Source organism: Hevea brasiliensis, chromosome 6, assembly GCF_030052815.1.
Source record: "Hevea brasiliensis isolate MT/VB/25A 57/8 chromosome 6, ASM3005281v1, whole genome shotgun sequence".
NCBI classification, from domain to species: Eukaryota; Viridiplantae; Streptophyta; class Magnoliopsida; order Malpighiales; family Euphorbiaceae; genus Hevea; species Hevea brasiliensis.
In genome coordinates this window covers 64,955,674-65,099,852 of record NC_079498.1, presented here as the reverse complement: position 1 = coordinate 65,099,852, position 144,179 = coordinate 64,955,674, and positions in this window count along the sequence as shown.

Below are 144,179 nucleotides of genomic sequence, written 5' to 3'. Positions count from 1 at the left end.
AACAGAGATGATAAAGGGCTGAAAGTGAGAGTGTGACCAGATAATGAACAAACTGAAAATGTAGAGTTCCAGTATTCAGAATCCTTTTCAAGAAAACACTTCCGAAAACTAGTTTCAAAAGTCTTTCTAATCAACACTTCTAAGTAGCAGAGTAACAAACTGAATGAAATTTTAGAGTTCTTCCGCTATAATAACTACCTTTCTTTTTTGCCCGTCCCTTGAACAGTTTTTCATGCAGGTATTTATAGGAATCGGGTGCTCCCCATGAAGGGTCAGGATTTATTTTGAGGGAGATGGAGGGTCAAGATTTCGAAGGACATGATCGGATGTTCAGGAATTAAAGAGAATCAAAATGAATGGCTGAGATCACTCTTCAGAATATTTGTCCTTTTCTTCTTTCAATCTGACGGTCCCAAATCTTCTTGTCCGGAACGATCTGAGGGCTAAGAGCGAAAGACGCTGGTATTGTCGTCTTCTCTCTTGATCCAAGGGTTCCGGGTTTGTCCTTACCAGTGAGATCAACGGTGGGGATTGGGATGTACAGGACTGTCATGACATACCCTGGCACTGTCGACGTGCGGGCGATTCTTAGGCGTGCGGTGGAGATCTCGTCTGCAACGCTTTAACTACCTCGGCTCTGATTCTGACGACGGTTATTTGGGATTTGACTTATTCTCTTTGTCTTTCGATCCCTCCCCCTTCTCGATCTTCTTGACACGCTCCTATTCCGATCTCTCATGCTGATCTCCCATCCTCCGATCTCTATTATTCCGATCCCTTAATCAGCCTTGGTCTGGTCAAAGCATTAATTTCCCCTCGATTCCCGAAGCGTCCGCTTCGTTTTCTGCTCAGTAATAAATGCCCGTTTTCCCCTATATATACCCCAGATGAAAGAGACTTCCCTTCATCCGATTTCCTCTCTTCCTTCTTACTTCCTAGTTCTAGCTGCTCCAGCGGAAGTTCCGGCTACAACTGTGGCTTTGATCCTTTTTCGATGGACTTCCTTACTCCTCGACTGAAAATTTACGACCCTGGTGATCGCATAACCTTGTCTGATGATGGTGAGGGAACTGGATCAATTGACCGATCTGGATTGCGGACCTCGACTGTGCCGATCTCGAGTCGCTCAATTGAGTTTATTCGGCTTCTCATCACATTGGGTGTTCCGACAGCGGCTTCCCTCCACATTGGGTGTTCCGACAGCGCCTTAGTTCGCTGTCGGTTACACCCTTTGGATCAGTCATAATGTAGGCTTTCACATAAGCCTCTTTTAGATAGGATGTTCTGCTGGTCTTTAGAGATCGGCCTTTTGATGTAATCAGATCTCTAATGTATTTCGATATTGAGATCGCTCAAATTATGTAATCTGACTTTTGGAAATGTATTCTGATCTCTTGAGATCGCCCAAATGATGTAATCCAACTTTTGGAAATGTATTTCGATCTCTTAAAAATAAAAATCTTATTTCGCCAACTATCATCTTATTGATTATTTTCCGATCTTTGATATATTTGTCTGATCTGGTTCCTAACAAAACGACTCTTAACTGATCCTTTATTCAAAATATTCAACTTAATATGCCGATCTCCAGTTAACCAATCTCTTTATGTAATTCGGAATGTTCGAAAGCGTGTCGTAACGACTTGCGAGTCAGTTAACGATGTCTTGCACGGAATCCGTGAGCATTAAATGCTCGGACGAGTATAAATAGGGGTGGGGGGTTAGCCATTTGCTCCTGTATGTCATTTCAGTCTCTTGCTCACAACTTCAAAGTTCTCTCGTTTTCTCAAGTTCTTCCGACGCCGATCAGACTCCGGTAAGGGCTTTGATCTTCTTTTTAGTTTAAATTCTTTATTTCCTTTGAAAATGAGCGGTGCCGAGGGTCAGAGAGCGGCGAGCCCTCCTTCCATTCAATTCTCGTGGTCGTCTGATGAAGAAGAGGTAGTCGGGCCAAGCGTTCAACAAGAACCTCCTAGGGTCTCCCTTCCAGCTCGGGGGCGGATCGGACCATCAAGGCACGCACCTTCTTCAGGGAGAGAGAATCTCCCTATGGACGAGCTGCCATCGATCTTGCAAGAATCCGATCTGCAATCATTTAGCCAGGAGTACAATATTCATCCTGATTCGTACGAACTTATCCGGTGTCACGGCGATCACCGAGCCGATCACTTCTTTGAAGAGAATGACATGGTTATGGTATACGAGGAACAGTTAAAGGCTGGTCTTCGGTTCCCTCTGGATGACTTCTTCAAGGAGGTCCTAAAACTTCACCGAGTGTGCATTGCTCAAGTTCACCCTAACTCGTGGCGGATCTTAGTAGCCTTCCGAGGCCTATGCCGAGCTAAGGGAATCAGACCTACGGCTAAGGTGTTCGCCGAACTACACAGGCTAACTCGCCGAAAGGACGACGAGCACTGGTTCTTTCAGGCGAAGCCTCATTGCGGGCTCTTCACCGATCTGCCCTCCTCTCTTAAAAATTGGAAGAACATCTTCTTCATCCTGAGGAGTAAAAATCCGAGCTGCTTTGAGGACTTCCCCCATAGCTGGTGGTACCAGGGGCCCTTGATTCCGAAGCGTATTACCCTGAACAAGGAGGAAGACCTAATAGTGATGGGCGAAGAGTCGGCGCCACTCAAAAGTTCTCCTGTTTAAATGCGGTGACTGCCGAGCTGCACCATTGGACCATACAGCTGATCACCGGCCAAGATCGCGAACTTCTGCTCTCTGACCTCGGCATTGGTATTTTCTACATCTCAGATCTCAGGACCTTAGCGATCTCACTGACCTTTTCTTTGTGCAGGTATGGCGGGTGGTGAGGTTCGATTCGAAGCGGAAGAAAGAGAGATTTCCCGGAAGATAAAAGAGATGAAGCGTTCGAAACTGCTTCAAACACCCGGCCATGAACCTGGGGAGATACAAAGAGGCCCGACTCGACCTTCGGGACCGCCGATCTCAGAAGCTGTCCAATCTCCTCCTCAACGAGAAGAGCAGCCTCCACCTCTTTCAGTTGCTCCAAGCACAGAAAGGGGTCATTCTCAATCTTCTGTGAGGGCCTCTTCTCGTGGCGCTCAAATGCTGATCGACTCCCTGAAGAATAACCGGACTGTTCGGGAGAACCCCGGTTTTGCCAAAGTCTTGGGGTCTTCCATCTGCCTCCGAGAGGATCGGGACAGGCTATCCCCGGACAACCTCGATGACATCTTGACTCGATCTATGAGCCTGAACGTGGAGTGCCTGGTGAACTAGACCATAGTTCGGGAAAAGGCTCATCGCCTGGGTAAGGAGGTCGAGAAGAAGAATCAAGAAGTGGCTTCCCTCCGATCCCAACTCTCATCCGCTCAGGATTACATATCTCAAGTTGAGGGGCCGGCGAAGTTCTATGAAGACAGGCTGGCCGAACAGAATCATGTTCTGGCTGAAAGGGATCGTGCTCTCGGGGAAGTCCGGGCGCTCCGGGCCAACGAAGCTTCTCAGGTCGCTCAACTTATCGAGGAGCTTAAGGCGAAAGACGAAGAAATGGTGACAGGGATAGCTGGTGCCTATGTGAATGCTCACAAGGACCTCTTGGCCGAACTCCAGAAGCATTACCCAGAAAAGGACTTCTCTTGGATGGCTGACCTGGCTCCCGGGGGCGAGGGTGAGGATAGTGAAGAGGAGGGAGAGGATGAGCGAAATGTAGATCAGGCTGGGGGTGATCCCCCAGCCGAATAACTTGTACAAATTTTGCAATGAAATGAAATAGAATGCCTTTTTGTTTGATGAATGGTTGTGATCGGAAAATTTCTAAACCCTTGTTTGTCTGAGTATATTGAAATAACTGAAAGCGATTATTATCCTAAGTGTGAGAGATCGGAAAACACAATACTCACGAGATTGGTAAGGAACCATCGCTAAACGGAACTTAATTGAAAATTTGACTTTAACATTTAAGATCGGGATCTTCATTAAACCGGATTAGAACCTTAGCTTGATTATTCCTAAACTTTTAAAAGGGAGGTTGACCATGAATACTGGCAGCAAAGATCTAGTGTTAGTTCAATTTCGTCTGACAAGAGAGATCGGGAATGCAGTTAACTGGTCAGGATATTTGACAATTGGCTTGAGAGATCGGTGAATGATTTGAGAGACCGGTAAGGCTTTAACGGACACGAGAGCTTAGCATTGACTCAACTTTCTGTGAAGAGAGATCGGAACTGTGGTTAGATGGCAAGGAGAGACTTAGTGCTAGGATCGATTTCGAAGTTTATTGATTCTAGGGATCGGCCAAAATATGGTGTCGACAGCTGCCCCTCTTTACATAATTTCTATTAAAGGAAAAAATTTCCGTATAGGAATTATGTAAAATAGGAATTATGTAAAGATTTAGACTCATATTTTGGACGATTAGGTGTTTGAAGTTAGGGAACTAAAACACACCTAAATTAGTGACCTAGAAATTGGCAACAGAAGTTAAAATTAAAATCAACTTGGATCAAGGAACCAGAGGTTGATAACAGGAAATTTAAATTGCAGGAAATTAAAATCAACTTAGATCAAGGAACCAGAGGTTGATAACAGGAAATGTAAATTGCAGGAAATTAAAATCAACTTAGATCAAGGAACCAAAGGTTGATAACAGGAAATGTAAATTGCAGGAAATTAAAATCAACTTAGATCAAGGAACCAGAGGTCGATAACAGGAAATTTAAATTGCAAGAAATTAAAATCAAGGAACCAGAGGTCGATAACAGGAAATTTAAATTGCAGGAAATTAAAATCAACTTAGATCAAGGAACCAGAGGTTGATAACAGGAAATTTAAATTGCAGGAAATTAAAATCAACTTAGATCAAGGAACCAGAGGTTGATAACAAGAAATATAAATTGCAGGAAATTAAAATCAACTTAGATCAAGGAACCAGAGGTTGATAACAGGAAATTTAAATTGCAGGAAATTAAAATCAACTTAGATCAAGGAACCAGAGGTTGATAACAGGAAATATAAATTGCAGGAAATTAAAATCAACTTAGATCAAGGAACCAGAGGTTGATAACAGGAAATTTAAATTGCAGGAAATTAAAATCAACTTAGATCAAGGAACCAGAGGTTGATAACAGGAAATTTAAATGCTGGAAATTAAAATCAACTTAGATCAAGGAACCAGAGGTTGATAGCAGGAAATTTAAATTGCAGGAAATTAAAATCAACTTAGATCAAGGAACCAGAGGTTGATAGCAGGAAATTTAAATTGCAGGAAATTAAAATCAACTTAGATCAAGGAACCAGAGGTTGATAACAGGAAATTTAAATGCAGGAAATTAAAATCAACTTAGATCAAGGAACCAGAGGTTGATAACAGGAAATGTAAATGCAGGAAATTAAAATCAACTTAGATCAAGGAACCAGAGGTTGATAACAGGAAATGTAAATTGCAGGAAATTAAAATCCACTTAGATCAAGGAACCAGAGGTTGATAACAGGAAATTTAAATGCAGGAAATTAAAATCAACTTAGATCAAGGAACCAGAGGTTGATAGCAGGAAATTTAAATTGCAAGAAATTAAAATCAACTTAGATCAAGGAACCAGAGGTTGATAACAGGGAATTTAAATGCAGGAAATTAAAATCAACTTAGATCAAGGAACCAGAGGTTGATAGCAGGAAATGTAAATTGCAGGAAATTAAAATCAACTTAGATCAAGGAACCAGAGGTTGATAACAGGAAATTTAAATGCAGGAAATTAAAATCAACTTAGATCAAGGAACCAGAGGTTGATAACAGGAAATGTAAATGCAGGAAATTAAAATCAACTTAGATCAAGGAACCAGAGGTTGATAACAGGAAATGTAAATTGCAAGAAATTAAAATCAACTTAGATCAAGGAACCAGAGGTTGATAACAGGAAATTTAAATGCAGAAAATTAAAATCAACTTAGATCAAGGAACCAGAGGTTGATGACAGGAAATTTAAATTAAAATCAACTTACAAAGCAAGTCTAACCCTAACACACGTAGTTCTTCCCTGATGAAGTGTACTTAACAAGATACCGAAGGCTGATGATTAATGGAGGAGGAGTTGCAAGACTTGACCTATGACCCCATTCCTTCGAATGCTCCTTTTCTGTTCTTCTGACTTTCTCCCGAAAAGTGCCCTTGCGGATTTTCACTTCCCTTTCATCTATTTGACTAGAAGCGCCCTTCCTGGTTTTTACCTCTAGTTTTTTTTTTTTTGGCTCGCTCTTTCAGGACGCCCTTTCAGGTTTTCATCCCTATTTCCTTTTATATACCCTTTTCCTGGTCATTCCCTGCAAATCTCATAGTAAAGTACGTGAGGTTATCAATTGTTAGATCCTAATCTTATGGCAAAAAATTTTAACTGACTAATAGCGTATTAAATAACGAGATTGCAGAAGGATAATGTCAAAGAATATAAGGGAAAGATAGAAGCATAGGGAATGAAGTATGACTTTATTACGATTTAATAAAAACAAAGAAGAAGTTTCAAAGAAGAAGGGTACAAGGATAGCTCTCACATATTCCCTGTGGCTGATTTTTGAAATCCCTTAACTGCCATTATTTCAAATTCTCTGAAGCCTCATGCCGTGACTGTTTCCTCTTCATCCTGATTTCATGCTCCCCATTCCTTATTTCTCCTTTTTGTTCTCGGGATGCCCTTTCGGGTTTTCACCCCTAGATTTTTTTTTTTAACTCACTTTTTCAGGATGCCTTTTCGGGTTTTCATCCTTCACTCATTTTGCAGAAGGCGCCCTCTCGGGTTTTCACCCTCTTTCCCACATTTTGCTAGGAGCGCCCTTTCGGGTTTTCACTCCTACTTTTCTCTTTTTTTTTTTTTTTTCTTTTTAGGCATAGTATCTCTTGACGGTGTCAGCATTCACAGGTCTCGGAAACTCTTCACCGTCCATGTGGGTCAAGATCAAGGCTCCTCCAGAAAATGCCTTCTTAACCACATAGGGTCCCTCGTAGGTTGGTGACCATTTGCCCTGGGGATCATTTTGATTCGGCAGTACTTTCTTCAGAACTAGGTCCCCGGGTTGGAATTCGCGTGGGCGAACGCTTTTGTCAAATGCCTTAGCCATTCTCCTCTAGTATAACTGCCCATGACATGCCGCTGTTAATCTTTTCTCATCCAGTAAGTTTAACTAATCCAACCTCGATCGGATCCATTCTGACTCATCAATCCCTGATTCCTTCAGAATCCTTAGGGAAGGAATTTCAACTTCAATAGGTAATACTGCTTCCATCCCGTAAACCAGTGAGTACGGAGTTGCCCCGGTTGAGGTTCTTACAGAGGTCCGGTATGCGTGAAGAGCATAGGGAAGCATATCATGCCAATCCCTATATGTGACCGTCATTTTCCGGATTATCCTCTTTAGATTTTTATTTGCGGCTTCCACTGCTCCATTCATCTGGGGACGGTATGGGGAGGAATTGAGATGTCGGATTTTGTATTGATCACACAATTTTTGAATCTTTGGACCATTGAGATTCGTAGCGTTGCCAGTGACAATTTTATTGGGGAGACCATGCCGGCAGATGATATTGCTTATGAGAAATTTGAGAAACGTATTCTGTGTGATGTGCGCATAGGATGTCGCCTCGACCCACTTAGAGAAATAGTCGATGGCCACAAGGATGAATCTGTGCCCATTGGATGCCTTGGGATTGATGGGACCAATCACATCGATGCCCCACATTGTGAAAGGCCATGGTGAAACGAGGTTGAACAACTTGTGAGGTGGCACATTTATCGGATCGGCATAGATTTGACACTTATGGCATTTTCGGAAATACTCGACGCAATCCTTTTCCATTGTGGTCCAAAAATACCCACGTCGCATGATTTGCTTAGCCATCATGTGCCCATTGGCATGGGTTGCACAATTTCTCTCATGAGTCTCAAAAAGGATTTTCTTCGCCTCTTTTGCATCCACACATCTCAACAGTTCACCGTTGGACCCTCTCTTGTATAGGGTTTCACCACTGGGCAAGTATCCCAATGCTAATCTCCGAAGCATCCTCTTTTCGTTTTGGTTTGCCCCTGAGGGGAATTCTTTGGTTCTGCAGTAGACCAGGATGTCATGATACCAAGGTTTACCGTTGGGTTCTTCCTCAATCATGAAGCAATATGCTGGCTCACTTCTTGCTTTAATCTTCAATGTCTGAATCATCTGACCCTCTTCGATTTGAGCCATAACAGCTAGAGTAGCTAAGGCATCGGCAAATCGATTCTTGTCCCTACTAAGGTGAGTGAAAGAGATTTCTTCGAATTTCTTGATCAGCTCCAATAAGTACTTCTGATATGGGATTAGCTTGGGATCCTTGATTTGCCATTCTCCCTTGACTTGATAAATAATCAGGGCTGAGTCTCCGTATACCTCCAGCTTCCTGATTTTCATTTCGATGGCAGCCTGTAGGCCCATCACACAAGCTTCGTATTCCGCGACGTTGTTGGTGCAGTCGAATCTCAACTTAACGGCTATCGGAAAGTGTTTTCCATCCGGGGATATCAATACAGCTCCAATTCCATTACCGGACAAATTGACAGCTCCGTTGAAATACATTTCCCATACATCGGCTGGCCCCTCTTCTTCGCAGTCCACTTCATTAATATGCTCATCAGGGAACTCAAAATCCAGAGCTTCATAATCTTGGATAGGATTTTCTGCTAGGAGGTCAGCGATCACGCTACCTTTCATCGCTTTCCGGGTCATGTAGACTATGTCGTATTGGGAGAGTATAACCTGCCACTTGGCTATCCTACCTGGTATGAATGGGCTTTCGAACACATATTTGATAGGATCCATCCTGGAGATGAGCCATGTCTTGTGATTCAACATGTAGTGCTTGAGGCGATTTGCTGTCCAGGCTAACGCGCAGCAAGTCTTTTCTAAGAAAGAGTACCTCGACTCACAATCATTGAACTTCTTGCTCAGGTAATAAATAGCCCTCTCCTTTCGCCCGGTATCATCATGTTGTCCCAAAACACATCCCATCGAGTTCTGCTGGACTGCCATATACAGGATAAGAGGCCTCCCTGCCACGGGTGGGATCAATACTGGTGGTCTTGACAAGTATTGCTTGATCTTCTCAAAAGCCTCTTGGTAAACTGAATCCCATTGGGTGGAGTTGTTCTTCCGGAGTAGCCTGAAAATTGGCTCAGCTTTGGCAGTGAGATTAGAAATAAATCTCGAAATGTAGTTCAACTTTCCCAGAAAACTGCGCACCTCCCTTTCTGTTCTTGGGGATGGCATCTCTTGAATAGCTCGAACCTTGTCTGGATCTACTTCTATCCCTTTCTCGCTTACTATGAATCCCAACAACTTTCCCGATCTCGCTCCGAATATGCATTTGGCAGGGTTCAGTTTCAGCTGGTATTTCCTGAGCCTTTCGAATACTTTTCTCATTACCTGTACGTGGCTTTCTTCTCCCCTGGATTTAATGATCATATCATCCACATACACCTCCACTTCTTTATGCATCATATCGTGGAATAATGTGACCATTGCGCGCTGGTAAGTAGCACCAGCATTCTTCAACCCGAATGGCATGACCCGATAGCAAAATACTCCCCATTGAGTGATGAAAGCAGTTTTATCCTTGTCTTCCTCGTCCATCGGGATCTGATTGTACCCTGATGCCCCATCAATACACGAACATCTGCCCAATCCCGCAGCATTGTCAACCAACACGTCAATGTGAGGGAGAGGGAAATCGTCTTTCAAGCTTGCTTTATTAAGGTCCCTGTAGTCAACACACACCCTGACTCTCCCATCCTTCTTCATTACCGGGACGACGTTAGCCACCCATTGGGGGTATTTGACCACTTCCAGGAACCCAGCGTCATACTGTTTCTTGACTTCATCCCGAACTTTGAGCAGTGTGTCGGGATTCATTCTTCTTAACTTCTGCTTTACAGGGATTGTCCCCGGAATTAGGGGAATTTTGTGCGTCACTATCTGAGGGTCCAAACCCACCATATCATCATAGCTCCAGGAAAATACGTCGAGGAATTCTTTAAGCAGACTGATCATATCTCCCAACTCTCCACTCTCCACTACCTTAAGTTCCCTTTTTACTTCTTCTGTGCCTAAGTTTATGATGTGTGTTTCGTCTCCACAAGGCACTAGGGAAGGCTCATCCTTTTCACTGCTTTCTTGTGTTAGGTCTTCTTCAGAATCACTTGAAGTAATGGCAGTTATGGGGATTTTAAAATTAACCAGAGGAATTTCTGAGTCTATTGGATTATTAGGTGTTAATTGATGAATGGTCCTGAATGAATAAAAATAGAATGTATTATAAGGATGGAATTCAAAAGAAAGAGAGAATTGGATTTAAAATGCGCTATTAATTCATTAACATTTATGCCATAAGAAAAAGGTCCATTTACAGTATTACACTTGTCACCATGGACAAAATGATCAAGTGTAGATAACCAAAGGTACTTTACTCGAAATTGAGTACAGGGATGTCCTCCGCCGTCCAGTTGTCCAGCTCTTGCCCCTCAGCTATTGGCGAGACCAGAGCTTCATGCAAGGAATCCAAGTGGATGACATCGATGGATGGTTCTAGAGGAGATTCTTTGCTTTCATCCCCAGGTTCTATCATATTCACGCCACTGCCTGTACCATGATTGGGCAATGGGTTTGAGGTAACATTGGGGAGGGAATCATTTCCCTCGATTTTCAGCCACCCGTTCCGGATTAAGGCGTGCACTCTTCCCCTGAGTGCTCCGCAGTTATCAGTTAAATGCCCTTGTGCTCCTCCATGATATTCACAACGGGCAGTGGCATCATACCACCTGGGATATGGAGGCTGAATTGGATCTAGGGGAACTGGTACAATCTGGTTTATACCGACAAGATATCAGTATATTTCACTGAGCGGGAGGGGAAGAGGTGGATCAGGGTTTCTTGGGGGCCTTGGGTTGTTTTGTGGAGGTCTTGGTTGAGCAGGATGAGGAGGTGGTCTCGGTTGGTAATTTGTAGGTGGGGGATATTGTGGGCGCGGGTGTGGATAATTAGGAAAAGGAGGTGGAATGTTTGCGATGGTTTGGCCATGAGGGGGAGGATATGGCCGATAATTGTTTTGAGGGAATGGGGAATAATTGTTTTGACGGGTGACGGAATGCACATCACCCTCCTTCTTCTTGCCAAAGCTAGCAGTCTTTTTCGCAGGGTTCTCAGCCAACTCCTGCAACCGTCCCATTCTTAGATTGGCCTCTATTCTTTCACCGGCCTGTATGATGTCAGAGAAGCTGTTGGAAGTGTTCCCAATCATCAAATTGAAATAGGGGGCTTTCAAAGTCTCAATGAACAGAGAGCACAGCTCATTGTCAGTCATCGGAGGGTGGACTTCCGCTGCCTTTTCTCTCCACCTCTGGGCATACTCCTTGAAGCTTTCCCTGTCTCTCTGCACCAGGTTTTGAAGATCCCTCCTTGTGGGGGCCACATCGCAGTTAAATTTGTACTGCTTCAAAAAGGCCTCAGCTAAATCCTTCAGAGGCGCGATGCACTCTGTCGGTGACGCACCACCTCGAGTTTGCTCGGAGAGGCTCTCGTAAAAGAAGTGAACTAGCAGCCTGTCATCATCTGTCAGGGCAGACATCTTGGCGATATAGGTGGCCAAATGAATTCGAGGGTCTGAATTCCTATCGAAATCAGGGACCTTGAATTTGGGTGGCACCACCACATCAGGAACCAATCTAAGCGATGCCACGTCGACTGAACCATACATATTCAGCCCTTCAATTGCTCTCAATCTCTCCTCTAGAGCAGATAGTTTCTCGCTTTCTTTCGTCTTATTTTCCCCTCCCACTGCATGGAATACTCCCCCAGTTGGGAGATGAGGGGTGAAGTGAATTGGAGGGATTATATTTGAAGGGTATGGGTCGGTGTTTGGAATGGTTGGGTAATGAGAGTAAGGTAGGTCATTATTTGTGGTAACCGGATTGACGGTGATTGTTGGGTCCGGGATGGGAGACTGAAAGGTAAAAGAAGTTGAAGCTTGGTGTGGATCATTTGTTGGAGGTGGTGGAGGAGGTAGCGGTAGGCTAGGCTCTGCTGGGGGTTTATTCTGGTACATTTCCCTCATTAGTCTCATAAGTTCTGAAACCTGGTCTTTTAGTTCAGACACTTGCCCCTGTAGGTTCTGTACTTGTTCCTGGTCTTCCATTAGTTTTCTTGTTCGAGATCTTGTTAAGTACACTCGCTGGGGTTGAATCGCGTGCTTGGTCAGACTTGCCTTGTTCGAAGCAATGTTGTTTTTCTGTAAGGAAAAAAAGGTTTTAATGAATTTCAAATTTTGTAAAAAAAAACTAAAAGTCCTTGTTCGGACGAAGGATACAGTGGCGTTTGGGAGCCAGAATGAAATCTGCGAAAGGATAATTGTATCAACTTTATCATGGCATCGTTCGATAGTCTGACTGTGAATGACTGGATTGAATGCGCGTTTATGATACCTGTCCATATAGCGCATTCAATTTTTCATATAACCCTAGTGAGGGAGTTCCTACGGAAGTCATACTATTCATTCACAATTTTGCTAAACCATGGCCCGAACCGCCTCATAGGTTCAACAATGGTTTAGCATTCTGTTCTGGTCTAAGAACTTCTTCTGCCGACTGACTCGAGGATGCCATGTTAAAAATGATTCTTATCCTTTCACAGACTCTTGGTTTGATGATGCCTGCGGAAAAACTCGTTAGCAAGATAAATTTGGGTAATTTCGAATCATACTGTTGGCAGGGTGACACATACACATTTATCAAAGTAGGAAAATGTGTAAGTGTTTCAGTAGAATTCAAGATTACCCTCACAAAAATGAACAAAAGGAAATTAAAGCAGAACAGGGTAAGAGTAAATATGCCCCTTTTGTCCTAGCATAGGGAGACTCCTGATACCGGATGAGTGCTACCTAATTGGATAGTTCTATCTTATAAGGTAGCTTACTACGGCTTTCAGCTATCGTGATAGTTTAGCTCAGGATCTAATTTTCTAAAAGCCACAGGTTCCCAAATTGCCCCTACTGTAAACAGTAGAGCCCCATTCTATCCCCATGATATTGTCGGGAAAATTCCACGGGTATCACAGTGAATAGAACGAGTTTCAATTTGAGCAGAAGCCTTCACGGATACTAACGGGGTAGAACCCATGGGTACCGCTACATGACTCCCTCCTACTTTCCTAAAAGGGTAAGAAAGCCCGGGTATAGGGCCAAAGTGTGTGAGGACATCGTGTGAGTGTTCAGTGTGTGAAGGGACACCTTTACCTCTTCCCAATTCAGGGGGATTTTATTTTTCCATTTTTCCCTTTTTTTCTTTTTTTTTTTTTTGAAACAAAGAGCACTGTAGGAAATAAAACAGGCAAAACAAGCAAAATAGTTAGCAGCAATAACAATAATTAATGTATAAAACATCGCCGAATGAGCCCATCTAACTATAATTTGATCGGATAAAATTAAATCTACTTTTGGACCACTAGACTGGGGTTAAGTCAGTCTTTGTAAATCCCCAGCGGAGTCGCCAAGCTGTCGCAAGAGATTTTACGGTCGCCTGAACGAACCCTCACCGAAGTGGGAAAGAGTGAGGAGTCGCCACCTTAGTTTTGAGGGAAACTAAAGAAAACCATTTGTGAAAAATAGATTGAAATGAAACCACTTCAAGAAAGAGATTCTAGGTTCGGGGTCCGTAAACGGGTGGGGAAGGTGTTAGGCACCCCACCTCGTCCCTTAATAAGGGTAAGTAGATTTAATTTTGCATTAGTTAGGGGGGCTCGGATGGATATGTTAATCCTTTTGACTAAAGGAACATTTGATTTTTCACTAAATTTGGATCACCCAGATACATAAGTAAATGAGATAACCTTAGTGAGTTACTGTTGTATATTAATTTTATTTGAAAGGAATATTTTATTAAAATTTAATTTAAGAATCGGATAAGAACCCTTCTCCGAACTCTTCAATATCTATTAAAATTCTGAGTTGAGACCGAATAAGAACTCTCCTCCGATCTCTTTTAAATCATTAAAATTTTGAGTTGAGACCGGATAAGAACTCTCCTCCGATCTCTATTTAATATTTATTAAAATTTTGAGTTGAGACTGGATAAGAACTCTCCTCCGATCTCTATTTAACGTTTATTAAAATTTTGAGTTGAGACCGGATAAGAACTCTCCTCCGATCTCTATTTAATATTTATTAAAACTTTGAGTTGAGACCGGATAAGAACTCTCCTCCGATCTCTTTTAGATTAATAGGAGCCTGAAAGGGACTTTTCCAATCTCCCGAATTTTAATTTCAGCTACATGTCATAAGAGCCTAAAGCTAAGGATTCTGGCATTCAAAGACGCTGGGGATAAGGCTTCTTGATACCTTGTGACTAAACGGGGGATACTAGACTTGATTTACCGACCTTCCATATAGTCATCTTACCAATACCTATTAATGTCCGATCTATTCTGTTTCGTTTACTTTGGTTTTATTCCACTTTATGGCATCTTACCGAATTGCCGTTTACGTCAGCCTAATAGTTTGGCTATTTTCCTGACGTGTTATTCAGGCTCTCTCTTTTAAAAGAGACCCTTAAGTTGCAGTTACCTACGTTTTACCCAACCACTTACATGCTACTAGGAGCTAGAAAACTTGCATTCAGAAATGACGAAGATTAATAAAATGATGGACTAATCACTAAAGAGATAACTCGAGAGTAACATTCTTTGGGGTTCTTTTGCACAAAATGAACTTGGAGAAAATCACATGCGTAAGAAGAACAAAGAAAGTGCGAAAAGTAAACGTAAACACTTAATAAAACAGCAATATGAGCTCTTACCTGTAAGGAGCCAAATCTATTGAAAAAACTACGGGGTGACAAATAGTGATAAGACAGCGGACTGATTAGCCTAAGGGCTGATGTTCGTCGTGAACTGAAGGGTGCTTAGCTAAAATGCAATCAGATTAAGATAAAAACCGAGTGGAATGAAGTTGAGCTTGGACAATGGGAATGAAAACAGAGATGATAAAGGGCTGAAAGTGAGAGTGTGACCAGATAATGAACAAACTGAAAATGTAGAGTTCCAGTATTCAGAATCCTTTTCAAGAAAACACTTCCGAAAACTAGTTTCAAAAGTCTTTCTAATCAACACTTCTAAGTAGCAGAGTAACAAACTGAATGAAATTTCAGAGTTCTTCCGCTATAATAACTACCTTTCTTTTTTGCCCGTCCCTTGAACAGTTTTTCATGCAGGTATTTATAGGAATCGGGTGCTCCCCATGAAGGGTCAGGATTTATTTTGAGGGAGATGGAGGGTCAAGATTTCGAAGGACATGATCGGATGTTCAGGAATTAAAGAGAATCAAAATGAATGGCTGAGATCACTCTTCAGAATATTTGTCCTTTTCTTCTTTCAATCTGATGGTCCCAAATCTTCTTGTCCGGAACGATCTGAGGGCTAAGAGCGAAAAACGCTGGTATTATCATTTTCTCTCTTGATCCAAGGGTTCCGGGTTTGTCCTTACCAGTGAGATCAACGGTGGGGATTGGGATGTACAGGACTGTCATGACATACTCGCACTGCCAAAGATTGCAGCGATTCTTAGGCGTGCGGTGGAGATCTCGTCTGCAACGCTTTAACTACCTCGGCTCTGATTCTGACGACGGTTATTTGGGATTTGTCTTATTCTCTTTGTCTTCCGATCCCTCCCCCTTCTCGATCTTTTTGACACGCTCCTATTCCGATCTCTCATGCTGATCTCCCATCCTCCGATCTCTATTATTCCGATCCCTTAATCAGCCTTGGTCTGGTCAAAGCATTAATTTCCCCTCGATTCCCGAAGCGTCCGCTTTACGCTCGATAATAAATGCCCGTTTTCCCCTATATATACCCCAGACGAAAGAGACTTCCCTTCATCCGATTTCCTCTCTTCCTTCTTACTTCCCAGTTCTAGCTGCTCCGGCGGAAGTTCCGGCTACAACTATGGCTTTGATCCTTTTCCGATGGACTTCCTTACTCCTCGACTGAAAATTTACGACCCTGGTGATCGCATAACCTTGTCTGACGATGGACTTCCTTACTACAACTATCATCTTATTGATTATTTTTCGATCTCTGATATATTTGTTTGATCTGGTTCCTAACAAAATGACTCTTAACTGATCCTTTATTCAAAATATTCAACTTAATATGCCGATCTCCAGTTAACCGATCTGTTTATGTAATTCGGAATGTTCGAGAAACGTGTCAGAACAGCTGGCGAGTCCCGTTAACCGATGCACTGCCTGGAACCCCGTGAGCATTAAATGCTCGGACGAGTATAAATAGGGGTGGGGGGTTAGCCATTTGCTCCTGTATGTCATTTCAGTCTCTTGCTCAAAACTTCAAAGTTCTCTCGTTTTCTCAAGTTCTTCCGACGCCAATCAGACTCCGGTAAGGGCTTTGATCTTCTTTTTAGTTTAAATTCTTTATTTCCTTTGAAAATGAGCGGCGCCGAAGGTCAGAGAGCGACGAGCCCTCCTTCCATTCAATTCTCGTGGTCGTCTGATGAAGAAGAGGTAGTCGGGCCAAGCGTTCAACAAGAACCTCCTAGGGTCTCCGTTCCAGCTCGGGGGCGGATCGGACCATCAAGGCACGCACCTTCTTCAGGGAGAGAGAATCTCCCTATGGACGAGCTGCCATCGATCTTGCAAGAATCCGATCTGCAATCGTTTAGCCAGGAGTACAATATTCGTCCCGATTAAATGCGAACTTATCCGTGTCACGGCGATCACCGAGCCGATCACTTCTTTGAAGAGAATGACATGGTTATGGTATACGAGGAACGATTAAAGGCGGTCTTGGTTCCTCTGGATGACTTCTTCAAGGAGGTCCTAAAACTTCACCGAGTGTGCATTGCTCAAATTCACCCTAACTCGTGGCGGATCTTAGTAGCCTTCCGAGGCCTATGCCGAGCTAAGGGAATCAGACCTACGGCTAAGGTGTTCGCGAATCAGACAAAGCTAACTCGCCGAAAGGACGACGAGCACTGGTTCTTTCATGCGAAGCCTCATTGCGGGCTCTTCACCGATCTGCCCTCCTCTCTTAAAAATTAGAAGAACCGCTTCTTCATCCTGAGGAGTAAAAATCCGAGTTGCTTTAAGGACTTCCCCCATAGCTGGTGGTACCAGGGGCCCTTAATTCCGAAGCGTATTACCCTGAACAAGGAGGAAGACCTAATAGTGATGGAACTGAAGAGTCAGGCGGCCACTCAAAAGTTCTCTTGTTTAAATGCGGTGACTGCCGAGCTGCACCATTGGACCATACAGCTGATCACTGGCCAAGATCGCGAACTTCCGCTCTCTGACCTCGGCATTGGTATTTTCTACATCTCAGATCTCAGGACTTTAGCGCTCTCACTGACCTTTTCTTTGTGCAGGTATGGCGGGTGGTGAGGGTTCCAGTTCCAGGAAGCGGAAGAAAGAAAGAGAGATTTCCCGGAAGATAAAAGAGATGAAGCGTTCGGAACTGCTTCAAACACCCGGCCATAAACCTGGGGAGATACAAAAAGGCCTGACTCGACCTTCGGGACCGCCGATCTCAGAAGCTGTCCAATCTCCTCCTCAACGAGAAGAGCAGCCTCCACCTCCTTCAGTTGCTCCAAGCACAGAAAGGGGTCCTTCTCAATCTTCTGTGAGGGCCTCTTCTCGTGGCGCTCAAACGCTGATCGACTCCCTGAAGAATAACCTGATCGTCGAGAACCCCGATTTTGCCAAAGTCTTGGGGTCTTCCATCTGCCTCCGAGAGGATCGGGACAGGCTATCCCCGGACAGCCTCGATGACATCTTGACTCGATCCATGAGCCTGAACGTGGAGTGCCTGGTGAACCAGACCATAGTTCGGGAAAAGGCTCATCGCCTGGGTAAGGAGGTCGAGAAGAAGAATCAAGAAGTGGCTTCCCTCCGATCCCAACTCTCATTCGCTCAGGATTACATATCTCAAGTTGAGGGGCGGGCGAAGTTCTATAAAGACAGGCTGGCCGAACAGAATCATGTTCTGGCTGAAAGGGATCGTGCTCTCGGGGAAGTCCGGGCGCTCCGGGCCAACGAAGCTTCTCAGGTCGCTCAACTTATCGAGGAGCTTAAGGCGAAAGACGAAGAAATGGTGACAGGGATAGCTGGTGCCTATGTGAATGCTCACAAGGACCTCTTGGCCGAACTCCAGAAGCGTTACCCAGAAGAGGACTTCTCTTGGATGGCCGACCTGGCTCCCGGGGGCGAGGGTGAGGATAGTGAAGAGGAGGGAGAGGATGAGCGAAATGTAGATCAGGCTGGGGGTGATCCCCCAGCCGAATAACTTGTACAAATTTTGCAATGAAATGAAATAGAATGCCTTTTTGTTCGATGAATGGTTGTGAGCGAAAAATTTCTAAACCCTTGTTTGTCTGAGTATATTGATATAACTGAAAGCGATTATTATCCTAAGTGTGAGAGATCGGAAAACACAATACTCACGAGATTGGTAAGGAACCATCGCTAAATGAAACTTAATTGAAAATTTGACTTTAACATTTAAGATCAGGATCTTTATTAAACCGGATTAGAACCTTAGCTTGATTATTCCTAAACTTTTAAAAGGGAGGTTGACCATGAATACTGGCAGCAAAGATCTAGTGTTAGTTCAATTTCGTCTGACAAGAGAGATCGGGAATGTAGTTAACTGGTTAGGATATTTGACAATTGGCTTGAGAGATCGGTGAATGATTTGAGAGACCGGTAAGGCTTTAACGGACACGAGAGCTTAGCATTGACTCAACTTTCTGTGAAGAGAGATCGGAACTGTGGTTAGATGGCAAGGAGAGACTTAGTGCTAGGGATCGGTTTCGAAGTTTATTGATTCTGGGGATCGGCCAAAATATGGTGTCGACAAATCCAAAGGTTGATAACAGGAAATTAAAAGGCAGAAAATTAAAATCAACTTGGATTTTGAATCCAAAGGCTGATAACTGGAAATTAAAATCAACTTGGATCTTGAAACCAGAGGTTGATAACAGGAAATTAAAATGCTGAAAATTAAAATAAACTTGGATCTTGAATCCAACTGTTGATAACTAGAAATTTAAAATCAACTTGGATCTTGAATCCAGAGGTTAATAACTGAAAATTAAAATCAACATGGATCTTGAATCCCAAGGTTGATAACAAGAAATTAAAATGCTTAAAATTAAAATCAACTTGGATCTTGAAACTAGAGGTTGATAACTGGAAATTTAAAATCAACTTGGATCTTGAAGTCAGATGTTGACAACAGAAAATTAAAATTCTGAAAATTAAAATCAACTCAGATCTTGAATCCATAGGTTGATAACAGGAAATTAAAATCAACTTGTATCTTGAATCCAGAGGTTGATAACCGGATATTTAAAATCAACTTGGATCTTGAATCCAGAGGTTGATCACAAGAAATTAAAATATTGAAAATAAAAATCAACTTGAATCATGAATCCATAAGTTGATAACAATAAATTAAAATGCTAAAAATTAAAATCAACTTGGATCTTGAATCCAGAGGTTGATAACTGGAAATTTAAATTGAACTTGGATCTTGAATCCAAAGGTTGATAACAGGAAATTAAAATACTGAAAATTAAAATCAACTTGGATATTAAATTAAGAAGTTGATAGCTGGAAATTTAAAATCAACTTATATCTTGAATCCAGAGGTTAATAACAGGAAATTAAAATGCTGAAAAGTAAAATCAACTTAGATCTTTAATCCAGAGGTTGATAACAAGAAATTAAAATGCGGAAAATTAAAATGAACTTGGATATTGAATTGAGAGGCTGATAACTGGAAATTTAAAATCAACTTGGATATTGAATCCAGAGGTTGATGACAGAAAATTAAAATGCTAGAAAGCAAAATCAACTAGGATCTTGAATCCAGAGGTTGATAACTGGAAATTGAAAATCAACTTGGATCATGAATTCAAAGGTTGATAACAGGAAATTAAAATGCTGAAAATTAAAATCAACTTCGATCTTGAATCCAGAGGTTGATAACAAGAAATTAAAATGCTGAAAATTTAAAATCAACTAGGATATTGAATCCAGAGGTTGATTACAGGAAATAAAAATGTTGAAAATTAAAATCAACTAGGATCTTGAATCCAGAGGTTGATAACTGGAAATGAAAAATCAACTTGGATCATGAATCCAGAGGTTGATAGCAGGAAATTAAAATGCTGAAAATTAAAATCAACTTGGATCTTGAATCCAGAGGTTGATAACAGGAAATTAAATTGCTGAAAATTAAAATCAACTTGAATATTGAATCCAGAGGTTAATAACTTGAAATTAAATACTAAAAATTAAAATCAACTTGGATCTTGATTCTAGAGGTTAATAACAGGAAATTAAAATGTTGAAAATTAAAATTAACTTGGATTTGAACCTAGAAGTTGATAGCAGAAAATTAAAATCAGCTTGGATCTTGAATCCGAAGGTTGATAGCAGGAAATCAAAATGCTGAAAAATTAAAATCAACTTGGATGTTGAATCCAGAGGTTAATAGCTTGAAATTAAAATACTGAAAATTAAAATCAACTTGGATCTTAATTCTTGAGGTTAATAACTAGAAATTAAAATACTGAAAATTAACATCAACTTGGATCTTGAATGTAGAGGTTAATAATAGAAAATTAAAATGTTGAAAATTAAAATCAACTTCGATCTTGATTCTAGAGGTTAATAACAGGAATTTAAAATGTTGAAAATTAAATTAACTTGGATTTGAACCTAGAGGTTGATAGCAGAAAATCAAAATCAACTTGGATTTTGAATCCAGAGGTTAATAACAGGAAATAAAAATATTGAAAATTAAAATCAACTTGGATATTGAATCCAGTGGTTAATAGCTTGAAATTAAAATACTGAAAATTAAAATCAAATTGGATCTTAATTCTAGAGGTTAATAACTAGAAATTAAAATACTGAAAATTAAAATCAACTTGGATCTTGAATCAAGAGGTTAATAACAGGAAATTAAAATGTTGAAAATTAAAATTAACTTGGATCTTGAACCAAGAGGTTTATAGCAGAAAATTAAAATCAACTTGGTTCTTGAATCCAGAGGTTGATAACAGGTAATTAAAACTCAAAAAATTAAAATCAACTTGGAACTTAATTTTAGAGGTTAATAACTAGAAATTAAAATACTGAAAATTAACATCAACTTGGATCTTGAATCTAGAGGTTAATAACAGAAAATTAAAATGTTGAAAAATAAAATTAACTTGGATCTTGAACCTAGAGGTTTATAGCAGAAAATTAAAATCAACTTGGTTCTTCAATCCACAGGTTGATAATAGGTAATTAAAACTCGAAAAATTAAAATCAACTTGGAACTTGAATCTAGAGGTTGATAACTGGAAATTTAAAATCAACTTAGATCTTGAATCAAGAGGTTCATAACAGGAAGTTAAAAGGCTGAAAATTAAAATCAGCTTGGATCTTGAATCTAGAGGTTCATAACTGGAAATTAAAATCAACTTGGTTCTTGAAACCAGAGGTTGATAATAGGAAATTAAAATGCTGAAAATTAATCAACTTGGATCTTGAATCTAGTGGTTGATAACTGAAAATTTAAAATCAACTTGGATCATGAATCCAAAGGTAAATAACTGAAAATTAAAATCAACATGGATCTTGAATCCCAAGGTTCATAATAAGAAATTAAAGTGCTTAAAATTAAAATCAACTTGGATCTTGAATCCAGAAGTTGATAACCAGAAATTTAAGATCAACTTGGATCTTGAATTCAGACGTTGATAACTGGAAATTAAAATCAACTTGGTTCTTGAAACTAGAGGTTGATGACAGGAAATTAAAATGCTGAAAAGTAAAATCAACTCGGATCTTGAATCCAACGGTTAATAACAAGAAATTAAAATGCGAAAAATTAAAAATGAACTTGGATGTTGAATCGAGAGGTTGATAACTGGAAATTTAAAATCAACTTGGATGTTGAATTCAGAGGTCGATAACAGGAAATTAAAATGCTGAAAAGTAAAATCAACTAGGATCTTGAATCCAGAGGTTGATAACTAGAAATTGAAAATCAACTTGGATCAAGAATCCAGAGGTTGATAACAGGAAATTAAAATGCTGAAAATTAAAATCAACTTGGAAATTGAACTCAGAGGTTGTTAACAGGAAATGAAAATGCTGAAAAATAAAATCAACTTGGATATTGAATTCAGAGGTTGATAACAGGAAATTAAAATGCTGAAAAATAAAATCAACTTGGATATTGAATATAGAGGTTAATAACTTGAAATTAAAATACTGGAAATTAAAATCAACTTGGATCTTGATTCTATAGGTTAATAACAGGAAATTAAAATATTGAAAATTAAAATTAACTTGGATTTGAACCCAAAGGTTGATAGCAAAAAATTAAAATCAAATTATATCTTGAATCCGGAGGTTGATAACAGGAAATTAAAATGCTAAAAATTAAAATCAACTTAGATATTGAATCCAGAGGTTAATAAGCTGAAATTAAAATACTGAAAATTAAAATCAACTTGGATCTTGAATCTAGAGGTTAATAACAGGTAATTAAAATGTTGAAAATTAAAATTAACTTGCATCTTGAACCGAGAGGTTTGTAGCAGAAAATTAAAATCAACTTGGTTCTTGAATCCAAAGGTTGATAACAAGTAAATAAAACTCGGAAAATTAAAATCAACTTGGAACTTGAATCTAGTGGTTGATAACTAAAAATTTAAAATCAACTCAGATCTTGAATCCAAAGGTTGATAACAGAAAATTAAAAGGAAGAAAATTAAAATCAGCTTGGATCTTGAATCCAGAGGCTGATAACTGGAAATTAAAATTAACTTGGATCTTGAAACCAGAGGTGATAACAGGAAATTAAAATGCTGAAAATTAAGATCAACTTGGATCTTGAATCCAGCGGTTGATACCTGAAAATTTAAAATCAACTTGGATCTTGAATCCAGAGGTTAATAACTGAAAATTAAAATTAACATGAATCTTGAATCCAAGGGTTGATAACAAGAAATTAAAATGCTTAAAATGAAAATCAACTTGGATCTTGAATTCAGAGGATGATAACTGGAAATTTAAAATCAACTTGGATCTTGAATTCAGAGGTTGACAACAGGAAATTAAAATTCTGAAAATTAAAATCAACTCAGATCTTGATTCCATAGGATGATAACAGGAAATTAAAATGTTGAAAATTAAAATCAACTTCGATCTTGATTCTAGAGGTTAATAACAGGAATTTAAAATGTTGAAAATTAAAATTAACTTAGATTTGAACCTAGAGATTGATAGCAGAAAATTAAAATCAACTTGGATCTTGAATCCACAGGTTAATAACAGGAAATCAAAATGCCGAAAATTAAAATCAACTTGGATTTTGAATCCAGAGGTTAATAGCTTGAAATTAAAATACTGAAAATTAAAATCAAATTGGATCTTAATTCTAGAGGTTAATAACTAGAAATTAAAATACTGAAAATTAAAATCAACTTAGATCTTGAATCTATAGGTCAATAACAGGAAATTAAAATGTTGAAAATTAAAATTAACTTGGATCTTGAACTAAGAGGTTTATAGCAGAAAATTAAAATCAACTTAGTTCTTGAATCCAGAGGTTGATAACAGGTAATTAAAACTCGGAAAATTAAAATCAACTTGGAACTTGAATCAAAAGGTTGATAACTGGAAATTTAAAATCAACTTAGATCTTGAATCCAAATGTTGATAACAGGAAATTAAAAGGCAGAAAATTAAAATCAGCTTGGATCTTAAATCCAGAGGTTGATAACTGGAAATTAAAATCAACTTGGTTCTTGAAACCAGAGGTTGATAACAGGAAATTAAAATGCTGAAAAGTAAAATCAACTCGGATCTTGAATCCAAAGGTTAATAACAAGAAATTAAAATGCGAAAAATTAAAAATGAACTTGGATGTTGAATCGTGAGGTTGATAACTGGAAATTTAAAATCAACTTGGATGTTGAATTCAGAGGTCGATAACAGGAAATTAAAATGCTGAAAAGTAAAATCAACTAGGATCTTGAATCCAGAGGTTGATAACTAGAAATTGAAAATCAACTTGGATCAAGAATCCAGAGGTTGATAACAGGAAATTAAAATGCCGAAAAATAAAATCAACTTGGATATTGAATATAGAGGTTAATAACTTGAAATTAAAATACTGAAAATTAAAATTAACTTGGATCTTGATTCTATAGGTTAATAATAGGAAATTAAAATATTGAAAATTAAAATTAACTTGGATTTGAACCCAAAGGTTGATAGCAGAAAATTAAAATCAACTTATATCTTGAAACCAGAGGTTAATAACAGGAAATTAAAATATTGAAAATTAAGATCAACTTGGATCTTGAATCCAACGGTTGATAACTGAAAATTTAAAATCAACTTGGATCTTGAATCCAGAGGTTGTAACTGAAAATTAAAATTAACATGAATCTTGAATCCCAAGGTTGATAACAAGAAATTAAAGTGCTTAAAATAAAAATCAACTTGGATCTTGAATTCAGAGGATGATAATTGAAAATTTAAAATCAACTTAGATCTTGAATTCAGAGGTTGACAACAGGAAATTAAAATTCTGAAAATTAAAATCAACTCAGATCTTGAATCCATAGGATGATAACAGGAAATTAAAATGTTGAAAATTAAAATCAGCTTCGATCTTGATTCTAGAGGTTAATAACAGGAATTTAAAATGTTGAAAATTAAAATTAACTTGGATTTGAACCTAGAGGTTGATAGCAGAAAATTAAAATCAACATGGATCTTGAATCCACAGGTTAATAACAGGAAATCAAAATGCCGAAAATTAAAATCAACTTGGATTTTGAATCCAGAGGTTAATAGCTTGAAATTAAAATACTGAAAATTAAAATCAAATTGGATCTTAATTCTAGAGGTTAATAACTAGAAATTAAAATACTGAAAATTAAAATCAACTTAGATCTTGAATCTATAGGTTAATAACAGGAAATTAAAATGTTGAAAATTAAAATTAACTTGGATCTTGAATTAAGAGGTTTATAGCAGAAAATTAAAATCAACTTAGTTCTTGAATCCAGAGGTTGATAACAGGTAATTAAAACTCGGAAAATTAAAATCAACTTGGAACTTGAATCAAGAGGTTGATAACTGGAAATTTAAAATCAACTTAGATCTTGAATCCAAATGTTGATAACAGGAAATTAAAAGGCAGAAAATTAAAATCAGCTTGGATCTTAAATCCAGAGGTTGATAACTGGAAATTAAAATCAACTTGGTTCTTGAAACCAGAGGTTGATAACAGGAAATTAAAATGCTGAAAAGTAAAATCAATTCTGATCTTGAATCCAAAGGTTAATAACAAGAAATTAAAATGCGAAAAATTAAAAATGAACTTGGATGTTGAATCGTGAGGGTGATAACTGGAAATTTAAAATCAACTTGGATGTTGAATTCAGAGGTCGATAACAGGAAATTGAAATGCTGAACAGTAAAATCAACTAGGATCTTGAATCCAGAGGTTGATAACTAGAAATTGAAAATCAACTTGGATCAAGAATTCAGAGGTTGATAACAGGAAATGAAAATGCTGAAAAATAAAATCAACTTGGATATTGAATTCAGAGGTTGATAACAGGAAATTAAAATGCTGAAAAATAAAATCAACTTGGATATTGAATATAGAGGTTAATAACTTGAAATTAAAATACTGGAAATTAAAATCAACTTGGATCTTGATTCTATAGGTTAATAACAGGAAATTAAAATATTGAAAATTAAAATTAACTTGGATTTGAACCCAAAGGTTGATAGCATAAAATTAAAATCAAATTATATCTTGAATCCAGAGGTTGATAACAGGAAATTAAAATGCTAAAAATTAAAATCAACTTAGATATTGAATCCAGAGGTTAATAAGCTGAAATTAAAATACTGAAAATTAAAATCAACTTGGATCTTGAATCTAGAGGTTAATAACAGGTAATTAAAATGTTGAAAATTAAAATTAACTAGCATCTTGAACCGAGAGGTTTGTAGCAGAAAATTAAAATCAACTTGGTTCTTGAATCCAGAGGTTGATAACAAGTAAATAAAACTCGGAAAATTAAAATCAACTTGGAACTTGAATCTAGTGGTTGATAACTAAAAATTTAAAATCAACTCAGATCTTGAATCCAAAGGTTGATAACAGGAAATTAAAAGGAAGAAAATTAAAATCAGCTTGGATCTTGAATCCAGAGGCTGATAACTGGAAATTAAAATCAACTTGGATCTTGAAACCAGAGGTGATAACAGGAAATTAAAATGCTGAAAATTAAGATCAACTTGGATCTTGAATCCAGCGGTTGATACCTAAAAAGTTAAAATCAACTTGGATCTTGAATCCAGAGGTTAATAACTGAAAATTAAAATTAACATGAATCTTGAATCCAAGGGTTGATAACAAGAAATTAAAATGCTTAAAATGAAAATCAACTTGGATCTTGAATTCAGAGGATGATAACTGAAAATTTAAAATCAACTTGGATCTTGAATTCAGAGGTTGACAACAGGAAATTAAAATTCTGAAAATTAAAATCAACTCAAATCTTGAATCCATAGGATGATAACAGGAAATTAAAATGTTGAAAATTAAAATCAGCTTCGATCTTGAATCTAGAGGTTAATAACAGGAATTTAAAATGTTGAAAATTAAAATTAACTTGGATTTGAACCTAGAGATTGATAGCAGAAAATTAAAATCAACTTGGATCTTGAATCCACAGGTTAATAACAGGAAATCAAAATGCCGAAAATTAAAATCAACTTGGATTTTGAATCCAGAGGTTAATAGCTTGAAATTAAAATACTGAAAATTAAAATCAAATTGGATCTTAATTCTAGAGGTTAATAACTAGAAATTAAAATACTGAAAATTAAAATCAACTTAGATCTTGAATCTATAGGTTAATAACAGGAAATTAAAATGTTGAAAATTAAAATTAACTTGGATCTTGAACTAAGAGGTTTATAGCAGAAAATTAAAATCAACTTAGTTCTTGAATCCAGAGGTTGATAATAGGTAATTAAAACTCGAAAAATTAAAATCAACTTGGAACTTGAATCAAGAGGTTGATAACTGGAAATTTAAAATCAACTTAGATCTTGAATCCAAATGTTGATAACAGGAAATTAAAAGGCAGAAAATTAAAATCAGCTTGGATCTTAAATCCAGAGGTTGATAACTGGAAATTAAAATCAACTTGGTTCTTGAAACCAGAGGTTGATAACAGAAAATTAAAATGCTGAAAAGTAAAATCAACTCGGATCTTGAATCCAAAGGTTAATAACAAGAAATTAAAATGCGAAAAATTAAAAATGAACTTGGATGTTGAATCGTGAGGTTGATAACTGGAAATTTAAAATCAACTTGGATGTTGAATTCAGAGGTCGATAACAGGAAATTAAAATGCTGAAAAGTAAAATCAACTAGGATCTTGAATCCAGAGATTGATAACTAGAAATTGAAAATCAACTTGGATCAAGAATCCAGAGGTTGATAACAGGAAATTAAAATGCTGAAAATTAAAATCAACTTGGATTTGAATTCAGAGGTTGATAACAGGAAATTAAAATGCTGAAAAATAAAATCAACTTGGATATTGAATATAGAGGTTAATAACTTGAAATTAAAATACTGAAAATTAAAATTAACTTGGATCTTGATTCTATAGGTTAATAATAGGAAATTAAAATATTGAAAATTAAAATTACCTTGGATTTGAACCCAAAGGTTGATAGCAGAAAATTAAAATCAACTTATATCTTGAATCCAGAGGTTGATAACAGGAAATTAAAATGCTAAAAAATAAAATCAACTTGGATATTGAATCCTGAGGTTAATAACCTGAAATTAAAATACTGAAAATTAAAATCAACTTGGATCTTGAATCTAGAGGTTAATAACAGGTAATTAAAATGTTGAAAATTAAAATTAACTTGCATCTTGAACCAAGCGGTTTGTAGCAGAAAATTAAAATCAACTTGGTTCTTGAATCCAGATATTGATAACAGGTAATTAAAACTCGGAAAATTAAAATCAACTTGGAACTTGAATCTAGTGGTTGATAACTGAAAATTTAAAATCAACTCAGATCTTGAATCCAAAGGTTGATAACAGGAAATTAAAAGGTAGAAAAATAAAATTAGCTTGGATTTTGAATCCAGAGGCTGATAACCGGAAATTAAAATCAACTTAAATCTTGAAACCAGAGGTTGATAACAGGAAATTAAAATGCTGAAAATTAAAATCAACTTGGATCTTGAATCCGAAGGTTGATAGCAGGAAATCAAAATGCTGAAAAATTAAAATAAACTTGGATGTTGAATCCATAGGTTAATAGCTTGAAATTAAAATACTGAAAATTAAAATCAACAAGGATCTTAATTCTAGAGGTTAATAACTAGAAATTAAAATACTGAAAATTAACATCAACTTGGATCTTGAATGTAGAGGTTAATAATAGAAAATTAAAATGTTGAAAATTAAAATCAATTTCGATCTTGATTCTAGAGGTTAATAACAGGAATTTAAAATGTTGAAAATTAAAATTAACTTGGATTTGAACCTAGAGGTTGATAGCAGAAAATTAAAATCAACTTGGATCTTGAATCCAGAGGTTAATAACAGGAAATAAAAATATTGAAAATTAAAATCAACTTGGTTATTGAATCCAGTGGTTAATAGCTTGAAATTAAAATACTGAAAATTAAAATCAAATTGGATCTTAATTCTAGAGGTTAATAACTAGAAATTAAAATACTGAAAATTAAAATCAACTTGGATCTTGAATCAAGAGGTTAATAACAGGAAATTAAAATGTTGAAAATTAAAATTAACTTGGATCTTGAACCAAGAGGTTTATAGCAGAAAATTAAAATCAACTTGGTTCTTGAATCCAGAGGTTGATAACTGGTAATTAAAACTCAAAAAATTAAAATCAACTTGGAACTTAATTTTAGAGGTTAATAACTAGAAATTAAAATACTGAAAATTAACATCAACTTGGATCTTGAATCTAGAGGTTAATAACAGAAAATTAAAATGTTGAAAAATAAAATTAACTTGGATCTTGAACCTAGAGGTTTATAGCAAAAAATTAAAATCAACTTGGTTCTTTAATCCACAGGTTGATAATAGGTAATTAAAACTCAAAAAATTAAAATCAACTTGGAACTTGAATCTAGAGGTTGATAACTGAAAATTTAAAATCAACTTAGATCTTGAATCCAGAGGTTGATAACAGGAAGTTAAAAGGCTGAAAATTAAAATCAGCTTGGATCTTGAATCCAGAGGTTCATAACTGGAAATTAAAATCAACTTGGTTCTTGAAACCAGAGGTTGATAATAGGAAATTAAAATGCTGAAAATTAATCAACTTGGACCTTGAATCTAGCGGTTGATAACTGAAAATTTAAAATCAACTTGGATCATGAATCCAAAGGTAAATAACTGAAAATTAAAATCAACCTGGATCTTGAATCCCAAGGTTGATAATAAGAAATTAAAGTGCTTAAAATTAAAATCAACTTGGATCTTGAATCCAGAAGTTGATAACCGGAAATTTAAGATCAACTTGGATCTTGAATTCAGACGCTGATAACTGGAAAATTAAAATCAACTTGGTTCTTGAAACCAGAGGTTGATGACAGGAAATTAAAATGCTGAAATGTAAAATCAACTCGGATATTGAATCCAAAGGTTAATAACAAGAAATTAAAATGCGAAAAATTAAAAATGAACTTGGATGTTGAATTGAGAGGTTGATAACTGGAAATTTAAAATCAACTTGGATGTTGAATTCAGAGGTCGATAACAGGAAATTAAAATGCTGAAAAGTAAAATCAACTAGGATCTTGAATCCAGAGGTTGATAACTAGAAATTGAAAATCAACTTGGATCAAGAATCCAGAGGTTGATAACAGGAAATTAAAATGCTGAAAATTAAAATCAACTTGGAAATTGAATTCAGAGGTTGATAATAGGAAATGAAAATGCTGAAAAATAAAATCAACTTGGATATTGAATTCAGAGGTTGATAACAGGAAATTAAAATGCTAAAAAATAAAGTCAACTTGGATATTGAATATAGAGGTTAATAACTTGAAATTAAAATACTGAAAATTAAAATCAACTTGGATCTTGATTCTATAGGTTAATAACAGGAAATTAAAATATTGAAAATTAAAATTAACTTGGATTTGAACCCAAAGGTTGATAGCAGAAAATTAAAATCAACTTATATCTTGAATCCAGAGGTTGATAACAGGAAATTAAAATGCTAAAAATTAAAATCAACTTGGATATTGAATCCAGAGGTTAATAACCTGAAATTAAAATACTGAAAATTAAAATCAACTTGGATCTTGAATCTAGAGGTTAATAACAGGTAATTAAAATGTTGAAAATTAAAATTAACTTGCATCTTGAACCAAGAGGTTTGTAGCAGAAAATTAAAATCAACTTGGTTCTTGAATCCAGAGGTTGATAACAAGTAAATAAAACTCGGAAAATTAAAATCAACTTGGAACTTGAATCTAGTGGTTGATAACTGAAAATTTAAAATCAACTCAGATCTTGAATCCAAAGGTTGATAACAGGAAATTAAAAGGAAGAAAATTAAAATCAGCTTGGATCTTGAATCCAGAGGCTGATAACTGGAAATTAAAATCAACTTGGATCTTGAAACGGAGGTGATAACGAAATTAAAATGCTGAAAATTAAGATCAACTTGGATCTTGAATCCAGCGGTTGATACCTGAAAATTTAAAATCAACTTGGATATTGAATTCAAAGGTTGACAGCTGAAAATTAAAATTAACATGAATCTTGAATCCAAGGGTTGATAACAAGAAATTAAAATGCTTAAAATGAAAATCAACTTGGATCTTGAATTCAGAGGATGATAACTGAAAATTTAAAATCAACTTGGATCTTGAATTCAGAGGTTGACAACAGGAAATTAAAATTCTGAAAATTAAAATCAACTCAGATCTTGAATCCATAGGATGATAACAGGAAATTAAAATGTTGAAAATTAAAATCAGCTTCGATCTTGATTCTAGAGGTTAATAACAGGAATTTAAAATGTTGAAAATTAAAATTAACTTGGATTTGAACCTAGAGGTTGATAGCAGAAAATTAAAATCAACTTGGATCTTGAATCCACAGGTTAATAACAGGAAATCAAAATGCCGAAAATTAAAATCAACTTGGATTTTGAATCCAGAGGTTAATAGCTTGAAATTAAAATACTGAAAATTAAAATCAAATTGCATCTTAATTCTAGAGGTTAATAACTAGAAATTAAAATACTGAAAATTAAAATCAACTTAGATCTTGAATCTATAGGTTAATAACAGGAAATTAAAATGTTGAAAATTAAAATTAACTTGGATCTTGAACTAAGAGGTTTATAGCAGAAAATTAAAATCAACTTAGTTCTTGAATCCAGAGGTTGATAACAGGTAATTAAAACTCGGAAAATTAAAATCAACTTGGAACTTGAATCAAGAGGTTGATAACTGGAAATTAAAATCAACTTGGTTCTTGAAACCAGAGGTTGATAACAGGAAATTAAAATGCTGAAAAGTAAAATCAACTCGGATCTTGAATCCAAAGGTTAATAACAAGAAATTAAAATGCGAAAAATTAAAAATGAACTTGGATGTTGAATCGTGAGGTTGATAACTGGAAATTTAAAATCAACTTGGATGTTGAATTCAAAGGTCGATAACAGGAAATTAAAATGCTGAAAAGTAAAATCAACTAGGATCTTGAATCCAGAAGTTGATAACTAGAAATTGAAAATCAACTTGGATCAAGAATCCAGAGGTTAATAACAGGAAATTAAAATGCTGAAAATGAAAATCAACTTGGATATTGAATTCAGAGGTTGATAACAGGAAATTAAAATGCTGAAAAATAAAATCAACTTGGATATTGAATATAGAGGTTAATAACTTGAAATTAAAATACTGAAAATTAAAATTAACTTGGATCTTGATTCTATAGGTTAATAATAGGAAATTAAAATATTGAAAATTAAAATTAACTTGGATTTGAACCCAAATGTTGATAGCAGAAAATTAAAATCAACTTATATCTTGAATCTAGAGGTTAATAACAGGAAATTAAAATGCTAAAAAATAAAATCAACTTGGATATTGAATCCAGAGGTTAATAACCTGAAATTAAAATACTGAAAATTAAAATCAACTTGGATCTTGAATCTAGAGGTTAATAACATGTAATTAAAATGTTGAAAATTAAAATTAACTTGCATCTTGAACCAAGCGGTTTGTAGCAGAAAATTAAAATCAACTTGGTTCTTGAATCCAGATATTGATAACAGGTAATTAAAACTCGGAAAATTAAAATCAACTTGGAACTTGAATCTAGTGGTTGATAACTGAAAATTTAAAATCAACTCAGATCTTGAATCCAAAGGTTGATAACAGGAAATTAAAAGGCAGAAAATTAAAATCAGCTTGGATCTTGAATCCAGGTGATAATCGAAATTAAAATCAACTTGGATCTTGAAACCAGCGGTTGATAACAAGAAATTAAAATACTGAAAATTAAGATCAACTTGGATCTTGAATCCAGCGGTTGATAACTGAAAATTTAAAATCAACTTGGATCTTGAATCCAGAGGTTAATAACTGAAAATTTAAATTAACATGAATCTTGAATCCCAAGGTTGATAACAAGAAATTAAAGTGCTTAAAGTAAAAATCAACTTGGATCTTGAATTCAGAGGATGATAACTGGAAATTTAAAATCAACTTGGATCTTGAATTCAGAGGTTGACAACAGGAAATTAAAATTCTGAAAATTAAAATCAACTCAGATCTTGAATCCTTAGGATGATAACAGGAAATTAAAATGTTGAAAATTAAAATCAGCTTCGATCTTGATTCTAGAGGTTAGTAACAGGAATTTAAAATGTTGAAAATTAAAATTAACTTGGATTTGAACCTAGAGGTTGATAGCAGAAAATTAAAATCAACTTGGATCTTGAATCCACAGGTTAATAACAGGAAATCAAAATGCCGAAAATTAAAATCAACTTGGATTTTGAATCCAGAGGTTAATAGCTTGAAATTAAAATACTGAAAATTAAAATCAAATTGCATCTTAATTCTAGAGGTTAATAACTAGAAATTAAAATACTGAAAATTAAAATCAACTTAGATCTTGAATCTATAGGTTAGTAACTGGAAATTAAAGTGTTGAAAATTAAAATTAACTTGGATCTTGAACTAAGAGGTTTATAGCAGAAAATTAAAATCAAGTTAGTTCTTGAATCCAGAGGTTGATAACAGGTAATTAAAACTCGGAAAATTAAAATCAACTTGGAACTTGAATCAAGAGGTTGATAACTGGAAATTTAAAATCAACTTAGATCTTGCATCCAAATGTTGATAACAGGAAATTAAAAGGCAGAAATTAAAATCAGCTTGGATCTTAAATCCAGAGGTTGATAACTGGAAATTAAAATCAACTTGATTCTTGAAACCAGAGGTTGATGACAGGAAATTAAAATGCTAAAGAGTATAATCAACTCGGATATTGAATCCAAAGGTTAATAACAAGAAATTAAAATGCGAAAAATTAAAAATGAACTTGGATGTTGAATCGAGAAGTTGATAACTGGAAATTTAAAATCAACTTGGATGTTGAATTCAGAGGTCGATAACAGAAAATGAAAATGCTGAAAAGTAAAATCAACTAGGATCTGGAATCCAGAGGTTGATAACTAGAAATTGAAAATCAACTTGGATCAAGAATCCAGAGGTTGATAACAGGAAATTAAAATGCTGAAAATTAAAATCAACTTGGATATTGAATTCAGAGGTTGATAACAGGAAATTAAAATGCTGAAAAATAAAATCAACTTGGATATTGAATATGGAGGTTAATAATTTGAAATTAAATTACTGAAAATTAAAATCAACTTGGATCTTGATTTTATAGGTTAATAATAGGAAATTAAAATATTGAAAATTAAAATTAACTTGGATTTGAACCCAAAGGTTGATAGCAGAAAATTAAAATCAACTTATATCTTGAAACCAGATGTTGATAACAGGAAATTAAAATATTGAAAATTAAGATCAACTTGGATCTTGAATCCAATGGTTGATAACTGAAAATTTAAAATCAACTTGGATCTTGAATCCGGAGGTTAATAACTGAAAATTAAAATTAACATGAATCTTGAATCCCAAGGTTGATAACAAGAAATTAAAGTGCTTAAAATAAAAATCAACTTGGATCTTGAATTCAGAGGATGATAACTGAAAATTTAAAATCAACTTGGATCTTGAATTCAGAGGTTGACAACAGGAAATTAAAATTCTGAAAATTAAAATCAACTCAGATCTTGAATCCATAGGATGATAACAGGAAATTAAAATGTTGAAAATTAAAATCAGCTTCGATCTTGATTCTAGAGGTTAATAACAGGAATTTAAAATGTTGAAAATTAAAATTAACTTGGATTTGAACCTAGAGGTTGATAGCAGAAAATTAAAATCAACTTGGATCTTGAATCCACAGGTTAATAACAGGAAATCAAAATGCCGAAAATTAAAATCAACTTGGATTTTGAATCCAGAGGTTAATAGCTTGAAATTAAAATACTGAAAATTAAAATCAAATTGGATCTTAATTCTAGAGGTTAATAACTAGAAATTAAAATACTGAAAATTAAAATCAACTTAGATCTTGAATCTATAGGTTAATAACAGGAAATTAAAATGTTGAAAATTAAAATTAACTTGGATCTTGAACTAAGAGGTTTATAGCAGAAAATTAAAATCAACTTAGTTCTTGAATCCAGAGGTTGATAACAGGTAATTAAAACTCGGAAAATTAAAATCAACTTGGAACTTGAATCAAGAGGTTGATAACTGGAAATTTAAAATCAACTTAGATCTTGAATCCAAATGTTGATAACAGGAAATTAAAAGGCAGAAAATTAAAATCAGCTTGGATCTTAAATCCAGAGGTTGATAACTGGAAATTAAAATCAACTTGGTTCTTGAAACCAGAGGTTGATAACAGGAAATTAAAATGCTGAAAAGTAAAATCAACTCGGATCTTGAATCCAAAGGTTAATAACAAGAAATTAAAATGCGAAAAATTAAAAATGAACTTGGATGTTGAATCGTGAGGGTGATAACTGGAAATTTAAAATCAACTTGGATGTTGAATTCAGAGGTCGATAACAGGAATTAAAATCTTTGACGATTAAAATCAACTAGGATCTTGAATCCAGAGGTTGATAACTAGAAATTGAAAATCAACTTGGATCAAGAATTCAGAGGTTGATAACAGGAAATGAAAATGCTGAAAAATAAAATCAACTTGGATATTGAATTCAAAGGCTGATAACAGGAAATTAAAATGCTGAAAAATAAAATCAACTTGGATATTGAATATAGAGGTTAATAACTTGAAATTAAAATACTGGAAATTAAAATCAACTTGGATCTTGATTCTATAGGTTAATAATAGGAAATTAAAATATTGAAAATTAAAATTAACTTGGATTTGAACCCAAAGGTTGATAGCATAAAATTAAAATAAAATTATATCTTGAATCCAGAGGTTGATAACAGGAAATTAAAATGCTAAAAATTAAAATCAACTTAGATATTGAATCCAGAGGTTAATAACCTGAAATTAAAATACTGAAAATTAAAATCAACTTGGATCTTGAATCTAGAGGTTAATAACAGGTAATTAAAATGTTGAAAATTAAAATTAACTTGCATCTTGAACCGAGAGGTTTGTAGCAGAAAACTAAAATCAACTTGGTTCTTGAATCCAAAGGTTGATAACAAGTAAATAAAACTCGAAAAATTAAAATCAACTTGGAACTTGAATCTAGTGGTTGATAACTAAAAATTTAAAATCAACTCAGATCTTGAATCCAAAGGTTGATAACAGGAAATTAAAAGGAAGAAAAATAAAATCAGCTTGGATCTTGAATCCAGAGGCTGATAACTGGAAATTAAAATCAACTTGGATCTTGAAACCAGAGGTGATAACAAGAAATTAAAATGCTGAAAATTAAGATCAACTTGGATCTTGAATCCAGCGGTTGATACCTGAAAATTTAAAATCAACTTGGATCTTGAATCCAGAGGTTAATAACTGAAAATTAAAATTAACATGAATCTTGAATCCAAGGGCTGATAACAAGAAATTAAAATGCTTAAAATGAAAATCAACTTGGATCTTGAATTCAGAGGATGATAACTGAAAATTTAAAATCAACTTGGATCTTGAATTCAGAGGTTGACAACAGGAAATTAAAATTCTGAAAATTAAAATCAACTCAGATCTTGAATCCATAGGATGATAACAGGAAATTAAAATGTTGAAAATTAAAATCAGCTTCGATCTTGATTCTAGAGGTTAATAACATGAATTTAAAATTTTGAAAATTAAAATTAACTTGGATTTGAACCTAGAGGTTGATAGCAGAAAATTAAAATCAACTTGGATCTTGAATCCACAGGTTAATAACAGGAAATCAAAATGCCGAAAATTAAAATCAACTTGGATTTTGAATCCAGAGGTTAATAGCTTGAAATTAAAATACTGAAAATTAAAATCAAATTGGATCTTAATTCTAGAGGTTAATAACTAGAAATTAAAATACTGAAAATTAAAATCAACTTAGATCTTGAATCTATAGGTTAATAACAGGAAATTAAAATGTTGAAAATTAAAATTAACTTGGATCTTGAACTAAGAGGTTTATAGCAGAAAATTAAAATCAACTTAGTTCTTGAATCCAGAGGTTGATAACAGGTAATTAAAACTCGGAAAATTAAAATCAACTTGGAACTTGAATCAAGAGGTTGATAACTGGAAATTTAAAATCAACTTAGATCTTGAATCCAAATGTTGATAACAGGAAATTAAAAGGCAGAAAATTAAAATCAGCTTGGATCTTAAATCCAGAGGTTGATAACTGGAAATTAAAATCAACTTGGTTCTTGAAACCAGAGGTTGATAACAGGAAATTAAAATGCTGAAAAGTAAAATCAACTCGGATCTTGAATCCAAAGGTTAATAACAAGAAATTAAAATGCGAAAAATTAAAAATGAACTTGGATGTTGAATCGTGAGGTTGATAACTGGAAATTTAAAATCAACTTGGATGTTGAATTCAGAGGTCGATAACAGGAAATTAAAATGCTGAAAAGTAAAATCAACTAGGATCTTGAATCCAGAGGTTGATAACTAGAAATTGAAAATCAACTTGGATCAAGAATCCAGAGGTTGATAACAGGAAATTAAAATGCTGAAAAATAAAATCAACTTGGATATTGAATATAGAGGTTAATAACTTGAAATTAAAATACTGAAAATTAAAATTAACTTGGATCTTGATTCTATAGGTTAATAATAGGAAATTAAAATATTGAAAATTAAAATTAACTTGGATTTAAACCCAAAGGTTGATAGTAGAAAATTAAAATCAACTTATATCTTGAATCCAGAGGTTGATAACAGGAAATTAAAATGCTAAAAAATAAAATCAACTTGGATATTGAATCTAGAGGTTAATCACCTGAAATTAAAATACTGAAAATTAAAATCAACTTGGATCTTGAATCTAGAGGTTAATAACAGGTAATTAAAATGTTGAAAATTAAAATTAACTTGCATCTTGAACTAAGAGGTTTGTAGCAGAAAATTAAAATCAACTTGGTTCTTGAATCCAGATATTGATAACAGGTAATTAAAACTCGGAAAATTAAAATCAACTTGGAACTTGAATCTAGTGGTTGATAATTGAAAATTTAAAATCAACTCAGATCTTGAATCCAAAGGTTGATAACAGGAAATTAAAAGGAAGAAAATTAAAATCAGCTTGGATCTTGAATCCAGAGGCTGATAACTGGAAATTAAAATCAACTTGGATCTTGAAACCAGAGGTGATAACAGGAAATTAAAATGCTGAAAATTAAGATCAACTTGGATCTTGAATCCAGCGGTTGATACCTGAAAATTTAAAATCAACTTGGATCTTGAATCCAGAGGTTAATGACTGAAAATTAAAATTAACATGAATCTTGAATCCCAAGGTTGATAACAAGAAATTAAAATGCTTAAAATGAAAATCAACTTGGATCTTGAATTCAGAGGATGATAACTGGAAATTTAAAATCAACTTGGATCTTGAATTCAGAGGTTGACAACAGGAAATTAAAATTCTGAAAATTAAAATCAACTCAGATCTTGAATCCATAGGATGATAACAGGAAATTAAAATGTTGAAAATTAAAATCAGCTTCGATCTTGATTCTAGAGGTTAATAACAGGAATTTAAAATGTTGAAAATTAAAATTAACTTGGATTTGAACCTAGAGGTTGATAGCAGAAAATTAAAATCAACTTGGATCTTGAATCCACAGGTTAATAACAGGAAATCAAAATGCCGAAAATTAAAATCAACTTGGATTTTGAATCCAGAGGTTAATAGCTTGAAATTAAAATACTGAAAATTAAAATCAAATTGGATCTTAATTCTAGAGGTTAATAACTAGAAATTAAAATACTGAAAATTAAAATCAACTTAGATCTTGAATCTATAGGTTAATAACAGGAAATTAAAATGTTGAAAATTAAAATTAACTTGGATCTTGAACTAAGAGGTTTATAGCAGAAAATTAAAATCAACTTAGTTCTTGAATCCAGAGGTTGATAACAGGTAATTAAAACTCAGAAAATTAAAATCAACTTGGAACTTGAATCAAGAGGTTGATAACTGGAAATTTAAAATCAACTTAGATCTTGAATCCAAATGTTGATAACAGGAAATTAAAAGGCAGAAAATTAAAATCAGCCTGGATCTTAAATCCAGAGGTTGATAACTGGAAATTAAAATCAACTTGGTTCTTGAAACCAGAGGTTGATAACAGGAAATTAAAATGCTGAAAAGTAAAATCAACTCGGATCTTGAATCCAAAGGTTAACAACAAGAAATTAAAATGCGAAAAATTAAAAATGAACTTGGATGTTGAATCGTGAGGTTGATAACTGGAAATTTAAAATCAACTTGGATGTTGAATTCAGAGGTCGATAACAGGAAATTAAAATGCTGAAAAGTAAAATCAACTAGGATCTTGAATCCAGAGATTGATAACTAGAAATTGAAAATCAACTTGGATCAAGAATCCAGAGGTTGATAACAGGAAATTAAAATGCTGAAAATTAAAATCAACTTGGATTTGAATTCAGAGGTTGATAACAGGAAATTAAAATGCTGAAAAATAAAATCAACTTGGATATTGAATATAGAGGTTAATAACTTGAAATTAAAATACTGAAAATTAAAATTAACTTGGATCTTGATTCTATAGGTTAATAATAGGAAATTAAAATATTGAAAATTAAAATTACCTTGGATTTGAACCCAAAGGTTGATAGCAGAAAATTAAAATCAACTTATATCTTGAATCCAGAGGTTGATAACAGGAAATTAAAATGCTAAAAAATAAAATCAACTTGGATATTGAATCCAGAGGTTAATAACCTGAAATTAAAATACTGAAAATTAAAATCAACTTGGATCTTGAATCTATAGGTTAATAACAGGTAATTAAAATGTTGAAAATTAAAATTAACTTGCATCTTGAACCAAGCGGTTTGTAGCAGAAAATTAAAATCAACTTGGTTCTTGAATCCAGATATTGATAACAGGTAATTAAAACTCGGAAAATTAAAATCAACTTGGAACTTGAATCTAGTGGTTGATAACTGAAAATTTAAAATCAACTCAGATCTTGAATCCAAAGGTTGATAACAGGAAATTAAAAGGTAGAAAATTAAAATCAGCTTGGATTTTGAATCCAGAGGCTGATAACCGGAAATTAAAATCAACTTAAATCTTGAAACCAGAGGTTGATAACAGGAAATTAAAATGCTGAAAATTAAAATCAACTTGGATCTTGAATCCGAAGGTTGATAGCAGGAAATCAAAATGCTGAAAAATTAAAATAAACTTGGATGTTGAATCCATAGGTTAATAGCTTGAAATTAAAATACTGAAAATTAAAATCAACAAGGATCTTAATTCTAGAGGTTAATAACTAGAAATTAAAATACTGAAAATTAACATCAACTTGGATCTTGAATGTAGAGGTTAATAATAGAAAATTAAAATGTTGAAAATTAAAATCAACTTCGATCTTGATTCTAGAGGTTAATAACAGGAATTTAAAATGTTGAAAATTAAAATTAACTTGGATTTGAACCTAGAGGTTGATAGCTGAAAATTAAAATCAACTTGGATCTTGAATCCAGAGGTTAATAACAGGAAATAAAAATATTGAAAATTAAAATCAACTTGGTTATTGAATCCAGTGGTTAATAGCTTGAAATTAAAATACTGAAAATTAAAATCAAATTGGATCTTAATTCTAGAGGTTAATAACTAGAAATTAAAATACTGAAAATTAAAATCAACTTGGATCTTGAATCAAGAGGTTAATAACAGGAAATTAAAATGTTGAAAATTAAAATTAACTTGGATCTTGAACCAAGAGGTTTATAGCAGAAAATTAAAATCAACTTGGTTCTTGAATCCAGAGGTTGATAACTGGTAATTAAAACTCAAAAAATTAAAATCAACTTGGAACTTAATTTTAGAGGTTAATAACTAGAAATTAAAATACTGAAAATTAACATCAACTTGGATCTTGAATCTAGAGGTTAATAACAGAAAATTAAAATGTTGAAAAATAAAATTAACTTGGATCTTGAACCTAGAGGTTTATAGCAAAAAATTAAAATTAACTTGGTTCTTCAATCCACAGGTTGATAATAGGTAATTAAAACTCAAAAAATTAAAATCAACTTGGAACTTGAATCTAGAGGTTGATAACTGGAAATTTAAAATCAACTTAGATCTTGAATCCAGAGGTTGATAACAGGAAGTTAAAAGGCTGAAAATTAAAATCAGCTTGGATCTTGAATCCAGAGGTTCATAACTGGAAATTAAAATCAACTTGGTTCTTGAAACCAGAGGTTGATAATAGGAAATTAAAATGCTGAAAATTAATCAACTTGGACCTTGAATCTAGCGGTTGATAACTGAAAATTTAAAATCAACTTGGATCATGAATCCAAAGGTAAATAACTGAAAATTAAAATCAACCTGGATCTTGAATCCCAAGGTTGATAATAAGAAATTAAAGTGCTTAAAATTAAAATCAACTTGGATCTTGAATCCAGAAGTTGATAACCGGAAATTTAAGATCAACTTGGATCTTGAATTCAGACGTTGATAACTGGAAATTAAAATCAACTTGGTTCTTGAAACCAGAGGTTGATGACAGGAAATTAAAATGCTGAAATGTAAAATCAACTCGGATCTTGAATCCAAAGGTTAATAACAAGAAATTAAAATGCGAAAAATTAAAAATGAACTTGGATGTTGAATCGAGAGGTTGATAACTGGAAATTTAAAATCAACTTGGATGTTGAATTCAGAGGTCGATAACAGGAAATTAAAATGCTGAAAAGTAAAATCAACTAGGATCTTGAATCCAGAGGTTGATAACTAGAAATTGAAAATCAACTTGGATCAAGAATCCAGAGGTTGATAACAGGAAATTAAAATGCTGAAAATTAAAATCAACTTGGAAATTGAATTCAGAGGTTGATAACAGGAAAAGAAAATGCTGAAAAATAAAATCAACTTGGATATTGAATTCAGAGGTTGATAACAGGAAATTAAAATGCTAAAAAATAAAGTCAACTTGGATATTGAATATAGAGGTTAATAACTTGAAATTAAAATACTGAAAATTAAAATCAACTTGGATCTTGATTCTATAGGTTAATAACAGGAAATTAAAATATTGAAAATTAAAATTAACTTGGATTTGAACCTAAAGGTTGATAGCAGAAAATTAAAATCAACTTATATCTTGAATCCAGAGGTTGATAACAGGAAATTAAAATGCTAAAAATTAAAATCAACTTGGATATTGAATCCAGAGGTTAATAACCTGAAATTAAAATACTGAAAATTAAAATCAACTTGGATCTTGAATCTAGAGGTTAATAACAGGTAATTAAAATGTTGAAAATTAAAATTAACTTGCATCTTGAACCAAGAGGTTTGTAGCAGAAAATTAAAATCAACTTGGTTCTTGAATCCAGAGGTTGATAACAAGTAAATAAAACTCGGAAAATTAAAATCAACTTGGAACTTGAATCTAGTGGTTGATAACTGAAAATTTAAAATCAACTCAGATCTTGAATCCAAAGGTTGATAACAGGAAATTAAAAGGAAGAAAATTAAAATCAGCTTGGATCTTGAATCCAGAGGCTGATAACTGGAAATTAAAATCAACTTGGATCTTGAAACCAGAGGTGATAACAGGAAATTAAAATGCTGAAAATTAAGATCAACTTGGATCTTGAATCCAGCGGTTGATACCTGAAAATTTAAAATCAACTTGGATCTTGAATCCAGAGGTTAATAACTGAAAATTAAAATTAACATGAATCTTGAATCCAAGGGTTGATAACAAGAAGTTAAAATGCTTAAAATGAAAATCAACTTGGATCTTGAATTCAGAGGATGATAACTGAAAATTTAAAATCAACTTGGATCTTGAATTCAGAGGTTGACAACAGGAAATTAAAATTCTGAAAATTAAAATCAACTCAGATCTTGAATCCATAGGATGATAACAGGAAATTAAAATGTTGAAAATTAAAATCAGCTTCGATCTTGATTCTAGAGGTTAATAACACGAATTTAAAATGTTGAAAATTAAAATTGACTTGGATTTGAACCTAGAGGTTGATAGCAGAAAATTAAAATCAACTTGGATCTTGAATCCACAGGTTAATAACAGGAAATCAAAATGCCGAAAATTAAAATCAACTTGGATTTTGAATCCAGAGGTTAATAGCTTGAAATTAAAATACTGAAAATTAAAATCAAATTGCATCTTAATTCTAGAGGTTAATAACTAGAAATTAAAATACTGAAAATTAAAATCAACTTAGATCTTGAATCTATAGGTTAATAACAGGAAATTAAAATGTTGAAAATTAAAATTAACTTGGATCTTGAACTAAGAGGTTTATAGCAGAAAATTAAAATCAACTTAGTTCTTGAATCCAGAGGTTGATAACAGGTAATTAAAACTCGAAAAATTAAAATCAACTTGGAACTTGAATCAAGAGGTTGATAACTGGAAATTAAAATCAACTTGGTTCTTGAAACCGGAGGTTGATAACAGGAAATTAAAATGCTGAAAAGTAAAATCAACTCGGATCTTGAATCCAAAGGTTAATAACAAGAAATTAAAATGCGAAAAATTAAAAATGAACTTGGATGTTGAATCGTGAGGTTGATAACTGGAAATTTAAAATCAACTTGGATGTTGAATTCAAAGGCCGATAACAGGAAATTAAAATGCTGAAAAGTAAAATCAACTAGGATCTAGAATCCAGAGGTTGATAACTAGAAATTGAAAATCAACTTGGATCAAGAATCCAGAGGTTGATAACAGGAAATTAAAATGCTGAAAATGAAAATCAACTTGGATATTGAATTCAGAGGTTGATAACAGGAAATTAAAATGATGAAAAATAAAATCAACTTGGATATTGAATATAGAGGTTAATAACTTGAAATTAAAATACTGAAAATTAAAATTAACTTGGATCTTGATTCTATAGGTTAATAATAGGAAATTAAAATATTGAAAATTAAAATTAACTTGGATTTGAACCCAAATGTTGATAGCAGAAAATTAAAATCAACTTATATCTTGAATCTAGAGGTTGATAACAGGAAATTAAAATGCTAAAAAATAAAATCAACTTGGATATTGAATCCAGAGGTTAATAACCTGAAATTAAAATACTGAAAATTAAAATCAACTTCGATCTTGAATCTAGAGGTTAATAACAGGTAATTAAAATGTTGAAAATTAAAATTAACTTGCATCTTGAACCAAGCGGTTTGTAGCAGAAAATTAAAATCAACTTGGTTCTTGAATCCAGATATTGATAACAGGTAATTAAAACTCAGAAAATTAAAATCAACTTGGAACTTGAATCTAGTGGTTGATAACTGAAAATTTAAAATCAACTCAGATCTTGAATCCAAAGGTTGATAACAGGAAATTAAAAGGCAGAAAATTAAAATCAGCTTGGATCTTGAATCCAGAGGCTGATAACTGGAAATTAAAATCAACTTGGATCTTGAAACCAGCGGTTGATAACAAGAAATTAAAATGCTGAAAATTAAGATCAACTTGGATCTTGAATCCAGCGGTTGATAACTGAAAATTTAAAATCAACTTGGATCTTGAATCCAGAGGTTAATAACTGAAAATTAAAATTAACATGAATCTTGAATCCCAAGGTTGATAACAAGAAATTAAAGTGCTTAAAGTAAAAATCAACTTGGATCTTGAATTCAGAGGATGATAACTGGAAATTTAAAATCAACTTGGATCTTGAATTCAGAGGTTGACAACAGGAAATTAAAATTCTGAAAATTAAAATCAACTCAGATCTTGAATCCTTAGGATGATAACAGGAAATTAAAATGTTGAAAATTAAAATCAGCTTCGATCTTGATTATAGAGGTTAATAATAGGAATTTAAAATGTTGAAAATTAAAATTAACTTGGATTTGAACCTAGAGGTTGATAGCAGAAAATTAAAATCAACTTGGATCTTGAATCCACAGGTTAATAACAGGAAATCAAAATGCCGAAAATTAAAATCAACTTGGATTTTGAATCCAGAGGTTAATAGCTTGAAATTAAAATACTGAAAATTAAAATCAAATTGCATCTTAATTCTAGAGGTTAATAACTAGAAATTAAAATACTGAAAATTAAAATCAACTTAGATCTTGAATCTATAGGTTAGTAACTGGAAATTAAAGTGTTGAAAATTAAAATTAATTTGGATCTTGAACTAAGAGGTTTATAGCAGAAAATTAAAATCAACTTGGTTCTTGAATCCAGAGGTTGATAACAGGTAATTAAAACTCGGAAAATTAAAATCAACTTGGAACTTGAATCAAGAGGTTGATAACTGGAAATTTAAAATCAACTTAGATCTTGCATCCAAATGTTGATAACAGGAAATTAAAAGGCAGAAAATTAAAATCAGCTTGGATCTTAAATCCAGAGGTTGATAACTGGAAATTAAAATCAACTTGATTCTTGAAACCAGAGGTTGATGACAGGAAATTAAAATGCTAAAGAGTATAATCAACTCGGATATTGAATCTAAAGGTTAATAACAAGAAATTAAAATGCGAAAAATTAAAAATGAACTTGGATGTTGAATCGAGAAGTTGATAACTGGAAATTTAAAATCAACTTGGATGTTGAATTCAGAGGTCGATAACAGAAAATTAAAATGCTGAAAAGTAAAATCAACTAGGATCTGGAATCCAGAGGTTGATAACTAGAAATTGAAAATCAACTTGGATCAAGAATCCAGAGGTTGATAACAGGAAATTAAAATGCTGAAAATTAAAATCAACTTGGATATTGAATTCAGAGGTTGATAACAGGAAATTAAAATGCTGAAAAATAAAATCAACTTGGATATTGAATATGGAGGTTAATAATTTGAAATTAAATTACTGAAAATTAAAATCAACTTGGATCTTGATTCTATAGGTTAATAACGGGAAATTAAAATGTTGAAAATTAAAATTAACTTGGATTTGAACCCAAATGTTGATAGCAGAAAATTAAAATCAACTTATATCTTGAATCCAGAGGTTGATAACAGGAAATTAAAATGCTAAAAATTAAAATCAACTTAGATATTGAATCCAGAGGTTAATAACCTGAAATTAAAATACTGAAAATTAAAATCAACTTGGATCTTGAATCTAGAGGTTAATAACAGGTAATTAAAATGTTGAAAATTAAAATTAACTTGCATCTTGAAGCAAGAGGTTTGTAGCAGAAAATTAAAATCAACTTGGTTCTTGAATCCAGAGGTTGATAACAAGTAAATAAAACTCGGAAAATTAAAATCAACTTGGAACTTGAATCTAGTGGTTGATAACTGAAAATTTAAAATCTACTCAGATCTTGAATCCAAAGGTTGATAACAGGAAATTAAAAGGAAGAAAATTAAAATCAGCTTGGATCTTGAATCTAGAGGTTGATAACTGGAAATGAAAATCAACTTGGATCTTGAAACCAGAGGTGATAACAGGAAATTAAAATGCTGAAAATTAAGATCAACTTGGATCTTGAATCCAGCGGTTGATACCTGAAAATTTAAAATCAACTTGGATCTTGAATCCAGAGGTTAATAACTGAAAATTAAAATTAACATGAATCTTGAATCCAAGGGTTGATAACAAGAAATTAAAATGCTTAAAATGAAAATCAACTTGGATCTTGAATTCAGAGGATGATAACTGGAAATTTAAAATCAATTTGGATCTTGAATTCAGAGGTTGACAATGGGAAATTAAAATTCTGAAAATTAAAATCAACTCAGATCTTGAATCCATAGGATGATAACAGGAAATTAAAATGTTGAAAATTAAAATCAGCTTCGATCTTGATTCTAGAGGTTAATAACACGAATTTAAAATGTTGAAAATTAAAATTAACTTGGATTTGAACCTAGAGGATGATAGCAGAAAATTAAAATCAACTTGGATCTTGAATCCACAGGTTAATAACAGGAAATCAAAATGCCGAAAATTAAAATCAACTTCGATTTTGAATCCAGAGGTTAATAGCTTGAAATTAAAATACTGAAAATTAAAATCAAATTAGATCTTAATTCTAGAGGTTAATAACTAGAAATTAAAATACTGAAAATTAAAATCAACTTAGATCTTGAATCTATAGGTTAATAACAGGAAATTAAAATATTGAAAATTAAAATTAACTTGGATCTTGAACTAAGAGGTTTATAGCAGAAAATTAAAATCAACTTAGTTCTTGAATCCAGAGGTTGATAACAGGTAATTAAAACTCGGAAAATTAAAATCAACTTGGAACTTGAATCAAGAGATTGATAACTGGAAATTAAAATCAACTTTGATGTTGAATTCAAAGGTCGATAACAGGAAATTAAAATGCTGAAAAGTAAAATCAACTAGGATCTTGAATCCAGAGGTTGATAACTAGAAATTGAAAATCAACTTGGATCAAGAATCCAGAGGTTGATAACAGAAAATTAAAATGCTGAAAATTAAAATCAACTTGGAAATTGAATTCAGAGGTTGATAACAGGAAATGAAAATGCTGAAAAATAAAATCAACTTGGATATTGAATTCAGAGGTTGATAACAGGAAATTAAAATGCTAAAAAATAAAATCAACTTGGATATTGAATATAGAGGTTAATAACTTGAAATTAAAATACTGAAAATTAAAATCAACTTGGATCTTGATTCTATAGGTTAATAACAGGAAATTAAAATATTGAAAATTAAAATTAACTTGGATTTGAACCCAAAGGTTGATAGCAGAAAATTAAAATCAACTTATATCTTGAATCCAGAGGTTGATAACAGGAAATTAAAAAGCTAAAAATTAAAAACAACTTGGATATTGAATCCAGAGGTTAATAACCTGAAATTAAAATACTAAAAATTAAAATCAACTTGGATCTTGAATGTAGAGGTTAATAACAGGTAATTAAAATGTTGAAAATTAAAATTAACTTGCATCTTGAACCAAGAGGTTTGTAGCAGAAAATTAAAATCAACTTGGTTCTTGAATCCAGAGGTTGATAACAAGTAAATAAAACTCGGAAAATTAAAATCAACTTGGAACTTGAATCTAGTGGTTGATAACTGAAAATTTAAAATCAACTCAGATCTTGAATCCAAAGGTTGATAACAGGAAATTAAAAGGGAGAAAATTAAAATCAGCTTGGATCTTGAATCCAGAGGCTGATAACTGGAAATTAAAATCAACTGGATCTTAAAACCAGAGGTGATAACAGGAAATTAAAATGCTGAAAATTAAGGTCAACTTGGATCTTGAATCCAGCGGTTGATACCTGAAAATTTAAAATCAACTTGGATCTTGAATCCAGAGGTTAATAACTGAAAATTAAAATTAACATGAATCTTGAATCCAAGGGTTGATAACAAGAAATTAAAATGCTTAAAATGAAAATCAACTTGGATCTTGAATTCAGAGGATGATAACTGGAAATTTAAAATCAACTTGGATCTTGAATTCAGAGGTTGACAACCGGAAATTAAAATTCTGAAAATTAAAATCAACTCAGATCTTGAATCCATAGGATGATAACAGGAAATTAAAATGTTGAAAATTAAAATCAGCTTCGATCTTGATTCTAGAGGTTAATAACACGAATTTAAAATGTTGAAAATTAAAATTAACTTGGATTTGAACCTGGAGGTTGATAGCAGAAAATTAAAATCAACTTGGATCTTGAATCCACAGGTTAATAACAGGAAATAAAAATTTTGAAAATTAAAATCAACTTGGATATTGAATCCAGTGGTTAATAGCTTGAAATTAAAATACTGAAAATTAAAATCAAATTGGATCTTAATTCTAGAGGTTAATAACTAGAAATTAAAATACTGAAAATTAAAATCAACTTAGATCTTGAATCTATAGGTTAATAACAGGAAATTAAAATGTTGAAAATTAAAATTAACTTGGATCTTGAACTAAGAGGTTTATAGCAGAAAATTAAAATCAACTTAGTTCTTGAATCCAGAGGTTGATAACAGGTAATTAAAACTCGAAAAATTAAAATCAACTTGGAACTTGAATCAATAGGTTGATAACTGGAAATTTAAAATCAACTTAGATCTTCAATCCAAATGTTGATAATAGGAAATTAAATGGCAGAAAATTAAAATCAGCTTGGATCTTAAATCCAGAGGTTGATAACTAGAAATTAAAATCAACTTGGTTCTTGAAACCAGAGGTTGATAACAGGAAATTAAAATGCTGAAAAGTAAAATCAACTCAGATCTTGAATCCAAAGGTTAATAACAAGAAATTAAAATGCGAAAAATTAAAAATGAACTTGGATGTTGAATCGTGAGTTTGATAACTGGAAATTTAAAATCAACTTGGATGTTGAATTCAGAGGTCGATAACAGGAAATTAAAATGCTGAAAAGTAAAATCAACTAGGATCTTGAATCTAGAGGTTGATAACTAGAAATTGAAAATCAACTTGGATCAAGAATCCAGAGGTTGATAACAGGAAATTAAAATGCTGAAAATTAAAATCAACTTGGATATTGAATTCAGAGGTTGATAACTGGAAATTAAAATGCTGAAAAATAAAATCAACTTGGATATTTAATATAGAGGTTAATAACTTGAAATTAAAATGCTGAAAATTAAAATTAACTTGGATCTTGATTCTATAGGTTAATAATAGGAAATTAAAATATTGAAAATTAAAATTAACTTGGATTTGAACCCAAAGGTTGATAGCAGAAAATTAAAATCAACTTATATCTTGAATCCAGAGGTTGATAACAGGAAATTAAAATGCTAAAAAATAAAATCAACTTGGATATTGAATCCAGAGGTTAATAACCTGAAATTAAAATACTGAAAATTAAAATCAACTTGGATCTTGAATCTAGAGGTTAATAACAGGTAATTAAAATGTTAAAAATTAAAATTAACTTGCATCTTGAACCAAGAGGTTTGTAGCAAAAAATTAAAATCAACTTGGTTCTTGAATCTAGAGATTGATAACAGGTAATTAAAACTCGGAAAATTACAATCAACTTGGAACTTGAATCTAGTGGTTAATAACTGAAAATTTAAAATCAACTTAGATCTTGAATTCAAAGGTTGATAACAGGAAATTAAAAGGCAGAAAATTAAAATCAGCTTGGATTTTGAATCCAGAGGCTGATAACCGGAAATTAAAATCAACTTGGATCTTGAAACCAGAGGTTGATAACAGGAAATTAAAATGCTGAAAATTAAAATCAACTTGGATCTTGAATCCGAAGGTTGATAGCAGGAAATCAAAATGCTGAAAAATTAAAATCAAATTGGATGTTGAATCCATAGGTTAATAGCTTGAAATTAAAATACTGAAAATTAAAATCAACTTGGATCTTAATTCTAGAGGTTAATAACTAGAAATTAAAATACTGAAAATTAACATCAACTTGGATCTTGAATGTAAAGGTTAATAATAGAAAATTAAAATGTTGAAAATTAAAATCAACTTCGATCTTGATTCTAGAGGTTAATAACAGGAATTTAAAATGTTGAAAATTAAAATTAACTTGGATTTGAACCTAGAGGTTGATAGCAGAAAATTAAAATCAACTTGGATCTTGAATCCAGAGGTTAATAACAGGAAATAAAAATTTTGAAAATTAAAATCAACTTGGATATTGAATCCAGTGGTTAATAGCTTGAAATTAAAATACTGAAAATTAAAATCAAATTGGATCTTAATTCTAGAGGTTAATAACTAGAAATTAAAATACTGAAAATTAAAATCAACTTGGATCTTGAATCAAGAGTTTAATAACAGGAAATTAAAATGTTGAAAATTAAAATTAACTTGGATCTTGAACCAAGAGGTTTATAGCAGAAAATTAAAATCAACTTGGTTCTTGAATCCAGAGGTTGATAACTGGTAATTAAAACTCAAAAAATTAAAATCAACTTGGAACTTAATTTTAGAGGTTAATAACTAGAAATTAAAATACTGAAATTTAACATCAACTTGGATCTTGAATCTAGAGGTTAATAACAGAAAATTAAAATGTTGAAAAATAAAATTAACTTGGATCTTGAACCTAGAGGTTTATAGCAGAAAATTAAAATCAACATGGTTCTTCAATCCACAGGTTGATAATAGGTAATTAAAACTCGAAAAATTAAAATCAACTTGGAACTTGAATCTAGAGGTTGATAACTGGAAATTTAAAATCAACTTAGATCTTGAATCCAGAGGTTGATAACAGGAAGTTAAAAGGCTGAAAATTAAAATCAGCTTGGATCTTGAATCCAGAGGTTCATAACTGGAAATTAAAATCAACTTGGTTCTTGAAACCAGAGGTTGATAATAGGAAATTAAAATGCTGAAAATTAATCAATTTGGATCTTGAATCTAGCGGTTGATAACTGAAAATTTAAAATCAACTTGGATCATGAATCCAAAGGTAAATAACTGAAAATTAAAATCAACATGGATCTTGAATCCCAAGGTTGATAATAAGAAATTAAAGTGCTTAAAATTAAAATCAACTTGGATCTTGAATCCAGAAGTTGATAACCGGAAATTTAAGATCAACTTGGATCTTGAATTCAGACATTGATAACTGGAAATTAAAATCAACTTGGTTCTTGAAACCAGAGGTTGATGACAGGAAATTAAAATGCTGAAAAGTAAAATCAACTCGGATCTTGAATCCAAAGGTTAATAACAAGAAATTAAAATGCGAAAAATTAAAAATGAACTTGGATGTTGAATCGAGAGGTTGATAACTGGAAATTTAAAATGAACTTGGATGTTGAATTCAGAGGTCGATAACAGGAAATTAAAATGCTGAAAAGTAAAATCAACTAGGATCTTGAATCCAGAGGTTGATAACTAGAAATTGAAAATCAACTTGGATCAAGAATCCAGAGGTTGATAATAGGAAATTAAAATGCTGAAAATTAAAATCAACTTGGAAATTGAATTCAGAGGTTGATAACAGGAAATGAAAATGCTGAAAAATAAAATCAACTTGGATATTGAATTCAGAGGTTGATAACAGGAAATTAAAATGCTGAAAAATAAAATCAACTTGGATATTGAATATAGAGGTTAATAACTTGAAATTAAGATACTGAAAATTAAAATCAACTTGGATCTTGATTCTATAGGTTAATAACAGGAAATTAAAATATTGAAAATTAAAATTAACTTGGATTTGAACCCAAAGGTTGATAGCATAAAATTAAAATCAACTTATATCTTGAATCCAGAGGTTGATAACAGGAAATTAAAATGCTAAAAATTAAAATCAACTTGGATATTGAATCCAGAGGTTAATAACCTGAAATTAAAATACTGAAAATTAAAATCAACTTGGATCTTGAATCTAGAGGTTAATAACAGGTAATTAAAATGTTGAAAATTAAAATTAACTTGCATCTTGAACCAAGAGGTTTGTAGCAGAAAATTAAAATCAACTTGGTTCTTGAATCCAGAGGTTGATAACAAGTAAATAAAACTCGGAAAATTAAAATCAACTTGGAACTTGAATCTAGTGGTTGATAACTGAAAATTTAAAATCAACTCAGATCTTGAATCCAAAGGTTGATAACAGGAAATTAAAAGGAAGAAAATTAAAATCAGCTTGGATCTTGAATCCAGAGGCTGATAACTGGAAATTAAAATCAACTTGGATTTTGAAACCAGAGGTGATAACAGGAAATTAAAATGCTGAAAATTAAGATCAACTTGGATCTTGAATCCAGCGGTTGATACCTGAAAATTTAAAATCAACTTGGATCTTGAATCCAGAGGTTAATAACTGAAAATTAAAATTAACATGAATCTTGAATCCAAGGGTTGATAACAAGAAATAAAATGCTTAAAATGAAAATCAACTTGGATCTTGAATTCAGAGGATGATAACTGGAAATTTAAAATCAACTTGGATCTTGAATTCAGAGGTTGACAACAGGAAATTAAAATTCTGAAAATTAAAATCAACTCAGATCTTGAATCCATAGGATGATAACAGGAAATTAAAATGTTGAAAATTAAAATCAGCTTCGATCTTGACTCTAGAGGTTAATAACAGGAATTTAAAATGTTGAAAATTAAAATTAACTTGGATTTGAGCCTAGAGGTTGATAGCAGAAAATTAAAATCAACTTGGATCTTGAATCCACAGGTTAATAACAGGAAATCAAAATGCCGAAAATTAAAATCAACTTGGATTTTGAATCCAGAGGTTAATAGCTTGAAATTAAAATACAGAAAATTAAAATCAAATTGGATCTTAATTCTAGAGGTTAATAACTAGAAATTAAAATACTGAAAATTAAAATCAACTTAGATCTTGAATCTATAGGTTAATAACAGGAAATTAAAATGTTGAAAATTAAAATTAACTTGGATCTTGAACTAAGAGGTTTATAGCAGAAAATTAAAATCAACTTAGTTCTTGAATCCAGAGGTTGATAACAGGTAATTAAAACTCGGAAAATTAAAATCAACTTGGAACTTGAATCAAGAAGTTGATAACTGGAAATTTAGAATCAACTTAGATCTTCAATCCAAATGTTGATAACAGGAAATTAAATGGCAGAAAATTAAAATCAGCTTGGATCTTAAATCCAGAGGTTGATAACTGGAAATTAAAATCAACTTGGTTCTTGAAACCAGAGGTTGATAACAGGAAATTAAAATGCTGAAAAGTAAAATCAACTCGGATCTTGAATCTGAAGGTTAATAACAAGAAATTAAAATGTAAAAAATTAAAAATGAACTTGGATGTTGAATCGTGAGGTTGATAACTGGAAATTTAAAATCAACTTGGATGTTGAATTCAGAGGTCGATAACAGGAAATTAAAATGCTGAAAAGTAAAATCAACTAGGATCTTGAATCCAGAGGTTGATAACTAGAAATTGAAAATCAACTTGGATCAAGAATCCAGAGGTTGATAATAGGAAATTAAAATGCTGAAAATTAAAATCAACTTGGAAATTGAATTCAGAGGTTGATAACAGGAAATGAAAATGCTGAAAAATAAAATCAACTTGGATATTGAATTCAGAGGTTGATAACAGGAAATTAAAATGCTGAAAAATAAAATCAACTTGGATATTGAATATAGAGGTTAATAACTTGAAATTAAGATACTGAAAATTAAAATCAACTTGGATCTTGATTCTATAGGTTAATAACAGGAAATTAAAATATTGAAAATTAAAATTAACTTGGATTTGAACCCAAAGGTTGATAGCATAAAATTAAAATCAACTTATATCTTGAATCCAGAGGTTGATAACAGGAAATTAAAATGCTAAAAATTAAAATCAACTTGGATATTGAATCCAGAGGTTAATAACCTGAAATTAAAATACTGAAAATTAAAATCAACTTGGATCTTGAATCTAGAGGTTAATAACAGGTAATTAAAATGTTGAAAATTAAAATTAACTTGCATCTTGAACCAAGAGGTTTGTAGCAGAAAATTAAAATCAACTTGGTTCTTGAATCCAGAGGTTGATAACAAGTAAATAAAACTCGGAAAATTAAAATCAACTTGGAACTTGAATCTAGTGGTTGATAACTGAAAATTTAAAATCAACTCAGATCTTGAATCCAAAGGTTGATAACAGAAATTAAAAGGAAGAAAATTAAAATCCGCTTGGATCTTGAATCCAGAGGTCGATAATCGAAATTAAAATCAACTTGGATTTTGAAACCAGAGGTGATAACAGAAATTAAAATGCTGAAAATTAAGATCAACTTGGATATTGAATCCAGCTGTTGATACCTGAAAATTTAAAATCAACTTGGATCTTGAATCCAGAGGTTAATAACTGAAAATTAAAATTAACATGAATCTTGAATCCAAGGGTTGATAACAAGAAATAAAATGCTTAAAATGAAAATCAACTTGGATCTTGAATTCAGAGGATGATAACTGGAAATTTAAAATCAACTTGGATCTTGAATTCAGAGGTTGACAACAGGAAATTAAAATTCTGAAAATTAAAATCAACTCAGATCTTGAATCCATAGGATGATAACAGGAATTAAAATGTTGAAAATTAAAATCAGATTCGATCTTGACTCTAGAGGTTAATAAAAGGAATTTAAAATGTTGAAAATTAAAATTAACTTGGATTTGAGCCTAGAGGTTGATAGCAGAAAATTAAAATCAACTTGGATCTTGAATCCACAGGTTAATAACAGAAATCAAAATGCCGAAAATTAAAATCAACTTGGATTTTGAATCCAGAGGTTAATAGCTTGAAATTAAAATACAGAAAATTAAAATCAAATTGGATCTTAATTCTAGAGGTTAATAACTAGAAATTAAAATACTGAAAATTAAAATCAACTTAGATCTTGAATCTATAGGTTAATAACAGGAAATTAAAATGTTGAAAATTAAAATTAACTTGGATCTTGAACTAAGAGGTTTATAGCAGAAAATTAAAATCAACTTAGTTCTTGAATCCAGAGGTTGATAACAGGTAATTAAAACTCGGAAAATTAAAATCAACTTGGAACTTGAATCAAGAAGTTGATAACTGGAAATTTAGAATCAACTTAGATCTTCAATCCAAATGTTGATAACAGGAAATTAAATGGCAGAAAATTAAAATCAGCTTGGATCTTAAATCCAGAGGTTGATAACTGGAAATTAAAATCAACTTGGTTCTTGAAACCAGAGGTTGATAACAGGAAATTAAAATGCTGAAAAGTAAAATCAACTCGGATCTTGAATCTGAAGGTTAATAACAAGAAATTAAAATGTAAAAAATTAAAAATGAACTTGGATGTTGAATCGTGAGGTTGATAACTGGAAATTTAAAATCAACTTGGATGTTGAATTCAGAGGTCGATAACAGGAAATTAAAATGCTGAAAAGTAAAATCAACTAGGATCTTGAATCCAGAGGTTGATAACTAGAACTTGAAAATCAACTTGGATCAAGAATCCAGAGGTTGATAATAGGAAATTAAAATGCTGAAAATTAAAATCAACTTGGAAATTGAATTCAGAGGTTGATAACAGGAAATGAAAATGCTGAAAAATAAAATCAACTTGGATATTGAATTCAGAGGTTGATAACAGGAAATTAAAATGCTGAAAAATAAAATCAACTTGGATATTGAATATAGAGGTTAATAACTTGAAATTAAGATATGAAAATTAAAATCAACTTGGATCTTGATTCTATAGGTTAATAACAGGAAATTAAAATATTGAAAATTAAAATTAACTTGGATTTGAACCCAAAGGTTGATAGCATAAAATTAAAATCAACTTATATCTTGAATCCAGAGGTTGATAACAGGAAATTAAAATGCTAAAAATTAAAATCAACTTGGATATTGAATCCAGAGGTTAATAACCAAATTAAAATACTGAAAATTAAAATCAACTTGGATCTTGAATCTAGAGTTTAATAACATGTAATTAAAATGTTGAAAATTAAAATTAACTTGCATCTTGAACCAAGAGGTTTGTAGCAGAAAATTAAAATCAACTTGGTTCTTGAATCCAGAGGTTGATAACAAGTAAATAAAACTCGGAAAATTAAAATCAACTTGGAACTTGAATCTAGTGGTTGATAACTGAAAATTTAAAATCAACTCAGATCTTGAATCCAAAGGTTGATAACAGGAAATTAAAAGGAAGAAAATTAAAATCAGCTTGGATCTTGAATCCAGAGGCTGATAACTGGAAATTAAAATCAACTTGGATTTTGAAACCAGAGGTGATAACAGGAAATTAAAATGCTGAAAATTAAGATCAACTTGGATCTTGAATCCAGCGGTTGATACCTGAAAATTTAAAATCAACTTGGATCTTGAATCCAGAGGTTAATAACTGAAAATTAAAATTAACATGAATCTTGAATCCAAGGGTTGATAACAAGAAATAAAATGCTTAAAATGAAAATCAACTTGGATCTTGAATTCAGAGGATGATAACTGGAAATTTAAAATCAACTTGGATCTTGAATTCAGAGGTTGACAACAGGAAATTAAAATTCTGAAAATTAAAATCAACTCAGATCTTGAATCCATAGGATGATAACAGGAAATTAAAATGTTGAAAATTAAAATCAGCTTCGATCTTGACTCTAGAGGTTAATAACAGGAATTTAAAATGTTGAAAATTAAAATTAACTTGGATTTGAGCCTAGAGGTTGATAGCAGAAAATTAAAATCAACTTGGATCTTGAATCCATAGGTTAATAACAGGAAATCAAAATGCCGAAAATTAAAATCAACTTGGATTTTGAATCCAGAGGTTAATAGCTTGAAATTAAAATACAGAAAATTAAAATCAAATTGGATCTTAATTCTAGAGGTTAATAACTAGAAATTAAAATACTGAAAATTAAAATCAACTTAGATCTTGAATCTATAGGTTAATAACAGGAAATTAAAATGTTGAAAATTAAAATTAACTTGGATCTTGAACTAAGAGGTTTATAGCAGAAAATTAAAATCAACTTAGTTCTTGAATCCAGAGGTTGATAACAGGTAATTAAAACTCGGAAAATTAAAATCAACTTGGAACTTGAATCAAGAAGTTGATAACTGGAAATTTAAAATCAACTTAGATCTTCAATCCAAATGTTGATAACAGGAAATTAAATGGCAGAAAATTAAAATCAGCTTGGATCTTAAATCCAGAGGTTGATAACTGGAAATTAAAATCAACTTGGTTCTTGAAACCAGAGGTTGATAACAGGAAATTAAAATGCTGAAAAGTAAAATCAACTCGGATCTTGAATCTGAAGGTTAATAACAAGAAATTAAAATGCAAAAAATTAAAAATGAACTTGGATGTTGAATCGTGAGGTTGATAACTGGAAATTTAAAATCAACTTGGATGTTGAATTCAGAGGTCGATAACAGGAAATTAAAATGCTGAAAAGTAAAATCAACTAGGATCTTGAATCCAGAGGTTGATAACTAGAAATTGAAAATCAACTTGGATCAAGAATCCAGAGGTTGATAACAGGAAATTAAAATGCTGAAAATTAAAATCAACTTGGATATTGAATTCAGAGGTTGATAACAGGAAATTAAAATGCTGAAAAATAAAATCAACTTGGATATTGAATATAGAGGTTAATAACTTGAAATTAAAATACTGAAAATTAAAATTAACTTGGATCTTGATTCTATAGGTTAATAATAGGAAATTAAAATATTGAAAATTAAAATTAACTTTGTTTTGAACCCAAAGGTTGATAGCAGAAAATTAAAATCAACTTATATCTTGAATCCAGAGGTTGATAACAGGAAATTAAAATGCTAAAAAATAAAATCAACTTGGATATTGAATCCAGAGGTTAATAACCTGAAATTAAAATACTGAAAATTAAAATCAACTTGGATCTTGAATCTAGAGGTTAATAACAGGTAATTAAAATGTTGAAAAGTAAAATTAACTTGCATCTTGAACCAAGAGGTTTGTAGCAAAAAATTAAAATCAACTTGGTTCTTGAATCCAGAGGTTGATAACAGGTAATTAAAACTCGGAAAATTAAAATCAACTTGGAACTTGAATCTAGTGGTTGATAACTGAAAATTTAAAATCAACTCAGATTTTGAATCCAAAGGTTGATAACAGGAAATTAAAAGGCAGAAAATTAAAATCAGCTTGGATCTTGAATCCAGAGGCTGATAACTGGAAATTAAAATGAACTTGGATCTTGAAACTAGAGGTTGATAACAGGAAATTAAAATGCTGAAAATTAAGATCAACTTGGATCTTAAATCCAGCGGTTGATACCTGAAAATTTAAAATCAACTTGGATCTTGAATCCAGAGGTTAATAATTGAAAATTAAAATTAACATGAATCTTGAATCCCAAGGTTGATAACAAGAAATTAAAATGCTTAAAATGAAAATCAACTTGGATCTTGAATTCAGAGGATGATAACTGGAAATTTAAAATCAACTTGGATCTTGAATTCAGATGTTGACAACAGGAAATTAAAATTCTGAAAATTAAAATCAACTCAGATCTTGAATCCATAGGTTGATAACAGGAAATTAAAATGCTAAAAATTAAAATCAACTTGAACCTTGAATCCAGAGGTTGATAACTGGATATTTAAAATCAACTTGAACCTTGAATCCAGAGTTTGATCACAAGAAATTAAAATACTCAAAATAAAAATCAACTTGAATCATAAATCCAGAAGTTGATAACAATAAATTAAAATGCTGAAAATTAGAATCAACTTGGATCTTGAATCCAAAGGTTGATAACTGGAAATTTAAATTCAACTTGGATCTTGAATCCAAAGGTTGATAACAGGAAATTAAAATACTGAAAATTAAAATCAATTTGGATATTGAATCAAGAAGTTGATAGCTAGAAATTTAAAATCAACTTAGATCTTGAATCCAGAGGTTAATAACTGGAAATTAAAATGCTGAAAAGTAAAATCAACTTGGATCTTTAATCCAGAGGTTAATAACAAGAAATTAAAATGCGAAAAATTAAAATGAACTTAGATCTTGAATCGAGAGGTTGATAACTGGAAATTTAAAATCAACTTGGATATTGAATCCAGAGGTTGATCACAGAAAATTAAAATGTTGAAAATTAAAATAAACTTGGATCTTGAATCCAGAGGTTGATAACAGGAAATTAAAATGCTGAAAATTAAAATAAACTTGGATCTTGAATCCTGAGGTTGATAACAAAGAATTAAAATACTGAAAATTTAAAATCAACTTGGATATTTAATCCTGAGGTTGATAACCGGAAATTAAATTGCTGAAAAGTAAAATCAACTAGGATCTTGAATCTAGAGGTTGATAACTGGAAATGGAAAATCAACTTGGATCATGAATCCAGAGGTTGATAATAGGAAATTAAAATGCTGAAAAATTAAAATCAACTTGAATCTTGAATCCAGAAGTTGATAACAAGAAATTAAAATGCTGAAAATTAAAATCAACTTGGATATTGAATCCTGAGGTTGAAAACTGGAAATTTAAAATCAACATGGATCTTGAATCCAGAGGTTGATAATTGGATATTAAAATCAACTTTGATCTTGAATCCAGAGATTAATAATTGGAAATTAAAATCAAGTTGAATTTTGAATCTAGATGTTAATAACAGGAAATTAAAATGCTGAAAATTAAAATCAACTTATATCTTGAATCCAGAGGTTGATAACTGAAAATTTTAAATCAACTTGAATATTAAATCCAGAGGTTGATAACAGGAAATTTAAATGCGGAAAATAAAAATCAACTTGAATCATGAATCCAGAAGTTGATAACAAGAAATTAAAATGCTAAAAATTAAAATCAAATTTGATCTTGAATCCAGAGGTTGATAACTAGAAATTTAAATTCAACATGGATCTTGAATACAGAGGTTGATAACAAGAAATTAAAATACTGAAAATTAAAATCAACTTGAATATTGAATCAAGAGGTTGATAGCTGGAAATTTAAATTCAACTTAGATATTAAATCCAGAGGTTAATAACAGGAATTAAAATGCTGAAAAGTAAAATCAACTCAGATCTTGAATCCAGAGGTTAATAACTAGAAATTAAAATACGAAAAATTATGATTAACTTGGATCTAAAATCGAGAGATTGATAACTGGAAATTTAAAATCAACTTGGATATTGAATCCAAAGGTTGATAACAGGAAATTAAAATACTGAAAAGTAAAATCAACTAGGATCTTGAATCCAGAGGTTGATAACTGGAAATGGACAATTAACTTGGATCTTGAATCTAGAGGTTGAAAACAGGAAATTAAAATGCTAAAAATTAAAATCAACTTGGATCTTGAATCCAGAAGTTGATAATAGGAAATTAATTGCTGCAAAATTAAAATGAACTTGGATATTGAATCTAGAGGTTAATAACTTGAAATTAAAATACTAAAAATTAAAATCAACTTGGATCTTGGTTCTAGAGGTTAATAACAGAAATTGAAAATATTGAAATTTAAAATTAACTTGGATTTCAACCTAGAGGTTGATAGCAGAAAATTAAAATCAACTTTTATCTTGAATCCAGAGGTTGATAACAGGAAATCAAAATGCTGAAAATTAAAATCAACTTGGATCTTGAATCCAAAGGTTGATAACAGGAAATTAAAATGCTGAAAAGTAAAATCAACTAGGATCTTGAATCCAGAGGTTGATAATTGGAAATGGAAAATCAACTTGGATCATTAATCCAGAGGTTGATAGCAGGAAATTAAAATGCTGAAAATTAAAATCAACTTGGATATTGAATCCAGAGGTTAAAAACTTGAAATTAAAATACTGAAAATTAAAATCAACTTGGATCTTGATTCTAGGGGTCAATAACTGGAAATTAAAATGTTGAAAATTAAAATTAGCATGGATTTGGACCTTGAGGTTGATAGAAGAAAATTAAAATCAACTTGGTTCTTGAATCCAGAGGTCGATAACAGGAAATCAAAATGCTGAAAATTAAAATCAACTTTGATATTGAATCCAGAGGTTAATAGCTTGAAATTAACATACTGAAAATTAAAATCAACTTGGATTTCAATTCTAGAGGTTAATAACTAAAAATTAAAATACTGAAAATTAAAATCAACTTGGATCTTGAATCTGGAGGTTAATAACAGGAAATTAAAACGTTAAAAATTAAAATTAACTTGGATATTGAACCAAGAGGTTTATAGTAGAAAATTAAAATCAACTTGGTTCTTGAATTCAGAGGTTGATAACAGGTAATTAAAACTTGGAAAATTAAAATCAACTTGAAACTTGAATCTAGACTTTGATAACTAAAAATTTAAAATCAACTTAGATCTTGAATCCAAATGTTGAAAACAGGAAATTAAAAGGCAGAAAATTAAAATCAGCTTGGATATTGAATCCGGAGGTTGATAACTGGAAATTAAAATCAATTTGGTTATTGAAACCAGAGCTTGATAACAGGAAATTAAAATGCTAAATATTAAAATCAACTTGGATCTTGAATCCGGCGGTTGATAACTAGAAATTTAAAATTAACTTGGATCTTGAATCCAGAGGTTAATAACTGAAAATTAAAATCAAGATGGATCTTGAATCCTAAGGTTGATAACAAGAAATTAAAATGCTTAAAATTAAAATCAACTTGGATCTTGAATCTAGAGGTTGATAACTGGAAATTTAAAATCAACTTGGATCTTGAATTCAGAGGTTGATAACAAGAAATTAAAATGCTGAAAAGTAAAATCAACTAGGATCTTGAATCCAGAGGTTGATAAATGGAAATGGAAAATCAACTTGGATCATGAATCCTGAGGTTGATAGCAGGAAATTAAAATGCTGAAAATTAAAATCAACTTGGATCTTGAATCCAGAGGTTGATAACAGGAAATTAAATTGCTGAAAATTAAAATTAACTTGAATATTGAATCCAGAGGTTAATAACTTGAAATTAAAATACTGAAAATTAAAATCAGCTTGGATCTTGATTCTAGAGGTTAATAACAGGAAATTAAAATGTTGAAAATTAAAATTAAATTGGATTTGAACCTAGAAGTTGATAGCAGAAAGTTAAAATCAACTTGGATCTTGAATCCAAAGGTCGATAGCAGGAAATCAAAATGCTGAAAATTAAAATCAACTTGGATATTGAATCCAGAGGTTAATAGCTTGAAATTAAAATACTGAAAATTAAAATCAACTTGAATCTTAATTCTAGAGGTTAATAACTAGAAATTAAAATGGTGAAAATTAACGTCAACTTCGATCTTGAATCTAGAGGTTAATAACAGAAAATTAAAATGTTGAATAATAAAATTAATTTGGATCTTGAACCCAGAGGTTTATAGCAGAAAATTAAAATCAACTTGGTTCTTCAATCCACAGGTTGATAACAGGTAATTAAAACTCGAAAAATTAAAATCAACTTGAATCTTGAATCTAGAGGTTAATGACTGAAAATTAAAATGTTGAAAATTAAAATTAACTTGGATCATGAACCAAGAGGTTTATAGCAGAAAATTAAAATCAACTTGGTTCTTGAATCCAGAGGTTGATAACAGGTAATTAAAACTCGAAAAATTAAAATCAACGTGGAACTTGAATCGAGAGGTTAATAACTGAAAATTAAAAATCAACTTAGATCTTGAATCCAAAGGTCGATAACAGGAAATTAAAAGGCAGAAAATTAAAATCAGCTTGGATCTTGAATCCAGAGGTTGATAACTAGAAATTAAAATCAACTTGGTTCTTGAAACCAGATGTTGATAACAGGAAATTAAAATGCTAAAAATAAAAATCAACTTGGATCTTGAATCTAGTGGTTGATAACTGGAAATTTAAAATCAATTTGGATCTTGAATCCAGAGGTAAATAACTGAAAATTAAAATCAACATGGATCTTGAATCCCAAGGTTGATAACAAGAAATTAAAATGCTTAAAATTAAAATCAACTTGGATCTTGAATCCAGAGGTTGATAATTGGAAATTTAAAATCAACTTGGATCTTGAATTCAGAGGTTGACAACAAGAAATTAAAATTCTGAAAATTAAAATCAACTCAGATCTTGAATCCATAGGTTGATAGCAGGATATTAAAATGCTAAAAATTAAAATCAACTTGAATCTTGAATCCAGAGGTTGATAACTGGATATTTAAAATCAACTTGAATCTTGAATCATGAGGTTGATCACAAGAAATTAAAATACTGAAAATAAAAATCAACTTGAATCATGAATCCAGAAGTTGATAACAATAAATTAAAATGCTGAAAATTAGAATCAACTTGGATCTTATATCCAGAGGTTGATAACTGGAAATTTAAATTCAACTTGGATCTTAAATCCAAAGGTTGATAACAGGAAATTAAAATACTGAAAATTAAAATCAACTTGGATATTGAATCAAGAAGTTGATATCTAGAAATTTAAAATCAACTTAGATCTTGAATCCAGAGGTTAATAACAGGAAATTAAAATGCTAAAAAGTAAAATCAAATTGGATCTTTAATCCAGAGGTCAATAACAAGTAATTAAAACGCGAAAAATTAAAATGAACTTAGATCTTGAATCGAGAGGTTGATAACTGGAAATTTAAAATCAACTTGGATATTGAATCCAGAGGTTGATAACAGAAAATTAAAATGCTGAAAAGCAAAATCAACTAGGATCTTAAATCCAGAGGTTGATAACTAGAAATTGAAAATCAACTTGGATCATGAATCCAGTGGTTGATAACAGGAAATTAAAATGCTGAAAATTAAAATAAACTTGGATCTTGAATCCAGAGGTTGATAATAAGAAATTAAAATAATGAAAATTTAAAATCAACTTGGATATTTAATCCTGAGGTTGATAACCGAAAATTAAATTGCTAAAAAGTAAAATCAACTAGGATCTTGAATCTAGAGGTTGATAACTGGAAATTGAAAATCAACTTGGATCATGAATCCAGAGGTTGATAATAGGAAATTAAAATGCTGAAAAATTAAAATCAACTTGAATCTTGAATCCAGAAGTTGATAACAAGAAATTAAAATGCTGAAAATTAAAATCAACTTGGATATTGAATCCTGAGGTTGAAAACTGGAAATTTAAAATCAACTTGGATCTTGAATCCAGAGGTTGATAACTGGAAATTAAAATCAACTTTGATCTTGAATCCAGAGATTAATAATTGGAAATTAAAATCAAGTTGGGTTTTGAATCTAGATGTTAATAACAGGAAATTAAAATGCTGAAAATTAAAATCAACTTGTATCTTGAATCCAGAGGTTGATAACTGAAAATTTTAAATCAACTTGAATCTTAAATCCAGAGGTTGATAACAGGAAATTTAAGTGCGAAAAATAAAAATCAACTTGAATCATGAATCCAGAAGTTGATAACAAGAAATTAAAATGCTAAAAATTAAAATCAACTTGGATCTTGAATCCAGAGTTTGATAACTAGAAATTGAAATTCAACATGGATCTTGAATACAGAGGTTGATAACAAGAAATTAAAATACTGAAAATTAAAATCAACTTGAATATTGAATCAAGAGGTTAATAGCTGGAAATTTAAATTCAACTTAGATATTAAATCCAGAGGTTAATAACATGAATTAAAATGCTGAAAAGTAAAATCAACTCAGATCTTGAATCCAGAGGTTAATAACTAGAAATTAAAATACGGAAAATTATGATTAACTTGGAACTAAAATCGAGAGGTTGATAACTGGAAATTTAAAATCAACTTGGATATTGAATCCAGAGGTTGATAACAGGAAATTAAAATACTGAAAAGTAAAATCAACTAGGATCTTGAATTCAAAGGTTGATAACTGGAAATGGACAATCAACTTGGATCTTGAATCTAGAGGTTGAAAATAGGAAATTAAAATGCTAAAAATTAAATTCAACTTAGATCTTGAATCCAGAGGTTGATAACAGGAAATTAAAATGCTAAAAATTAAAATCAACTTGGATATTGAATCAAGAGGTTAATAACTTGAAATTAAAATACTGAAAATTAAAACCAACTTGGATCTTGGTTCTAGAGGTTAATAACAGAAAATGAAAATATTGAAATTTAAAATTAACTTGGATTTCAACCTAGAGGCTGATAGCAGAAAATTAAAATCAACTTGGATCTTGAATCCAGAGGTTGATAACAGGAAATCAAAACGCTGAAAATTAAAATCAACATAGATCTTGAATCCAAAGGTTGTTAACAGGAAATTAAAATGCTGAAAAGTAAAATCAACTAGGATCTTGAATCCAGAGGTTGATAATTTGAAATGAAAAATCAACTTGGATCATTAATCCAGAGGTTGATAGCAGGAAATTAAAATGCTGAAAATTAAAATCAACTTGGATATTGAATCTAGAGGTTAAAAACTTGAAATTAAAATACTGAAAATTAAAATCAACTTGCATCTTGATTCTAGGGGTCAATAACTGGAAATTAAAATGTTGAAAATTAAAATTAGCATGGATTTGGACCTTGAGGTTGATAGAAGAAAATTAAAATCAACTTGGATCTTGAATCCAGAGGTCGATAACAGGAAATCAAAATGCTGAAAATTAAAATCAACTTTGATATTGAATCCAGAGGTTAATAGCTTGAAATTAAAATACTAAAAATTAAAATCAACTTGGATTTCAATTCTAGAGGTTAATAACTAAAAATTAAAATACTGAAAATTAAAATCAACTTGGATCTTGAATCTAGAGGTTGATAACAGGTAATTAAAACTCGAAAAATTAAAATCAACTTGGAACTTGAATCTAGACTTTGATAACTAGAAATTTAAAATCAACTTAGATCTTGAATCCAAAGGTTGAAAATAGGAAATTAAAAGTCAGAAAATTAAAATCAGCTTGGATCTTGAATCCGGAGGTTGATAACTGGAAATTAAAATCAAATTGGTTACTAAAACCAGAGCTTGATAACAGGAAATTAAAATGCTAAAAATTAAAATCAACTTGGATCTTGAATCCGGCGGTTGATAACTAGAAATTTAAAATTAACTTGGATCTTGAATCCAGAGGTTAATAACTGAAAATTAAAATCAAGATGGATCTTGAATCCTAAGGTTGATAACAAGAAATTAAAATGCTTAAAATTAAAATCAACTTAGATCTTGAATCTAGAGGTTGATAACTGGAAATTTAAAATCAACTTCGATATTGAATCCAGAGGTTGATAACAAGAAATTAAAATGCTGAAAAGTAAAATCAACTAGGATCTTGAATCCAGAGGTTGATAAATGGAAATGGAAAATCAACTTGGATCATGAATCCTGAGGTTGATAGCAGGAAATTAAAATGCTGAAAATTAAAATCAACTTGGATCTTGAATCCAGAGGTTGATAACAGGAAGTTAAATTGCTAAAAATTAAAATCAACTTGAATATTGAATCCAGAGGTTAATAACTTGAAATTAAAATACTGAAAATTAAAATCAACTTGGATCTTGAATCTAGAGGTTTATAACAGGAAATTAAAATGTTGAAAATTAAAATTAACTTGGATCTTGAACCAAGAGGTTTATAGCAGAAAATGAAAATCAACTTGGTTCTTGAATCCAGAGGTTGATAACAGGTAATTAAAACTCAGAAAATTAAAATCAACTTGGAACTTGAATCTAGTGGTTGATAACTGAAAATTTAAAATCAACTCAGATCTTGAATCCAAAGGTTGATAACAGGAAATTAAAATGCAGAAAATTAAAATCAGCTTGGATTTTGAATCCAGAGGCTGATAACTGGAAATTAAAATCAACTTGGATCATGAAACCAGAGGTTGATAACAGGAAATTAAAATGCTAAAAATTAAAATCAACTTGGATCTTGAATTCAGCGGTTGATAACTAGAAATTTAAAATCAACTTGGATCTTGAATCCAGAGGTTAATAACTGGAAATTAAAATCAACATGGATCTTGAATCCCAAGGTTGATAACAAGAAATTAAAATGCTTAAAATTAAAACCAACTTGGATCTTGAATCCAGAGGTTGATAACTGGAAATTTAAAATCAACTTGGATCTAGAATTCAGAGGTTGACAACTGAAAATTAAAATTCTGAAAATTAAAATCAACTCAGATCTTGAATCCATAGGTTGATAACAGGAAATTAAAATGCTGAAAATTAAAATCAACTTGTATCTTGAATCCAGAGGTTGAAAACTGGATATTTAAAATCAACTTGGATCTTGAATCCAGAGGTTGATCACAAGAAATTAAAATATTGAAATAAAAGTCAACTTGAATCATAAATCCATAAGTTGATAACAATAAATTAAAATGCTGAAAATTAAAATCAACTTGGATCTTGAATCCAGAGGTTGATAACTGGAAATTTAAATTCAACTTGGACCTTGAATCCAAAGGTTGATAACAGGAAATTAAAATACTGAAAATTAAAATCAACTTGGATATTAAATCAAGAAGTTAATAGCTGGAAATTTAAAATCAACTTAGATCTTGAATCCAGAGGTTAATAACAGGAAATTAAAATGCTGAAAAGTAAAATCAACTTGGATATTGAATCCAGAGGTTAATAGCTTGAAATTAAAATACTAAAAATTAAAATCAACTTGGATCTTAATTTTAGAGGTTAATAACTGAAAATTAAAATACTAAAAATTAACATCAACAAAATTAAAATACTAAAAATTAACATCAACTTGGATCTTGAATCTAGAGGTTAATAACAGAAAATTAAAATGTTGAAAAATAAAATTAACTTGGATCTTGAACCTAGAGGTTTATAGCAGAAAATTAAAATCAACTTGGTTCTTCAATCCACAGGTTGATAATAGGTAATTAAAACTCGAAAAATTAAAATCAACTTGGAACTTAAATCTAGAGGTTGATAACTGGAAATTTAAAATTGTCGACACCATATTTTGGCCGATCCCCAGAATCAATAAACTTCGAAACCGATCCCTAGCACTAAGTCTCTTCTTGCCATCTAATCACAGTTCCGATCTCTCTTCACAGAGAGTTGAGTCAATGCTAAGCTCTCGTATCCGTTAAAGCCTTACCGGTCTCTCAAATCATTCACCGATCTCTCAAGCCAATTGTCGACTATCCTGACCAGTTAACTGTATTCCCGATCACTCTTGTCAGATGAAATTGAACTAACACTAGAACCTTGCCGCCAATATTTATGATCGACCCCTCTTTTAAAAAGTTTAGGAGTAATCAAGCTAAGGTTCTAATCCGGTTTAATGAAGATCCCGATCTTAGATGTTCAAGCCAAATTTTCAATTAAGTTCTGTTTAATGTTGGTTCTTTACCAATCTCATGCATATTGTGTTTTCCGATCTCTCACACTTAGGATAATAATCGCTTCCAGTTATTTCAACATACTCAGACAATCAAGTGTTTAATAATTTAGAAATTTTCCGATCATAACCATTCATCGAACAAAAAGGGCATTCCACTTCATTTCATTTCAAAAAATTTGTACAAGTCATTCGGCTGGGGGATCACCCCCAGCCTGATCTACATTTTGCTCATTTTCTCTCTCACCCTCGGCCTCCTCTTCGCTTTCCTCCTCGCCTTCGGGAGCCAGGTCGGCCATCCAAGAGAAGTCCTCCTCTGGGTAACGCTTTTGGAGCTCGGCCAAGAGGTCCTTGTGAGCATTCACATAGGCACCAGCTATCCCTGTCACCATTTCTTCGTCTTTCGCCTTAAGCTCCTCGATAAGTTGGGCGACCTAAGAAGCTTCGTTGGCCCAGAGCGCCTCGACTTCTCTGAGAGCACGATCCCTTTCAGCCAGAACATGATTCTGTTCGGCCACTCTGTCTTCATAGAACTTCGCCCGCCCCTCAACTTGAGATATGTAATCCTGTGCGGATGCGAGTTGGGATCGGAGGGAAGCCATTTCCTGATTCTTCTTCTCGATCTCCTTGCCCAGGCGATGAGCCTTTTCCCGAACTATGGTCTGGTTCACCAGGCACTCCACGTTCAGGCTCATGGAGCGAGTCAAGATATCGTCAAGGCTATCCGGGGATAGCCTGTCCCGATCCTCCCGAAGGTAGATGGAAGACCCCAAGACTTTGGCAAAACCGGGGTTTTCCCGAACAGTCCGGTTATTCTTCAGGGACTCCATCAACGTTTGAGCGCCACGAGAAGAGGATTTCACAGAAGATTGAGAAGGACCCCTTTCTGTGCTTGGAGCAACTGGAGGGGGTGGAGCCGGCTCTTCCTGTTGAGGAGGAGATGGGACAGCTTCAGTGATCGGCGGACCCGAAGGTCGGGACGGGCCTCCTTGCGTCTCCCCTGGTTCACGGCCGAGAGTTCGAAGCTTTTCCGAACGCTTCATCTCCTTTACTTTCCGGGAGATCTCTTTTTCTTTCTTCCGCTTCCTAGAACCCTCATCACCCGCCATACCTGCACAAAGAAGAGGTCAGTGAGATCGCTAAGGTCCTGAGATCTGAGATATAGAAAATACCAGTGCCGAGGTTAGAGAGCGGAAGTTCGCGATCTTGGCCGGTGAGCAGCTGTATGTTCCAATGGTGCAAATTTCTGGCCACCGCATCTAAACAGGAATACTTTTGAGTGGCAGCCTGATTCTTCAGATCCATCACTATTAGGCTTTCCTCCTTGTTCAGGGTAATACGCTTCGGAATCAAGGGCCCCTGGTGCCACCAGCTACGGGGGAAGTCCTCGAAGCAGGTCGGATTTTTGCTCCTCAGAATGAAGAAGCGGTTCTTCCAATTCTTAAGGGAGGAGGGCAGATCGGTGAAGAGCCCGCAATGAGGCTTCGCCTGAAAGAACCAATGCTCGTCGTCCTTTCGGCGAGTCACTGTCTTGATTCGACGAACACCTTAGCCGTAGGTCTGATTCCCTTAGCTCGGCACAGGCCTCGGAAGGCTACCAAGATCCGCCACGAGTTAGGGTGAATTTGGGCGATGCACACTCGGTGGAATTTTAGGACCTCCTTGAAGAAGTCGTCCAGAGGGAACCGAAGACCGGCCTTTAACTGTTCCTCGTATACCATCACCATGTCATTCTCTTCAAAGGAGTGATCGGCTCGGTGATCGCCGTGACACCGGATAAGTTCATATGAATCGGGCTCAATGTTGTACTCCTGGCTAAACGATTGCAGATCGGATTCTTGCAAGATCGACGGCAGCTCGTCCATAGGAAGATTCTCCCTCCCCGAAGGAGGTGCATGCCTTGATGGTGCGATCCGCCCCCGAGCTGGAACGGAGACCCTAAGAGGTTCTGGTTGTGCGCTCGGCCCGACCACCTCTTCTTCATCAGACGACCATGAAACATGGACGGAAGGTGGGCTTGCCGCTCTCTGACCTTCGGCGCCGCTCATTTTTAAGGAAAACAAAGAACTTAAAGCTAAAAGAAGGATTAAAACCCTTACCGGAGCTTGAACGGAGTCGGAAGAGCTTGAAAAATCGGGAGAATTTTGGAATTGCTCGCGAGAGACAGAAAATGGCATAAGTGAGCAAATGGCTAACCCTTTACCCCTATTTATACTCGTCCGAGCATTTAATGCTCACGATGTCCCAGGCAATGCATCGGGTAACGGGATTCGTCAGCTGTTCTGACACGTCTCTCGAACACTCCAAATTCCATAAAGAGAGCGGCTAATTAGAGATCGGCATATTAAGATAAATGTTTCGAATTGTGGATCGCTTAAGGGTTGTTGATTAGGTACCAGATCGGATAAACACTTCAGAGATCTGAAAATAATCAATGCAATAATAACAAGATGAGAATTGACTTTTATTTCCAAAAGATCGATTACATCATTTGGACGATCTCTAGGATCGAATTATAGAGATCGGAAGATGGGGATCAAAGACGAGATCGGAATAGGAGCATGGGAAGGATCGGAAGGCAAAAAGAATAAGACAAATCCCAAATAACCGCCGCCGTAATCGAGCCGAGGTAGTTAAAGCGTGGCAGACAAGATCTCCACCGCACGCCTAAGAATCGCCCGCAATGCTGACAGGTGCCAGGGTATGTCATGACAGTCCTGTACATCCCAATCTCCACCGTTGATTTCACTTGTAAGGACGAACCCGGAGCCCTTGGATCAAGAGGAGACGACAAGACCAGCGCTTTTCGCTCTTAGCCCTCAGATCGCTCCGGACAAGAGGATTTGAGACCGTCAGATTGAAAGAAGAAAAGGACAAATATTCTGAAGAATAATCTCAGCCGTTCATTCTGATTCTCTTTAATTCCTGAACACCCGATCATGTCCTTCGAAATCTTGACCCTCCATCTCCCTTAAAATAAATCCTGACCCTTCATGGGGAGCACCCGATTCCTATAAATACCTGCATGAAAAACTGTTCAAGGGACGGGCAAAAAGAGAGGTAGTTATTATAGCAGAAGAACTCTGAAATCTTGATTCAGTTTGTTACTCTGCTACTTTGAAGTTTTGATTAGAAAGACTTTTTAAACTAGTTTTCTGAAGTGTTTTCTTGAAAAGGATTCTGAATACTGGAACTCCACATTTTCAGTTTGTTCATTATCTGGTCAGACTCTCACTTTCAGCCCTTTATCATCTATGTCTTCATCCCCGTTATCCAAGCTCAATTTCATTTCACTCGGTTTTTATCTTAATCTTATTGTATTTTAGCTAAGCATCCTTCAGTTCACAAAGAACATCAGCCCTCAAGCTAATCAGTCCGCTGTCTTATTACTATTTGTCACCCCGTAGTCATTTCAATAGATTTAGCTCCTTACAGGTAAGAGCTCATATTGCCGTTTTGTTAAGTGTTTACATTTATTTTTCGCATTTTCTTTGCCTTTTTATGCATGTGATTTTCTCCAAGTTCATTTAGTGCCAAAGAACCTTAAAGAATGTTACTCTCGAGTTTATTTCTTTAGTGATCAGTCTATCGTTTTATTAACCTTCGTCGTTTCTGAATGTAAATTTTCTAGTTCCTAGTAGCGTGTAAGTGGTAGGGTAAAATGTAGATAATTGCAACTTACGGGTCTCTTTTTAAGAGAGAGAGCCTGAATAACACTTCAGGAAAATAGCCACAATATTAGGCTGACGTAAACGGCAATTCGGCAAGATGCCATAAAGTGGGATGAAACCAAAGTAAAAGAAACAGAATAGATCGGACGTTCATAGGTACTGGTAAAGTGACCTTAGGGGAGGTCAGCAAAATTTATTCCAGCTTTTCTTATTTAGTCACAAAATATCAATTAGAAGCCTTACCCCCCCCAAACACCTTAAAACGTCAGAATCTTTAGCTTTAGGACCTTATGACATGTAGCTGAAATTAAAATTTGGGAGATCGGAAAGATCCCATTAAGGTCCCTGTTAATTAAATAGAGATCGGAGGAGAGTTCTTATCCGGTCTCTAATCAAAATTTTAAACAAATACTTAATAGAGATCGGAGGAGAGTTCTTATCCGGTCTCAAATCAAAATTTTAAATAAATACTTAATAGAGATCGGAGGAGAGTTCTTATCCTGTCTCAAATCAAAATTTTAAATAAATACTTAATAGAGATCGGAGGAGAGTTCTTATCCGATCTCAAATCAAAATTTTAATAAACATTAAATAGAGATCGGAGGAGAGTTCTTATCCGGTCTCTAATCAAAATTTTAAACAAATACTTAATAGAGATCGGAGGAGAGTTCTTATCCGGTCTCAAATCAAAATTTTAAATAATTACTTAATAGAGATCGGAGGAGAGTTCTTATCCGGTCTCAAATCAAAATTTTAATAAACATTAAATAGAGATCGGAGGAGAGTTCTTATCCGGTCTCAACTCAAAATTTTTAATGATTTAATAGAGATCGGAGGAGAGTTCTTATCCGATCTCAACTCAAGATTTAAATAAATATTAAAGAGTCCGGAGAAGAGTTCTTATACAACTCTTAAATTAAATTTTAATAAAATAGTTCTTTTAGATAAGATTAACCTGCAACAGTAACTCACTAAGGTTGTCTCATTTACTTATGTATCTGGGTGATCCAAATTTAGTGAAAAAGCAAATGCTACTTTAGTCAAAAGGATCAACATGTCCATTCAAGCCCTTCTAACTAATGCAAAGTTAAATCTACTTACCCTTATTAAGGGACGAGGTGGGGTGCCTAACACCTTCCCCACCCGCTACTTTACTCCGAACCTAGAATCTCTGTTTTGAAGTGGTTTTATTTCAATTTATCTTCACAAATGGTTTTCTTTAGTTACCCTCAAAACTAAGGTGGCGACTCCTCACTCTTTCCCACTTCGGTGAGTGATCGTCCAGCGACATAAAATCCCTCATGACACTTGGCGACTACCGGGGACAGTAGCAAAGACTGACTTAACCCCGGTCTAGTGGTCCAAAAGTAGATTTAATTTTGTCCGATCAAATTATAGTTAGATGGGCTCATTCGGCAATGTTTTATACGTTAATTATTGTTATTGCGGCTAACTATTTTGCTTGTTTTACAGTTTTATTTCCTAAAGTGCTCTTCGTTTCAAAAAAAAAAAGAAAAAATGGAAAAATAAAATCCCCCTGAATTGGGAAGAGGTAAAGGTGTCCCTTCACACACTGAACACTCACACGATGTCCTCACACACTTTGGCCCTATACCCGGGCTTTCTTACCCTTTTAGGAAAATAGGAGGGGGTCATGTAGCGGTACCCGTGGGTTTTACCCCGTTAGTATCCGTGAAGGCTTCTGCTCAGATTGAAACTCGTTCTATCCGCTGTGATACTCGTGGAATTTTCCCGATAATATCATGGGGGTAGAATGGGGCTCTCAAGCATGAGGGGCAATTTGGGAACCTGTGGCTTTTAGAAAATTAGATCCTGAGCTAAACTATCACGATAGCTGAAAGCCGTAGTAAGCTACCTTGTAAGGTAGAACTATCCAGATAGGTAGCGCTCGTCCGATATCAGGAGTCTCCCTATTATAGGACAAAAGGGGCATACTTATCCTTATCCTTTTTCTGCTTTAATTTCCTTTTGTTCATTTTTTTTAGGGTAATCTTGAATTCTACTAAAACACCTACACATTTTCCTACTTTGATAAATGTGTACGTGTCATCCTGTCAACGGTACAATTCAAAATTACCCTAATTTATCTTGCTAACAAATTTTCCCGCAGGCATTACCAAACCAAGAGTCTGTAAAAGGATAGGCATCATATTTATCATGGCATCCTCGAGTCAGTCGGCAGAAGAAGTTCAGAGTGCTAAACTTTGGTCCAAATCGATTCATACTCCAGTACCCCCACAAAATGATGTTTCCAAGGCACATGCTAGCTTACTACCTTCATTAGATCTGAATAAAATTGAAGTCAGAATGAACAGCCTCGAGGGTCTGTCTAATGGATGGAGGTCGCTTCCTGATCAGGTCAAGGTACGATTTGAAGAGAAGTATGGGAGGATTGCAACCTTAATGCGAGTCAAGGTCTAAATCCCGGCATTAAAGGCTATGTTGTCGGTTTGGAACCCTAAGTATGGGGTATTCTCTTTCAATGATATTGATACAGTTCCCACTATGGAAGAATATCAGGCATTACTAGGAATCCCTTATTCAACACAGAATCGGATCTACCTACACCTTGAGCATAGGCAGACCTGGAAACGATTAACACATTTGTTGGGCATCCCTTCGGAGGAGGCAAAGTCAAAAGAAACTGTCAAAGGAAACACACATGGTTGGTATTGGACATATCTCTAGAAGTGGTTAGATCAGTACCTCCAAGAGAAACAGTGGAATCAAGCTTCAGTGGCACTCGCCTTGGGGATCTATGGTCTGATTTTGTTCCCGGGACCATTGGGAATCGTAACTTGCAGCGCGGTGAAAGCCTTCTAGACGGTAGAAAGGCAGGAGATCAATCCGATACCGGCAATTCTTGCGGAAACCTTGTTAACCCTAACCTACTGTAGACAACAGGGGAAAGGGTCCATTAAGTGTTGTTCTCAGTTGCTATACCTCTGGATTATCAGTCACATGTGTCCTGTGGAGACAAAGGGATTAACTTGGTACCTTGACCAGCCTCTCATCGAGAAGATGGCCCGGTTAGTAATCGGTCCGAAGAATGAACAGCAGTGGTGGGAACGGATTTTGAGTTTCAATAGCCATGATTACTGTTGGAGGAAGCTGTGGACGCCAGGCCAACCCGTTTTGATCAATGCGGGAGGTAATCAGTCGGTACCCCTAATCGGAGTAACTGGATATACAAGTTACACTCCGACATTGGTAATGAGGCAGTTTGGCTCAACGCAGTCCATGATCAACATTGAAGAATACCACCAAGGTCACTTCTACCATGAGCTCAAGGAAGAGGAAGGATTGAAACTGGCTCGCAAGTCTTGGGAAAACATTACTCTGATGGAGAAATCGCCTAAAGGCCCAAGTGCCTCGGGCGATTATCTTAAATGGAGAGCTGACAGGGACCGAGGACACTCAACTGAAGAATTCGAGGACAACAACCCTCGCCAAAACATCCTATTAGAAGAAGCTGATAATCGTCTGCTTGACTCACTATAAAAAGCAAACACCGAGAACTCACAACTGCAAGAACAAATAAAACAGTTGGAGGACCAACAACGAAAATTTAAAAGAAAAGTGAGAAGGCTCAAGGAAGAGGCAAGGGCCGAAAGGATGGGGTTCGAAGAGCAAGAGGAACAGTGGGAAAAGGAAAAAGACTCTCTCCAAGCTGAGGTAAAAGAAGCGAAAGTACAGAATAGTAAGCTTCAGGAAAAGATGAAATACCAAGAGGTGCTCGTTGAAGAGTATAAACAGGAAAACAAAAAGAAGAAGCTCGAATTAAAAGAACAGGCACTACTCATCAACGATATCTTGAAAGAGTGTGCTAAGGAAAGGAAAGAGAAAGAAAAACAAACTGCTCTCTATCAAGGACTGAAAGAGAATGTTGACCAGCTGGAAAGAACGATAGCACGGGGAAAACAAGAATTATTACCTGAATCCGAGTACGCTCTGAAAGCATTCGACCCGGCCAAGCAAGAAGAAAGGTTATATGAGTATCTCAGAAAATGTCATCTCATTATAAAGAACCTTCCAGAGCCTAGGCCAATGTAGAGGATACGATGTACAAATTATTCAGTTAATGAAATGATTCCTGGACCATTGTTTAGTAAATTTGTGAATGAATAATATGACTCCCGTAGGAACTCCCTCGCTAGGGTTATGTGAAAAATTGAATGCGCTATATGGACAGGTATCATAGATGCGCGTTCAATCCAGTCATTCACAGTCAGACTATCGAACGATGCCATGATAAAATTGATGCGATTATCCTTTTACAGATTTCAACCTGGCTTTCGAATGCCATCAGATCCTTCGTCGGCATCAGACTTTTAATTCCTTTGCAAAATTCAAAGTTCATTTAAAATTTTCTTTTTTTTTACTCCTTACAGGAAATTAATATTGCTTCAAACAAGGCAAGTCTGACCAAGCACACGGTTCAGCCCAAGCGAGTGTACTTAACAAGATCTCGGACGAAGAAGATAATGGAAAATCAGGAACAAGTACAGAACCTACAGGGGCAAGTTTTCGAATTGAAAGATCAGGTCTCAGAACTTATGAGACTAATGAGGGAAATGTCCCAGAATAAACCCACGGCAGAGCCTAGCCTACCGTTACCTCCTCCACCACCTCCAACAAATGATCCTCACCAAGCTTCAACTTCTTTCACCTTTCAATCACCTATCCCGGACCCGACAGTCACTGTCAATCCGGTCGTCATGACTAATGACCTGCCTTTCTCCTATTACCCGGCTGTCTCAAATGCCGAGCCTCACCCTTCAATCCTAATCCCTCCAGTTTACTCCACCTCTCAGCTCCCGGCCGGGGGAGCATATCATGCAGTGGGAGGGGAAAATAAGACAAAAGAAAGTGAGAAACTATCTGCTCTAGAAGAGAGACTGAGAGCGATAGAGGGGCTGAACATGTATGGTTCGGTCGACGTGGCATCACTAAGATTAGTACCGGATGTGGTGGTGCCACCCAAATTCAAGGTCCCCGATTTTGACAAGTATACTGGGAATTCGGATCCTCGCATTCACTTGGCCACCTATATCGCCAAGATGTCTGCTCTGACAGAGGACGATAGACTGCTGGTCCACTTCTTTCATGAGAGCCTCTCAGGGGCAGCTTTGAGGTGGTGCATTCAGTTGGACAGGAGCAAACTGCGCTCCTGGAAGGATTTAGCTGATGCCTTTTTAAAACAGTACAAATTTAACTGTGATGTGGCCCCCACAAGGAGGGACCTCCAGAACCTGGTGCAGAAAGACAGAGAAAGCTTCAAGGAATATGCCCAGAGATGGAGGGAAAAGGCGGCAGAAGTGCATCCCCCGGTGACCGATAATGAGCTATGCTCTCTGTTCATCGAAACTTTGAAGGCCCCTTACTTCAACTTGATGATTGGGAATACCTCCAACAGCTTCTCTGACATCATACAGGCTGGCGAAAGGATAGAGGCCAACCTAAGAATGGGACGATTGCAGGAGTTGGCTGAGAACCCTGCAAAGAAAACTGCCAACTTTGGCAAGAAAAAGGAGGGTGATGTCCATTCAGTCACCCGGCAGAATAATTACTCCCCACTACCTCAAAACAATTATCGGCCATATCCTCCCCCTCATGGCCAAACAGTCGCCAATATTCTACCTCCTTTCCCTAATTATCCACACACCCGCCCACAATATCCCCCGCCTACAAATTACCAACCAAGACCATCTCTTCCTCCTGCTCAATCAAGACCCCCACTAAACAACCCAAGACCCCCAAGAAACCCTGATCTACCTCTTCCCCTCCCACTCAGTGAAATATACCGATACCTTGTCGGTATAAACCAAATTATACCAGTTCCCCTAGATCCAATTCAGCCTCCATACCCCAGGTGGTATGATGCTACTGCCCGTTGTGAGTACCATGGAGGGGCACAAGGGCACTCAACCGATAACTGCGGGGCACTCAGGGGAAGAGTGCACGCTTTAATCAGAAATGGGTGGTTGAAGATTGAGGGAAATGGTTCCCTACCCAATGTTACCTCAAACCCACTGCCTAACCATAATGCAGGCAGTGGTGTAAATATGATAGAGCCTGATGAAGAAGGATCAACGCTGGAAGTAGACAAGCTGGCTCCTTACTTCAACGAAATTTTTGCTGTGGCAATGAGGGAAGGCTACCTCTACCCTCAGGTAGCGGGATTGGAAGAGAGTGCGGGGTGTCCTTATCATGGAGGGGCAGCTGATCACGAGCTGCAGAGCTGTGAGGGATTCAGGCAAGAGGTTCGGAACCTATTGTCTCTCAAGGTTCTGAGATGCCAGACGAGGTCGAAGGTGGAAGAGGGAGTGAACACCACTAGATACGGCCAGAATGCTTCTACTTCTAAACCCAGAATCACCTTCTCACCTCCGGTAGCCTCACCACCAGTAACGGTTATCCGAGCCCCATCTCAGCTCCCTGTTACCAACACCCACGCCGTACCTTGGAACTACAATTTCCAAGTCTTCACCCAAGGAGCATCAAGCAGTACATCGGCTCCTAGCCTTGCTTCACCTCCGGCACCTCCTAAGCCATGTTTCACTCCTCATGCACACTTTCAGATGACTTATGCTGGACCTACCACCAGTGCTACTCCCCAGATCGGTCCCCAACCCGTCACTGCCACAAAGCCCTCCTCCCTTGAGCAAGAGGTCGAGTTCATAATTAAAAGTGGGAGGTGTTACAGTAACGAAGAAAAAGAAAAGAGGAAAGGGAAAGTAAAAATGGGAGAGTCACTGAAGAACACCGAAGAGGAGGTTGAGAAGACAGAGGAAGCAGAGCCTGCTGAGCATAAAGAAGAGGAGGAACTGCTGCTCCAAATAATGAAACAGAGCGAGTATGATGTGGTGGAGCAGTTGAGGAAAACTCCTGCCCGAATTTCACTACTGTCACTGATCTTGAGCTCAGAGGTGCACCGACAAACCTTGCAGAGAATCCTAGATCAGGCCTTTGTAAACCCCGACATTACTCCGGGGCAGTTCGAGAAGATAGTGGGACAAATCCAGGCATCCAGCTTTGTTACTTTCTCGGAGGACGAGATAGACCCTGCGGGTTTAAGGCACACTAAGGCTCTACATGTAACAGTGAAGTGTAAGGGTTGTATAGTAGCCAAGGTACTTATTGATAATGGGTCAGCTCTCAATGTACTCCCTAGCGCTACCCTAGCTAGGTTGCCAGTTGACCAATCGGACATACGTCAAAGTGCTATGGTGGTAAGAGCCTTTGACGGTACCAGAAGAGAAGTGTTGGGAGATATTGACTTGCCGCTTCAGATTGGCGCATGCACTTTCAACGTCACATTCCAGGTGATGAACATTGAGCCTGCCTATACTATGCTGTTGGGGAGGCCTTGCATCCATTCTGCGAACGCCGTTCCCTCAACTCTGCACCAGAAAATAAAATACATCAGGGACGGCAAGATCGTCACAGTAAAAGGAGAGGAGGCCTTGCTAGTCACCAAGCCACAATCATTGCCCTATGTGGAGGCAGCTGAGGAGTCATTAGAGAGCTCCTTCCAAGCCCTCGAGTTACAAGAAAACATCTCAGAAAATGGAGGGGCCATGGCTATGGTAGCCAAAATAATGACAAGGAGTGGGTACGAAGAAGGCAAAGGCCTAGGCGCCGCATTACAGGGAATCGTTGAACCCATACCAACTATCCAGAAGGTAGGCCGCTGCAGTTTGGGTTATGAGGAAGATGCCCTTATGGATGGGCATTTCTGGATGAGGAAAATGCTCCGGGATCAAAGGTTCGATCGGAAAATGGGAAAGATGAAAGTAGTCCCAAGAATTACGGAGATCTTCACTAAACCGGTCATTCAGCATCCGGCAAACACAGAAGAATCACCCGATGATCCATCCATATATGTCATCCAACTGGATTCCTTGTATGAGGCCCTAGTCTCGCCAATGACTGAGGGGCAAGAGCTGAACAACTGGACAACCGAGGACATCCCTGTACTCAATTTCGAGTAAAGTACCTCTGGTTATCTACACTTGATCATTTTGTCCATGGTGACAAGTGTAATACTGTAAATGGACCTTTTTCTTATGGCCTAAATGTTAATGAATTAATAGCGCATTTTAAATCCAATTCTCTCTTTCTTTTGAATTCCATCCTTAATATACATTTTTTTTTATTTATTCAGGACCATTCATCAATTAACACCTAATAATCCAATAGATTCAGAGATTCCTCTGGTTAATTTTGAAATCCCCATAACTGCCATTACTTCAAATGATTCTGAGGAAGACCCTACACAAGAAGACAGTGAAAAGGATGAGCCCTCCCTCGTGCCTTGTGGAGACGAAATGCGCACCGTAAACTTAGGCACAGAAGAAGTAAAAAGGGAACTCAAGGTAGTGGAGAGTGAAGAATTGGGAGATATGATCAATCTGCTTAAAGAATTCCTCGACATATTTTCCTGGAGCTATGATGATATGGTGGGTTTGGACCCCCAGATAGTGACGCACAAAATTCCCCTAATTCCGTGACACCCAGAAAGGTGGTTAAGGAGAATGAATCCCACACACCGCTCAAAGTTCGGATGAAGTCAAGAAACAGATGACTGGTTCCCGAAAGTGGTCAAATATCCCCAATGGATAGCTAATGTGGTCCGTGAATGAAGAAGGACGGAGAGTTCAAAAGGCCGACATGAGGATCTCAATAAAGCGAGCTTAAAAGAAGATTTCCCTCTCCCTCACATTGATGTGTTAGTTGACAATGCTGCGAGATTGGGCAGGTATTCGTGTATTGATGGAGCATCAGGGTATAATCAGATCCCGATGGACGAGGAAGATAAGGATAAAACTGCTTTCATCACTCAATGGGGAGCGTTTTGCTATCAGGTCATGCCTTTTGGGTTGAAGAATGCTGGTGCTACCTACCAACGTGCGATGGTCACATTATTCCACGATATGATGCATAAAGAGGTGGAAGTATATGTGGATGATATGATCATCAAATCCCGGGGAGAAGAAAGTCATGTGCAGGTACTGAGGAAAGTATTCGAGAGACTCAGGAAATACCAGTTGAAACTGAACCCTGCCAAATGCATATTCGGAGCTAGATCAGGAAAGTTGTTGGGATTCATAGTAAGCGAGAAGGGAATAGAGGTTGATCCAAATAAGGTTCGAGCTATTCAAGAGATGCCATCCCCGAGAACAGAAAGGGAGGTGCGCAGTTTTCTGGGAAAGTTGAACTACATTTCGAGATTTATTTCCAATCTCACTGCCAAAGCTGAGCCAATATTCAGGCTACTCCGGAAGAACAACTCCACCCAATGGGATTCATTTTGCCAAGAGGCTTTTGAGAAGATCAAGCAGTATCTGTCAAACCCACCAGTATTAGTCCCACCCGTGGCAGGAAGGCCTCTTATCTTGTATATGGCAGTCCACCAGGACTCGATGGGATGTGTTTTGGGACAACATGATGATACCGGGCGAAAGGAGAGGGCTATTTATTACCTGAGTAAGAAGTTCAATGATTGTGAGTCAAGGTACTCTTTCTTAGAAAAGACTTGCTGCGCGTTAGCCTGGACAGCAAATCGCCTCAAGCACTACATGTTGAATCACAAGATATGGCTCATCTCCAGGATGGATCCTATCAAATATGTATTCGAAAGCCCATTCATGCCAGGTAGGATAGCCAAGTGGCAGGTTATACTCTCCCAATATGACATAGTCTATATGACCCGGAAAGCGGTGAAAGGTAGCGTGATCGCTGACCTCCTAGCAGAAAATCCTATCCAGGATTATGAAGCTCTGGATTTTGAGTTCCCTGATGAGCATATTAATGAAGTAGACTGCGAAGAAGAGGGGCCAGCCGATGTATGGGAAATGTATTTCGACGGAGCTGTCAATTTGTCCGGGAATGGAATTGGAGCTGTATTGATATCCCCAGATGGAAAGCACTTCCCGATAGCCGTTAAGTTGAGATTTGACTGCACCAACAACGTCGCGGAATACGAAGCTTGTGTGATGGGTCTACAGGCCGCCATCAAAATGAAAATCAGGAAGCTGGAGGTATACGGAGACTCAGCCCTGATTATTTATCAAGTCAAGGGAGAATGGCAAACCAAGGATCCCAAGCTAATCCCGTATCAGAAGTACTTATTGGAGCTGATCAAGAAATTCGAAGAAATCTCTTTCACTCATCTTAGTAGGGACAAGAATCAATTTGCTGATGCCTTAGCTACTCTAGCTATTATGGCTCAAATCGAAGAGGGTCAGATGGCTCAGACATTGAAGATTAAAGCAAGAAGTGAGCCAGCATATTGCTTCATGATTGAAGAAGAGCCCGATAGAAAGCCTTGGTATCATGACATCACAGTCTCATCAGAGAACTGCAGAATTCCCTTTGGGGGTGAGCAAGAATGAAAAGAAGATGATTCGAAGATTAGCATTGGGATACTTCCCCAGTGGAGAAACCCTATACAAGAGGAGCTCCAACGGCGAATTATTGAGATGTGTGGATGCAAAGGAGGCGAAGAAAATCCTTTTTGAGACTCATGAGGGAAATTGTGCAACCCATGCCAATGGGCACATGATGGCTAAGCAAATCATGCGACATGGGTATTTTTGGACCACAATGGAAAAGGATTGCGTTGAGTATTTCCGAAAATGCCATAAGTGTCAAATCTATGCCGATCCGATCAATGTGCCACCTCACAAGTTGTTCAACCTCGTCTCACCATGGCCTTTCGCAATATGGGGCATCGATGTGATTGGTCCCGTAAATCCCAAGGCATCCAATGGGCACAGATTCATCCTTGTGGCCATCGACTATTTCTCCAAGTGGGTCGAGGCGACATCCTATGCGCATATCACACAGAATACGTTTCTCAGATTTTTCAAAAGCAATATCATCTGCCGGCATAGCCTCCCTAATGAAATCGTCACCGATAACGCTAAGAATCTGAATGGCCCGAAGATCCAGAAATTGTGTGATCAATATAAAATCCGACACCTCAATTCTTCCCCATACCGCCCCCAGATGAATGGAGCGGTAGAAGCTGCAAACAAAAACCTCAAGAGGATAATCCGGAAAATGACAGTCACGTATAGGGATTGGCATGATATGCTTCCTTACGCTCTCCACGCATACCAAACTTCCGTGAGAACCTCAACCGGGGCAACTCCGTACTCATTGGTTTATGGGATGGAAGCAGTATTACCTGTAGAAGTTGAAATTCCTTCCCTAAGGATTCTGAAGGAGTCAGGAATTGATGAGTCAGAATGGATCCAGTCAATGTTGGATCAGTTAAACTTGCTTGATGAGAAAAGGTTAGCAGCAGCATGTCATGGACAGTTATACCAGATGAGAATGGCTAGAGCATTTGACAAAAATGTTCGCCCGCGCGAATTCCAACCCGGGGACTTAGTTCTGAAGAAAGTACTGCCGAATCAAAATGATCCCCGGGGCAAATGGTCACCAACCTACGAGGGGCCCTATGTAGTTAAGAAGGCATTTTCTGGAGGAGCTTTGATCTTGACCCACATGGACGGTGAAGAGTTTCCGAGACCTGTGAATGCTGACACCGTCAAGAAATACTATGCCTAAAAAAAAAAAAAAAAAAAAGGTAGGAGCGAAAACCCGAAAGGGCGCTCCTAGCAAAATGTGTGAAAGAAGGCGAAAACCCCAAAGGGGCGCTTTCTGTAAAACGAGTGAAGGATGAAAACCCGAAGGGGCGTCCTGAAAAGTGAGCAAAAAAAAAAAAAAAAAAACCTAGGGGTGAAAACCCGAAAGGGCATCCCGAAAACAAAATGGGGGGCATGAAACCAGGATGAAGAAGAAACTGTCACGCATGAGACTTCAGAGAACTTGAAATAATGGCAGTTAAGGGATTTCAAAATCAACCACAGGGAATATGTGAGATCTATCCTTGTACCCTTCTTCTTTGAAACTTCTTCTTTGTTTATATTAAACCGTAATAAAATCACACTTCATTCCCCATGTTTCTATCTTCCCCTTATATTTATCTTTCTGCAATCTCGTTATTTAATGCGCTATTTAAATCAGTTAAAATTTTTGCCATAAGATTAAGATTTGACGATTGATAACCTCACGTACTTTACTATGAGATTTGCAGGGGATGACCTAAAAAAAAAAAAAAAACTAGAGGTGAAAACCTGGAAGGGCACTTCTAGCCATATAGACGAAGGGGAAGTAAAGACCCGCGAGGGTGCTTTTCGGGGGAAAATCTGAAAAACAAAATGGGGCATTTGAAGAAACAAGGCCATAGGTCAAGTCTTGCAACTCGTCCTCCATTCGTCATTGGTCTTTGGGATTCTGTTAAGTACACTTCATTGGGAAAGAACTTCTTGTGTCCGGATCAGGCTTGCTTTGTGAGTGCAATTTAAATTTCCTACTGATTTTAATTTCCTGCATTTAAATTTCCTGTTATCAACCTCTGGTTCCTTGATCTAAGTTGATTTTAATTTTCTGCATTTAAATTTCCTGTTATCAACCTCTGGTTCCTTGATCTAAGTTGATTTTAATTTCCTGCATTTAAATTTCCTGTTATCAACCTCTGGTTCCTTGATCTAAGTTGATTTTAATTTCCTGAATTTAAATTTCCTGTTATCAACCTCTGGTTCCTTGATCTAAGTTGATTTTAATTTCCTGCATTTAAATTTCCTGTTATCAACCTCTGGTTCCTTGATCTAAGTTGATTTTAATTTCCTGCATTTAATTTTCCGTTATCAACCTCTGGTTCCTTGATCTAAGTTGATTTTAATTTCCTGCATTTAAATTTCCTGTTATTAACTTCTGGTTCCTTGATCCAAGTTGATTTTAATTTTCTAGTCTTTTTAACTTCTGTTGCCTATCTCTAGGTCACTGGTTTAGGTATGCTTTAGTTCCCTAACTTCGAGCACTTAATCGTCCAAAATATGGGTCTGAATCTTTACATAATTCTTACATGGGAAATTCTTTTCCCTTTGATAAAAATTATGTAAAGAGGGGCAGCTGTCGACACCATATTTTGGCCGATCCCCAGAATCAATAAACTTCGAAACCGATCCCTAGCACTAAGTCTCTTCTTGCCATCTAATCACAGTTCCGATCTCTCTTCACAGAGAGTTGAGTCAATGCTAAGCTCTCGTATCCGTTAAAGCCTTACCGGTCTCTCAAATCATTCACCGATCTCTCAAGCCAATTGTCGAATATCCTAACCAGTTAACTGTATTCCCGATCACTCTTGTCAGATGAAATTGAACTAACACTAGAACCTTGCCGCCAATATTTATGATCGACCCCTCTTTTAAAAAGTTTAGGAGTAATCAAGCTAAGGTTCTAATCCGGTTTAATGAAGATCCCGATCTTAGATGTTCAAGCCAAATTTTCAATTAAGTTCTGTTTAATGTTGGTTCTTTACCAATCTCATGCATATTGTGTTTTCCGATCTCTCACACTTAGGATAATAATCGCTTCCAGTTATTTCAACATACTCAGACAATCAAGTGTTTAATAATTTAGAAATTTTTCGATCATAACCATTCATCGAACAAAAAGGGCATTCCACTTCATTTCATTTCAAAAAATTTGTACAAGTCATTGGTGAGGATCACCCCACCGATCTACATTTTGCTCATTTTCTCTCTCACCCTCGGCCTCCTCTTCGCTTTCCTCCTCGCCTTCGGGAGCCAGGTCGGCCATCCAAGAGAAGTCCTCCTCTGGGTAACGCTTTTGGAGCTCGGCCAAGAGGTCCTTGTGAGCATTCACATAGGCACCAGCTATCCCTGTCACCATTTCTTCGTCTTTCGCCTTAAGCTCCTCGATAAGTTGGGCGACCTGAGAAGCTTCGTTGGCCCGGAGCGCCTCGACTTCTCTGAGAGCACGATCCCTTTCAGCCAGAACATGATTCTGTTCGGCCACTCTGTCTTCATAGAACTTTGCCCGCCCCTCAACTTGAGATATGTAATCCTGTGCGGATGCGAGTTGGGATCGGAGGGAAGCCATTTCCTGATTCTTCTTCTCGATCTCCTTGCCCAGGCGATGAGCCTTTTCCCGAACTATGGTCTGGTTTACCAGGCACTCCACGTTCAGGCTCATGGAGCGAGTCAAGATATCGTCAAGGCTGTCCGGGGATAGCCTGTCCCGATCCTCCCGAAGGCAGATGGAAGACCCCAAGACTTTGGCAAAACCGGGGTTCTCCCGAACAGTCCGGTTATTCTTCAGGGACTCCATCAACGTTTGAGCGCCACGAGATGAGGTTCTCAGAGAATATTGAGAAGGACCCTTTCTCGTGCTTGGAGCAATCGGAGGGGTGGAGCCGGCTCTTCCTGTTGAGGAGGAGATCGGACAGCTTCAGTGATCGGCGGACCCGAAGGTCGGGACGGGCCTCCTTGCGTCTCCCCTGGTTCACGGCCGGGAGTTCGAAGCTTTTCCGAATGCTTCATCTCCTTTACTTTCCGGGAGATCTCTTTTTCTTTCTTCCGCTTCCTAGAACCCTCATCACCCGCCATACCTGCACAAAGAAGAGGTCAATGAGATCACTAAGGTCCTGAGATATGAGATATAGAAAATACCAGTGCCGAGGTCAGAGAGCGAAAGTTCACGATCTTGGCCGGTGAGCAGCTGTATATTCCAATAGTGCAGCTCGGCGGTCACCGCATCTAAACAGGAATACTTTTGAGTGGCAGCCTGATTCTTCAGATCCATCACTATTAGGCTTTCCTCCTTGTTCAGGGTAATACGCTTCGGAATCAAGGGCCCCTGGTGCCACCAGCTACGGGGGAAGTCCTCAAGGAGTCGAATTTTGCTCCTCAGAATGAAGAAGCGGTTCTTCCAATTCTTAAGGGAGGAGGGCAGATCGGTGAAGAGCCCGCAATGAGGCTTCGCCTGAAAGAACCAATGCTCGTCGTCCTTTCGGCGAGTCAGCCTGTGCAGTTCGGCGAACACCTTAGCCGTAGGTCTGATTCCCTTAGCTCGGCACAGGCCTCGGAAGGCTACCAAGATCCGCCACGAGTTAGGGTGAATTTGGGCGATGCACACTCGGTGGAATTTTAGGACCTCCTTGAAGAAGTCGTCCAGAGGAACCAAGACCGCTTTAATCGTTCTCGTATACCATCACCATGTCATTCTCTTCAAAGGAGTGATCGGCTCGGTGATCGCCGTGACACCGGATAAGTTCATATGAATCGGGCTCAATGTTGTACTCCTGGCTAAACGATTGCAGATCGGATTCTTGCAAGATCGACGGCAGCTCGTCCATAGGAAGATTCTCCCTCCCCGAAGGAGGTGCATGCCTTGATGGTGCGATCCGCCCCCGAGCTGGAACGGAGACCCTAAGAGGTTCTGGTTGTGCGCTCGGCCCGACCACCTCTTCTTCATCAGACGACCATGAAACATGGACGGAAGGTGGGCTTGCCGCTCTCTGACCTTCGGCGTCGCTCATTTTTAAGGAAAACAAAAAACTTAAAGCTAAAAGAAGGATTAAAACCCTTACCGGAGCTTGAACGGAGTCGGAAGAGCTTGAAAAATCGGGAGAATTTTGGAATTGCTCGCGAGAGACAGAAAATGGCATAAGTGAGCAAATGGCTAACCCTTTACCCCTATTTATACTTGTCCGAGCATTTAATGCTCACGATGTCCCAGGCAATGCATCGGGTAACGGGATTCGTCAGCTGTTCTGACACGACTCTCGAACACTCCAAATTCCATAAAGAGAGCGGTTAATTAGAGATTGGCATATTAAGATAAATGTTTCGAATTGTGGATCAGTTAAGGGTTGTTCAGTTAGGAACCAGATCGGATAAACACATCAGAGATCGGAAAATAATCAATGCAATAATAACAAGATGAGAATTGACTTTTATTTCCAAAAGATCAGATTACATCATTTGGACGATCTCTAGGGATCAGAATTATAGAGATCGGAAGATGGGGGATCAGCACGAGAGATCGGAATAGGAGCATGGGAAGGATCGGAAGGCAAAAAGAATAAGACAAATCCCAAATAACCGTCGTCAGAATCAGAGCCGAGGTAGTTAAAGCATGGCAGACGAGATCTCCACCGCACGCCTAAGAATCGCCCGCAATGCTGACAGGTGCCAGGGTATGTCATGACAGTCCTGTACATCCCAATCTCCACCGTTGATTTCACTTGTAAGGACGAACCTGGAGCCCTTGGATCAAGAGAGGAGACGACAAGACCAGTGCTTTTCGCTCTTAGCCCTCAGATCGCTCCAGACAAGAGGATTTGAGACCGTCAGATTGAAAGAAGAAAAGGACAAATATTCTGAAGAATAATCTCAGTCGTTCATTCTGATTCTCTTTAATTCCTGAACACCCGATCATGTCCTTCGAAATCTTGACCCTCCATCTCCCTCAAAATAAATCCTGACCCTTCATGGGGAGCACCCGATTCCTATAAATACCTGCATGAAAAACTGTTCAAGGGACGGGCAAAAAGAGAGGTAGTTATTATAGCGGAAGAACTCTGAAACCTTGATTCAGTTTGTTACTCTGCTACTTTGAAGTTTTGATTAGAAAGACTTTTGAAACTAGTTTTCTGAAGTGTTTTCTTGAAAAGGATTCTGAATACTGGAACTCCACATTTTCAGTTTGTTCATTATCTGGTCACACTCTCACTTTCAGCCCTTTATCATCTCTGTCTTCATCCCCGTTATCCAAGCTCAATTTCATTTCACTCGATTTTTATCTTAATCTTATTGTATTTTAGCTAAGCATCCTTCAGTTCACAAAGAACATCAGCCCTCAAGCTAATCAGTCTGCTGTCTTATTACTATTTGTCACCCCGTAGTCATTTCAATAGATTTAGCTCCTTACAGGTAAGAGCTCATATTGCCGTTTTGTTAAGTGTTTACATTTATTTTTCGCATTTTCTTTGCCTTTTTATGCATGTGATTTTCTCCAAGTTCATTTAGTGCCAAAGAACCTTAAAGAATGTTACTCTCGAGTTTATTTCTTTAGTGATCAGTCTATCGTTTTATTAACCTTCGTCGTTTCTGAATGCAAATTTTCTAGTTCCTAGTAGCGTGTAAGTGGTAGGGTAAAATGTAGATAATTGCAACTTACGGGTCTCTTTTTAAGAGAGAGAGCCTGAATAACACTTCAGGAAAATAGCCACAATATTAGGCTGACGTAAACGGCAATTCGGCAAGATGCCATAAAGTGGGATGAAACCAAAGTAAAAGAAACAGAATAGATCGAACATTCATAGGTACTGGTAAAGTGACCTTAGGGGAGGTCAGCAAAATTTATTCCAGCTTTTCTTATTTAGTCACAAAATATCAATTAGAAGCCTTACCCCCCCCAAACACCTTAAAACGTCAGAATCTTTAGCTTTAGGACCTTATGACATGTAGCTGAAATTAAAATTTGGGAGATCGGAAAGATCCCATTAAGGTCCCTGTTAATTAAATAGAGATCGGAGGAGAGTTCTTATCCGGTCTCTAATCAAAATTTTAAACAAATACTTAATAGAGATCGGAGGAGAGTTCTTATCCGATCTCAAATCAAAATTTTAAATAAATACTTAATAGAGATCGGAGGAGAGTTCTTATCCGGTCTCAAATCAAAATTTTAATAAACATTAAATAGAGATCGGAGGAGAGTTCTTATCCGGTCTCTAATCAAAATTTTAAACAAATACTTAATAGAGATCAGAGGAGAGTTCTTATCCGGTCTCAAATCAAAATTTTAAATAAATACTTAATAGAGATCGGAGGAGAGTTCTTATCCGGTCTCAAATCAAAATTTTAATAAACATTAAATAGAGATCGGAGGAGAGTTCTTATCCGGTCTCAACTCAAAATTTTTAATGATTTAATAGAGATCGGAGGAGAGTTCTTATCCGATCTCAACTCAAGATTTAAATAAATATTAAAGAGTTCGGAGAAGAGTTCTTATACAACTCTTAAATTAAATTTTAATAAAATAGTTCTTTTAGATAAGATTAACCTGCAACAGTAACTCACTAAGGTTGTCTCATTTACTTATGTATCTGGGTGATCCAAATTTAGTGAAAAAGCAAATGCTCCTTTAGTCAAAAGGATCAACATGTCCATTCAAACCCTTCTAACTAATGCAAAGTTAAATCTACTTACCCTTATTAAGGGACGAGGTGGGGTTCCTAACACCTTCCCCACCCGTTTACGGACCCCGAACCTAGAATCTCTGTTTTGAAGTGGTTTTATTTCAATTTATCTTCACAAATGGTTTTCTTTAGTTACCCTCAAAACTAAGGTGGCGACTCCTCACTCTTTCCCACTTCAGTGAGTGATCGTCCAGGCGACCGCAAAATCCCTTGCGATAAAAATCAACTTAGATCTTGAATCCTGAGGTTGATAACAGGAAGTTAAAAGGCTGAAAATTAAAATCAGCTTGGATCTTGAATCCGGAGGTTCATAACTGGAAATTAAAATCAACTTGGTTCTTGAAACCAGAGGTTGATAATAGGAAATTAAAATGCTGAAAATTAATCAACTTGGATCTTGAATCTAGCGGTTGATAACTGAAAATTTAAAATCAACTTGGATCATGAATCCAGAAGTAAATAACTGAAAATTAAAATCAACATGGATCTTGAATCCCAAGGTTGATAATAAGAAATTAAAGTGCTTAAAATTAAAATCAACTTGGATCTTGAATCCAGAGGTTGATAACCGGAAATTTAAGATCAACTTGGATCTTGAATTCAGACGTTGACAATAAGAAATTAAAATTCTAAAATTTAAAATCAACTCAGATCTTGAATCCATAGGATCATAACAGGAAATTAAAATGTTGAAAATTAAAATCAGCTTCGATCTTGATTCTAGAGGTTAATAACATGAATTTAAAATGTTGAAAATTAAAATTAACTTGGATTTGAACCTAGAGGTTGATAGCAGAAAATTAAAATCAACTTGGATCTTGAATCCACAGGTTAATAACAGGAAATCAAAATGCCGAAAATTAAAATCAACTTGGATTTTGAATCCAGAGGTTAATAGCTTGAAATTAAAATATTGAAAATTAAAATCAAGTTGGATCTTAATTCTAGAGGTTAATAAATAGAAATTAAAATACTGAAAATTAAAATCAACTTAGATCTTGAATCTATAGGTTAATAACAGGAAATTAAAATGTTGAAAATTAAAATTAACTTGGATCTTGAACAAAGAGGTTTATAGCAGAAAATTAAAATTCACTTGGTTCTTGAATCCAGAGGTTGATAACAGGTAATTAAAACTCGGAAAATTAAAATGAACTTGAAACTTGAATCATGAGGTTGATAACTGGAAATTTAAAATTAACTTAGATCTTGAATCCAAATGTTGATAACAGAAAATTAAAAGGCAGAAAATTAAAATCAGCTTGGATCTTAAATCCAGAGGTTGATAACTGGAAATTAAAATCAACTTGGTTCTTGAAACCAGAGGTTGATAACAGGAAATTAAAATGGTGAAAAGTAAAATCAACTCGGATCTTGAATCCAAAGGTTAATAACCAGAAATTAAAATGCGAAAAATTAAAAATGAACTTGGATGTTGAATCGAGAGGTTGATAACTGGAAATTTAAAATCAAATTGGATGTTGAATTCAGAGGTCGATAACAGGAAATTAAAATGCTAAAAAGTAAAATCAACTAGGATCTTGAATCCAGAGTTTGATAACTACAAATTGAAAATCAACTTGGATCAAGAATCCAGAGGTTGATAACAGGAAATTAAAATTCTGAAAATTAAAATCAACTTGGATCTTGAATTCAGAGGTTGAAAACAGGAAATTAAAATGCTGAAAAATAAAATCAACTTGGATATTGAATATAGAGGTTAATAACTTGAAATTAAAATACTGAAAATTAAAATCAACTTGGATCTTGATTCTATAGGATAATAACAGGAAATTAAAATGTTGAAAATTAAAATTAACTTGGATTTGAACACAAAGGTTGATAGCAGAAAATTAAAATCAACTTATATCTTGAATCCAGAGGTTGATAACAGGAAATTAAAATGCAAAAAATTAAAATCAACTTGGATATTGAATCCAGAGGTTAATAACCTGAAATTAAAATACTGAAAATTAAAATCAACTTGGACCTTGAATCTAGAGGTTAATAACAAGTAATTAAAATGTTGAAAAGTAAAATTAACTTGGATCTTGAACCAAGAGGTTTGTAGCAGAAAATTAAAATCAACTTGGTTCTTGAATCCAGAGGTTGATAACAGGTAATTAAAACTCGGAAAATTAAAATCAACTTGGAACTTGAATCTAGTGGTTGATAACTGAAAATTTAAAATCAACTCAGATCTTGAATCCAAAGGTTGATAACAGGAAATTAAAAGGCAGAAAATCAAAATCAGCTTGGATCTTGAATCCAGAGGCTGATAACTGGAAATTAAAATCAACTTGGATCTTGAAACCAGAGGTTGATAACAGGAAATTAAAATGCTGAAAATTAAGATCAACTTGGATCTTGAATCCAACGGTTGATACCTGAAAATTTAAAATCAACTTGGATCTTGAATCGAGAGGTTAATAACTGAAAATTAAAATTAACATGAATCTTGAATCCCAAGGTTGATAACAAGAAATTAAAATGCTAAAAATTAAAATCAACTTGAATCTTGAATCCAAAGGTTGATAACTGGATATTTAAAATCAACTCGAACCTTGAATCCAAAGGTTGATCACAAGAAATTAAAATTCTGAAAATAAAAATCAACTTGAATCATAAATCCAGAAGTTGATAACAATAAATTAAAATGCTGAAAATTAGAATCAACTTGGATCTTGAATCCAGAGGTTGATAACTGGATATTTAAAATCAACTTGAACCTTGAATCCAGAGGTTGATCACAAGAAATTAAAATACTGAAAATAAAAATCAACTTGAATCATAAATCCAGAAGTTGATAACAATAAATTAAAATGCTGAAAATTAGAATCAACTTGGATCTTGAATCCAGAGGTTGATAACTGGAAATTTAAATTCAACTTGGATCTTGAATCCAAAGGTTGATAACAAAAATTAAAATACTGAAAATTAAAATCAATTTGGATATTGAATCAAGAAGTTGATAGCTAGAAATTTAAAATCAACTTAGATCTTGAATCCAGAGGTTAATAACAGGAAATTAAAATGTTGAAAAGTAAAATCAACTTGGATCTTTAATCCAGAGGTTAATAACAAGAAATTAAAATGCGAAAAATTAAAATAAACTTAGATCTTGAATCGAGAGGTTGATAACTGAAAATTTAAAATCAACTTGGATATTGAATCCAGAGGTTGATAACAGAAAATTAAAATGTTGAAAAGCAAAATCAACTAAGATCTTGAATCCAGAGGTTGATAACTAGAAATTGAAAATCAACTTGGATCATGAATCCAGAGGTTGATAACAGGAAATTAAATTGCTGAAAATTAAAATAAACTTGGATCTTGAATCCAGAGGTTGATAATAAGAAATTAAAATACTGAAAATTTAAAATCAACTTGGATATTTAATCCTGAGGTTGATAACCGGAAATTAAATTGCTGAAAAGTAAAATCAACTAGGATCTTGAATCTGGAGGTTGATAACTTGAAATGGAAAATCAACTTGGATCATGAATCTAGAGGTTGATAATAGGAAATTAAAATGCTGAAAAATTAAAATCAACTTGAATCTTGAATCTAGAAGTTGATAACAAGAAATTAAAATGCTGAAAATTAAAATCAACTTGGATATTGAATCTTGAGGTTGAAAACTGGAAATTTAAAATCAACTTGGATCTTGAATCCAGAGGTTGATAACTGGAAATTAAAATCAACTTTGATCTTGAATCCAGAGATTAATAATTGGAAATTAAAATCAAGTTGAATGTTGAATCTAGATGTTAATAACAGGAAATTAAAATGCTGAAAATTAAAATCAACTTGTATCTTGAATCCAGAGGTTGATAACTAAAAATTTTAAATCAACTTGAATATTAAATCCAGAGGTTGATAACAGGAAATTTAAATGCGGAAAATAAAAATCAACTTGAATCATGAATCCAGAAGTTGATAACAACAAATTAAAATGCTAAAAATTAAAATCAACTTGGATCTTGAATCCAGAGGTTGATAACTAGTAATTTAAATTCAACATGGATCTTGAATACAGAGGTTGATAACAAGAAATTAAAATACTGAAAATTAAAATCAACTTGAATATTGAATCAAGAGGTTGATAGCTGGAAATTTAAATTCAACTTAGATATTAAATCCATAGGTTAACAACAGGAATTAAAATGCTGAAAAGTAAAATCAACTCAGATCTTGAATCCAGAGGTTAATAACTAGAAATTAAAATACGGAAAATTATGATTAACTTGGATCTAAAATCGAGAGGTTAATAACTGGAAATTTAAAATCAACTTGCATATTGAATCCAGAGGTTGATAACAGGAAATTAAAATAATGAAAAGTAAAATCAACTAGGATCTTGAATCCAGATGTTGATAACTGGAAATGGACAATCAACTTGGATTTTGAATCTAGAGGTTGAAAACAGGAAATTAAAATGCTAAAAATTAAAATCAACTTGGATCTTGAATCAAGAGGTTGATAATAGGAAATTAAAATGCTGAAAATTAAAATCAACTTGAATATTGAATCTAGAGGTTAATAACTTGAAATTAAAATACTGAAAATTAAAATCAACTTGGATCTTGGTTCTAGAGGTTAATAACAGAAAATGAAAATATTGAAATTTAAAATTAACTTGGATTTCAACCTAGAGGTTGATAGCAGAAAATTAAAATCAACTTGGATCTTGAATCCAGAGGTTGATAACAGGAAATCAAAATGCTGAAAAGTAAAATCAACTAGGATCTTGAATCCAGAGGTTGATAATTGGAAATGGAAAATCAACTTGGTTCATTAATCCGGAGGTTCATAGCAGGAAATTAAAATGCTGAAAATTAAAATCAACTTGGATATTGAATCCAGAGGTTAAAAACTTGAAATTAAAATACTGAAAATTAAAATCAACTTGGATCTTGATTCTAGGGGTCAATAACTGGAAATTAAAATGTTGAAAATTAAAATTAGCATGGATTTAGACCTTGAGGTTGATAGAAGAAAATTAAAATCAACTTGGATCTTGAATCCAGAGGTCGATAACAGGAAATCAAAATGCTGAAAATTAAAATCAACTTTGATATTGAATCCAGAGGTTAATAGCTTGAAATTAAAATACTGAAAATTAAAATCAACTTGGATTTCAATTCTAGAGGTTAATAACTAAAAATTAAAATACTGAAAATTAAAATCAACTTAAATCTTGAATCTATAGGTTAATAACAGGAAATTAAAACGTTAAAAATTAAAATTAACTTGGATCTTGAACCAAGAGGTTTATAGCAGAAAATTAAAATCAACTTGATTTTTGAATCCAAAGGTTGATAACAGGTAATTAAAACTCGGAAAATTTAAATCAACTTGAAACTTGAATCTAGACTTTGATAACTAGAAATTTAAAATCAACTTAGATCTTGAATCCAAAGGTTGAAAATAGGAAATTAAAAGGCAGAAAATTAAAATCAGCTTGGATCTTGAATAATTAAAATCAATTTGGTTATTGATAACAGAGCTTGATAACAGGAAATTAAAATGCTAAAAATTAAAATTCACTTGGATCTTGAATCCAGAGGTTAATAACTGAAAATTAAAATCAAGATGGATCTTGAATCCTAAGGTTGATAACAAGAAATTAAAATGCTTAAAATTAAAATCAACTTGGATCTTGAATCTAGAGGTTGATAACTGGAAATTTAAAATCAACTTCGATATTGAATCCAGAGGTTGATAACAAGAAATTAAAATGCTGAAAAGTAAAATCAACTAGGATCTTGAATCCAGAGGTTGATAAATGGAAATGGAAAATCAACTTGGATCATGAATCCTGAGGTTGATAGCAGGAAATTAAAATACTGAAAATTAAAATCAACTTGGATCTTGAATCCAGAGGTTGATAACAGGAAATTAAATTGCTGAAAATTAAAATCAACTTGAATATTGAATCCAGAGGTTAATAACTTGAAATTAAAATACTGAAAATTAAAATCAGCCTGGATCTTGATTCTAGAGGTTAATAACAGGAAATTAAAATGTTGAAAATTAAAATTAAATTGGATTTGAACCTAGAAGTTGATAGCAGAAAGTTAAAATCAACTTGGATCTTGAATCCAAAGGTCGATAGCAGGAAATCAAAATGCTGAAAATTAAAATCAACTAGGATATTGAATCCAGAGGTTAATAGCTTGAAATTAAAATACTGAAAATTAAAATCAACTTGAATCTTAATTCTAGAGGTTAATAACTAGAAATTAAAATGCTGAAAATTAACGTCAACTTCGATCTTGAATCTAGAGGTTAATAACAGAAAATTAAAATGTTGAATAATAAAATTAACTTGGATCTTGAACCCAGAAGTTTATAGCAGAAAATTAAAATCAACTTGGTTCTTCAATCCACAGGTTGATAACAGGTAATTAAAACTCGAAAAATTAAAATCAACTTGCATCTTGAATCTAGAGGTTAATGACTGAAAATTAAAATGTTGAAAATTAAAATTAACTTGGATCATGAACCAAGAGGTTTATAGCAGAAAATTAAAATCAACTTAGTTCTTGAATCCAGAGGTTGATAACAGGTAATTAAAACTCGGAAAATTAAAATCAACTTGGAACTTGAATCTAGAGGTTGATAACTGAAAATTAAAAATCAACTTAGATCTTGAATCCAAAGGTCGATAACAGGAAATTAAAAGGCAGAAAATTAAAATCAGTTTGGATCTTGAATCCAGAGGTTGATAACTAGAAATTAAAATCAACTTGGTTCTTGAAACCAGAGGTTGATAACCGGAAATTAAAATGCTAAAAATAAAAATCAACTTGGATCTTGAATCTAGTGGTTGATAACTGGAAATTTAAAATCAACTTGGATCTTGAATCCAGAGGTAAATAACTGAAAATTAAAATCAACATGGATCTTGAATCCCAAGGTTGATAACAATAAATTAAAATGCTTAAAATTAAAATCAACTTGGATCTTGAATCCAGAGGTTGATAACTGGAAATTTAAAATCAACTTGGATCTTAAATTCAAAGGTTCACAACAAGAAATTAAAATTCTGAAAATTAAAATCAACTCAGATCTTGAATCCATAGGTTGATAACAGGATATTAAAATGCTAAAAATTAAAATCAACTTGAATCTTGAATCTTGAATCCAGAGGTTGATAACTGGGTATTTAAAATCAACTTGAATCTTGAATCATGAGGTTGATCACAAGAAATTAAAATACTGAAAATAAAAATCAACTTGAATCATGAATCCATAAGTTGATAACAATAAATTAAAATGCTGAAAATTAGAATCAACTTGGATCTTGAATCCAGAGGTTGATAACTGGAAATTTAAATTCAACTTGGATCTTGAATCCAAAGGTTGATAACAGGAAATTAAAATACTAAAAATTAAAATTAACTTGGATATTGAATCAAGAAGTTGATATCTAGAAATTTAAAATCAACTTAGACATTGAATCCAGAGGTTAATAACAGGAAATTAAAATGCTAAAAAGTAAAATCAACTTGGATCTTTAATCCAGAGGTCAATAACAAGTAATTAAAACGCGAAAAATTAAAATGAACTTAGATCTTGAATCGAGAGGTTGATAACTGAAAATTTAAAATCAACTTGGATATTGAATCCAGAGGTTGATAACAGAAAATTAAAATGCTGAAAAGCAAAATCAACTATGATCTTGAATCCAGAGGTTGATAACTAGAAATTGAAAATCAACTTGGATCATGAATCCAGAGGTTAATAACAGGAAATTAAAATGCTGAAAATTAAAATAAACTTGGATCTTGAATCCAGAGGTTGATAACAAGAAATTAAAATACTGAAAATTTAAAATCAACTTGGATATTTAATCCTGAGGTTGATAACCGGAAATTAAATTGCTGAAAAGTAAAATCAACTAGGGTCTTGAATCTAGAGGTTGATAACTGGAAATTGAAAATCAACTTTGATCATGAATCCAGAGGTTGATAATAGGAAATTAAAATGCTGAAAAATTAAAATCAACTTGAATCTTGAATCTAGAAGTTGATAACAAGAAATTAAAATGCTGAAAATTAAAATCAACTTGGATATTGAATCCTGAGGTTGAAAACTGGAAATTTAAAATCAACTTGGATCTTGAATTCAGATGTTGATAACTGGAAATTAAAATCAACTTTGATGTTGAATCCAGAGATTAATAATTGGAAATTAAAATCAAGTTGGATTTTGAATCTAGATGTTAATAACAGGAAATTAAAATGCTGAAAATTAAAATCAACTTTTATCTTGAATCCAGAGGTTGATAACTGAAAATTTTAAATCAACTTGAATCTTAAATCCAGAGGTTGATAACAGGAAATTTAAATGCGGAAAATAAAAATCAACTTGAATCATGAATCCAGAAGTTGATAACAAGAAATTAAAATGCTAAAAAGTAAAATCAACTTGGATCTTGAATCCAGAGGTTGATAACTAGAAATTTAAATTCAACATGGATCTTGAATACAGAGGTTGATAACAAGAAATTAAAATACTGAAAATTAAAATCAACTTGAATATTGAATCAAGAGGTTGATAGCTGGAAATTTAAATTCAACTTAGATATTAAATCCAGAGGTTAATGACAGGAATTAAAATGTTGAAAAGTAAAATCAACTCAGATCTTGAATCCAGAGGTTAATAACTAGAAATTAAAATACGGAAAATTATGATTAACTTGGATCTAAAATCGAGAGGTTGATAACTGGAAATTTAAAATCAACTTGGATATTGAATCCAGAGGTTGATAACAGGAAATTAAAATACTGAAAAGTAAAATCAACTAGGATCTGGAATCCAGAGGTTGATAACTGGAAATGGACAATCAACTTGGATCTTGAATCTAGAGGTTGAAAACAGGAAATTAAAATGCTAAAAATTAAAATCAACTTGGATCTTGAATCCAGAGGTTGATAATAGGAAATTAATTGCTGCAAAATTAAAATCAACTTGGATATTGAATCTAGAGGTTAATAACTTGAAATTAAAATATTGAAAATTAAAATCAACTTGGATCTTGGTTCTAGAGGTTAATAACAGAAAATGAAAATATTGAAATTTAAAATTAACTTGGATTTCAACCTAGAGGTTGATAGCAGAAAATTAAAATCAACTTGTATCTTGAATCCAGAGGTTGACAACAGGTAATTAAAACTCGGAAAATTAAAATTAACTTGGAACTAGAATCTAGTGGTTGATAACTGAAAATTTAAAATCAACTCAGATCTTGAATCCAAAGGTTGATAATAGGAAATTAAAAGGCAAAAAATTAAAATCAGCTTGGATCTTGAATCCAGAGGCTGATAACTGGAAATTAAAATGAACTTGGATCTTGAAACTAGAGGTTGATAACAGGAAATTAAAATGCTGAAAATTAAGATCAACTTGGTTCTTGAATCCAGAGGTTGATAACAGGTAATTAAAACTCAAAAAATTAAAATCAACTTGGAACTTAATTTTAGAGGTTAATAACTAGAAATTAAAATACTGAAAATTAACATCAACTTGGATCTTGAATCTAGAGGTTAATAACAGAAAATTAAAACGTTGAAAAATAAAATTAACTTGGATCTTGAACCTAGAGGTTTATAGCAGAAAATTAAAATCAACTTGGTTCTTCAATCCACAGGTTGATAAAAGGTAATTAAAACTCGAAAAATTAAAATCAACTTGGAACTTGAATCTGGAGGTTGATAACTGGAAATTTAAAATCAACTTAGATCTTGAATCCAAAGGTTGATAACAGGAAATTAAATGGCTGAAAATTAAAATCAGCTTGGATCTTGAATCCAGAGGTTCATAACTGGAAATTAAAATCAACTTGGTTCTTGAAACCAGAGGTTGATAATAGGAAATTAAAATGCTGAAAATTAATCAACTTGGATCTTGAATCTAGCGGTTGATAACTGAAAATTTAAAATCAACTTGGATCATGAATCCAGAGGTAAATAACTGAAAATTAAAGTCAACATGGATCTTGAATCCCAAGGTTGATAATAAGAAATTAAAGTGCTTAAAATTAAAATCAACTTAGACCTTGAATCCAGAAGTTGATAACCGGAAATTTAAGATCAACTTGGATCTTGAATTCAGACGTTGATAACTGGAAAATAAAATCAACTTGGTTCTTGAAACTAGAGGTTGATAACAGGAAATTAAAATGCTGAAAAGTAAAATCAACTCGGATCTTGAATCCAAAGGTTAATAACAAGAAATTAAAATGCGAAAAATTAAAAATGAACTTGGATGTTGAATCGAGAGGTTGATAACTGTAAATTTAAAATTAACTTGGATGTTGAATTCAGAGGTCGATAACAGGAAATTAAAATGCTGAAAAGTAAAATCAACTAGGATCTTGAATCCAGAGGTTGATAACTAGAAATTGAAAATCAACTTGGATCAAGAATCCAGATGTTGATAACAGGAAATTAAAATGCTGAAAATTAAAATCAACTAGGAAATTGAATTCAGAGGTTGATAACAGGAAATTAAAATGCTGAAAAATAAAATCAACTTGGATATTGAATTCAGAGGTTGATAACAGGAAATTAAAATGCTGAAAAATAAAATCAACTTGGATATTGAATATAGAGGTTAATAACTTGAAATTAAAATACTGAAAATTAAAATCAACTTGGATCTTGATTCTATAGGTTAATAACAGGAAATTAAAATATTGAAAATTAAAATCAACTTGGATCTTGATTCTATAGGTTAATAACAGGAAATTAAAATATTGAAAATTAAAATTAACTTGGATTTGCACCCAAAGGTTGATAGCAGAAAATTAAAATCAACTTATATCTTGAATCCAGAGGTTGATAACAGGAAATTAAAATGTTAAAAATTAAAATCAACTTGGATATTGAATTCAGAGGTTAATAACCTGAAATTAAAATACTGAAAATTAAAATCAACTTGGATCTTGAATCTAGAGGTTGATAACAGGTAATTAAAATGCTGAAAATTAAAATCAACTTTTATCTTGAATCCAGAGATTGATAACTGAAAATTTTAAATCAACTTGAATCTTAAATCCAGAGGTTGATAACAGGAAATTTAAATGCGGAAAATAAAAATCAACTTGGATCTTGAATCTAGAGGTTGATAACAGGTAATTAAAATGCTGAAAATTAAAATCAACTTTTATCTTGAATCCAGAGATTGATAACTGAAAATTTTAAATCAACTTGAATCTTAAATCCAGAGGTTGATAACAGGAAATTTAAATGCGGAAAATAAAAATTAACTTGAATCATGAATCTAGAAGTTGATAACAAGAAATTAAAATGCTAAAAAGTAAAATCAACTTGGATCTTGAATCCAGAGGTTGATAACTAGAAATTTAAATTCAACATGGATCTTGAATACAGAGGTTGATAACAAGAAATTAAAATACTGAAAATTAAAATCAACTTGAATATTGAATCAAGAGGTTGATAGCTGGAAATTTAAATTCAACTTAGATATTAAATCCAGAGGTTAATGACAGGAATTAAAATGTTGAAAAGTAAAATCAACTCAGATCTTGAATCCAGAGGTTAATAACTAGAAATTAAAATACGGAAAATTATGATTAACTTGGATCTAAAATCAAGAGGTTGATAACTGGAAATTTAAAATCAACTTGGATATTGAATCCAGAGGTTGATAACAGGAAATTAAAATACTGAAAAGTAAAATCAACTAGGATCTGGAATCCAGAGGTTGATAACTGGAAATGGACAATCAACTTGGATCTTGAATCTAGAGGTTGAAAACAGGAAATTAAAATGCTAAAAATTAAAATCAACTTGGATCTTGAATCCAGAGGTTGATAATAGGAAATTAATTGCTGCAAAATTAAAATCAACTTGAATATTGAATCTAGAGGTTAATAACTTGAAATTAAAATATTGAAAATTAAAATCAACTTGGATCTTGGTTCTAGAGGTTAATAACAGAAAATGAAAATATTGAAATTTAAAATTAACTTGGATTTCAACCTAGAGGTTGATAGCAGAAAATTAAAATCAACTTGTATCTTGAATCCAGAGGTTGACAACAAGTAATTAAAACTCGGAAAATTAAAATCAACTTGGAACTAGAATCTAGTGGTTGATAACTGAAAATTTAAAATCAACTCAGATCTTGAATCCAAATGTTGATAATAGGAAATTAAAAGGCAAAAAATTAAAATCAGCTTGGATCTTGAATCCAGAGGCTGATAACTGGAAATTAAAATGAACTTGGATCTTGAAACTAGAGGTTGATAACAGGAAATTAAAATGCTGAAAATTAAGATCAACTTGGTTCTTGAATCCAGAGGTTGATAACAGGTAATTAAAACTCAAAAAATTAAAATCAACTTGGAACTTAATTTTAGAGGTTAATAACTAGAAATTAAAATACTGAAAATTAACATCAACTTGGATCTTGAATCTAGAGGTTAATAACAAAAAATTAAAATGTTGAAAAATAAAATTAACTTGGATCTTGAACCTAGAGGTTTATAGCAGAAAATTAAAATCAACTTGGTTCTTCAATCCACAGGTTGATAAAAGGTAATTAAAACTCGAAAAATTAAAATCAACTTGGAACTTGAATCTAGAGGTTGATAACTGGAAATTTAAAATCAACTTAGATCTTGAATCCAGAGGTTGATAACAGGAAATTAAATGGCTGAAAATTAAAATCAGCTTGGATCTTGAATCCAGAGGTTCATAACTGGAAATTAAAATCAACTTGGTTCTTGAAACCAGAGGTTGATAATAGGAAATTAAAATGCTGAAAATTAATCAACTTGGATCTTGAATCTAGCGGTTGATAACTGAAAATTTAAAATCAACTTGGATCATGAATCCAGAGGTAAATAACTGAAAATTAAAATCAACATGGATCTTGAATCCCAAGGTTGATAATAAGAAATTAAAGTGCTTAAAATTAAAATCAACTTAGATCTTGAATCCAGAAGTTGATAACCGGAAATTTAAGATCAACTTGGATCTTGAATTCAGACGTTGATAACTGGAAAATAAAATCAACTTGGTTCTTGAAACCAGAGGTTGATAACAGTAAATTAAAATGCTGAAAAGTAAAATCAACTCGGATCTTGAATCCAAAGGTTAATAACAAGAAATTAAAATGCGAAAAATTAAAAATGAACTTGGATGTTGAATCGAGAGGTTGATAACTGGAAATTTAAAATCAACTTGGATGTTGAATTCAGAGGTCGATAACAGGAAATTAAAATGCTGAAAAGTAAAATCAACTAGGATCTTGAATCCAGAGGTTGATATCTAGAAATTAAAAATCAACTTGGATCAAGAATTCAGAGGTTGATAACAGGAAATTAAAATGCTGAAAATTAAAATCAACTTGGAAATTGATTTCAGAGGTTGATAACAGGAAATTAAAATGCTGAAAAATAAAATCAACTTGGATATTGAATTCAGAGGTTGATAACAGGAAATTAAAATGCTGAAAAATAAAATCAACTTGGATATTGAATATAGAGGTTAATAACTTGAAATTAAAATACTGAAAATTAAAATTAACTTGGATCTTGATTCTATAGGTTAATAACAGGAAATTAAAATGTTGAAAATTAAAATTAACTTGCATCTTGAACCAAGAGGTTTGTAGCAGAAAATTAAAATCAACTTGGTTCTTGAATCCAGAGGTTGATAACAAGTAAATAAAACTCGAAAAATTAAAATCAACTTGGAACTTGAATCTAGTGGTTGATAACTGAAAATTTAAAATCAACTCAGATCTTGAATCCAAAGGTTGATAACAGGAAATTAAAAGGAAGAAAATTAAAATCAGCTTGGATCTTGAATCCAGAGGCTGATAACTGGAAATTAAAATCAACTTGGATCTTGAAACCAGAGGTGATAACAGGAAATTAAAATGCTGAAAATTAAGATCAACTTGGATCTTGAATCCAGCGGTTGATACCTGAAAATTTAAAATCAACTTGGATATTGAATCCAGAGGTTAATAACTGAAAATTAAAATTAACATGAATCTTGAATCCCAAGGTTGATAACAAGAAATTAAAATGCTTAAAATGAAAATCAACTTGGATCTTGAATTCAGAGCATGATAACTGGAAATTTAAAATCAACTTGGATCTTGAATTCAGAGGTTGACAACAGGAAATTAAAATTCTGAAAATTAAAATCAACTCAGATCTTGAATCCATAGGATGATAACAGGAAATTAAAATGTTGAAAATTAAAATCAGCTTCGATCTTGATTCTAGAGGTTAATAACAGGAATTTAAAATGTTGAAAATTAAAATTAACTTGGATTTGAACCTAGAGGTTGATAGCAGAAAATTAAAATCAACTTGGATCTTGAATCCACAGGTTAATAACAGGAAATCAAAATGCCGAAAATTAAAATCAACTTGGATTTTGAATCCAGAGGTTAATAGCTTGAAATTAAAATACTGAAAATTAAAATCAAATTGGATCTTAATTCTAGAGGTTAATAACTAGAAATTAAAATACTGAAAATTAAAATCAACTTAGATCTTGAATCTATAGATTAATAACAGGAAATTAAAATGTTGAAAATTAAAATTAACTTGGATCTTAAACTAAGAGGTTTATAGCAGAAAATTAAAATTAACTTAGTTCTTGAATCCAGAGGTTGATAACAGGTAATTAAAACTCGAAAAATTAAAATCAACTTGGAACTTGAATCAAGTGGTTGATAACTGGAAATCTAAAATCAACTTAGATCTTGAATCCAAATGTTGATAACAGGAAGTTAAAAGGCAAAAAATTAAAATCAGCTTGGATCTTAAATCCAGAGGTTGATAACTGGAAATTAAAATCAACTTGGTTCTTGAAACCAGAGGTTGATAATAGGAAATAAAAATGCTGAAAAGTAAAATCAACTCGGATCTTGAATCCAAAGGTTAATAACAGGAAATTAAAATGCGAAAAATTAAAAATGAACTTGGATGTTGAATCGTGAGGCTGATAACTGGAAATTTAAAATCAACTTGGATGTTGAATTCAGAGGTCGATAACAGGAAATTAAAATGCTGAAAAGTAAAATCAACTAGGATCTTGAATCCAGAGGTTGATAACTAGAAATTGAAAATCAACTTGGATCAAGAATCCAGAGGTTGATAACAGGAAATTAAAATGCTGAAAATTAAAATCAACTTGGATGTTGAATTCAAAGGTTGATAACAGGAAATTAAAATGCTGAAAAATAAAATCAACTTGGATAATGAATATAGAGGTTAATAACTTGAAATTAAAATACTAAAAATTAAAATTAACTTGGATCTTGATTCTATAGGTTAATAATAGGAAATTAAAATATTGAAAATTAAAATTAACTTGGATTTGAACACAAAGGTTGATAGCAGAAAATTAAAATCAACTTATATCTTGAATCCAGAGGTTGATAACAGGAAATTAAAATGTTAAAAAATAAAATCAACTTGGATATTGAATCCAGAGGTTAATAACCTGAAATTAAAATACTGAAAATTAAAATCAACTTGGATCTTGAATCTAGAGGTTAATAACAGGTAATTAAAATGTTCAAAATTAAAATTAACTTGCATCTTGAACCAAGAGGTTTGTAGCAGAAAATTAAAATCAACTTGGTTCTTGAATCCAGAGATTGATAATAGGTAATTAAAACTCGAAAAATTAAAATCAACTTGGAACTTGAATCTAGTGGTTGATAACTGAAAATTTAAAATCAACTCAAATCTTGAATCCAAAGGTTGATAACAGGAAATTAAAAGGCAGAAAATTAAAATCAGCTTGGATCTTGAATCCAGAGGCTGATAACTGGAAATTAAAATCAACTTGGATCTTGAAACCAGCGGTTGATAACAGGAAATTAAAATGCTGAAAATTAAGATCAACTTGGATCTTGAATCCTGCGATTGATAACTGAAAATTTAAAATCAACTTGGATCTTGAATCCAGAGGTTAATAACTGAAAATTAAAATTAACATGAATCTTGAATCCCAAGGTTGATAACAAGAAATTAAAATGCTTAAAATAAAAATCAACTTGGATCTTGAATTCAGAGGATGATAACTGGAAATTTAAAATCAACTTGGATCTTGAATTCAGAGGTTGACAACAGGAAATTAAAATTCTGAAAAGTAAAATCAACTCAGATCTTGAATCCATAGGATGATAACAGGAAATTAAAATGTTGAAAATTAAAATTAGCTTCGATCTTGATTCTAGAGGTTAATAACAGGAATTTAAAATGTTGAAAATAAAAATTAACTTGGATTTGAACCTAGAGGTTGATAGCAGAAAATTAAAATCAACTTGGATCTTGAATCCACAGGTTAATAACAGGAAATCAAAATGCCGAAAATTAAAATCAACTTGGATTTTGAATCCAGAGGTTAATAGCTTGAAATTAAAATACTGAACATTAAAATCAAATTGGATCTTAATTCTAGAGGTTAATAACTAGAAATTAAAATACTGAAAATTAAAATCAACTTAGATCTTGAATCTATAGGTTAATAACAGGAAATTAAAATGTTGAAAATTAAAATTAACTTGGATCTTGAACTAAGAGGTTTATAGCAGAAAATTAAAATCAACTTGGTTCTTGAATCCAGAGGTTGATAACAGGTAATTAAAACTCGAAAAATTAAAATCAACTTGGAACTTGAATCAAGAGGTTGATAACTGGAAATTTAAAATCAACTTAGATCTTGAATCCAAATGTTGATAACAGGAAATTAAAAGGCAGAAAATTAAAATCAGCTTGGATCTTAAATCCAGAGGTTGATAACTGGAAATTAAAATCAACTTGGTTCTTGAAACCAGAGGTTGATAACAGGAAATTAAAATGGTGAAAAGTAAAATCAACTCGGATCTTGAATCCAAAGGTTAATAACAAGAAATTAAAATGCGAAAAATTAAAAATGAACTTGGATGTTGAATCGAGAGGTTGATAACTGGAAATTTATAATCAACTTGGATGTTGAATTCAGAGGTCGATAACAGGAAATTAAAATGCTGAAAAATAAAATCAACTAGGATCTTGAATCCAGAGGTTGATAACTACAAATTGAAAATCAACTTGGATCAAGAATCCAGAGGTTGATAACAGAAAATTAAAATGCTGAAAATTAAAATCAACTTGGATCTTGAATTCAGAGGTTGATAACAGGAAATTAAAAAATTCTGAAAAATAAAATCAACTTGGATATTGAATATAGAGGTTAATAATTTGAAATTAAAATACTGAAAATTAAAATCAACTTGGATCTTGATTCTATAGGTTGATAACAGGAAATTAAAATGTTGAAAATTAAAATTAACTTGGATTTGAACGCAAAGGTTGATAGCAGAAAATTAAAATCAACTTATATCTTGAATCCAGAGGTTGATAACAGGAAATTAAAATGCTAAAAATTAAAATCAACTTAGATATTGAATCCAGAGGTTAATAACCTGAAATTAAAATACTGAAAATTAAAATCAACTTGGATCTTGAATGTAGAGGTTAATAACAGGTAATTAAAATGTTGAAAAGTAAAATTAACTTGCATCTTGAACCAAGAGGTTTGTAGCAGAAAATTAAAATCAACTTAGTTCTTGAATCCAGATGTTGATAACAGGTAATTAAAACTTGAAAAATTAAAATCAACTTGGAACTTGAATCTAGTGGTTGATAACTGAAAATTTAAAATCAACTCAGATCTTGAATCCAAAGGTTGATAACAGGAAATTAAAAGGCAGAAAATTAAAATCAGCTTGGATCTTGAATCCAGAGGCTGATAACTGGAAATTAAAATGAACTTGGATCTTGAAACTAGAGGTTGATAACAGGAAATTAAAATGCTGAAAATTAAGGTCAACTTGGATCTTGAATCCAGCGGTTGATACCTGAAAATTTAAAATCAACTTGGATCTTGAATCCAGAGGTTAATAACTGAAAATTAAAATTAACATGAATCTTGAATCCCAAGGTTGATAACAAGAAATTAAAATGCTTAAAATGAAAATCAACTTGGATCTTGAATTCAGAGGATGATAACTGAAAATTTAAAATCAACTTGGATCTTGAATTCAGAGGTTGACAACAGGAAATTAAAATTCTGAAAATTCAAATCAACTCAGATCTTGAATCTATAGGTTGATAACAGGAAATTAAAATGCTAAAAATTAAAATCAACTTGAATCTTGAATCCAGAGGTTGGTAACTGGATATTTAAAATCAACTTGAACCTTGAATCCAGAGGTTGATCACAAGAAATTAAAATACTCAAAATAAAAATCAACTTGAATCATAAATCCAGAAGTTGATAAGAATAAATTAAAATGCTGAAAATTAGAATCAACTTGGATCTTGAATACAGAGGTTGATAACTGGAAATTTAAATTCAACTTGGATCTTGAATCCAAAGGTTGATAACAGGAAATTAAAATACTGAAAATTAAAATCAATTTGGATATTGAATCATGAAGTTGATAGCTAGAAATTTAAAATCAACTTAGATCTTGAATCCAGAGGTTAATAACAGAAAATTAAAATACTGAAAAGTAAAATCAACTTGGATCTTTAATCCAGAGGTTAATAACAAGAAATTAAAATGCGAAAAATTAAAATGAAATTAGATCTTGAATCGAGAGGTTGATAACTGGAAATTTAAAATCAACTTGGATATTGAATCCAGAGGTTGATCACAGAAAATTAAAATGTTGAAAATTAAAATAAACTTGGATCTTGAATCCAGAGGTTGATAACAGGAAATTAAAATGCTGAAAATTAAAATAAACTTGGATCTTGAATCCAGAGGTTGATAAGAAAGAATTAAAATACTGAAAATTTAAAATCAACTTGGATATTTAATCCTGAGGTTGATAACAGGAAATTAAATTGCAGAAAAGTAAAATCAACTAGGATCTTGAATCTAGAGGTTGATAACTGGAAATGGAAAATCAACTTGGATCATGAATCCAGAGGTTGATAATAGGAAATTAAAATGCTGAAAAATTAAAATCAACTTGAATCTTAAATCCAGAAGTTGATAATAAGAAATTAAAATGCTGAAAATTAAAATCAACTTGGATATTGAATCCTGAGGTTGAAAACTGGAAATTTAAAATCAACTTGGATCATGAATCCAGAGGTTGATAACTGGAAATTAAAATCAACTTTGATCTTTAATCCAGAGATTAATAATTGGAAATTAAAATCAAGTTGGATTTTGAATCTAGATGTTAATAACAGGAAATTAAAATGCTGAAAATTAAAATCAACTTGTATCTTGAATCCAGAGGTTGATAACTGAAAATTTTAAATCAACTTGAATCTTAAATCCAGTGGTTGATAACAGGAAATTTAAATGCGGAAAATAAAAATCAACTTGAATCATGAATCCAGAAGTTGATAACAAGAAATTAAAATGCTAAAAATTAAAATCAACTTGGATCTTGAATCCAGAGGTTGATAACTACAAATTTAAATTCAACATGGATCTTGAATACAGAGGTTGATAACAAGAAATTAAAATACTGAAAATTAAAATCAACTTGAATATTGAATCAAGAGGTTGATAGCTGGAAATTTAAATTCAACTTAGATATTAAATCCAGAGGTTAATAACAGGAATTAAAATGCTGAAAAGTAAAATCAACTCAGATCTTGAATCCAGAGGTTAATAACTAGAAATTAAAATACGAAAAATTATGATTAACTTGGATCTAAAATCGAGAGGTTGATAACTGGAAATTTAAAATCAAGTTGGATATTGAATCCAGAGGTTGATAACAGGAAATTAAAATATTGAAAAGTAAAATCAACTAGGATCTTGAATCTAGAGGTTGATAACTGGAAATGGACAATCAACTTGGATCTTGAATCTAGAGGTTGAAAACAGGAAATTAAAATGCTAAAAATTAAAATCAACTTGGATCTTGAATCCAGAGGTTGATAATAGGAAATTAATTGCTGCAAAATTAAAATCAACTTAGATATTGAATCTAGAGGTTAATAACTTGAAATTAAAATACTGAAAATTAAAATCAACTTGGATCTTGGTTCTAGAGGTTAATAACAGAAAATGAAAATATTGAAATTTAAAATTAACTTGGATTTCAACCTAGAGGTTGATAGCAGAAAATTAAAATCAACTTGTATCTTGAATCCAGAGGTTGATAACAGGAAATCAAAATGCTGAAAATTAAAATCAACTTGGATCTTGAATCCAAAGGTTGATAACAGGAAATTAAAATGCTGAAAAGTAAAATCAACTAGGATCTTGAATCCAGAGGTTGATAATTGGAAATGGAAAATCAACTTGGATCATTAATCCAGAGGTTGATAGCAGGAAATTAAAATGCTAAAAATTAAAATCAACTTGGATATTGAATCCAGAGGTTAAAAACTTGAAATTAAAATACTAAAAATTAAAATCAACTTGGATCTTGATTCTAGGGGTCAATAACTGGAAATTAAAATTAGCATGGATTTGGACCTTGAGGTTGATAGAAGAAAATTAAAATCAACTTGGTTCTTGAATCCAGAGGTCGATAACAGGAAATCAAAATGCTAAAAATTAAAATCAACTTTGATATTGAATCCAGAGGTTAATAGCTTGAAATTAACATATTGAAAATTAAAATCAACTTGGATTTCAATTCTAGAGGTTAATAACTAAAAATTAAAATACTGAAAATTAAAATCAACTTGGATCTTGAATCTAGAGGTTAATAACAGGAAATTAAAACGTTAAAAATTAAAATTAACTTGGATCTTGAACCAAGAGGTTTATAGCAGAAAATTAAAATCAACTTGGTTCTTGAATTCAGAGGTTGATAACAGGTAATTAAAACTCGGAAAATTAAAATCAACTTGAAACTTGAATCTAGACTTTGATAACTTGAAATTTAAAATCAACTTAGATCTTGAATCCAAATGTTGAAAACCGGAAATTAAAAGGCAGAAAATTAAAATCAGCTTGGATCTTGAATCCGGAGGTTGATAACTGGAAATTAAAATCAATTTGGTTATTGAAACCAGAGCTTGATAACAGGAAATTAAAATGCTAAAAATTAAAATCAACTTGGATCTTGAATCCGGCGGTTGATAACTAGAAATTTAAAATTAACTTGGATCATGAATCCAGAGGTTAATAACTGAAAATTAAAATCAAGATGGATCTTGAATCCTAAGGTTGATAACAAGAAATTAAAATGCTTAAAATTAAAATCAACTTGGATCTTGAATCTAGTGGTTGATAACTGGAAATTTAAAATCAACTTCGATATTGAATCCAGAGGTTGATAACAAGAAATTAAAATGCTGAAAAGTAAAATCAACTAGGATCTTGAATCCAGAGGTTGATAAATGGAAATGGAAAATCAACTTGGATCATGAATCCTGAGGTTGATAGTAGGAAATTAAAATGCTGAAAATTAAAATCAACTTGGATCTTGAATCCAGAGGTTGATAACAGGAAATTAAATTGCTGAAAATTAAAATCAACTTGAATATTGAATCCAGAGGTTAATAACTTGAAATTAAAATACTGAAAATTAAAATCAGCTTGGATCTTGATTCTAGAGGTTAATAACAGGAAATTAAAATGTTGAAAATTAAAATTAAATTGGATTTGAACCTAGAAGTTGATAGCAGAAAGTTAAAATCAACTAGGATCTTGAATCCAAAGGTCGATAGCAGGAAATCAAAATGCTGAAAATTAAAATCAACTAGGATATTGAATCCAGAGGTTAATAGCTTGAAATTAAAATACTGAAAATTAAAATCAACTTGAATCTTAATTCTAGAGGTTAATAACTAGAAATTAAAATGCTGAAAATTAACGTCAACTTCGATCTTGAATCTAGAGGTTAATAACAGAAAATTAAAATGTTGAATAATAAAATTAACTTGGATCTTGAACCCAGAGGTTTATAGCAGAAAATTAAAATCAACTTGGTTCTTCAATCCTCAAGTTGATAACAGGTAATTAAAACTCAAAAAATTAAAATCAACTTGGATCTTGAATCTAGAGGTTAATGACTGAAAATTAAAATGTTGAAAATTAAAATTAACTTGGATCATGAACCAAGAGGTTTATAGCAGAAAATTAAAATCAACTTGGTTCTTGAATCCAGAGGTTGATAACAGGTAATTAAAACTCGGAAAATTAAAATCAACTTGGAACTTGAATCTAGAGGTTGATAATGAAAATTAAAAATCAACTTAGATCTTGAATCCAAAGGTCGATAACAGGAAATTAAAAGGCAGAAAATTAAAATCAGCTTAGATCATGAATCCAGAGGTTGATAACTAGAAATTAAAATCAACTTGGTTCTTGAAACCAGAGGTTGATAACAGGAAATTAAAATGCTAAAAATTAAAATCAACTTGGATCTTGAATCTAGTGGTTGATAACTGGAAATTTAAAATCAACTTGGATCTTGAATCCAGAGGTAAATAACTGAAAATTAAAATCAACATGGATCTTGAATCCCAAGGTTGATAACAAGAAATTAAAATGCTTAAAATTAAAATCAACTTGGATCTTGAATCCAGAGGTTGATAACTGGAAATTTAAAATCAACTTGGATCTTGAATTCAGAGGTTGACAACAAGAAATTAAAATTCTGAAAATTAAAATCAACTCAGATCTTGAATCCATAGGTTGATAGCAGGATATTAAAATGCTAAAAATTAAAATCAACTTGAATCTTGAATCCAGAGGTTGATAACTAGATATTTAAATTCAACTTGAATCATGAATCATGAGGTTGATCACAAGAAATTAAAATACTGAAAATAAAAATTAACTTGAATCATGAATCCAAAAGTTGATAACAATAAATTAAAATGCTGAAAATTAGAATCAACTTGGATCTTGAATCTAGAGGTTGATAACTGGAAATTTAAATTCAACTTAGATCTTGAATCCAAAGGTTGATAACAGGAAATTAAAATACTAAAAATTAAAATCAAGTTGGATGTTGAATCAAGAAGTTGATATCTAGAAATTTAAAATCAACTTAGATCTTGAATCCAGAGGTTAATAACAGGCAATTAAAATGCTAAAAAGTAAAATCAACTTGGATCTTTAATCCAGAGGTTAATAATAAGAAATTAAAATGCGAAAAATTAAAATGAACTTAGATTTTGAATCGAGAGGTTGATAACTGGAAATTTAAAATCAACTTGGATATTGAATCCAGAGGTTGATAACAGAAAATTAAAATGCTAAAAAGCAAAATCAACTAGGATCTTAAATCCGGAGGTTGATAACTAGAAATTGAAAATCAACTTGGATCATGAATCCAGAGGTTGATAACAGGAAATTAAAATGCTGAAAATTAAAATAAACTTGGATCTTGAATCCAGAGGTTGATAACAAGAAACTAAAATAATGAAAATTTAAAATTAACTTGGATATTTAATCCTGAGGTTGATAACCGAAAATTAAATTGCTGAAAAGTAAAATCAACTAGGATCTTGAATCTAGAGGTTGATAACTGGAAATTGAAAATCAACTTGGATCATGAATCCAGAGGTTGATAATAGGAAATTAAAATGCTGAAAAATTAAAATCAACTTGAATCTTGAATCCAGAAGTTGATAACAATAAATTAAAATGCTGAAAATTAAAATCAACTTGGATATTGAATCCTGAGGTTGAAAACTGGAAATTTAAAATCAACTTGGATCTTGAATCCAGAGGTTGATAACTGGAAATTAAAATCAACTTTGATCTTGAATCCAGAGATTAATAATTGGAAATTAAAATCAAGTTGGATTTTGAATCTAGATGTTAATAACAGGAAATTAAAATGCTGAAAATTAAAATCAACTTGTATCTTGAATCCAGAGGTTGATAACTGAAAATTTTAAATCAACTTGAATCTTAAATCCAGTGGTTGATAACAGGAAATTTAAATGCGAAAAATAAAAATCAACTTGAATCATGAATCCAGAAGTTGATAACAAGAAATTAAAATGCTAAAAATTAAAATCAACTTGGATCTTGAATCCAGAGTTTTATAACTAGAAATTTAAATTCAACATGGATCTTGAATACAGAGGTTGATAACAAGAAATTAAAATACTGAAAATTAAAATCAACTTGAATATTGAATCAAGAGGTTAATAGCTGGAAATTTAAATTCAACTTAGATATTAAATCCAGCGGTTAATAACAGGAATTAAAATGCTGAAAAGTAAAATCAACTCAGATCTTGAATCCAGAGGTTAATAACTAGAAATTAAAATACGGAAAATTATGATTAACTTGGATCTAAAATCGAGAGGTTGATAACTGGAAATTTAAAATCAACTTGGATATTGAATCCAGAGGTTGATAACAGAAAATTAAAATACTGAAAAGTAAAATCAACTAGGATCTTGAATTCAGAGGTTGATAACTAGAAATGGACAATCAACTTGGATCTTGAATCTAGAGGTTGAAAACAGGAAATTAAAATGCTAAAAATTAAATTCAACTTAGATCTTGAATCCAGAGGTTGATAACAGGAAATTAAAATGCTGAAAATTAAAATCAACTTGGATATTGAATCAAGAGGTTAATAACTTGAAATTAAAATACTGAAAATTAAAACCAACTTGGATCTTGGTTCTAGAGGTTAATAACAGAAAATGAAAATATTGAAATTTAAAATTAACTTGGATTTCAACCTAGAGGCTGATAGCAGAAAATTAAAATCAACTTGGATCTTGAATCCAGAGGTTGATAACAGGAAATCAAAATGCTGAAAATTAAAATCAACATGGATCTTGAATCCAAAGGTTGATAACAGGAAATTAAAATGCTGAAAAGTAAAATCAACTAGGATCTTGAATCCAGAGGTTGATAATTGGAAATGAAAAATCAACTTGGATCATTAATCCAGAGGTTGATAGTAGGAAATTAAAATGCTGAAAATTAAAATCAACTTGGATATTGAATCTAGAGGTTAAAAACTTGAAATTAAAATACTGAAAATTAAAATCAACTTGCATCTTGATTCTAGGGGTCAATAACTGGAAATTAAAATGTTGAAAATTAAAATTAGCATGGATTTGGACCTTGAGGTTAATAGAAGAAAATTAAAATCAACTTGGATCTTGAATCCAGAGGTCAATAACAGGAAATCAAAATGCTGAAAATTAAAATCAACTTTGATATTGAAGCCAGAGGTTAATAGCTTGAAATTAAAATACTAAAAATTAAAATCAACTTGGATTTCAATTCTAGAGGTTAATAACTAAAAATTAAAATCAACTTGGATCTTGAATCTAGAGGTTGATAACAGGTAATTAAAACTCGAAAAATTAAAATCAACTTGGAACTTGAATCTAGACTTTGATAACTAGAAATTTAAAATCAACTTAGATCTTTAATCCAAAGGTTGAAAACAGGAAATTAAAAGTCAGAAAATTAAAATCAGCTTGGATCTTGAATCCGGAGGTTGATAACTGGAAATTAAAATCAATTTGGTTACTAAAACCAGAGCTTGATAACAGGAAATTAAAATGTTAAAAATTAAAATCAACTTGGATCTTGAATCCGGCGGTTGATAACTAGAAATTTAAAATTAACTTGGATCTTGAATCCAGAGGTTAATAACTGAAAATTAAAATCAAGATGGATCTTGAATCCTAAGGTTGATAACAAGAAATTAAAATGCTTAAAATTAAAATCAACTTGGATCTTGAATCTAGAGGTTGATAACTGGAAATTTAAAATCAACTTCGATATTGAATCCAGAGGTTGATAACAAGAAATTAAAATGCTGAAAAGTAAAATCAACTAGGATCTTGAATCCAGAGGTTGATAAATGGAAATGGAAAATCAACTTGGATCATGAATCCTGAGGTTGATAGCAGGAAATTAAAATGCTGAAAATTAAAATCAACTTGGATCTTGAATCCAGAGGTTGATAACAGGAAATTAAATTGCTAAAAATTAAAATCAACTTGAATATTGAATCCAGAGGTTAATAACTTGAAATTAAAATACTGAAAATTAAAATCAACTTGGATCTTGAATCTAGAGGTTAATAACAGGAAATTAAAATGTTGAAAATTAAAATTAACTTGGATCTTGAACCAAGAGGTTTATAGCAGAAAATGAAAATCAACTTGGTTCTTAAATCCAGAGGTTGATAATAGGTAATTAAAACTCGAAAAATTAAAATCAACTTGGAACTTGAATCTAGTGGTTGATAACTGAAAATTTAAAATCAACTCAGATCTTGAATCCAAAGGTTGATAATAGGAAATTAAAAGGCAAAAAATTAAAATCAGCTTGGATCTTGAATCCAGAGGCTGATAACTGGAAATTAAAATCAACTTGGATCTTGAAATCAGAGGTTGACAACAAGAAATTAAAATGCTGAAAATTAAAATCAACTTGGATCTTGAATTCAGCGGTTGATAACTAGAAATTTAAAATCAACTTGGATCTTGAATCCAGAGGTTAATAACTGGAAATTAAAATCAACATGGATCTTGAATCCCAAGGTTGATAACAAGAAATTAAAATGCTTAAAATTAAAACCAACTTGGATCTTGAATCCAGAGGTTGGTAACTGGAAATTTAAAATCAACTTGGATCTTGAATTCAGAGGTTGACAACAGAAAATTAAATTTCTGAAAATTAAAATCAACTCAGATCTTGAATCCATAGGTTGATAACAGGAAATTAAAATGCTGAAAATTAAAATCAACTTGTATCTTGAATCCAGAGGTTGATAACTGGATATTTAAATTCAACTTGGATCTTGAATCCAAAGGTTGATAACAGGAAATTGAAACACTGAAAATTAAAATCAACTTGGATATTAAATCAAGAAGTTAATAGCTGGAAATTTAAAATCAACTTAGATCTTGAATCCAGAGGTTAATAACAAGAAATTAAAATGCTGAAAAGTAAAATCAACTTGGATATTGAATCCAGAGGTTAATAGCTTGAAATTAAAATACTAAAAATTAAAATCAACTTGGATCTTAATTTTAGAGGTTAATAACTGGAAATTAAAATACTGAAAATTAACATCAACTTGGATCTTGAATCTAGAGGTTAATAACAGAAAATTAAAATGTTGAAAAATAAAATTAACTTGGATCTTGAACCTAGAGGTTTATAGCAGAAAATTAAAATCAACTAGGTTCTTCAATCCACAGGTTGATAATAGGTAATTAAAACTCGAAAAATTAAAATCAACTTGGAACTTGAATCTAGAGGTTGATAACTAGAAATTTAAAATCAACTTAGATCTTGAATCCAGAGGTTGATAACAGGAAGTTAAAAGGCTGAAATTAAAATCAGCTTGGATCTTGAATCCAGAGGTTGATAACTGGAAATTAAAATCAACTTGGTTCTTGAAACCAGAGGTTGATAATAGGAAATTAAAATGCTGAAAATTAATCAACTTAGATCTTGAATCTAGCGGTTGATAACTGAAAATTTAAAATCAACTTGGATCATGAATCCAGAGGTAAATAACTGAAAATTAAAATCAACATGGATCTTGAATCCCAAGGTTGATAACAAGAAATTAAAGTGCTTAAAATTAAAATCAACTTGGATCTTGAATCCAGAGGTTGATAACCGGAAATTTAAGATCAACTTGGATCTTGAATTCAGAGGTTGACAACAAGAAATTAAAATTCTAAAAATTAAAATCAACTCAGATCTTAAATCCATAGGTTGATAACAGGAAATTAAAATGTTGAAAATTAAAATCAACTTCGATCTTGAATCCAAAGGTTAATAACCAAAAATTAAAATGCGAAAAATTAAAAATGAACTTGGATGTTGAATCGAGAGGTTGATAACTGGAAATTTAAAATCAACTTGGATGTTGAATTCAGAGGTCGATAACAGGAAATTAAAATGCTGAAAAGTAAAATCAACCAGGATCTTGAATCCAGAGTTTGATAACTAGAAATTGAAAATCAACTTGGATCAAGAATCCAGAGGTTGATAATAGGAAATTAAAATGCTGAAAATTAAAATCAACTTGGATCTTAAATTTAGAGGTTGATAACAGGAAATTAAAATGCTGAAAAATAAAATCAACTTGGATATTGAATATAGAGGTTAATAACTTGAAATTAAAATACTGAAAATTTAAATCAACTTGGATCTTGATTCTATAGGCTAATAACAGGAAATTAAAATGTTGAAAATTAAAATTAACTTGGATTTGAGCCCAAAGGTTGATAGCAGAAAATTAAAATCAACTTATATCTTGAATCCAGAGGTTGATAACAGGAAATTAAAATGCTAAAAATTAAAATCAACTTGGATATTGGATCCAGAGGTTAATAACCTAAAATTAAAATACTGAAAATTAAAATCAACTTGGATCTTGAATCTAGAGGTTAATAACAGGTAATTAAAATATTGAAAAGTAAAATTAACTTGCATCTTGAACCAAGAGGTTTGTAGCAGAAAATTAAAATCAACTTGGTTCTTGAATCCAGAGGTTGATAACAGGTAATTAAAACTCGAAAAATTAAAATCAACTTGGAACTTGAATCTAGTGGTTGATAACTGAAAATTTAAAATCAACTCAGATCTTGAATCCAAAGGTTGATAACAGGAAATTAAAAGGCAGAAAATCAAAATCAGCTTGGATCTTGAATCCAGAGGCTGATAACTGGAAATTAAAATCAACTTAGATCTTGAAACCAGAGGTTGATAACAGGAAATTAAAATGCTAAAAATTAAGATCAACTTGGATCTTGAATCCAGCGGTTGATACCTGAAAATTTAAAATCAACTTGGATCTTGAATCCAGAGGTTAATAACTGAAAATTAAAATTAACATGAATCTTGAATCGCAAGGTTGATAACAAGAAATTAAAATGCTAAAAATTAAAATCAACTTGAATCTTGAATCCAGAGGTTGATAACTGGATATTTAAAATCAACTTGAACCTTGAATCCAGAGGTTCATCAGAAGAAATTAAAATACTGAAAATAAAAATCAACTTGAATCATAAATCCAGAAGTTGATAACAATAAATTAAAATGCTGAAAATTAGAATCAACTTGGATCTTGAATCCAGAGGTTGATAACTGGATATTTAAAATCAACTTGAACCTTGAATCCAGAGGTTGATCACAAGAAATTAAAATACTGAAAATAAAAATCAACTTGAATCATAAATCCAGAAGTTTATAACAATAAATTAAAATGCTGAAAATTAGAATCAACTTGGATCTTGAATCCAGAGGTTGATAACTGGAAATTTAAATTCAACTTGGATCTTGAATCCAAAGGTTGATAACAGGAAATTAAAATACTGAAAATTAAAATCAATTTGGATATTGAATCAAGAAGTTGATAGCTAGAAATTTAAAATCAACTTAGATCTTGAATCCAGAGGTTAATAACAGGAAATTAAAATGCTGAAAAGTAAAATCAACTTGGATCTTTAATCCAGAGGTCAATAACAAGAAATTAAAATGCGAAAAATTAAAATGAACTTAGATCTTGAATCGAGATGTTGATAACAGGAAATTTAAAATCAACTTGGATATTGAATCCAGAGGTTGATAACAGAAAATTAAAATGTTGAAAAGCAAAATCAACTAAGATCTTGAATCCAGAGGTTGATAACTAGAAATTGAAAATCAACTTGGATCATGAATCCAGAGGTTGATAACAGGAAATTAAAATGCTGAAAATTAAAATAAACTTGGATCTTGAATCCAGAGGTTGATAACAAGGAATTAAAATACTGAAAATTTAAAATCAACTTGGATATTTAATCCTGAGGTTGATAACCGGAAATTAAATTGCTGAAAAGTAAAATCAACTAGGATCTTGAATCTAGAGGTTGATAACTGGAAATGAAAAATCAACTTGGATCATGAATCCAGAGGTTGATAATAGGAAATTAAAATGCTGAAAAATTAAATTCAACTTGAATCTTGAATCCAGAAGTTGATAACAAGAAATTAAAATGCTGAAAATTAAAATCAACTTGGATATTGAATCTTGAGGTTGAAAACTGGAAATTTAAAATCAACTTGGATCTTGAATCCAAAGGTTGATAACTGGAAATTAAAATCAACTTTGATCTTGAATCCAGAGATTAATAATTGGAAATTAAAATCAAGTTGAATTTTGAATCTAGATGTTAATAACAGGAAATTAAAATGCTAAAAATTAAAATCAACTTGTATCTTGAATCCAGAGGTTGATAACTGAAAATTTTAAATCAACTTGAATATTAAATCCAGAGGTTGATAACAGGAAATTTAAATGCGGAAAATAAAAATCAACTTGAATCATGAATCCAGAAGTTGATAACAACAAATTAAAATGCTAAAAATTAAAATCAGCTTGGATCTTGAATCCAGAGGTTGATAACTAGAAATTTAAATTCAACATGGATCTTGAATACAGAGGTTGATAACAAGAAATTAAAATACTGAAAATTAAAATCAACTTGAATATTGAATCAAGAGGTTGATTGCTGGAAATTTAAATTCAACTTAGATATTAAATCCAGAGGTTAACAACAGGAATTAAAATGCTGAAAAGTAAAATTAACTCAGATCTTGAATCCAGAGGTTAATAACTAGAAATTAAAATACGGAAAATTATGATTAACTTGGATCTAAAATCGAGAGGTTGATAACTGGAAATTTAAAATCAACTTGCATATTGAATCCAGAGGTTGATAACAGGAAATTAAAATATTGAAAAGTAAAATCAACTAGGATCTTGAATCCAGAGGTTGATAACTGGAAATGGACAATCAACTTGGATTTTGAATCTAGAGGTTGAAAACAAGAAATTAAAATGCTAAAAATTAAAATCAACTTGGATCTTGAATCCAGAGGTTGATAATAGGAAATTAAAATGCTGAAAATTAAAATCAACTTGGATATTGAATCTAGAGGTTAATAACTTGAAATTAAAATACTGAAAATTAAAATCAACTTGGATCTTGGTTCTAGAGGTTAATAACAGAAAATGAAAATATTGAAATTTAAAATTAACTTGGATTTCAACCTAGAGGTTGATAGCAGAAAATTAAAATCAACTTGGATTTTGAATCCAGAGGTTGATAACAGGAAATCAAAATGCTGAAAATTAAAATCAACTTGGATCTTGAATCCAAAGGTTGATAACAGGAAATTAAAATGCTGAAAAGTAAAATCAACTAGGATCTTGAATCCAGAGGTTGATAATTGGAAATGGAAAATCAACTTGGATCATTAATCCAGAGGTTAATAGCAGGAAATTAAAATGTTGAAAATTAAAATCAACTTGGATATTGAATCCAAAGGTTAAAAACTTGAAATTAAAATACTGAAAATTAAAATCAACTTGGATCTTGATTCTTGGGGTCAATAACTGGAAATTAAAATGTTGAAAATTAAAATTAGCATGGATTTGGACCTTGAGGTTGATAGAAGAAAATTAAAATTAACTTGGATCTTGAATCCAGAGGTCGATAACAGGAAATCAAAATGCTGAAAATTAAAATCAACTTTGATATTGAATCCAGAGGTTAATAGCTTGAAATTAAAATACTGAAAATTAAAATCAACTTGGATTTCAATTCTAGAGGTTAATAACTAAAAATTAAAATACTGAAAATTAAAATCAACTTGGATCTTAAATCTAGAGGTTAATAACAGGAAATTAAAACGTTAAAAATTAAAATTAACTTGGATCTTGAACCAAGAGGTTTATAGCAGAAAATTAAAATCAACTTGGTTCTTGAATCCAGAGGTTGTAACAGGTAATTAAAACTCAGAAAATTAAAATCAACTTGAAACTTGAATCTTGACTTTGATAACTAGAAATTTAAAATCAACTTAGATCTTGAATCCAAAGGTTGAAAACAGGAAATTAAAAGGCAGAAAATTAAAATCAGCTTGGATCTTGAATAATTAAAATCAATTTGGTTATTGAAACCAGAGCTTGATAACAGGAAATTAAAATGCTAAAAATTAAAATTAACTTGGATCTTGAATCCAGAGGTTAATAACTGAAAATTAAAATCAAGATGGATCTTGAATCCTAAGGTTGATAACAAGAAATTAAAATGCTTAAAATTAAAATCAACTTGGATCTTGAATCTAGAGGTTGATAAGTGGAAATTTAAAATCAACTTCGATATTGAATCCAGAGGTTGATAACAAGAAATTAAAATGCTAAAAAGTAAAATCAACTAGGATCTTGAATCCAGAGGTTGATAAATGGAAATGGAAAATCAACTTGGATCATGAATCCTGAGGTTGATAGCAGGAAATTAAAATACTGAAAATTAAAATCAACTTGGATCTTGAATCCAGAGGTTGATAACAGGAAATTAAATTGCTGAAAATTAAAATCAACTTGAATATTGAATCCAGAGGTTAATAACTTGAAATTAAAATACTGAAAATTAAAATCAGCTTGGATCTTGATTCTAGAGGTTAATAACAGGAAATTAAAATGTTGAAAATTAAAATTAAATTGGATTTGAACCTAGAAGTTGATAGCAGAAAGTTAAAATCAACTTGGATCTTGAATCCAAAGGTCGATAGCAGGAAATCAAAATGCTGAAAATTAAAATCAACTTGGATATTGAATCCAGAGGTTAATAGCATGAAATTAAAATACTGAAAATTAAAATCAACTTGAATCTTAATTCTTGAGGTTAATAACTAGAAATTAAAATGCTGAAAATTAACGTCAACTTCGATCTTGAATCTAGAGGTTAATAACAGAAAATTAAAATGTTGAATAATAAAAATAACTTGGATCTTAAACCCAGAAGTTTATAGCAGAAAATTAAAATAAACTTGGTTCTTCAATCCACAGGTTGATAACAGGTAATTAAAACTCGAAAAATTAAAATCAACTTGGATCTTGAATCTAGAGGTTAATGACTGAAAATTAAAATGTTGAAAATTAAAATTAACTTGGATCATGAACCAAGAGGTTTATAGCAGAAAATTAAAATTAACTTAGTTCTTCAATCCAGAGGTTTATAACAGGTAATTAAAACTCAGAAAATTAAAATCAACTTGGAACTTGAATCTAGAGGTTGATAACTGAAAATTAAAAATCAACTTAGATCTTGAATCCAAAGGTCGATAACAGGAAATTAAAAGGCAAAAAATTAAAATCAGCTTGGATCTTGAATCCAGATGTTGATAACTAGAAATTAAAATCAACTTGGTTCTTAAAACCAGAGGTTGATAACCGGAAATTAAAATGCTAAAAATAAAAATCAACTTGGATCTTGAATCTAGTGGTTGATAACTGGAAATTTAAAATCAACTTGGATCTTGAATCCAGAGGTAAATAACTGAAAATTAAAATCAACATGGATCTTGAATCCCAAGGTTGATAACAAGAAATTAAAATGCTTAAAATTAAAATCAACTTGGATCTTGAATCCAGAGGTTGATAAATGGAAATTTAAAATCAACTTGGATCTTGAATTTAAAGGTTCACAACAAGAAATTAAAATTCTGAAAATTAAAATCAACTCAAATCTTGAATCCATAGGTTGATAACAGGATATTAAAATGCTAAAAATTAAAATCAACATGAATCTTGAATCCAGAGGTTGATAACTAGATATTTAAAATCAACTTGAATCTTGAATCATGAGGTTGATCACAAGAAATTAAAATACTGAAAATAAAAATCAACTTGAATCATGAATCCATAAGTTGATAACAATAAATTAAAATGCTGAAAATTAGAATCAACTTAGATCTTGAATCCAGAGGTTGATAACTGGAAATTTAAATTCAACTTGGATCTTGAATCCAAAGGTTGATAACAGGAAATTAAAATACTGAAAATTAAAATTAACTTGGATATTGAATCAAGAAGTTGATATCTAGAAATTTAAAATCAACTTAGATCTTGAATCCAGAGGTTAATAACAGGAAATTAAAATGCTAAAAAGTAAAATCAACTTGGATCTTTAATCCAGAGGTTAATAACAAGAAATTGAAATGCGAAAAATTAAAATGAACTTAGATCTTGAATCGAGAGGTTGATAACTGAAAATTTAAAATCAACTTGGATATTGAATCCAGAGGTTAATAACAGAAAATTAAAATGCTGAAAAGCAAAATCAACTAGGATCTTGAATCCAGAGGTTGATAACTAGAAATTGAAAATCAACTTGGATCATGAATCCAGAGGTTGATAACAGGAAATTAAAGTACTGAAAATTAAAATAAACTTGGATCTTGAATCCAGAGGTTGATAACAAGAAATTAAAATACTGAAAATTTAGAATCAACTTGGATATTTAATCCTGAGGTTGATAACCGGAAATTAAATTGCTGAAAAGTAAAATCAACTAGGGTCTTGAATGTAGAGGTTGATAACTGGAAATTGAAAATCAACTTTGATCATGAATCCAGAGGTTAATAATAGGAAATTAAAATGCTAAAAAATTAAAATCAACTTGAATCTTGAATCCAGAAGTTGATAACAAGAAATTAAAATGTTGAAAATTAAAATCAACTTGGATATTGAATCCTGAGGTTGAAAACTGGAAATTTAAAATCAACTTGGATCTTGAATCCAGATGTTGATAACTGGAAATTAAAATCAACTTTGATCTTGAATCCAGAGATTAATAATTGGAAATTAAAATCAAGTTGGATTTTGAATCTAGATGTTAATAACAGGAAATTAAAATGCTGAAAATTAAAATCAACTTGTATCTTGAATCCAGAGGTTAATAACTGAAAATTTTAAATCAACTTGAATCTTAAATCCAGAGGTTGATAACAGGAAATTTAAATGCGGAAAATAAAAATCAACTTGAATCATGAATCCAGAAGTTTATAACAAGAAATTAAAATGCTAAAAATTAAAATCAACTTGGATCTTGAATCTAGAGGTTGATAACTAGAAATTTAAATTCAACATGGATCTTGAATACAGAGGTTGATGACAAGAAATTAAAATACTGACAATTAAAATCAACTTGAATATTGAATCAAGAGGTTGATAGCTGGAAATTTAAATTCAACTTAGATATTAAATCCAGAGGTTAATAACAGGAATTAAAATGCTGAAAAGTAAAATAAACTCAGATCTTGAATCCAGAGGTTAATAACTAGAAATTAAAATACTGAAAATTATGATTAACTTGGATCTAAAATCGAGAGGTTGATAACTGGAAATTTAAAATCAACTTGGATATTGAATCCAGAGGTTGATAACAGGAAATTAAAATAATGAAAAGTAAAATCAACTAGGATCTTGAATCCAGAGGTTGATAACTGGAAATGGACAATCAACTTGGATCTTGAATCTAGAGGTTGAAAACAGGAAATTAAAATGCTAAAAATTAAAATTAACTTGGATCTTGAATCCAGAGGTTGATAATAGGAAATTAATTGCTGCAAAATTAAAATCAACTTGGATATTGAATCTAGAGGTTAATAACTTGAAATTAAAATACTAAAAATTAAAATCAACTTGGATCTTGGTTCTAGAGGTTAATAACAGAAAATGAAAATATTGAAATTTAAAATTAACTTGGATTTCAACCTAGAGGTTGATAGCAGAAAATTAAAATCAACTTGTATCTTGAATCCAGAGGTTGATAACAGGTAATTAAAACTCGGAAAATTAAAATCAACTTGGAACTTGAATTTAGTGGTTGATAACTGAAAATTTAAAATCAACTCAGATCTTGAATCCAAAGGTTGATAACAGGAAATTAAAAGGCAGAAAATTAAAATCAGCTTGGATCTTGAATCCAGAGGCTGATAACTAGAAATTAAAATGAACTTGGATCTTGAAACTAGAGGTTGATAACAGGACATTAAAATGCTGAAAATTAAGATCAACTTGGTTCTTTAATCCAGAGGTTGATAACAGGTAATTAAAACTCAAAAAATTAAAATCAACTTGGAACTTAATTTTAGAGGTTAATAACTAGAAATTAAAATACTGAAAATTAACATCAACTTGGATCTTGAATCTAGAGGTTAATAACAGAAAATTAAAATGTTGAAAAATAAAATTAACTTGGATCTTGAATATAGAGGTTTATAGCAGAAAATTAAAATCAACTTGGTTCTTCAATCCACAGGTTGATAAAAGGTAATTAAAACTCAAAAAATTAAAATCAACTTGGAACTTGAATCTAGAGGTTGATAACTGAAAATTTAAAATCAACTTAGATCTTGAATCCAGAGGTTGATAACAGGAAGTTAAATGGCTGAAAATTAAAATCAGCTTCGATCTTGAATCCAGAGGTTCATAACTGGAAATTAAAATCAACTTGGTTCTTGAAACCAGAGGTTGATAATAGGAAATTAAAATGCTGAAAATTAATCAACTTGGATCTTGAATCTAGCAGTTGATAACTGAAAATTTAAAATCAACTTGGATCATGAATCCAGAGGTAAATAACTGAAAATTAAAATCAACATGGATCTTGAATCCCAAAGTTGATAATAAGAAATTAAGTGCTTAAAATTAAAATCAACTTAGATCTTGAATCCAGAAGTTGATAACCGGAAATTTAAGATCAACTTGGATCTTGAATTCAGAGGTTGACAACAGGAAATTAAAATGCTGAAAAATAAAATCAACTTGGATATTGAATATAGAGGTTAATAACTTGAAATTAAAATACTGAAAATTAAAATTAACTTGGATCTTGATTCTATAGGTTAATAACAGGAAATTAAAATGTTGAAAATTAAAATTAACTTGCATCTTGAACCAAGAGGTTTGTAGCAGAAAATTAAAATCAACTTGGTTCTTGAATCCAGAGATTGATAATAGGTAATTAAAACTCGAAAAATTAAAATCAACTTGGAACTTGAATCTAGTGGTTGATAACTGAAAATTTAAAATCAACTCAGATATTGAATCCAAAGGTTGATAACAGGAAATTAAAAGGAAGAAAATTAAAATCAGCTTGGATCTTGAATCCAGAGGCTGATAACTGGAAATTAAAATCAACTTGGATCTTGAAACCAGAGGTGATAACAGGAAATTAAAATGCTGAAAATTAAAATCAACTTGGATCTTGAATCCAGCGGTTGATACCTGAAAATTTAAAATCAACTTGGATCTTGAATCTAGAGGTTAATAACTGAAAATTAAAATTAACATGAATCTTGAATCCCAAGGTTGATAACAAGAAATTAAAATGCTTAAAATGAAAATCAACTTGGATCTTGAATTCAGAGGATGATAACTGGAAATTTAAAATCAACTTGGATCTTGAATTCAGAGGTTGACAATAGGAAATTAAAATTCTGAAAATTAAAATCAACTCAGATCTTGAATCCATAGGATGATAACAGGAAATTAAAATATTGAAAATTAAAATCAGCTTCGATCTTGATTCTAGAGGTTAATAACAGGAATTTAAAATGTTGAAAATTAAAATTAACTTGGATTTGAACCTAGAGGTTGATAGCAGAAAATTAAAATCAACTTGGATCTTGAATCCACAGGTTAATAACAGGAAATCAAAATGCCGAAAATTAAAATCAACTTGGATTTTGAATCCAGAGGTTAATAGCTTGAAATTAAAATACTGAAAATTAAAATCAAATTGGATCTTAATTCTAGAGGTTAATAACTAGAAATTAAAATACTGAAAATTAAAATCAACTTAGATCTTGAATCTATAGGTTAATAATAGGAAATTAAAATGTTGAAAATTAAAATTAACTTGGATCTTGTACTAAGAGGTTTATAGCAGAAAATTAAAATCAACTTAGTTCTTGAATCCAGAGATTGATAACAGGTAATTAAAACTCGGAAAATTAAAATCAACTTGGAACTTGAATCAAGAGGTTGATAACTGGAAATTTAAAATCAACTTAGATCTTGAATCCAAATGTTGATAACAGGAAATTAAAAGGCAGAAAATTAAAATCAGCTTGGATCTTAAATCCAGAGGTTGATAACTGGAAATTAAAATCAACTTGGTTCTTGAAACTAGAGGTTGATAACAGGAAATTAAAATGGTGAAAAGTAAAATCAACTCGGATCTTGAATCTAAAGGTTAATAACAAGAAATTAAAATGCGAAAAATTAAAAATGAACTTGGATGTTGAATCGTGAGGTTGATAACTGGAAATTTAAAATCAACTTGGATGTTGAATTCAGAGGTCGATAACAGGAAATTAAAATGCTGAAAAGTAAAATCAACTAGGATCTTGAATCTAGAGGTTGATAACTAGAAATTGAAAATCAACTTGGATCAAGAATCCAGAGGTTGATAACAGGAAATTAAAATGCTGAAAATTAAAATCAACTTGGATATTGAATTCAGAGGTTGATAACAGGAAATTAAAATGCTGAAAAATAAAATCAACTTGGATATTGAATATAGAGGTTAATAACTTGAAATTAAAATACTGAAAATTAAAATTAACTTGGATCTTGATTCTATAGGTTAATAATAGGAAATTAAAATATTGAAAATTAAAATTAACTTGGATTTGAACCCAAAGGTTGATAGCAGAAAATTAAAATTAACTTATATCTTGAATCCAGAGGTTGATAACAGGAAATTAAAATGCTAAAAATTAAAATCAACTTGGATATTAAATCCAGAGGTTAATAACTTGAAATTAAAATACTGAAAATTAAAATCAACTTGGATCTTGAATCTAGAGGTTAATAACAGGTAATTAAAATGTTGAAAATTAAAATTAACTTGCATCTTGAACCAAGAGGTTTGTAGCAGAAAATTAAAATCAACTTGGTTCTTGAATCCAGAGATTGATAATAGGTAATTAAAACTCGGAAAATTAAAATCAACTTGGAACTTGAATCTAGTGGTTGATAACTGAAAATTTAAAATCAACTCAGATCTTGAATCCAGCGGTTGATAACAGGAAATTAAAAGGCAAAAAATTAAAATCAGCTTGGATCTTGAATCCAGAGGCTGATAACTGGAAATTAAAATCAACTTGGATCTTGAAACCAGCGGTTGATAACAGGAAATTAAAATGCTGAAAATTAAGATGAACTTGGATCTTGAATCCAGCGGTTGATAACTGAAAATTTAAAATCAACTTGGATCTTGAATTCAGAAGTTAATAACTGAAAATTAAAATTAACATGAATCTTGAATCCCAAGGTTGATAACAAGAAATTAAAATGCTTAAAATAAAAATCAACTTGGATCTTGAATTCAGAGGATGATAACTGGAAATTTAAAATCAACTTGGATCTTGAATTCAGAGGTTGACAACAGGAAATTAAAATTCTGAAAATTAAAATCAACTCAGATCTTGAATCCATAGGATGATAACAGGAAATTAAAATGTTGAAAATTAAAATCAGCTTCGATCTTGATTCTAGAGGTTAATAACAGGAATTTAAAATGTTGAAAATTAAAATTAACTTGGATTTGAACCTAGAGGTTGATAGAAGAAAATTAAAATCAACTTGGATCTTGAATCCACAGGTTAATAACAGGAAATCAAAATGTCGAAAATTAAAATCAACTTGGATTTTGAATCCAGAGGTTAATAGCTTGAAATTAAAATACAGAAAATTAAAATCAAATTGGATCTTAATTCTAGAGGTTAATAACTAGAAATTAAAATACTGAAAATTAAAATCAACTTAGATCTTGAATCTATAGGTTAATAACAGGAAATTAAAATGTTGAAAATTAAAATTAACTTGGATCTTGAACCCAGAGGTTGATAACCGGAAATTAAAATGCGAAAAATTAAAATCAAGTTGGATATTGAATCCCGAGGTTGATAACTGTAAAGTGAAAATCAACATGGATCTTGAATCCAAAGGTTGAAAACAGGAAATTAAAATGCTGAAAATTAAAATCAACTTGGATCTTGAGTCCAGATGTTGATAACAGAAAATTAAAATGCTGAAAATTAAAATCAACTTAGATATTGAATCCAGAGATTAATAACTAGAAATTAAAATACTGAAAATTAAAATCAACTTAGATCTTGAATCTAGAGGTTAAAATGTTTAAAATTAAAATTAACTTGGATCTTGAACCCAGAGGTTTATAGGAGAAAATTAAAATCAACTTGGTTCTTGAATCCAGAGGTTGATAACAGGTAATTAAAACTCGGAAAATTAAAATCAACTTGAAACTTGAATCTAGAGGTTGATAGCTAAAAATTTAAAATCAACTTAGATCTTGAATCCAGAGGTAGATAAAAGAAAATTAAAAGGCTAAAAATTAAAATCAGCTTGTATCTTGAATCCAGAGGTTGATAACTGAAAATTAAAATCAACTTGGATCTTGAAACCAGAAGTTGATAACTAGAAATTAAAATCAATTTGGATCTTGAATCCAGAGGTTGAAAATAGGAAATTAAAATGCTGAAAATTAAAATCATTTTGGATATTGAATCCAGAGGTTAATAACTTGAAATTAAAATACTGAAAACTAAAATCAACTTGGATCTTCATTCTAGAGGTTAATAACCGGAAATTAAAATACTGAAAATTAAAATTATTTTGGATTTGAACCCAGAGGCTGATAGCTGAAAATTAAAATTGACCTGAAACTTGAATCCAGAGATTGATAAATGGAAATTTAAAATCAACTTAGATCTAGAATCCAGAGGTTGATAATAGGAAATTAAAAGGCTGAAAATTAAAAGCAGCTTGGATCTTGAATCCAGAGGTTGATAACTGAAAATTTAAAATCAACTAGGATCTTGAATTCAGAGGTTGATAGCAGAAAATTTAAATACAGAAAATTAAAATCAATTTAGATCTTAAATCCAGAGGTTGATAACATGAAATTTAAAATCAACTTGGATCTTGAATCTAGATGTTAATAACAGTAAATTAAAATGCTGAAAATTAAAATCAACTTAGATTTTGAACCCAGTGGTTGATAGCAGGAAATTAAAATCAATTTCGATCTTGAATCCAGAGGTTTGTAACAGGAAATTTAAGTTTTGGAAATTAAAAACAACTTGGAACTTGAATCCAGAGGTTGATAACTGGAAATTTAAAATCAACTTGAATATTAAATCCAGATGTGGATAAAAGAAAATTAAAATGCTAAAAATTAAAATCAACTTAGATATTGAATCCAGAGGTTAATAACAGGAAATTAAAATGCTGAAAATTAAAATCTACTTGGATCTTGAATCTAGCGATTGATAACAGGAAATTAAAATCAACTTGGATCTTGAATCCAGAGGTTGATAACTGGAAATTAAAATCAATTTAGATCTTGAATCTAGAGGTTGAAAATCGAAAATTAAAATGCTGAAAATTAAAATCAACTTGGATCTTGAATCCTGAGGTTGATAACTGGAAATTTAAAATCAACTTGGATCTTGAATCCAGAGGTTGATAATTGGAAATTAAAATCAAGTTGGATTTTGAATATAGAGGTTGATACCAGGAAATTAAAATGCTAAAAATTAAAATCAACTTGGATCTTAAATCTAGAGGTTGATAACTGAAAATTTAAAATCAACTTATATCTTGAATCCAGAGGTTGATAACTGGAAAGTTAAAATCAACTTGGATCTTGAATCTAGAGGTTGATAACAGGAAATTAAAATATTGAAAATTAAAATCAACTTCAATCTTGAATCTAGAAGTTGATAATAAGAAATTAAAATGCTGAAAATTAAAATCAACTTGGATCTTGAATCCCGAGGTTGATAACAGGAAATTAAAATAATAAAAATGAAAATCAACTTGGATATTGAATCGAAAGGTTAATAGCTGGAAATTTCAAATCAACTTAGATCTTGAATCCAGAGGTTAGCAACAGGAAATTAAAATGCTGAAAAGTAAAATCAACTCGGATCTTGAATTTAGAGGTTAATAACAAGAAATTAAAATGCGAAAAATTAAAATCAACTTGGATCTTCAATCGAGAGGTTGATAACTGGAAATTTAAAATCAACTTGGATATTGAATCCAGAGGTTGATACCAGGAAATTAAAATGCTGAAAAGTAAAATCAACTCGGATCTTAAATCCAGAGATTGGTAACTGGAAATTGAAAATCAACTTGGATCATGAATCAAGAGGTTGATAATAAGAAATCAAAATGCTGAAAATTAATATCAACTTGGATCTTGAATCTAGATGTTGATAACAGGAAATTAAAATGCTGAAAATTAAAATCAATTTAGATATTGAATCCAGAGGTTAATATCTTTAATTTAAAATATTGAAAATTAAAATCAACTTGGATTTGAACCCAGAGGTTGAAAGCAGAAAATAAAAATCAACTTGGATCTTGAATCAAGAGGTTGATAACAGGAAATTAAAATGTTGAAAATTAAAATCAACTTGGATATTGAATCCTGAGGTTAATAACTAGAAATTAAAATACTAAAAATTAAAATCAACTTGGATATTGAATCTAGAGGTTAATAACAGAAAATTGAAATGTTGAAAATTAAAATTAACTTGGATATTGAATCCAGAGGTTAATATCTTGCAATTAAAATAACAGAAAATTAAAATCAACTTGGATCTTAATTCTAGAGGTTAATAACTAGAAATTAAAATACTGAAAATTAAAATCAACTTGGATTTGGAATCTAGAGGTTAATAACAAGAAATTAAAATGTTGAAAATTAAAATTAACTTGGATCTTGAACTAAGAGGTTTATAGCAAAAAATTAAAATCAACTTGGCTCTTGAATACAGAGGTTGATAACAGGCAATTAAAACTCAAAAAATTAAAATTAACTTGGAACTTAAATCCAAAGGTTGATAATTGGAAATTTGAAATGAACTTAGATCTTGAATTTAGAGGTTGATAACAGGAAATTAAAATGCTGAAAACTAAAATCAACTTGGATCTTGAATCCAGTGGTTGACAACTGGAAATTTAAAATCAACTTGGATCTTAAATGCAGAGGTTAATAACTGAAAATTAAAATCAACATGGATCTTGAATCCTGAGGTTGATAACAAGAAATTAAAATGCTTTAAATTAAAATCAACTTGAATCTTGAATCCAGAGTTTGATAACTGGAAATTTAAAATCAACTTGGATCTTGAATTCAGAGGTTGACAACAGGAAATTAAAATGCTGAAAATTAAAATCAATATGGATCTTGAAACCAGAGGTTGATAACAGGAAATTAAAATGCTGAAAACTAAAATCAACTTGGATCTTGAATCTAGCGGTTGATAACTGGAAATTTAAAATCAACTTGGATCTTAAATGCAAAGGTTAATAACTAAAAATTAAAATCAACATGGATTTTGAATCATGAGGTTGATAATTAGAAATTAAAATGCTTTAAATTAAAATCAACTTGGATCTTGAATCCAAAGGTTGATAACTGGAAATTTAAAATCAACTTGGATCTTGAATTCAGAGGCTGACAACAGGAAATTAAAATTCTAAAAATTAAAATCAACTTAGATCTTGAATCCATAGGTTGATAACAGGAAATTAAAAGGCTGAAAATGAAAATCAACTTGGATCTTGAATCCTGAGGTTGAAAACTGGAAATTTAAAATTAAATTGGATCTTGAATCCAGAGGTTGATAACAGGAAATTAAAATTAACATGGATCTTGAATCCAAAGATTGGTAATTAGAAATTAAAACCAAGTTGGATTTTAAATCTAGAGGTTGATAACAGGAAATTAAAATGCTGAAAATTAAAATCAAGTTGGATCTTGAACCCAGAGGTTGATAACTGTAAATTTAAAATTAACATGGATCTTGAATCCAAAGGTTGAAAACAGGAAATTAAAATGCTAAATATTAAAATCAACTTGAATCTTGAATCCAGAGGTTGATAACAGAAAATTAAAATACTGAAAATTAAAATCAACTTGGATCTTGAATCTAGAGGTTAATAACAGAAAATTAAAATGTTAAAAATTAAAATAAACTTGGATCTTGAACCCAGAGGTTTATAGGAGAAAATTAAAATCAACTTGGTTCTTAAATCCAGAAGTTGATAACAGGCAATTAAAACTCAGAAAATTAAAATCAACTTGGAACTTGAATCTAGAGGTTGATAGCTGGAAATATAAAATCAACTTAGATCTTCAATCCAGAGGTTGATAACAGAAAATTAAAAGGCTAAAAATTAAAATTAGCTTGGATCTTGAATCCAGAGGTTGATAACTGGAAATTAAAATCAACTTGGATCTTGAAACCAGAGGTTGATAACTGGAAATTAAAATCAATTTGGATCTTGAATCTAGAGGTTGAAAATAGAAAATCAAAATGTTGAAAATTAAAATCAACTTGGATCTTGAATCCATAGGTTGGTAACTGGAAATTTAAAATCAACTTGGATCTTGAATCTAGAGGTTGATAATTGAAAATTAAAATCTAGTTGGATTTTGAATATAGAGGTTGATACTAGGAAATTAAAATGCTAAAAATTAAAATCAACTTGTATCTTAAATCTAGAGGTTGATAACTGGAAATTTAAAATCAACTTGTATCTTGAATCCAGAGGTTGATAACTGGAAATTTAAAATCAACTTGGATCTTGAATCCAGAGGTTGATAACAGGAAATTAAAATACTGAAAATTAAAATCAACTTGAATCTTGAATCCAGAAGTAAAATGCTGAAAATTAAAATCAACTTAGATCTTGAATCCAGAGGTTGATAACAGGTAATTAAAACTCCAAAAATTAAAATTAACTTGAAACTTGAATCCAGAGGTTGATAACAGGTAATTAAAACTCGAAAAATTAAAATTAACATGGAACTTGAATCCAGAGGTTCATAATTGGAAATTTAAAATGAACTTAGATATTAAATTTAGAGGTTGATAACAGGAAATTAAAATGCTGAAAACTAAAATCAACTTGGATCTTGAATCCAGCGGTTGACAACTGGAAATTTAAAATCAACTTGGATCTTAAATGCATAGGTTAATAACTGAAAATTAAAATCAACATGGATCTTGAATCCTGAGGTTGATAACAAGAAATTAAAATGCTTTAAATTCAAATCAACTTGAATCTTGAATCCAGAGGTTGATAACTGGAAATTTAAAATCAACTTCGATCTTGAATTCAGAGGTTGACAACAAGAAATTAAAATGCTGAAAATTAAAATCAACATGGATCTTAAAACCAGAGGTTGATAACAGGAAATTGAAATGCTGAAAACTAAAATCAACTTGGGTCTTGAATCCAGCGGTTGATAACTAGAAATTTAAAATCAACTTGGATCTTAAATGCAAAGGTTAATAACTAAAAATTAAAATCAATATGGATTTTGAATCCTGAGGTTGATAATAAGAAATTAAAATGTTTTAAATTAAAATCAACTTGGATATTGAATCCAAAGGTTGATAACTGAAAATTTAAAATCAACTTGGATCTTGAATTCAGAGGCTGACAACAGGAAATTAAAATTCCGAAAATGAAAATCAACTTAGATCTTGAATCCATAGGTTGATAACAGGAAATTAAAATGCTGAAAATTAAAATCAACTTTTATCTTGAATCCTGAGGTTGAAAACTGGAAATTTAAAATTAAATTGGATCTTGAATCCAGAGGTTGATAACAGGAAATTAAAATTAACATGGATCTTGAATCCAAAGATTGGTAATTAGAAATTAAAACCAAGTTGGATTTTAAATCTAGAGGTTGATAACAGGAAATTAAAATGCTGAAAATTAAAATCAAGTTGGATCTTGAACCCAGAGGTTGATAACTGTAAATTTAAAATTAACATGGATCTTGAATCCAAAGGTTGAAAACAGGAAATTAAAATGCTAAATATTAAAATCAACTTGAATCTTGAATCCAGAGGTTGATAACAGAAAATTAAAATACTGAAAATTAAAATCAACTTGGATCTTGAATCTAGAGGTTAGTAACAGGAAATTAAAATGTTAAAAATTAAAATTAACTCGGATCTTGAACCCAGAGGTTTATAGGAGAAAATTAAAATCAACTTGGTTCTTGAATCCAGAGGTTGATAACAAGCAATTAAAACTCGGAAAATTAAAATCAACTTGGAACTTGAATCTAGAGGTTGATAGCTGGAAATTTAAAATCAACTTAGATCTTCAATCCAGAGGTAGATAACAGAAAATTAAAAGGCTGAAAATTAAAATCAGCTTGGATCTTGAATCCAGAGGTTGATAATTAGAAATTAAAATCAGCTTGGATCTTGAAACCATAGGTTGATAACTAGAAATTAAAATCAATTTGGATCTTGAATCTAGAGGTTGAAAATAGAAAATCAAAATGTTGAAAATTAAAATCAACTTGGATCTTGAATCCATAGGTTGATAACTAGAAATTTAAAATCAACCTGGATCTTGAATCCAGAGGTTGATAATTGGAAATTAAAATCTAGTTGGATTTTGAATATAGAGGTTGATACTAGGAAATTAAAATGCTAAAAATCAAAATCAACTTGTATCTTAAATCTAGAGGTTGATAACTGGAAATTTAAAATCAACTTGTATCTTGCTCGGCTATACGGTAGACGGGTAAGGGGCGTGACATTTGGTATCAGAGCTGGTCTCCCTCTAGTACGGTGTGTGGTGCGAGGACGCACCAAGCGGAAGTTGGTGGGCTTGTCACGACCCAGGGATGGGGTTGGGACGTGCTTGTTCAACCAGCTACGCACTGGGGTGGAAACTTCGTGTCCCACATCGGAAATGGGAAGAAAAGATTTGGGCCATATATGTGGGAACCTTCCTCACCTGGTCAGCGCGCTTTTGGGAATGAAACCTCCCAAGGGACAAATCCGTGAGGCCCATGGGCCAAAGCGGACAATACTAACTGGAGAAGGATCGGGCTGTTACAAATCCAGAGGTTGATAACAGGAAATTAAAATACTGAAAATTAAAATCAACTTGAATCTTGAATCCAGAAGTTGATAACAAGAAATTAAAATGCAGAAAATTAAAATCAACTTGGATCTTGAATCCAGAGGTTGATAACAGGAAATTAAAATAATAAAAATAAAAATCAACTTGGATATTGAATCAAAAGGTTAATAGCTAGAAATTTCAAATCAACTTAGATCTTGAATCCATAGGTTAACAACAGGAAATTAAAATGATGAAAAGTAAAATCAACTTGGATATTAAATTTAGAGGTTAATAACAAGAAATTAAAGTGCGAAAAATTAAAATCAACTTGGATCTTCAATCGAGATGTTGATAACTAGAAATTTAAAATCAACTTAGATATTGAATCCAGAGGTTGATACCAGGAAATTAAAATGCAGAAAAGTAAAATCAACTTGGATCTTGAATCCAGGGGTTGGTAACTGGAAATTTAAAATCAACTTGTATCTTGAATTCAGAGGTTGATAACAGGAAATTTAAAATCAACTTGGATCTTGAATCCAGAGGTTATAACCGGGAATTAAAATACTAAAAATTAAAATCAACTTGAATGTTAAATCCAGAAGTTGATAACAAGAAATTAAAATGCTGAAAATTAAAATCAACTTGGATCTTGAATCCAGAGGTTGATAACAGGAAATTAAAATAATAAAAATGAAAATCAACTTGGATATTGAATCAAAAAGTTAATAGCTAGAAATTTAAAATCAACTTAGATCTTGAATCCAGAGGTTAATAACAGGAAATTAAAATGCTGAAAAGTAAAATCAACTCGGATCTTGAATCCAGAGGTTAATAACAAGAAATTAAAATGCGAAAAAATTAAAATCAACTTAGATCTTGAATCGAAAGTTTGATAATTGGAAATTTAAAATCAACTTGGATATTGAATCCAGAGGTTGATACCAGGAAATTAAAATGCTGAAAAGTAAAATCAACTCGGATCTTGAATCCAGAGGTTGGTAACTGGAAATTGAAAATCAACATGGATCTTGAATCCTGAGGTTGATAACAAGAAATTAAAATGCTTTAAATTAAAATCAACTTGGATTTTGATGGATATTGATTCAAAAGGTTAATAGCTGGAAATTTAAAATCAACTTAGATCTTGAATCCAGAGGTTAATAACAGGAAATTAAAATGCAGAAAAGTAAAATCAACTTGGATCTTGAATCCAGAGATTAATAACAAGAAATTAAAATGCGAAAAATTAAAATCAACTTAGATATTGAATCGAGAGGTTGATAATTAGAAATTTAAAATCAACTTGGATATTGAATCCAGAGGTTGATACCAGGAAATTAAAATGCTGAAAAGTAAAATCAACTCGGATCTGGAATCCAGAGTTTGGTAACTGGAAATTGAAAATCAACTTGGATCATGAAACCAGAGGTTCATAACAGGAAATTAAAATGCTGAAAATTAAAATCAACTTGGATCTTGAATCCAGATGTTGATAACAGGAAATTAAAATGCTGAAAATTAAAATCAACTTGGATATTGAATCGAGAGGTTAATATCTTGAAATTAAAATATTGAAAATTAAAATCAACTTGGATCTTGATTCTAGAGGTTAACAACAGGAAATTAAAATATTGAAAATTAAAATTAACTTGGATTTGAACATAGAGGTTGATAGCAGAAAATAAAAATCAATTTGGATTTTGAATCTAGGGGTTGATAACAGGAAATTAAAATGCTAAAAATTAAAATCAACTTGGATATTGAATCCTGAGGTTCATAACTACAAATTAAAATACTGAAAATTAAAATCAACTTGGATCTTGAATCTAGAGGTTAATAACAGGAAATTAAAATGTTGAAAATTAAAATTAACTTGGATCTTGAACCCAGAGGTTTATAGCACAAAATTAAAATCAACCTGGTTCTTGAATACAGAGGTTGATAACAAGTAATTAAAACTCAGAAAATTAAAATCAACTTGGAACTTGAATCCAGAGGTTGATAATTGGAAATTTAAAATGAACTTAGATCTTGAATTCAGAGGTTGATAACAGGAATTAAAAGATTGAAAATTAAAATCAGCCTTGATCTTGGATCCAGAGGTTGGTAACTGGAAATTAAATTCAACATGGATCTTGAAACCAGAGGTTGATAACAGAAAATTAAAATGCTGAAAACTAAAATCAACTTGGATCTTGAATCCAGTAGTCGATAACTGGAAATTTAAAATCAACTTGGATCTTAAATGCAGAGGTTAATAATTAAAAATTAAAATCAACATGGATCTTGAATCCTGAGGTTGATAACAAGAAATTAAAATGCTTTAAATTAAAATCAACTTGGATCTTGAATCCAGAGGTTGATAACTGGAAATTAAAATTCTGAAAATTTAAATCAACTCAGATCTTGAATCCATAGGTTGATGATAATAGGAAATTAAAATGCTGAAAATTAAAATCAACTTGGATCTTGAATCCTGAGGTTGAAAACTGGAATTTTAAAATTAAATTGGATCTTGAATCCAGAGGTTGATAACAGAAAATTAAAATCAACTTGGATATTGAATCAAAAGATTGGTAATTGGAAGTTAAAATCAAGTTGGATTTTAAATCTAGAGGTTGATAACAGGAAATTAAAATGCTGAAAATTAAAATCAACTTGGATCTTGAATCCAGAGGTTGATAACAGGAAATTAAAATGCGAAAAATTAAAAACAACTTGGATCTTGAATCCAGAGGTTAATAACTGGAAATTTAAAATCAACTTGAATATTGAATCCACATGTGAATAATAAAAAATTAAAATGCTGAAAATTAAAATCAACTTACATATTGAATCCAGAGGTTAATAACAGGAAATTAAAATGCTGAAAATTAAAATTTACTTGGATCTTGAATCCAGCAGTTGATAACAGGAAATTAAAATCAACTTGGATCTTGAATCCAGAGGTTGATAACTGAAAATTAAAATCAATTTAGATCCTGAATCTATAGGTTGAAAATAAAAAATTAAAATGCTGAAAATTAAAATCAACTTGGATCTTGAATCCAGAGGTTGATAACTGAAAATTTAAAATCAACTTGGATCTTGAATCCAGAGGTTGATAATTGGAAATTAAATTCAAGTTGGATTTTGAATATAGAGGTTGATACCAGGAAATTAAAATGCTAAAAATTAAAATCAACTTGGATCTTAACTCTAGAGGTTGATAACTGAAAATTTAAAATCAACTTGTATCTTGAATCCAGTGGTTGATAACTAGAAAGTTAAAATCAACTTGGATTTTGAATCCAAAGGTTGATAATAGGAAATTAAAATATTAAAAATTAAAATCAACTTCAATCTTGAATTCAGAAATTGATAACAAGAAATTAAAATACTGAAAATTAAAATCAACTTAGATCTTGAATCCAGAGGTTGATAACAGGAAATTAAAATAATAAAAATGAAAATCAACTTGGATATTGAATCAAAAGGTTAATAGCTGGAAATTTCAAATCAATTTAGATCTTGAATCCAGAGGTTAACAGCAGGAAATTAAAATGCTAAAAAGTAAAATCAACTTGGATATTGAATTCAGAGGTTAATAACAAGAAATTAAAATGCGAAAAATTAAAATCAACTTGGATATTGAATCCAGAGGTTGATACCAGGAAATTAAAATGCTGAAAAGTAAAATCAACTCGGATCTTGAATCCAGAAGTTGGTAACTGGAAATTGAAAATCAACTTAGATCATGAATCCAGAGGTTGATAACAAGAAATTAAAATGCTGAAAATTAAAATCAACTTGGATCTTGAATCTAGATGTTGATAACAGGAAATTAAAATACTGAAAATTAAAATCAACTTAGATATTGAATCCAGAGGTTAATATCTTGAAATTAAAATTTTGAAAATTAAAATCAACTTGGATCTTGATTCTAGAGGTTAACAACATGAAATTAAAATGTTGAAAATTAAAATTAACTTGGATTGGAACCCAGAGGTTGATAGCAGAAAATAAAAATCAACTTAGATCTTGAATCCAGAGGTTGATAAAAGGAAATTAAAATGTTGAAAATTAAAATCAACTTGGATATTGAATCCTGAGATTAATAACGAGAAATTAAAATACTGAAAATTAAAATCAACTTGGATCTTGAATCTAGAGGTTAACAATAGAAAATTAAAATGTTGAAAATTAAAATTAACTTGGATATTGAATCCAGAGGTTAATATCTTGAAATTAAAATAACAGAAAATTAAAGCCAGCTTGGATCTTAATTCTAGAGGTTAATAACTAGAAATTAAAATACTGAAAATTAAAATCAACTTGGATCTGGAATCTAGAGGTTAATAACCGGAAATTAAAATGTTGAAAATTAAAATTAACTTGGATCTTGAACCAAGAGGTTTATAGCATAAAATTAAAATCAACTTGGTTCTTGAATACAGAGGTTGATAACAGGTAATTAAAACTCGAAAAATTAAAATCAACTTGGAACTTGAATCCAGAGGTTGATAATTGAAAATTTAAAAAGAACTTAGATCTTGAATTTAGAGGTTGATAACAGGAAATTAAAATGCTGAAAACTAAAATCAACTTAGATCTTGAATCCAGCGGTTGATAACTAGAAATTTAAAATCAACTTGGATCTTAAATGCAGTGGTTAATAACTGAAAATTAAAATGAACATGGATCTTGAATCCTGAGGTTGATAACAAGAAATTATAATGCTTTAAATTAAAATCAACTTGGATCTTGAATCCAGAGGTTGATAACTGGAAATTTAAAATCAACTTGGAACTTGAATTCAGAGGTTGACAACAGGAAATTAAACTGCTGAAAATTAAAATCAACATAGATCTTGAAACCAAAGTTTAATAACAGGAAATTAAAATGCTGAAAACTAAAATCAACTTGGATCTTGAATCCAGTGGTTGATAACTGGAAATTTAAAATCAACTTGGATCTTAAATGCAAAGGTTAATAACTAAAAATTAAAATCAACATGGATTTTGAATCCTGAGGTTGATAACAAGAAATCTTTAAATTAAAATCAACTTGGATCTTGAATCCAGAGGTTGATAACCGGAAATTTAAAATCAACTTGGATCTTGAATTCAGAGGTTGACAACAGAAAATTAAAATTCTAAAAATTAAAATCAACTTAGATCTTGAATCCATAGGTTGATAACAGGAAATTAAAATGCTAAAAATTAAAATAAACTTGGATCTTGAATCCTGAGGTTAAAAACTGGAAATTTAAAATTAAATTGGATCTTGAATCCAGAGGTTGATAACAGGAAATTAAAATCAACTTGGATCTTGAATCCAAAGATTGGTAATTGGAAATTAAAATCAAGTTGGATTTTAAATCCAGAGGTTGATAACAGGAAATTAAAATGCTAAAAATTAAAATCAACTTTAATCTTGAATCTAGAGGTTGATAACAGGAAATTAAAATGCGAAAAATTAAAATCAAGTTGGATCTTGAATCCAGAGGCTGATAACTGTAAATTGAAAATTAACATGGATCTTGAATCCTAAGGTTGAAAACAGGAAATTAAAATGCTGAAAATTAAAATCAACTTGAATCTTGAATCCAGAGGTTGATAACAGAAAATTAAAACACTGAAAATTAAAATCAACTTGTATCTTGAATCTAGAGGTTAATAACAGAAAATTAAAATGTTGAAAATTAAAATTAACTTGGATCTTGAACCCAGAGGTTTATAGGAGAAAATTAAAATCAACTTGGTTCTTGAATCCAGAGGTTGATAACAGGCAATTAAAACTCGGAAAATTAAAATCAACTTGGAACTTGAATCTAGAGGTTGATAGCTGGAAATTTAAAATCAACTTAGATCTTGAATCCAGAAGTAGATGACAAAAAATTAAAAGGCTGAAAATTAAAATCAGCTTGGCTCTTGAATCCAGAGGCTGGTAACTGGAAATTAAAATCAACTTGGATCTTGAAACCAGAGGTTGATAACAAGAAATTAAAATCAATTTGGATCTTGAATCTAGAGGTTGAAAATAGAAAATTAAAATGTTGAAAATTAAAATCAACTTGGATCTTGAATTCAGAGGTTGGTAACTGGAAATTTAAAATCAACTTGGATTTTGAATCCAGAGATTGATAATTGGAAATTAAAGTCTAGTTGGATTTTGAATATAGAGGTTGATACTAGGAAATTAAAATGCCAAAAAATAAAATCAACTTGTATCTTAAATCTAGAGGTTGATAACTGGAAATTTAAAATCAACTTGTATCCTGAATCCAGAGGTTGATAACTGGAAATTTAAAATCAACTTGGATCTTGAATCCAGAGGTTGATTACAAGAAATTAAAATACTGAAAATTAAAATCAACTTGAATATTGAATCCAGAAGTTGATAACAAGAAATTAAAATGTTGAAAATTAAAAACAACTTAGATCTTGAATCCAAAGGTTGATAACAAGAAATTAAAATAATAAAAATGAAAATCAACTTGGATATTGAATCAGAAGGTTAATAGTTTGAAATTTCAAATCAACTTAGATCTTGAATCCAGAGGTTAACAACAGGAAATTAAAATGCTGAAAAGTAAAATCAACTCGGATCTTGAATCCAGAGATTAATAACAAGAAATTAAAATGCGAAAAATTAAAATGAACTTAGATCTTGAATCGAGAGGTTGATAATTGGAAATTTAAAATCAACTTGGATATTAAATCCAGAGGTTGATACCAGAAAATTAAAATGCTGAAAAGTAAAATCAACTTGGATCTTGAATCCAGAGGTTGGTAACTGGAAATTTAAAATCAACTTGTATCTTGAATCCAGAGGTTGATAACTGGAAATTTAAAATCAACTTGGATCTTGAATCCAGAGGTTAATAACAGGAAATTAAAATACTGAAAATTAAAATCAACTTGAATCTTGAATCCAGAAGTTGATAACAAGAAATTAAAATGCTGAAAATTAAAATCAACTTGGATCTTGAATACAAAGGTTGATAACAGGAAATTAAAATAATAAAAATGATAATCAACTTGGATATTGAATCAAAAGGTTAATAGCTAGAAA